We start from the raw sequence: 144,179 nt of genomic DNA, 5'->3' as shown, positions 1-144,179 counted from the left end.
TGTGTTAGTAGTATCGTAAACCTTCTATATGCTTAATTGTATGCTTGCATGAATGATGTGATTATGTAAATGTGAATAAATAAGCATGATGAAGCTATTGAATCCCAAATCTTGAAAAGAAACCCTAATCTACTTTGTTAATGATGATGCCTTGGTATAAAAGAAGGCTTGATGAATGAAAGTAGTGAGATTAGGGGATCGGGTGCCACGTTCCGGTACCAGGATAGTATATGAGGATCGGAGTGTCACGTTCCGACACCAGGATAGAATATGGATCGGGTGCCACGTTTCGGTACCAGGATAGTATATGGATCGGGTGTCACGTTCCGACACCAGGATAGTATATGGATCGGGTGCCACGTTCCGGTACCAGGATAGAATATGGATCGGGTGTCACGTTCCGACACCAGGATAGAATGAGGATCGGAGTGTCACGTTCCGACACCAGGATAGTATATTGAGGAGCGGAGTGTCACGTACCTACACGAGGGGAATAAAGATAAGGAATCTTGAAAGATGTTAATATATTGAATTTAATGAACCGAATCCCCAAATGAGTATGATGAGGAGGCGTGAGTCCTCATTAATGTGCTTGGTGTTGTAACCAAGGGTTATGGTAACTGTAAATGCTGCATGCTAAGGATATTAGTTGATTTTATGATATTGCTTAATATATACTGTTTTCTATTTTGAGTTGGCCGATGATACCTACTCAGTACCCGTGTTTTGTACTGACCCCTACTTTTATTGTTTTCTTCTTGTTTATTTGTGGGGTGCAGCAAACGTGTCGTCGTCTTCGACTCAACAGTAATTCAAGTCAGTCTTACTACATCGGAAATTCAGGGTGAGCTAATGCTTCTAGCTTGGACTGGATCTTCTTCTTCAAGTCTCGATGCCTTGAACTTCCGGCATGGACTAGCTTCTTATGTATTTTAGTTTCTTAGAATACTCTTAGTTTAGTGATTTGATTATAGATGTTCTTGTGATGATGACTTCCAGATTTTGGGGAATGATAAGTTTTGAGTTATAGAAGTTGACTATTGATTTTTATTAATGAGTTTAAGTCTTCCGCATTACTTTATGTTGATATTATATTGAAATGTTAAGGTTTAGATTGGTTGGTTCGCTCACATAGGAGGGTAAGTGTGGGTGTCAGTCGCAGCCCGAATTTGGGTCGTGACATTTTTTCAGGCATTGTAATATAGTAAATATCCTTAAATGCATACAACATATACACAATTTAGCCGTACATACATTTTTCATATACATTTCATACAAACTTATTGTAAATTCAAATTTATATCATTCATAATTCATACATTAATAATACATTAGTTGTCTTACCTCATCTTTCCAAGGTCTGCCCGGTTGACTCATTATGTGGAGAAAATCTTTTTCTGCAATTTTGACAACGCTAAAGTCCATTTGATGATGAAAGATATTTTTCACCTTTGTATATGTTGATTTCCTGTGAATATTGTAATAAATGTTGTATTGAATTTCATATTGTTAAAAAAATAAAATAATATGATTTATATATTCATACATGTCACGCCTTTTTGAAACGTCTTTCATAAGCATTTGTTGAACTGGTCAATCATATCAGCTGAAAGATCAAATCCATTGTGAGTTGCGAATGGATTTTTTATTGTGAAAAAAATTGAAACTTTTTTTGAACTGCTTTCAGCTTCCGACAGTCGAATATAAGGAGAAGATTCATATTTGTCGGGATTCTTTTGTCTTGTTTGCACATCTGGTGTTGTGGTAGCGTTTAAAATCGGATCAGTGCAATGATTTGTGTCATGATAAAATCAGGGTAATCATTCAAAATAGGTGATTTTGAAGTCGATGATCCATGTAAGTCGGCATTGAAAAATTCAGCAGTTGACTTTTGACCTTCATCTGAAAAAGAAAAAACTCGTTAGCTAAAAATAAATTTGTAAAAGAACATAAGTGTCATAAAATTGTATATAACATACCATGTGTTTGATATATGAACGTATTCACCCATTAAAATCGAAGGTTGTTCAGTTGAAAGTTTATCAGACTGTGCAACATTTGGAGTGACATAATCCTAAATTAAAAATCAGTTAAAAATGTAAAAACAAATTCTTTATTATAAAGCTAATATATGAATTCATACAATAATTATACAATTTTTATACATAAATTTATACACATTGATACATACCCGTTGTTGTGCATCCCAAGTTGGTTGACCTCTTGACGTTGTAATCTCTTCAGACTGTGCAACATTTGGAGTGACATCATCCTAAATTAAAAATCAGCTAAAACTTTAAAAACATTTTCTTTATTATAAAGCTAATATATGAATTCATACAATAATTATACAGTTTTCATACATAACTTTACACAGTTTGATACATACTCGTTGTTGTGCATCCGATGTTGGTTGACCTCTTGACAATCTAATCTCTTCGGACCGTGCAACATTTGAAGTGACATCACTCTAATTTATTTAAATAAAAAATAACTTAAAACTATAAAAATATTATATTTACTGTAAAAAATAATAGATTAATTCATAAAATAAGCACATTACAAACTTTATTACATACCCGTTGTTGACAATCTAATTTCTCCAATTATCAGCTTAGTCGAATTATCAACGTGATTCTTTATTTCAACAATGTGTTTGTCAACCTTTTATATGTATGAAGAATACAATATTAGCATAATAAAAATAAAACATACAATAATTATAGAATTAAATTAAAATGTGATTTTAACTAACATTAGCTTTGAGCTCTTTCAATTCCGCCTTAACTTGTTCATAACATTGTAGTAAGTTTGATATGTATAATTTAAAATCTTTGAAATATTTTTATCGTAAATTTTCATTTGTACCTCTGAAATTTCTGTTTTCAACTCAGCATATTTTCCTTCAACTTCAACTCCTTGTTTTACCGATGTTCCTTGCTCTTCAGAATCTTGTTGAGTGGGAGATTGATTTAAAATGGTCTCATCCATGACATTTAACTATTCTTCAGTAAAATCATATTTTTGAATTTATGCTATATAAAATATAAGTATCAGAACATGCAATCATTTATAATTAATTAAATGACATTCAATAAAAATTTACCTGATTGCCATGTGTTTTGAAAATCGTTTTCTTCAAATCATCAAAAAAAATAACGTCATTTGTTGTCTTCCAATTCAAGGTACACAGTGTGCGATTAAGCATGGATATCAATTGTGTCGTCAAATGGATGACAATACTCATAAAATCATACCTGCAATACTATATGGAACTGGCTAAACTTGAATGACAAAGAATTTCTTTTTGAATTTTTGACTGCACACTTTAAGTGTTAAATTAAAACACTCATTCGCCCATGAAAATGTGGCATACTCGACAGACTCTACTAAATCAAAATATAACTTGGGAATGGTTGTTTTTGAAGGGTCTGATGCAGTAAGGAATGACGAAATGAAGTACAGAATTCCGATTTTTAAACGGTCATCTTCTTCTCAAAAGTTTTTCTATTTAAACTTGTTGTAAAAATTTGACTTTGGGACTTTGTCCATTTCTCCAAAATTTTCTGCAATTAATCTATTTGGAACAGATGGATAAGAACAAAATCAGAAATTGAATCAGATTTTAGACTGGTTACAGTGACAAACTTTTTTAAGACAAAATGTAACTTTGTATCATTTACATTGCTAATGAACATGTCATCCCTGCCATTTTCAGATTCAAGAAGAAAAATATGGCGCAACAATTGAAATCGGATTTTTATGTTATGTAAATCATAAAATATCCAAATGGAGTTTCTTGTAAAAATTGCTGGAACTTATCTTGACCGAGGAAGGTCAAAAATCAGCGAACACATTCATGTTGATACATGAAGATAAATGTTTTTGAACCTTCTTCTCCTATAAAATTTGTAAAACTGAATTATTACATTTTATATACTATAAAACTATATATAAAAAATCATACAACTATATACTACAAATCATTTCATACATAAATCATACAAAAACTTTATAAAATATTTAGACAAAAAAATACAATATTAATGCCACAGTTTCATCCACAATGCATACAACTTTATATCACAATTTCATACACAATTCATACATATATAGGCTATAGCTCATACACAATTCATACAACTAAATGTCACAATTCAATTTCAAATTATACAACTATCTGTCACGACCCAAACCCACACTTCCCCTCCTATGTGAGCGAACCAACCAATCTAAACCTTAACATTTCAATGTAATAACAACAGAAAGTAATGCGGAAGACTTAAACTCATTAATAAAAACCAATTCAATAACTATCAATATTCAACATCTATTATTCCCCAAAATCTGGAAGTCATCATCACAAGAACATCTACTTTAAACTACTAATTCTAAGAAGCTAAAAATACATAAGAAGCTAGTCCATGCCGGAAGTTCAAGGCATCAAGACATGAAGGAGAAGATCCAGTCCAAGCTAGAAGCGTTAGCTCACCCTGAAGATCCGGTGTGACGAATACTGGCTTGAGTTACTGTTGAGTCGAAGATGACGGCACGTTTGCTGCACTCCACAAATAACAAGAAGAAAACAATAAAAGTAGGGGTCAGTACAAAACACGGGTACTGAGTAGATATCATCGGCCAACTCAAAATAGAAAACAGTATGTATTATGCAATATCATAAAATCAACTAATATCCTTAGCATGCAGCATTTACAGTTACCATAACCCTTGGTTACAACACCAAGCACATCAATGAGGACTCACACCTCCTCATCATACTCATTTGGGAATTTAGTTCATTAGATTGGATATATTACCATATTTCAAGATTCATTATCTTTATTTCCCCTCGTGTCGGTACGTGACACTCCGCTCCTCAATATACTATCCTGGTGTCGGAACGTGGCACTCCGATCCTCATTCTATCCTGGTACCGGAACGTGGCACCCGATCCATATTCTATCCTGGTGTCGGAACGTGACACCCGATCCATATTCTATCCTGGTGTCGGAACGTGACACTCCGATCCTCATTCTATCCTGGTACCGGAACGTGGCACCCGATCCATATTCTATCCTGGTGTCGGAACGTGACACTCCGATCCTCATTCTATCCTGGTACCGGAACGTGGCACCCGATCCATATTCTATCCTGGTACCGGAACGTGGCACCCGATCCATATTCTATCCTGGTGTCGGAACGTGACACCCGATCCATATTCTATCCTGGTGTCGGAACGTGACATCCGATCCATATTCTATCCTGGTACCGGAACGTGGCACCCGATCCCCTAATCTCACCACTTTCGTTCATCAAGCCTTCTTTTATACCAAGGCATCATCATTAACAAAGTAGATTAGGGTTTCTTTTCAAGATTTGGGATTCAATAGCTTCATCATGCTTATTTATTCACAATTACATAATCACATCATTCATGCAAGCATACAATTAAGCATATAGAAGGTTTACAATACTACCAACACATATCATTCGCTATTAAGAGTTTACTACGAATAGCATGAAATCCATAACCTACCTCCACCGAAGAATTGAAATCAAGCAAGTTAATCCTCAAAGCTTGGTGTTTTTCCTCTTCTTCTCGATCGTTTCTCTCTCTCCCTTCTTTTTCTTTCTATTTTCTTATTCAAACCCTCTTTCTTTTACCCTAATTAGTATATAATTAAGAATAAAAGATGGCAATAATACCCCACTAATTAACTTAGGGTTACCTCTTTTAACCCCCAAGAATTTGAGTTATTAATATAAACCCACGAAATCTATAATTAAGGAAAGAATAGTCCCAAAATGTCCCTTAAAACGTGTAAGGAAATCCGATTCTGCCTGGGATTTGCGCAACCTGTGACGGGCCGTCGTGCCTGGGACGGTCCGTCCTGCAGGTCGTCGCAAGGTTCAGAGACCCAATATTTCCACCAAGGGTCTGTGACGGTTCAAATCCTATTGGACGCAATTTATTTCCATATATATATTTTTTTTAGATTTCCGTCACACCTGTGACGGTCCGTCCTGCCATTCCGTCACAAAGTTCAGAGAGTCGATTTTCAGTACCCAATTTCAGATTTTCTAAGTGTTTTGAAACGAGACCCTGCGACGGTCCGTCGTGCCCATGACGTTCCGTCGTGGGGTCCGTCGCTTCTGCCAGTTTTTCCAGAATTGAAGTCTGTTGCTCAAAACGACTAAACGGGTCGTTACATTAGATACCAATTTACCCATCGTTCGTCCCCGAACGATCAAAGGAAGGAAAACAAGGGCGAAAAGGAGTACCTGAATCTGTAAACAGATGTGGGTATTTTTCTCGCATATCCGCCTCCTTCTCCCAAGTGGCTTCTTCAACCGGTCGATTCTTCCATTGCACCTTGATGGATGCAATCTCTCTTGACCTCAACTTGCGAACTTCTCTATCTAAAATAACAACAGGCTCCTCCTCATAAGACAAGTTCTCATCAAGCAAAACTGAATCCCAACGGATAATGTAGTTTCCATCCCCGTGGTATCTTTTCAACATAGACACATGGAATACCGGATGTACTCCGGACAGCCCTGGAGGCAAGGCTAACTCATAAGCCACCTCTCCTACTCGCTTTAGTACTTCAAAGGGACCAATGTACCTTGGACTTAGCTTACCCCTTTTTCCAAATCGCATCACCCCTTTCATTGGCGAAACTTTCAACAAGACTTGTTCACCTTCCATGAACTCTAAGTCTCTAACCTTTCGATCTGCGTATTCTTTTTGTCTACTTTGCGCCGCTAACAGCTTTTCTTGAATAGACTTCACTTTTTCCATCGAATCCCTCAAGAGATCAGTACCCCAAGGTCTAACCTCGAACGCATCAAACCAACCAATGGGAGACCTACATCTCCTCCCATATAATGCTTCAAATGGGGCCATATCAATGCTCGAGTGATAGCTATTATTGTATGAAAATTCCGCTAAGGGTAAGAAGCTATCCCAATGGCCACCAAATTCTATCACACACGCACAGAGCATATCCTCCAACACTTGAATCGTTCGCTCAGACTGACCATCGGTCTGGGGATGGAACGCAGTACTAAGGTCCAACCTAGTACCCAATTCAGCATGCAATGTCTTCCAAAACTTAGAAGTAAACTGCGTACCTCTATCTGATATGATGGATAGTGGAACCCCATGCAATCGCACCACTTCCGAGATGTAAAGTTTGGCTAACTTTTCGGCATTGTAAGTCACCTTGACCGGAATGAAATGAGCATATTTAGTTAACTTATCAACAATCACCCAAATGGAGTCATACTTACCCATTGTCTTCGGAAGACCAACCACAAAATCCATTGCAATTCTTTCCCACTTCCATTCCGGAATGGGCATTCTCGGAAGTGTTCCTCCGGGCCTTTGGTGTTCATACTTTACTTGTTGACAGTTTGGACATTTGGCAATAAAATCCACAATGTCGCGCTTCATTCTACTCCACCAAAAGTGTTGTTTTAGGTCACGATACATCTTGGTTGCACCCGGATGTATAGAATACCTTGAACTATGAGCTTCTGTCAGAATAGTGTTGATCAAATCATCAACACGGGGCACACATACCCTTCCGTTGATTCTCAAAACACCTTCCTCATCGATTTGTGCTTCCTTAGCCTCTCCTCGCAATACCTTATCTTGGATTCTTCTTAGTTTCTCATCATCAAACTGTTTTCCCTTAATTTTGTCAAGAAAAGAAGATCTTGACTCTACAGAAGCCAACAATCCTCCCTTCTCATTTACTTCTAATCTCATCAAGTCATTAGCTAGAGTCTGAACCTCTCTAGCCAAAGGGTGTCTAGAAGTTTGCAAGTGAGCTAGACTTCCCATGCTTCCCGCCTTTCTACTTAAAGCATCCGCTACAACATTCGCCTTCCCCGGATGATACAAAATGGTGATGTCGTAGTCCTTCAGTAGTTCCATCCATCTTCTCTGTCTCAAGTTCAAATCTTTCTGAGTAAAGACATACTGAAGGCTACGATGATCCGTGTAGACCTCACACTTAACCCCATATAAATAGTGTCTCCATTGCTTTAATGCAAACACTACCGCAGCCAATTCCAAATCATGGGTTGGATAGTTACGTTCATGCACTTTTAATTGCCTCGAAGCATAAGCAATCACACTCTTCTCTTGCATTAGTACTGCACCCAAACCCGAATAGGATGCATCACAATAAACAATGAAGTTCTTACCCTCTACTGGCAAGGTAAGGATAGGTGCGGTAGTCAACAAAGTTTTGAGCTTCTGAAAGCTTTCCTCACATTCGTCCGACCATACAAATGGAACATTCTACTTAGTCAAGTTCGTCAATTGGGAAGCAATAGAAGAGAATCCCTTGACGAATCGACGGTAGTAGCTAGCTAACCCAACAAAGCTCCTTATTTCTGACACATTAGTAGGTCTCACCCAATTCTTCACTGTCTCAATCTTAGAAGGATCCACCATCACTCCATCCTTAGAAACCACGTGCCCCAAGAAGGACACTGCATCTAGCCAAAACTCACACTTAGAGAACTTGGCATAAAGCTTTTTCTCCCTCAACATTTCCAATACCATTCTCAAATGCTCTTCATGTTCCTTCTTGCTCTTTGAGTATACTAGTATATCATCAATAAATACGATCACGAAGAGGTCCAAATATGGCTTAAAAATCCCGTTCATCAAGCTCATGAACGCAACAGGGGCATTCGTTAGACCAAAAGACATCACTACAAATTCGTAATGCCCATACCTCGTTCGAAAAGCAGTCTTTGGCACATCCGTTGCCCGTATTTTCAATTGATGATAACCGGATCTCAAGTCAATCTTAGAGAAGACACAAGCACCTTGTAACTGATTGAACAAGTCATCAATGCGGGGAAGAGGATACTTTTTCTTTATGGTTACCTTGTTTAGTTGTCTGTAGTCTATACACATTCGAAAACTCCCATCCTTCTTCTTTACAAACAAAACCGGAGCACCCCAAGGAGATGCACTTGGTCTAATAAAGCCTTTGTTCAATAACTCTTGAAGTTGTGCCTTTAACTCTCTTAACTCCGCGGGAGCCATTCTATAAGGGGGTATAGAAATGGGGCGTGTGCTCGGTTCGAGATCAATACAGAAGTCAATATCCCTATCCGGTGGCATACCAGGAAGATCTGCAGGGAACACATCCAGAAACTCACGAACTACTGAAACCGACTCAATCGAAGGTACTTGGGTAGTGTCATCCTTGAGATGTGCCAAGAAAGCTAAACACCCTTTACTAATCATTTTCTTAGCACGAAAAAAGGAGACGATGCGGACCGGATTGGAAGTGTAGTCACCTTCCCACACTAACGGGTCTGTCCCAGGCTTGGCTAACATCACTGTTTTAGCATTACAATCCAAGATTGCAAATTGCGGAGAAAGCCAAGTCATACCCAGAATCACATCAAAATCATCCATTTCTAAGATAACCAAATCTACATAAGTGTTGCTCCCCACAAAGTTTACCAAACAAGACCTATATACCTTTTCAACTACCACAGACTCACCCACCGGAGTAGAAACACGAATAGGCATATCAAGAAATTCACAATGTAAATTTAGACCATTAGCAAATGAGGAAGATACATAAGAAAACGTGGATCCAGGATCAAACAATACAGAAGCCATGCAATCACAAACCAGAAGATTACCTGTGATGACAGCATCAGATGCCTCCGCTTCAGACCGCCCAGAGAAAGCGTAACAATGAGCTCTATCGTTCATCTGTCCGTTGCCCCTACCATGTTGTGATGTAGTGGCTCCAGTTTGCCCATCACCTCGGCCTATTTGGTGACCACCATTTCCTCGACCACCACGTCCTCCAGAATAACGGCCTCTGCCATGACCACCTCTACCTCTAACATTTGGAGGTCTGTAACTCTATTTTGGACAATATCTCTTAATATGTCCAATCTCCCCACATCCATAGCACTCTCTGGGTTCATGCATAGGTCTCTCAGAGAAGTGTTGACCGGTCGGAGGTGGACCCCCAACTACAGTCTGTAGTGAAGACTGAATTGGTCGGACTGAGTAACTTCCCGAACCCTGTCCTCTAGTGTAAGCACCATTAAACTCACCTCCCTTTCGAAATCTCTTTGATGTCAATGTTGTGGTGAAGTCGTCTGGCTTCACTCCTTCCACTTCTATCACAAAGTCTACCACTTCTTGGAAGGATTTTGCCGTTGCCGCTATCTGTAAGGCCGAAATCCGCAATTCTGACCTCAACCCCTTCACAAACCGGCGAATCCGCTCTTGAGGACTTAAACAGAGTTGAGTGGCATATCTGGATAGTGCACGAAACTTAGCCTCATAAGCATTAACCGACATCCTACCTTGCTTTAGGCTCAAGAACTCATCCCTTTTCCTATCCCTCAAAGTCCGGGGGATATACTTCTCCATAAACAAACTAGAGAATGAGGCCCAAGTCATAGGTGGTGCCTCTATTGGTTGACACTCGATATGTGACCGCCACCACATTTTGGCGTTCCCTTGAAACTGATAAGTCACAAACTCCACACCAAACCTTTCTACTATACCCATTTTGTGTAGTAGCTCGTGACAGTCAACCAAAAAATCGTAAGCATCCTTAGATTCCTCACTCTTGAAGACTGGAGGTTTCAATTTCAAGAACTTACTGAAAAGTTCATGCTGATCATTTGTCATTATAGGCCCAGTAGTCAGACGTGGAAACGTGCCTATTTCCAATGGAACATCCATGCGGGGAGCCATAATAGTCGCATGTTGTACCTCCGGAGCCTGAGGTGCTGGTGCAGAAAACACTGGGGGTGTCTGGCCCTGATCAGATAACCCGCTAAGATAAGCCAGAACCTGATTGATCATCTATGGGGTAGGTTGGGGTGGCAATCCCTCATTCTGCACTTGTTCATTTTCCCCATCCTCCCCCTCTCTTATTACCTCCTCAGTCGGTGGAGGAGTCATTGCCCTAGTATCAGATGGGCTAGGTGCTCGTCCTCTTCCCCTAGAGGACGTCCTCCCACGACCTCTACCACGGCCCCTTGCCGTTGTTCTTCCTCGAGCCACAGCCCCAATGGCTGGCTCAGTTGTTTCTTGTCTGGCCGGTGTTGATGTTGGCGTAGTCGTTGCTCTAGTTCTAACCATCTGCGAAAGAGAGTGAAGATGGTCAGATACCAATTCGTATCGCCTAGATACCAATTGGACTCAAGTAGTAGCACGAAAGAAAGAATGAAAGAATGGAATTTTCCTAAAGTCTTATAGCCTCTCAAGGAAAAGTAAAGGCGTCCCCCTACCGTTCCTTAAGACCCTACTAGACCTGTTCTTGTGTGATGAGACCAACGAACCTAAGGCTCTGATACCAAGTTTGTCACGACCCAAACCGGGCCGCGACTGGCACCCACACTTCCCCTCCTATGTGAGCGAACCAACCAATCTAAACCTTAACATTTCAATGTAATAACAACAGAAAGTAATGCGGAAGACTTAAACTCATTAATAAATACCAATTCAATAACTATCAATATTCAACATCTATTATTCCCCAAAATCTGGAAGTCATCATCACAAGAACATCTACTTTAAACTACTAATTCTAAGAAACTAAAAATACATAAGAAGCTAGTCCATGCCGGAAGTTCAAGGCATCAAGACATGAAGGAGAAGATCCAGTCCAAGCTAGAAGCGTTAGCTCACCCTGAAGATCCGGTGTGACGAAGACTGGCTTGAGTTACTGTTGAGTCGAAGATGACGGCACGTTTGCTGCACTCCACAAATAACAAGAAGAAAACAATAAAAGTAGGGGTCAGTACAAAACACGGGTACTGAGTAGATATCATCGGCCAACTCAAAATAGAAAACAGTATGTATTATGCAATATCATAAAATCAACTAATATCCTTAGCATGCAGCATTTCCAGTTACCATAACCCTTGGTTACAACACCAAGCACATCAATGAGGACTCACACCTCCTCATCATACTCATTTGGGAATTTAGTTCATTAGATTGGATATATTAACATATTTCAAGATTCATTATCTTTATTTCCCCTCGTGTCGGTACGTGACACTCCGCTCCTCAATATACTATCCTGGTGTCGGAATGTGGCACTCCGATCCTCATTTTATCCTGGTACCGGAACGTGGCACCCGATCCATATTCTATCCTGGTGTCGGAACGTGACACCCGATCCATATTCTATCCTGGTGTCGGAACGTGACACTCCGATCCTCATTCTATCCTGGTACCGGAATGTGGCACCCAATCCATATTCTATCCTGGTGTCGGGACGTGACACTCCGATCCTCATTCTATCCTGGTACCGGAACGTGGCACCCGATCCATATTCTATCCTGGTGTCGGAACGTGACACCCGATCCATATTCTATCCTGGTGTCGGAACGTGACACCCGATTCATATTCTATCCTGGTACCGGAACGTGGCACCCGATCCCCTAATCTCACCACTTTCGTTCATCAAGCCTTCTTTTATACCAAGGCATCATCATTAACAAAGTAGATTAGGGTTTCTTTTCAAGATTTGGGATTCAATAGCTTCATCATGCTTATTTATTCACAATTACATAATCACATCATTCATGCAAGCATACAATTAAGCATATAGAAGGTTTACAATACTACCAACACATATCATTCGCTATTAAGAGTTTACTACGAATAGCATGAAATCCATAACCTACCTCCACCGAAGAATTGAAATCAAGCAAGTTAATCCTCAAAGCTTGGTGTTTTTCCTCTTCTTCTCGATCGTTTCTCTCTCTCCCTTCTTGTTCTTTCTATTTTCTTATTCAAACCCTCTTTCTTTTACCCTAATTAGTATATAATTAAGAATAAAAGATGGCAATAATACCCCACTAATTAACTTAGGGTTACCTCTTTTAACCCCCAAGAATTTGAGTTATTAATATAAACCCACGAAATCTATAATTAAGGAAAGAATAGTCCCAAAACGTCCCTTAAAACGTGTAAGGAAATCCGATTCTGCCTGGGATTTGCGCAACCTGTGACGGGCCGTCGTGCCTGCGACGGTCCGTCCTGCAGGTCGTCGCAAGGTTCAGAGACCCAATATTTCCACCAAGGGTCTGTGACGGTCCGTCACACCTGTGACGGTCCGTCCTGCCATTCCGTCACAAAGTTCAGAGAGTCGATTTTCAGTACCCAATTTCAGATTTTCTAAGTGTTTTGAAACGAGACCCTGCGACGGTCCGTCGTGGGGTCCGTCGCTTCTGCCAGTTTTTCCAGAATTGAAGTCTGTTGCTCAAAACGACTAAACGGGTCGTTACAAATTCATATACAATTCATACAATAATAAAATACATATTCTATTTTTAAAAAAAATCTGTGACTTTTTAAAAAATAAAATAATACTCAATTGATATATAAACCATACAAAATTCATGTATTACACTATTGACAAATAATATAAAAAAATAAAAACACTAAAACAACACTTTGTAAATTCAATTTTGAAATAAACTTTTTACTAACCTCATCAACTTTTTGTGTTTTATTTTTTTCTTGAATCTCTGCATCTTTTTTGAAAACTTCGTTGGTGAACGATCAATTTCAACGCCTTTTGATTGTTTTGATTTTGTCTTGTTTTACTACATCAACAAAGTCAAAATTGGATTATGACAATGTTACGATTTCTTTTCCTTGCCTCTTTCCTTTGCCTCTTTGATTTTTTCCCTTCGATTTCTGAGTTTGAGATTGTGACAATTTATACAACTATATGCCACAATTCACACACAATTCATATACAATTCATATAATAATAAAATACATATTCGATTTCAAAAAAAAAATCTATGACTTTTGAAAAAATAAAATAATACTCAATTGATATATAAATCATACAAAATTCATGTAGTACATTATTGACAAATAATATAAAAAAAATAAAAACACTAAAACAACACATTGTAAATTCAATTTTGAAAAAAACTTTTGACTAACCTTATGAACTTTTTTTATTTTTTTTTTCTTGAATCTCTGCATCCTTTTTTGAAGATTTCGTTGGTAAACGACTAATTTCAATGCCTTTTGATTTTTTTGATTTTGTATTTTTTACTACATCAACAAAGTCAGAATCGAATTTTGAAGATGTTACATTTTTTTTTCTTTCATCTTCTTGCCTCTTTGATTTTTCCCCCTTCAATTTCTGAGTTTGAGATTGTGACAATTTATACAACTATATGCCACAATTCATACACAATTCATATAATAATAAAATACATATTCAATTTTAAAAAAAAAACTGTGACTTTTGAAAAAATAAAATAATATTCAATTGATATATAAATCATACAAAATTCATGTAGTACATTATTGACAAATAATATAAAAAAAACAAAAAAAAATACTAAAACAACACATTGTAAATTCAATTTTGAAATAAACTTTTTGCTAACCTTATGAACTTTTTTTATTTTATTTTTTTCTTGAATCTCTGCATCTTTTTTTGAAGACTTCGTTGGTGAAAGGCTAATTTCAATGCCTTTTGATTTTTTTTGATTTTGTATTTTTTACTACATCAACAAAGTCATAATCGAATTCTGAAGATGTTACAGTTTTTTTTCTTTCCTCTTTTTGCCTCTTTCCTTTGCCTCTTTGATTTTCCCCCCTTCGATTTCTAAGTTTGAGATTGTGACAATATATTGAATGAAGGAGCATGAAAGTCGTCTTTCTCATCGATCAATCTTTTACTTTTCCTTGGATTTTCACTACCTTTCTTCGACATTGTCTATAAAATTAATGGGGAACGGATCTGAGATTTTAGTTTGTGTTTTAGGATGAACTGATATGAGAGATTTTGGGGAGGATGCCAATTTGAGAAAGATGACAAAGTGGCTGTATTTTTATTTTTTTTTGAATTGATGTTTCAGGCGCGATTTTTTGGGAAATATGAATGATTTTCACGCGTGGGGAGAGTGAGAGTGTATTGGGGGAAGATATTCACGCATGGGCAGAGGTTGAGTTTATTGAGGTTGATATGAGGTGGGTAGTTATTGATAACCATATAATATGATATTAATTAAAATTAAATCCCTAATTTTTAGATTTTGTTTTTTAAAAGGTAACTATATAATATGAAGTTTAATTAATATTTAATAAATAATAATTTATTATTTATATTAAAAACATTAAAAGATAATTGATTAATATTTAGTAATTTATTATTTATATTAAAAACTTTAAAAGGTAATTGATTAATCAGTAATAATTTAAAAGGTTTTGTTGATAAAAGGTAAGTGAATAAATAAAACTAATTATTCAAACACAATAATTATTAATTAAATAAAATAATTTTTTTATTAATATATTAGTTAATATGCTATAACTTGATAATAATATGTTATAAATATATATATTTTTTTAAATATATATTTTTAATTAATATATTATTAATTGATGTGCTATAAGATGATAATAATATGCTATAAGTAGTTTATTTTTAAAAAGTATGATTATAACTTAATATTTATCCTCTTAAATGTGTGTGGGGGGTTAATTTTTCAATTTTTAAAAGCCAAAAGAGGTCTACTTCAATACTGTTTATTAAAGTATTTAAATCATCATCATTAAAATAAATCACCAACTCTATTGTACTGTCTAAATTTTAACTCATATCTACGTAGAAAACAACAACAATCACGATATTAATTATAAAAAAATGTCATAATTTCATTATTCTTAAATTAAAAAATTTCCACTTGTTAGTATGAAGTTAAAAAATATTCAAATCTATTAAAAGTCATACATATTTACTTTTGATTCATTTTAGTTACAATTTTCTTTGTCATATATCGAATATTTTAATTAGATTTAGTACAAGTATAATATAATTTTTTTTGTTAGTATGAAGTTAAAAAATATTCAAATCTATCAAAAGTCATACATATTTACTTTTGACTCATTTTAGTTACAATTTTCTTCTTTATAAATCGAATATTTTAATTAGATTTAGTACAAGTATAATACAATTTTTTTAAAAGGTCAATGAATACAATTAAGTTTTATGTTAAAAAAAAATAAAGAAGGTACAATTTCGTTAAACGTAAATTAAAAAGTAAAAAATGAATTTTACATAAAAAAAAAGAAAGAAGAGAGAGTATATTATAAATACATGTGATTCGTGCAGCATAAATAAGATAACATTAAAAGTAAAAAGCCTTTTTTCTTAGAATAGATTCTATAGCTCCAATCGACCAAACAAAAAACTCTTACCAACCAAAAGTAAATACTGGAATACTTTTAATAGGGAAAAAGGAAATAATTATATTTCGAATTATTATAAATGGTATACAAATATGTTTTATTATATTTTGAGATATTGACATTTTTATCGTTCAAAAGTTAAAGCATATATGTACTTCAATTTAAAGAAAGACTAAATAGGGCACGTGACATAATTTTATTCATTGATCCTATATTAATAAATATCGGATCAATTGATAAGATTATGACACGTCTATGTACGTTAGTATAAAGGATATATATGATTCAGTTTTTGAATGGCAGGTCCTAGAGCCTCCAATGCTCCAAAAGTATAACGAAAGATATGTGTTTATTATTTACAATAGTTCAAAATATATTTTTGTCCTTTTTCCCTTTTTAATATTTATATGAACAAGATAATTTTATACTAATAATTAAAAAATATATTATTATCATAATTAAATGATAAAATGTGTATAATTCATTCATGCTTTCTTTTGCCAAAACAGGATATGTATCAATTGGTTGGATTTAAAGTTTATCGGTTTAATTTATTATTATGTATTGGTTTATGTATAGTTAAATTGTTATAGAAAATATCAGTTTAATATTTATCAATTCAGTTATCGGATCAAGTTAAGATTTGATAAGAATTATTATTGAGAAAAAAAATAGTTTAATGTAAGAAGATAAAATCAAATGAATTATGCACATGAGTTGATAAATATCAATACTTAATCCCACATTTACATATACATTTAATAATTAATAATTCATCGATTCAGATTATTAATTTCGATTCGATTTTGAGCAGGAAAAAAAGTGGGGATATGCTTAGTAGGTCCCATCTGTAGGCATTTGACTCTGTTTGTGACAGCCATAGCTAAGAGAATCAATTTATGCTTACCAGTAAGTATTTTTTTTATTATATATATGAAACTGGGATCAGCATCTTCTCTCTTTCCCTTCCCCACAGTTCCCAATAGTAAGAAAGAAGAACCATTAGCTGACCTTCAATCTGGTGAGTTTTCATTATTTCTATCCTAACACTTTGTCTCTATATGGTGTGTGTATCTCTGATGACTTCTTGCTGAAAAGTTTACAACTTTTAAACTGTTTTTTCCTTTTTGTCTTTGATGAGTTGACAATAGGATGTTTTATAGAAAAAGATTGAATCTTTGATGTGCAACCTGTATTGGGGTTTTCTCAGAAATGATTATTGATTTTGATGAGATTGAGATCTCCAAATTTTTAAAGAAAATTATTTTGTGGTTGAGTTTCTTTTGGGGTTGTTGGTGAAGGTGTGGATGGTCAAAAAAGACTCCCAAAATGAAATTTGGGTTTCTTTTCTTGATTTTTCTTCTGGGGATGGATTGACCTGCATAAAGGGAAAGGAAGATGAGGGGGTGGGGGCGTTGACCTAGAATTGAACCAAAGTTCCTTCCAATCTTTAAACCTGAAAATTACTGGAATTTAGGTTTTTCTAAGTAAAATTTATGTGGTGTGGCCTTTTGTGTTGCATATGTATCTCAAAAGCTATGTCTTCTTACTAAATAGTCTGATGCTTTTGTTTGTGGAAGTTTACTGTGGAGGCTCAGTAGCTGGATTACATGACAACTGAATTAGAAACTAAGATAATAAAGGAATAACTTTGAGTAGAAATATGTAATTATAGTGTCAACAATTTCTTGTTTGAAAGAATGATTTTGGTCGAACTGTACCATCCATTCTATCGCGTGGACTGTTTGTTTGCCTTGATGTAGTTATGCCGAACAGGTATGATGTGGTATAGGTAGTAGTACATATTGTTGAAAGATCTTATTGAAGGTAAAGTATCTACATGTACCCATATGCTACACTGTGTGTCATCACACCTGATGTATAGTATATATCGTATCATATCATATCATAAAAACTCATCTGTTGATGTTTGTTTCTTTTTTGATTCTTGTAAAGGTGTTGTCGAAAGTACAGTACTGATAATTTTTTTTTGTATAAGTATGATCAATTAATTCACATGTTAACTGAATGAATATTGTTTTCATGCTTGTTTCGTATGGACTCAATTGATTTTGGTTGAAGTGCTCTTATTTTTCTTTGTTTTACATCTTTTCTTTGTGTACTCTTGTTACCTCAGGAAGCAGATTCAGATATGGATCCTGACGACAGTCTAAGTGAAGATCCTTGGATAAAGTCTTCTTCGTCTGGCAACGAATTGCTGAAAATTATGCCCTCAGATAACCATTCATTTACCAATTTAAATCTGCATGCGCAGAAGTGGGAAGGTTCCTCTTATTTGGATCAACAAATCAGGATTGAGCAACAGTTTTCTGGATTTGCTAAACCAAAACACACATCTGAGATGGATCAACAGGGGAATCAGAGGAATGAAAATCATGACACGACCAGAATACATGACTGGGATCCAAGAGCTTTGCTGAACAACCTTTCGTTTCTCGAACAAAAGATTCATCAGCTCCAGGAGCTGGTGCATTTGATTGTTGGGCGGAGAGGTCAAGATGAGGTTCAGGGAAATGACCTTATAGTTCAGCAACAACAGTTAATCACAGCTGATCTTACTTCTATTATAGTCCAATTGATATCAACTGCAGGAAGTCTTCTTCCAACTATGAAGCACACTCTTTCCTCTGCGATTCCTGCTGCCAGCCAGCTTGGGCAGGTTGGTGGTGTCACAGTTCCTTCTACAGCAGGTACTAGTGCTGGTGGGCTAACATGTAATGATGGTGTTGCCAAGTTGGAAGATCAATCCAACCACATTGACCAGTTGAGAGATTGTGGGATTGAACACAATCATGCTGCCGATGAACATGAATTAAAAGATGAAGATGAAGCTGAGGAAGAAGAGAACCTTCCTCCCGGTTCCTATGAGATTCTACAGTTGGAAAAAGAGGAAATCCTTGCACCACACACTCACTTTTGCACAATTTGTGGCAAGGGATTTAAGAGGGATGCGAATTTGCGAATGCACATGAGAGGTCATGGAGATGAGTACAAGACTCCAGCAGCTCTTGCAAAGCCTCATAAAGAACCCAGTTCTGAGCCAACACTCATCAAAAGGTATTCCTGTCCGTATGTTGGATGCAAGCGCAATAAGGAGCATAAAAAGTTTCAACCTCTCAAAACCATCTTATGTGTGAAAAACCATTACAAGAGAACCCACTGTGAGAAAGCCTATACTTGTAGTAGATGTAACATTAAGAAATTTTCAGTAATTGCTGATCTTAAAACACATGAAAAGCATTGTGGAAAGGATAAGTGGCTTTGTTCCTGTGGAACAACATTTTCGAGGAAAGACAAGCTTTTTGGACACATTTCCCTTTTTCAAGGTCATACTCCTGCAGTTTCTCCGGATGAAACTAAAGGATCTGCTGGGACATCTGACCGGGGCCAAACCGGTGAAGTCACCATGAAAGCTCGACAAGAAAACTATAAGGTAAATGCTTCACATGGCAATGAGTTTCAAAATCCCGGGGTTGTAAAAGAGTGTCCATACAATCCAAGCAGTTATTTCTCACCTTTGAACTTCGATACTAGCAATCTTAATGGATTTCAAGAGTTCCCTCGACCACCATTTGACGAGTCAGATAGCTCATTCTCATTTCTGCTGTCTGGATCATGTGAATACCCTCCTCACAAGGCTGCAAAATTTATGAGTTCTAGTGAAATGGAATAACATCAACCAGTATTCGATTTGTCTTTGGTTCATTGTAGCTATCTATTCTATCATGCCATTATTTTTTTTTTCAGAATAACTGTCTTTTCCTTAAGTTATATAGTATAATAGTTGCTATGAGTTTGTCAATTGCAGCAAGTGACCAGGAAAATGCATCAACTGTCTCAAGCAGTTTTACAAAAACCTCATTCAACCTTTCCAAGAATCTCGATTAGATATAACATTCACTAAAAGATCCATCTATAGTAATCACTTGGCCAGTTACGATCCATCTGTGATGCATGTCGATGACAAGTTCAAACCAAAATTTTATATTGTTCCTAACACATGAAAAAAATAATCAAGCAATTTCATTGCAATAATGGTTCCAGAAGATTAGAATGCTGTCATTTGAGAACATGAAAGCCTCCACATGATTACTTTTTGTTGCACCCTTATCTCTTATAAGAGCCTTCTTGCCCTTGATTACAAAGCACCACAATCTAAAACTGTCAAAAGAAATTGAACATGATTGTTGCATTTGAAAAGAAAAGGTTGTACACAGCTATAATACCTAACTGATTCAACTGGCTGTACTGATGTGGCGCCTAAAATGAGAATTATGGAGCAATATGAGCTTCAACCCTTTTGCAGCTTCTCCTGACATTGATGGCTTCTTTGGAGGGCCGTGGTAATATGTTTCCTTAAGAACAAAGTCATCCTCACATGACCAAGTCCTTCCCCTGGGAGAGCTGTCCTTCCAAAGAAATCTCTCAGAGAATGGATTCACTAAGCTCTCGCGGAACTCTTCTGCTGTCTCACAGTTCAAACCCTGCAAGTGTAAATAAATGTTAGAATGAAAATTCACCATGTACAGCTTGGATGATGGATTTTTTATGGTCTTACTTCTGCCATGGCTTTGATTTTCATGGTAAGATCGTTGCTAAGAAGGACGAGTTGTCCGTTTCTGTTGGTTCTTTTGAAGAAGAGGGCATATTCAAGGATATGATCTTCTGCTGTGGGTGAGGCAAAATCCATTAGACCACTATGTGGAGAAAATTGATGTGAGCCAACAGGAAACATGCCATTCTCCTCACTGAACAAAGACAATGGAGCAGTAGCAGGAGGGGTTGGTGCCACTGCTCTTGTTTCCTCTGCACAACTCTGTACATGAATCCATGCCTTTGCATTTATCATGCAGTCTTCTATCCATTCTAATGCTGCAGATACCTCAGTTGTCCTTCTAAATAGACTAGCACGCCTCTTCATGCAATCCAATTCTCTTATGACTGTCAACAAGGATCAGAGAAAACAGGCATTCTATTTAACAAAAACAATTGGCACTTGGAAACGACAAAAATTTCAGGGTTAAGTTCATTACCAGTTCTAGGAATTATCATATAAGTTCGTCTCAGACCTTGCAGAAGCTGCAAACTTTTCCTTGATTCTTTATTCAGCAACGAACCAGTGTCTACTACAATGGTCCATCTCTTCTTTTCCATGACACTCTCATTCTGCAGATAAGCCGCAAATTAGAGCTCACTACATTTAAACCAGAGAGACAACTATAATACTAGTTTGTATACTTTGAGCAATGAAACTTTGGAAAAACACTATTATAGTTAATTTGTTGAACGACCAATTTCAAGAAGACTAATCCAAATCTATGACCTTTCAGAAGCATGCCTCTCTGTTTATGCTAAATTTGAAAAAAGAAGAAGTTTTCAGCATAAAGTTTTGACATTTAACTTACGAAGAAGGGGCATAGTTCCATAGTCTCTGGATGCTGGATTGGATAATCTCTCAACTTAATGTTCTCTTCTGGAGATATTGAGCTGGTCTTTACAGGGTAGTTCACAAGAAGTGACTGCAAAGGCACCCTATCCATTCTGTTCTTCACTGTGTTTACCTCCAATCTTGCTGGATATCTGGGGGCAAGGATTGTTGATTTCTGTTCTTCAAGAACTTTGTCATTCAGATTATCTTTCTCAGAGGAGAATGGAGTTCCATTTTGATGGAAAATAGGATCAACTACATTGTCTAGAGAAAATTTAAATGATTCTAGCTTTAGATTTTCCAACTTCCCTATTTTCTTCATTGATATCATCAAACGAGTATCAGGTGTCATATTCTCTTTATCTGGAGTGAAAATTTCTTCATCATTTTCATCCACATTTGGCTGTGTTGATTTAGTAGTTGATCCTAGCTTCTCCTTTTTGTGGGATACACAACCTGCTGCCTGATTGGACCTGGGCTCAACCACAAGTTTCAGAGATGAAGATTTAAACAGTTTTGGATGCTTAATTTGATGTTGGCTTCCAATCTTCTTCATTAACCTCAGACGACGAGTTTCTGGTGTCATATTCTCTTTGTCTGGGGTAAAAGTTTCTTCATCAGTCTCATCCATATTAGAAAGCACAGACTTTCTACCCGATCTATTTGTCATCTCAGAAAGACACGATTTCTTCATAGATCCAAGGAAGAGAGAACTGGGAGTATGGTTCTCTTTGTCAGGAGTAAAGACCTCTTCCTCTTTATCCTTGTTTCCACTAGCAAAAAGATCTTTAGAAACTGATATAGTTCCTTCTATTTCACGATTAATTGATTCAACTTCAGTTTCCATGTCAATATTTTCATTCATTGCTCTATCTTTACCAGTTTGAATCTGAACATTGGAGTGTTTTCCCCTTCTAGACCAAATACTTGAACATCTTTGCTGAGATCTTGGTGGGGTACCATCTGCATTTTCATTTGGGGACTGTCCTGGGACAAGAAGAGCTTCTGGTATGCTGTTTTCCTTGTCAGCTTGGTAAGCAGGCTGCCGCAAACTGATTTCACCTTCTTCATGGATATTCCCTGGTAGATTTTCGTTTGCGGCCACATTTTTATCAAGCATTGGAGGAGCTGGTGGAGTCAAACTTCTCAGACGCGGTAATGAACTCATACCAGAAAATGATGAGTCTAGACCTTGCACCATATCATAATCCTCTTTCTGAATTTGGTCATTCTGGAGAGAAAAGCCACTCTCATCCTAGAAGATCAATAAATGCATATAGCACGGCACAGGATAAAAGTTAGAGCAAACAACAAAAGAATAAGAAAATTGAGCTACTAAACCTTATTTAGTTCAGTATTAAGATACTGATTCAACTCACCTGATGTTGTTCCTCCTGTGTGCTTTCTTCTGGTTCAGATTCACAAAGAGTAGGTACAAAAGGATTCTCCAAATCATATGCATGGCTGATTGGAACCCAATGAAGCCTGTAAACCCTGCTGGAACCTCCAAGTTGCATCCTATCACCTTCTTTCAACTCCACCTTAACTCCTGATTCAAGTTTCTTACCAGAAATCCATGTCCCATGTACTGCAAAGAACAAGATACCGACAGAAAATGACCTTACTGATTAACCGAAAGAAGCAAGATATCAGAAAAAAGGAAACGAAAAACTATAAAGAAGAGATGATATGGCATTACAATCAGAAATCTTATCTTAATCGATTTGGGAAAATATGGTTGAAGCTTGAAAGATAATAGACATTATTGTATCATGAATAACAGCACCAACTAGAACATTATGAAACCAGTTGCACAAACAGGAAATTCACCCCAATAAGAATTCAAGAGTTCAGCAATCACAGAACTTCATCATCCCCTTAAACCTCATATGGATTCACAAAAGCTCAACCCCAAGGTGGTATGCACAGGCGGATATTCGTTCTGATATTTAGCAAGTTCAAGAACCATACAATGACTTCTACACATTGTACCAGCAACATTTAACACCTCAACAATTGACCATTAATTCTAGTTTAACAATGATAAAAATATATATTTCATCACAATTGATTAACAATTTCATTTTGAAATAAATTCCATCTGAACAAGGAGTCTGAAAATCACAATTCTGTAGTTTAAGATTCAAAAATGACAACTCCACATTGTTAACAATCAATCGCTCAAAGGAAAACTACAAAAGCCCTAAAAAAGTTCAAGAATTGGAAAGAAAAAAGCAACTCAAAGTAGCATCACAAATACAACAACAACAACAACATACCCTGTGAAATCCCACAAGTGGGGTTTAGGGACCTTACCACTACAAATCAAAAGATCAAAACTTTTTGATCCCCAAATCATCATCAAGAACCATATAGGATGATTCTTGAACATAATAAACAAAACCCCAAAAGCATTCCACCATAATCTATTCTGAAAAAAAAAGCAGGGCAGTGGGCAGAGTACCTGAAGAAAGATCAGTAACAGAGAGGGAGAGTGAGGACGGTTTAGAGTGGATACGGAGATGAAATCTACTGATACTTGGGTGTTCCAATGTAATGTTACAATCAGGGTGTCTACCAACCACCAAAATCTCTTCAATTTCTGATTCTTGATTTGAACAAGGTGGGGGGTTATCAAGCAAAAAGATGTTCTTGAGAATGGCCCCATTCTTTAACACTGTAAATACTGGAATCTTCTTATCTTCTTCAATGGATGAAATCTCCAGCTTGTCCTCCATGAATTCAAGAATGTGTGTGTCTGTGTGTGGGGAAATGAGAAGAGGGGTTTTTTGAAGAATGAAATCTTGAAAAAGGTGACCGTTAGTATAATTTGTGTGAAACGGATAATTATCTCATTAAATACCATTATTATTACAATTTATTTAAAAATAAGTATTTTATATATTGAAATTTGGAAAACACCCAAACCCTATTTTCACCATATTTTTCTTTTCCAAAACTTTTCATTTGCCTTTCTCCCCTGAAGCTCGTTTGGCCATTCTCTTGGTTTGACTCTCTCATTTTATACAAACACAAATGTACAAATTGTGTTTTTGTTTGTATAAAATGAGATAGAATTGTATATATAGATACAAATAGATATCTCTTCAACCTATATACTTATAATTATACCAGTAAAAGTTTTCCCCTACTCAATTAATTCTCTTTTGTCTTTCTCGCTTTATACAAACACAAATTATATAAAATACAATGTATAGTTTGTGTGTTTGTATAAAACGAGTGAGAATTGACACGCATATATAAATGTTTTAACTCGATTCAATTAAATACAAATTCAAATTGTTTATGCAGAGATATGCAAACACAATCATTGATATATACGCAGAGTAATTACATATATACAATATCTAACCGATATGTATATACAATCGCTGCAATCTTATACAAATGATATGTCTGTGAATAAGAGGCATGCGATTTAATACAAATCAGCTGCTCCATAGCAAAACTATAGCTATATTCAGCGCTAATATAATTTTTATGTTTGTTATTTCTAAAATTTGCTCTATGACATGCATTATGTAACTGTCTAGTTTGAGATATTACTCTGTTAAAAGAGATTTATTTAATCCTATGATTTCGATAAATTAGTCAAATTAGATAATTTTGCTATGTTTTAAAATTGAAGGAATAAGTCATATTTAGAAAAAAAAAAGTATATTCAAATTCTTTCGAATACGATTAAACATAATTTTAACTTTAAATCTAAATAAAGCGTCTACTAAAGTGCTGAAATTCATACTTCCGTTCCTTCAATCCAATTTATAATCTCCTGTTTTACCTCTAATTATAAATTAAACTTTACCATTTCATCTAAAAATATTTTAATTTCATATTTGTCATTGTCAAATAGGTTAAAAGTACTTTGAATATTCGGAGAGTTTTTTTTTAGTAAAATTTATGATTTAAATCTCCAAGTTAACTAAGAAAAAATCAAATAATATTTGGGAAAAAACTTGACAAATAGTGTTTGTTCATACACTTTATTATTATTTGGCAAATATCACAAATTCTTAAATACTAGTTTTTTTCCTAGTATTTGGGTCAAATCTCATTATTTGGGATCTTTTAAAAATTGAAAGTTTACCCCCAAACTTTTATCTTTTATAAAAACACCCTCTTTAGTTGTTGCTTACGTTATATTACAAAATTTTTTACATTAATTCCAAAAGTAGTAATGAGATATTCGGTGAATGTGAAATGATAATATGATTATTGATGAAAATGATGAATAATCGGCTCAAAATAACAAAGTCATGTGTTTTGTCTACTTCACGATGTATGAAATGATGCTTGTTGCACTCACTCAAAATTACCAAATTACTCTAGTATCATGGACACTATTTCTTATTGTTGTAACAAAGATTCAGACTTGTAAATACAAATTTGTGATTAATTTTGATATTTTTAAAATTTATGAATATAAATCATATTTTTCTAAAAAAGTGAAATATATTTCCCAAATATTATGGCCAAACATTTACCAGCCCTTGACATATGAACAAGAAAACCTGTCCTTAACGGGATGGTACTTACTTTCATACAGGTAATGGTAAAATTTCACCCAAATAATATTTGCCAAGAATATTTAAAAATCTATAACCAAACACTAACTAAGGGAGTTGATTTATAAAATACAAAGGAGTTCTCCAGAAATTTCATTGAAACAACCAAACGCAAAGTCAAACTAAGTCAATTGAACATAATATGTTGAGCTACCATAGGGTTGTGTATTTGTGGTGCGGAATCAGAAATTTTACAAAATAATATTTAAATTTTCTTTTCAATTATATCAAAAATGTATAAATTAAATATACGTTCATAATAATTAATTAATATTTAATATTTATAAATTATATAATTTTTCAGTAAAATATACATTGAATCACTCTTCGCTTAAGGTGACTCTATCACCATATATTTCATTGTTATATCGGCAAAAAAATGTTGGTAATATTCGTAGCTCCTGCCTAATTTAGTGTTTATGATTGACAATGTAAGTAAAAATGAAGGTTAAAATTCATGAAGAATGTTTAAGGATTGCACAAAACAATTTAGCAAATAATTACTATACTAAAAATTTTAAAATCAGACTCTGTAATATTAATAATTTTTTTTAATAAATAAATGTAACAATATAAAGTAGCAATGAAATTTTTCAGGTGAGATATGGAATCAAAGTTTAACTACTATTACCCCACTTGGAGATAAAACTTAATTAAATTAATGCCTACAAATCAAACAAAAAATTAGGAATAATTATAGAAGTTTTGTGGTGATTTTTATAATTGCCTGTTATTCTATTTTAATGATTCACTTCCTCTATTTCATTTTACTTAATTCATATTGATTTGATACACTTCTTTCAAAAATATTAATTAAAAATTGTTATAAATTCATTGAATGAGTGAATAGTCCATAAGGTTGGTACATGAACAACCATTCATATTCACTAGGTTACATGAACCTTTTTGGATAAGAATGTATCTATTTATTATGATACTTAATATGGTAACCTTTGGAGTGATTTCTCACTCTATAAATAGGGTTGTTCATTCACTATTGTAATATATACATATGAGACTTGAATACACTTGAATAAGAAGAAAATTTCCCTTCTTCTATCTATCTCTCTTGTCTTCTTCTCTTTCTTCTTATATTCTGAGCTTTCTTTATAACACGTTATCAGCACGAGTCTCTAGCCAATTGAGATTGAGTTTTAGTTTTACTTTAGCTCATATTTTGGTTGATCTCGTTATGAAGATCAAAGTATTGTATGCATAAAATCAGGTATGTATTTTCTAAAATATTTTATGATTTAGAATAAAATAGTGTTCAGTCACTAACAATTATCAGGAACCGAAGACATATACTACTATTGGTTGAATATGACATGCTATACAAAATTTCTTAAATAGAAAAAGGTGTAAGATTTTAATAGCATGAATTTGAATGTTATTTTGATTGTTTTGAAAGACTAAAAGGATGAGTCATGTTGTACTTCGATTTATTATACCGTTGGTTAAGGGTAAGACGATAGATTCAAGTTTCATCGCACCAAAAGGGTAAGATATCAGGTTAAAGTCCGGATGCATCATAATAAAAATATTTGGGGATAAGACGATAGATTCAAGTTCTATCGCACCAAAAGGGTAAGACATCAATTTGAGTTTTGATGCATCGTGATTGGGTTCAAGTCCCATAGAATTATGACGTAAAACACCTTATATGGATAAGACATTGAGTTTGAGTCAATGCACCATAATGATGATATAATGATGACTAGGCTTTGATGAAAAGTCTTGAAATTCGTTCTATTGAATTTGCTTCATTCCTTGAAAAGAATGTGGTAGCAACATGTAATAACTCTGAAATCCGCCTGTTAACTTGCTCCATTCAATCATACGAATGTGGTAGCAGTGAATGTTAGTCTGAAAGATGACAAATGATTAATGATATGAATAAGGGCGTGGAGGGACATAATTATAATAGTCATCATTGTGGTAATGATAAAAGGAAGAACACTATGAGTTCTTCAAATAGTCCTTCAAAATGTGAAGACAATTTTTATCAAAATGGTATGAAAGGTCATTAGACTTATGAATGTTGTCAACCCAATAATTTGACAAATTTATAAATCCTCTATCATGATACAAGATAAAGTGATGGTACACTTAATCTTTCAAAGTGATGTTGAGGTATGTCATGGAAATATGATGAATTTTAAAGCCATGACAATGTGCTTATAATGCAAATTTTATGAAATACATATAAATAATTAGTCCAATCCTTGAAGAGAATGTGACTTGTAATGAGTATCGTGAATGCTCGACCATTCTATAAGAGAATGGGTCCATATGTGATAAAATCATTATGGGTTGGATATATGTCACAACTCACCTCTATGGAAAGTTTGAGAAAAAATGATACATGTCACTTCTCATCTCTACGGGAGATTTGAGAGGAAATAAATTTTATTTGGCAGAAATGGCTAATTGTATTGTACGTTTTATACGTCACTATGGTATGAACTACCGAAAGGGCAAAAGAAAGAAATAGTTCTTGCCTATAAGGATTGTGGTCATTATTGTGTGGCAATACAAATTTGTCATTGGTTGTGTACCTATGGTACAACAAAAGTAAAGCAAGAAAGACGTCTTGCTCGTAATGATTTTGACCATGACAATAATAATATAATTTCCTCCTTGAAGGAGATGCTCAACATAGGGATGGTGTCATGCAATATGTAATAGTACATAAAATTAATTGCAAGCTCTAACGAGTTGTGCTATTATCAGAGGAATAATATTGGGGTTGTAGTAAGTCTCAAAAGAAACTTTTTAAGTTTCGGATGAATTGAAAATAAATATTGAGACTATAAATCACTACAACCGAAGAGGGTTATAAATGTTTATGTAAAAGATTACCCCACTTTTCCTCTTGTTTGTTCCATACAAACATGTACATGCTGATGAAATCACATGTAAAAGTAAATTATAAGTGTACTAAAATAAAGATCAGTTGGCATGACTGATTGACCATTCCGATTAAATGTGATGCAAACGTGATTGAGAATTCAGGTGACTTATATGATGAAGAAATAAAGATTCTTCAAGAATTCTCTTGTGTTGCTTTTTCTCTTGATAAAATGATCATTGTACCAGCTAAGATCGGGACTGTAATCCCCTAAAATTTTTGGAACATATAAAAGGGTGAATATGGGCCCGTTCACCTGTCATGTGGATCATTTGCAACTATATGATTAATGTATCTATGCGATGGTCACATGTATTCTGTTGTCAACTTACAAATTGGTTTTTGTAAGGTTGAAATAGTTCCAAATTATGAAATTATATTGATAATGCTGGTTGATTTAGCAGAAATTGTATGCCTCCAATTATAGCTAAATCATGGTTATGAGAACAAAACTCCCAGATAAGATTTGGTATGAGATAATTTTGTTTAACATGTAGCAACACATGTATGCATCAAACCAACAAGGCTTCCCCATTAAAATTGGTTCAGGGTCAGGAACCATATAATTTTCATCTAAAATGTTGAATGTGCGGTTATGATTTTAATTACTCCACCACGCACAGAGATGAACTTCCAAATAAGGGTGGAATGAATGCTAGATTTTCTAACATTAGGGGGAGAGATGATTGACAGCTGAAAATTATGTGTGAGGTTAATTATGAATTATCTAGATCCTCGTTAAAATAAATATGTGAACTTAAAGTTCAAGAGATAATTCAGTTGCATAATGTTGCAAATCAGTTGCCAGATGAATGCACTGACCCTATGATATAATTCAGCTGCAAATGCTCCAATGTGAAGTCCTTGAAGGACAGAGTCTATGATACGCCGGAAGCGTAATAGACCAATCGATTCCAAATATAAAATTCCTTGAAGAAGGAAGGAGCAAATGATCAATATGGTCATGATAATGAGGCAAGTGCTATAAAAGAGCACATTGACATAACAATTCATAAAATCTTGAAAAAGGTTCAGGTACCTGAAATAATGAAAAATGAAGAGATCTTGATAATTTATGTCTTGTTGGAATCGATATCAAATAACCGTCGACGGTATCTTTGATATGAGGTAGCGCTCAATGATATAAATTGTGATGAGGATCTTGAATTCAAATCTGTCATATAGTGTGAACAGATAAATGGTTGGCCAAGTAAAATGCAAAATTCAAGTATATTTTGTTTCACTTAAAAAAGTGACATTTTGGACCGGTAGTCCATAAATCAAGGTATAATGTCAGTGGGGTACAAATAAATTATTATGCGATAGTATAACTGTAAGATATCAAATACGATTTGTGCCTTGGGGCATAAAGGTTTATCGCAAAATCCTGACATTAGTGGAGATGTTTTCTCCTTTGGTGGATGAAATGAGGTTTGTTTTGATCTGGCAACATATGAAAACTTGAATGCATGTAAATGAATAATTTTAATGTCTAGCTAGACAATGAAGGTTATATGAAAATCCTTGAAACAATCGAGGTGTCTGAAGCATATAAGAGTTTGAAAGAAACTTTTCCAATAAAGCTTCAAGAATCCTTATATGGATTGAAATAGTCAAGGAAGAAAAAGGGTACAAAAGAATGACCCTAATTGTCCTTGTATTTTTATGAAAAGGTCTTGGTAAGACAAAATTTTGTCTTGGCCTACAGATTGTTAATTTGACAAATAATATATTTGTCTAACAGTGCACATACACTGAAAAATTTTGATGCAATTTTATGTGGATATATCGCATTCATTGAGTACCCCAATGATTATGAGATCAGTTGGCATAAATGATGATTCAGTTTGATCTCAAAAGAAGGATGAAGAGTTTCTTGGTGATGAAACTCTATCTTGGTGCAATCAGGGCACTAGTGCATCTTACTAACAATATTTGACCAGATATTTGTTTTGCAGTAAATTTACTGGCAAGATTCAATTTCTCCCCGATAAAAGGACATTGAAATGGTATTTAGCACATGATTGAATATCCTCGAAGGACCATAGTTATGGGTTTATTCTATCCCGAGGAATCCAAGACAAAATTGATTGGTTACGCAGATGCAGAATATTTATCTGATCCGCATAAAGATCTATCTCAAGAACGCTATGTGTTTGCATGTGGAGGCACAATAATATCCTGGCGATCAATGAAACAAATGTTGCTATGCAGAAATAAAAGTCCCCCATGAAGCAAGTCGAAAGTGCGTCTGGTTGAGATAAGTGACACACCATATTCAAGAAATGTGTGATTTTTCTTTGAAAAAGAATATACCAACCACAATGTACGAAGATTGGAGACATCATCACAAGAAATTAAGTGATGTTTTAATCAGGGGGAGTATAATACGCGTTGCACTCTTTTTCCCTTGACCGAGGTTTTTTCCCACTGGATTTTTCCTAGCAAGGTTTTTAATGAGGCAACAAATAGTGCGTATCAAAAGATATGTGTACTCTTTTTCCTTCACTAGAATTTTTTCCCACAGGGTTTTTCCTAGTAAGGTTTTAACGAGGCACATCATCTATGGACATCCAAGGGGGAGTGTTATAAATTCATTAAATGAGTGGATAGTCCATAAGGTTGGTACATGAACAACCATTCATATTCACTAGGTTACATGAACCTTTTTGGATAAGAATGTATCTATTTATTATGATACTTAATATGGTAACCTTTGGAGTGATTTCTCACTCTATAAATAGGGTTGTTCATTCACTATTGTAATATATACATATGAGACTTGAATACACTTGAATAAGAAGAAAATTTCCCTTCTTCTATCTATCTCTCTTGTCTTCTTCTCTTTCTTCTTATATTCTGAGCTTTCTTTATAACAAAAATATATTTTTTATTAAGTTAATTTTTAAAATGAAATTTGAAATTCTATATTTGATTAGTATTATTTTATAGTTAGATCGTACAAATAATAATATGATAAGACTTCCTTAATTTGTTAAACTAAATAAATAAAATAAAAAAATTATTTTCTTAATATAGAAATCAAATAAAGTTATTTATGTTTCTCAGCATTTTTGTCTTCTCTAAAGAGTTGTGCCTTGGTTGATTGGACCATTGACTCTTGCTCTAGAAAAGAGAATATGTTATAAATAAATACTATAATTATATTAAGCATGAAGAAAACTAAGTATAAGCCAAAAATTCCTATTGCTTTGTAATTTCAGCTTGCATTATTCACTTTCTTGGTTTCTACTATGTTATAATATAATATAATTTTTTAAACTAAGAATACGATGAAATTAATGAATTCTAATACCATATATACATTATATTATTTTTAATGAGTTAATTTGTCATCGTCACATTTTATTTCTTTTTTAAATTAAAAAAATCAAACTTGTTTTAATAGGAAATATTAGACTAGATGCTTTTGACCTAATTTTTTTCGTCATATCTTGAAATTCTGAAAATTTATGATATAATACTGAAAATTTTGATTTTGCAATTATAATTTGTATTTTTAATACGTTATTATAATATCGAACTAATTCGACAATAATTTATATTTAAGTTTGATTATAGTTTTAATGTTTCAAAAACATTAAAATTATATCTATTATCATCTCACATGTCCAAAAATACTAAAGGGTATAAAGCCAAATAAATAAGAGTAGGTGAAGGCCGTTTGTAATTAAATAATGATAAATCTTTGTTACTATAGTATAATTATTTCTTCCAAAAGATTCTCCATTTTCATGAGTTAGATTTCATTGACCAATATTATTCTTGAAATATATATATATATGACTCACCTATTTCTTGGACAAAAAACAAAAATTGACGGAAAAAATAACGTATTATGAATATTCTTCTCTCATAATTTTCCTCTATAATTAAGTTCTTTTTATGTATACTTCTTATGATATGTTGTTATCTCTTGGAATATTATACTTTTTTCCCCTTTGGTAATGGAGCCACTTTAAAAAAGAGATAGAGTACGTTCGGGAGATATTTTTCAATTTTTTCATGTTTAGTTGATTTATTTTTTTTCTTTCAAAAAATAAGGAAAATAACTATTTTTGAACTAGAGAAAACAAAAGGTTTCATAAGTGATATTTCAGTCCTTCGAGATGACTCAATAGGTTTGGAGGGTAGTTATCCACACGGATGATTCGGGATCGATTCCCCCTCAATGTCTTCTGAGTCAAGCATGTCATATAGGACTGATTGCTAGTGCAGTTTACATCCCTTATGTGGTTTACAAGCTATTACATAGTGAGGCGTTTATCCCGTGTGCATAAAGTGCTCACCCCGAAAGGCAAAGATTGTGGCAGAGGTGATAGTGATTGCGGCTTATCCTGTGATTTAAAAGAAACTAACACAGTGAGAGGTTTACCCTGTGTGCACAAGTGCTCATTCGAAGGGCAAAAGTTGTGGCAGAGGTGATAGAGGTTGCAACTTATCCTGAGATTCAAAAGAAAATTAAAAAAATAAGTGACATTCCACATTGAAGTGTTGTCATCTCACCCTCCAATACACCTCATCTTCAATTCTATCCTATATATAGTCCTATCGCGACCACCTTCTATAGTATTTGTCTAGGTTATACATAAATGTTTTTAGAATAATATCTTTTAGGCAAAAATATTCATTACCTCCCTGAACTTGAAACTTTTTATTCAGTGTACACCTAAACTTAATTTCGTTTTAATTACCCCCCTGAACTTGTTTATTCATCCAACACGCACACCTTTTCTGTCCACGTGGCGTAGAAACTGAAATCAAACTCTACAAGGTGCGTGAGAGAGCGATTTTTTGCCACATCATAAAGTTACTGTCATATTCGGGTTTACCCCCTAGACATAACCGGCGTCGTCGTCCTCTCATAGGACTAGAACTAGCCAATTAGTTTACATCATCACATTCATAAGTCAAATTTAGCGGAAAATTTAAAACTTTTCATTACATCTACTTGGAGGTTTACATAGACCTCGACATACACACAATATAGTGGTATTGAGTATACATAGACCCTTCGTATAGAAAGGTTACATAGCCTTCTACTTTTATTACACATACAAATATATATAAGATAGAAAGATAGTTTCAAAAATTATCTCATCTCATACCATCTAAATGATTATCACAATATGGGCATAGCCCTACATCAAATGTAAAGAAGCCACATATAGGCTTATACAAGTCGTACACAATGAAAGTGGAATGAACATAAAAGTCTTAGAAAACAAAGAAACTTCGTAGGCAAGATATTGACATCAACCTCGGAAAGTGAGGACCTACCCACTTGGATGATAGAGAATATCCAAGCCTTCTTTAAGTCATCCCGAATGAGCCTTCAACGACCGGAACCTAAAATGTTTGGAAAAAGGGAAGAAAATAGGGTTAGTACTCCACATGTACTAAGTATGAGACTATATGCACATATAATGTCAAAACATGCTAAAAGGGACATTTAGTCAAAACATGCCATTTTACCCTTTTAAAAGTTTAATGCAAAATCAAGCAAGTCATACCAATCTACGAAACATGCTTACTAACTCAAACAAGTAATATGTATCCCAACATACTTGGACCCATGATTTACTACAACCCTATCATCAAGGAATAACATCACAAGCATGACTAAGAGTTAACCATATCATAATAAGCAAGACAACTACTCATGAATCCTTATCAAATCAACAAGTGCAATGACCAAGTAAAGCCCCATAACCTTATTCAATCATTTAGACCCAACAAGAAATCATAACCAATGCCCAACTTCACATAACATAACTTAAGCATACTTTCCATCTTATTTTAACAACATAACCCAATACATACTCATAAATGAACTAATCAACATATAGTATCAACAATGTGCAAATTCATCATGTACATGTCATATATCATCATAACATAAACATATATAAGAAAATCTTCCTAAGACTCCCTTCAAGGCTAGCTAGCGCAATACTTAGGTAGAGCCTCATACCCCAACCTAGACTAAGCTAGACCCTTTAAGTTATTCTAGTTAGAGTTCAAGTCCTTTAATTATTTTAGCCTTTGGGAACATGTTTCCCTAACCGACATACACCACATGAGATAATGTGAAATTCGGTGTCATAAAACCCTACGCCGAAAGAAGTCGGACTACTTGCCAAGATAGTACCAAAACATGAAACATAGCAACTAGGTGGTCCACTAGCTAGTATTCCTATGGGGGTAACATAGTTCAAGAACTAGGAGATATAACTGGGACCCTCTTTATGCTTCATGAATTGTAGTCTCCAATATCAAGAGTACTTTAGTGCTCCTACCTTCCCGATGTGGAAAGGGATAATCCTCAATCTAGTTCACTAGGTGGTAAGCTAGAGTCCCTTTGTAAGCCTTTAATTATCAATCATAGCTTAGTTTAGGTCATAGGGTCTACCCCTTGTATAATCATCATCATCAATAGCTCAATAAGAATTGTATGAGTATAAGTCCTTTCATTAAAATTTACATAGGTGAGGTTAACACATTAGCATCTCATATCATAATAATGCACATTGATAGTCATCACCATCCTTATAACACATTCACCTTAATCAACTTCACAACATACTCAAGACATTTTAAATTCAACATCATACCATACTATTAATCCTAATACAAGGCTTACTCTAATATAACATCATGACTTAACTACAATTAATCACAATTGGAAGTAAAGCTAGGGATTCTAAGACTTACCAAGTCTTTTTCACAATTCATGACCAAGGTCTTACCATCAACCCTTAACTCAACCCAATTAGGGGAGTAACATGATCACAATATGATAACCATTAAGATAACAATACCAATTGCATCATTATAACACAATCCAACACTAGATCATAGCTTAAGACAATATAATTAGGTCAACTTCACAATATACTTCATAACCTAAATCACATCTCAAGAAATAGCATGATAGACCTATAATTCATCTTAATTTATTCATAATAACACCATAGGATAGTAGTCTAATCAATAACCAAGTCAATATAGATCAAGATCACAACCTAGGGTTGGGGATTGAGGATCATGTTCTTCAAATTAGACCAAACCATCAACAATTACCATAATAAATTTAAAAAAACATGTTAATCTATGTAATATAACCTAAAGAAATCATCAACAACTCAATTCATAACTTAAATTTTGTAATTGGATGAAACCCACATGAAAACTTAATTTTTGAAATCCATTTTGAAGGAACCCTTTGAGGAAAGAGTCTCAAAGGTGAATTAGACCCCATACCTTAACGTTTGATGAAGAATTGATGGTGAATTTGTCCCTTTCCAGCCCCCAAACCCTTCTCCTTGCTACTCTTCGATGGTGAGTTCAAGTAGAGAGAAAGAAGAGAGTTTGTGTTGAGAGTTGTAATTAGATTAATTGGGGTTGGAGCCTTTATATGGGAGTGAAGTTAGTAAATTAGTCTCCATTAATCCCTAACTAACCCCTAAATAACTTAATTAATTAATTGACTTAACATTAAAATCGTACAGCAACTCAAGACCCTCATAGACGGAACCCCGCCAACGGGCCGTTTGTGAGTCGACGAATTGCCTTCCTTCATCCTGCATTCCGTAGGTGAGTTCAGAGACTGTGTAGGCGAGTGAATTCCTCAATTTGTCTAAGTGTGGGGCGACGATGGCATCGACTCCCTATCGATCCACACACGGGCCGTCCCTTGTCCCGTCGATGCACACTGTCAGGCAGTGTTGCCTCAAACTGCAGGAGTCCTCCTCAAGGGCCCTTGGTTGGTCCTTGGGGAGTCGTACTCGGACGTTTTGAGCATGAAATAACTTAAACACCTATTATCTATCTTTCCACCAAATAGGCTAAGGCATGCTAATACCTCTTTGAACCAACTTCCAGACGTCATGGACGTTTTGGTTCTTAAACCTCCTAAATGACCTAAATTCATTAAGATGGACTTAAAAACAGTACCTATGTTAGGATCTACGACACGTCTTGGATTTTTGAAGGTGTTACAATTATAACGGTAATATACGTAAAAATATCTGTTTTTCTTTAATATTTGACTTATTTTAAGGATTTTTATCTCTCTATTCTCTAACTATTTATTCTTTTTTATCCCTTCTCCCTTTTCAAATTTCAGACTTTTCTCGGTTGTAGACACTATAGGGTATGTACTGTTACTCCTTTTTTGCTTTTTATTTGCCAAGTTCGTATTATGCAATTTTATTTTGTAACTTTGATTTTATAAAATGCAGTCCTCATTTCAAAATTCTTGTAAGTTTTTTTATTGGTATGATTTTGAATTTCCGACCAGGCGAATATTGTAATTTTGGGTTGATTGAAGAAAACCAACAAACAATAAGAACAGCTCAAGTGTGAATGGATATTGTAACTAATTTTCGGTATTAGTTTGACATGTAATGTGATATTGTTCTTTTATTTAGTGTGTCATTGAATTTTTTTTTTGTGAATGCAATTGTTATTAAGGCATGATCATTTGTTTCTAGGGTTCTCATTTTGTGGATTAGTTTGGTTTGGTATTCTAGTAATTTATGTTTTTGCTGACTAAAGATATATATATATATATATATATATATATATATATATGTCTTTGTATATATCTAATTGACTCCTTTTTCATCAAACTATAATTACATGTAATAGGTAATATTATAACACGAAATAATAACATGAAGGCAGCCTAACATAAAGGCATAACATAACTAGTGCTTTCTTGATCATAAAAAAGAAACATCATAGTGTTTCATTGTTTCAACCAACAACACAATAACTTAAGTTTACCAGCAAAACATAAAACAATCCCTTATTTAAGGTTGGTTGAACAACCACACAAGCACCAAAACACAAAACAGTAACTACTTTAAGTTTGGTTGAACAACCACACAAGCACCAAAACATAAAACACACTATTTCATGTTTGGTTGATTAACCACACAAACACCAAATAAAAACAGTCACTAACTTAAGTTTGGTTGTTATACCCACACAACCACACAATTAAGAAGTTTTCTTTGAGGGTGATTTTCCCTTAGCTTGTGCCCTGTTTGAATGTCAGCAACTTTTGATCTAGTTTGAATATGATGCATAACACTTTGGACTTGAAGTTTTCTTTGAGTCATGACATGTTTGCCTTTCCACTTCAGTCCCTTGGTAGGTTTAAAACCAATATCACCTGTCATATGTGCAAAACTCACCACACCAATATTAACCCTCCTACTTCTAGACAATCCTTGCTGCAATATCAAATACATAGTTAATTTTGGGACTCACATTTAGAAGGCAAGTATAATTTTGACAGTTTTATAAGACACTTACATTAATACACGTGTATCTAGTATCAGCAAAAAATACATCTTGTCCAATAACTTTTGTCCTCGTCTTGTAACCACTTCCTGCACTTCTTTGTACCTGTGTTGTTGTTGCTTGTATCAGTCCTACTGGTGCTTGCTCTTTCATAGTGGCCTCTACCCCTGTTTTTTCCAGTGGTGCACTAATATGAGTGGAAAAATAATACAATAAGAGATTAAATAAATAAGTAATCTAACATATTTATAAAAGTAAATAAATATGAATGTACCTCTTGAGTGGGTGTTGGTGTAGACTTAGGTTTAGGATTTGTTTGGACAAATTCTCTTGTTATGATTTGGTCCTTTGAAAATAGAACATGTCATTATTTGTCCCATTCTTGACAACTTTCCATCTTTTCTCACTTCACCAATTTCTCTTCTGCTGTTCTTTGGTGGCCTACCAGACATTTGTCTTGCCTCAGGTGGTTCAACCATTGGGTTTCTGATTTCAGGCCACATTTTCATGTTTGAGAATAGTTGAATGAAATGAGAATATGTCTTCATATATGTCTCTTTTCTATACCAGCTAGAGATTGCTTGTGATGCATTCATGTTCAAGTGTTTCATTGCTGCTATACTATGTGCACATGGGAAACCTTTTAATTCCCACAATCTGCAACTACATTTTTGGTGACCCAAGTTCACGATATTCTTGTATTCTCCTTCTAACACTTCAAATCCAACATCATTATTCCATTCAATGTTGTCCTGCATTGATCTTGTTACATTGGTATTGTATACCATCATTGCCATTAGAAATATTACATCTGTCCATGTTTCAAGAAATTCTCTTGAGTTACTCACCCTACTCATCACCTTAACTCTAATTTCTTCCAACATAGTTACAATGGTCTTGTTCCTAGGTCCCAAGATCAAAGAATTGAAACTCTTTACCATGTTGTTATCTATACTATCACACTTTGAAAATGTTTGAGAAAAGCTTTGCACCATGTCTCCTTGTTGTATTTGATAAAGGATTTAACAATACCTGTTCCCAGCTTGGATAGAGCATTTATATTGTACTTAAATTGTGCCTCAAATCTTGATCTAGCACAAGCCCAAAATTTCTTCCTTTTTTCTATGCCTATGAAGTTTTATGACCAATTTGCTAATATGTGTCTAGCATATTCTGTGCTCACATTATGGAAATAGTTCATCTACAACAACTATTAGTCCCTGTAGTTGCAAAGCAAAACAAGATAGTTAAATTTTGGTCAAATTAAATTGGCAATTAAATTAAACATAAACAAAAGAAAGATATTCAATTACCTTTTGAATATCATTAAGGATAGTGAGATGAGAACCATTTCCTAGATTAAGATAATCTTTCATAATGGTCATGAACCATTTCCATGTCAACTTGCTTTCAGTATCAATTACTGTCCATGTTATTGGATATATTTGGTTGTTTGCATCTTTAGCAACAGCTACCAAAAGTTGACTATTACAAATTCCCTTTAGAAAACACCCATCCAACCCTATACATCTTCTGCATCCTTGTTGGAAACCTTTTTTCATAGCATCAAAACAAATATAAAAAGAGTAAAACTGTTTCATCCCATTTAATGATTCTGAATCTTTAAGCTTCACAACGCAAGTGCTACCAAGATTTGTTTGGAGTAACATATCTTTGTAGTCTAGGATTCTGTTAAATTCTGCCACATGATCACCCATAATTTCCTTTAAAATAATTTTTCTTATTTTAAAACAAACTGCCTTGCCTACATGAACATTCAACTCTTTCCTCACCAATTCTTGTATCTCCCACCCTTTTTACTAGGTTGAGAAATAATCTTATCTTTCAGATACTTACTTAAGAACTTTGAATTATACAAAATATTATTGGTAGTCCTGGTACATTTGTGCCTTGGGTTGTATGTCTTGATAGTAAAATTCCCATTCCTCCCTTCCTTGCTTGCATACAACAGTCATGGACAACCACTTTTACACTTCACTCTCACTCTAGTACTCTCATTCACAGACTTGTCTAACTTAACTCCTTTTTTAATAGCATATTTTGTTACTGCCTCTCTAAATTGCTTTACACTTTCAAATACTAAACCACACTGCCATATTACAATATCACAAGAAGAATCATATACCACCCTATTACTGTTCTTTCTCCCACTTAAACTCCCTCATTCAAGTTCATCATCAGAAATATGTTCTTCTTTATCACTTTGAAAACTATCACAGTTAGATCTTTCATAGTATGGCTCATCATCTGTTAGCTTACCCTTGAATTTTTTTTCCCTTTTTCAATATCCTCATACCCTTCATCAAGTCTAACTTCACCTGAAAAACCTTTTGGTTTTTCCTTCTTTTTTCTCCACCTACTTTCTCTAAGCTTTCTCACATCTTCCTTAACAATTTTTAACTCCTCATGCATATCACTTCCATAGTCAATAGACTATCTATGTCTTCCTCTGCATTTTCTTGGGCACTTGACTCAACTTCTTTTTGAATAGAAGGTTCAATTTCTTATTAGACAGTTGGTTCAAATTCTTCTTCAGTAACAACCCAATCTATTAAAGAATAATCATCATCACTTTCTTATTCGGCTCTTGCAATCCCATCATTCTCAAAGTCTTTCAGTAGCTGGAAAGAAAGAAGAGGAACCTAACCCTGATTTGATTTTTTTGGCTGTGCAGTTAATGATTTCCCATGTGCATTAAAAGACTCAACCACTTGACTTAAAGATTGACTAATTTGACCTTCACTAGGACCCAAATCATCCATAATAGTGTCAACACATACATAAATATCAATTGTGTCCCCATCATGCATAAATAATGTCATGCTACAAATGTCCATGTCATTTTTCAATTCCACCAAATCACCCCCTAGAGATGGAGTTGCATATGTTTTTCCTAACTTACTAATCCCAAAAGACTTAGCATAATCTGCAAGTTCAGGAATTGATAAATGATCTTCATCCACATTCTCTACATATTCAGTTCTATCCCCCAACATATACTGGACCTACCTCACTCACCAAGATACCCCCAAATTTTAACCTTAAATTGAGGTACTTAGTAGTCATAGTGTCAACCTATAACCACAATAACAATCAGTATATTGTACAATACAAGCAACAAAACCAAAACATAGACAATAACACCAAAACATAAGCAACCATTGGTACTTAGTATAGTAGACGTATTACTCATCAGCATACAATAGGCAACCCACACAATATACATAAGGAAATTACAAAATACCCCACCATTTAACATTATCAGAAACACTAATACTTAGAACCTTATTTTACTAAAAAGCCTTAATTTTTAAACTAATTATCAGAAACCTTAATGCTCATGCATGAATAAGGTGAAAAACTTCATAATAATACCTTCATTAAGTGAAAATTCTAGTTGAAAACTATCAAACCCCTAATCGGAAATTCAATCGGGAACTATGGAGAAACCCTAGTCAAATCATGGCGAAACCTTAAACAAAAAATAAGGAAATATATGAATGAAGAATTAAAGTAAACAGACAATAATACATCAAGCCTTCACCAAATCGAGTGGCTAATCACCTACTCGGTAACAATTTCAGACAAGATCAAATGAAAATCGATCAATCGACATCAATCGACCAAACACTTCACGAAATCTAGCAAGCCTTTACTCCAGAATTGCAACTGACCCAAATCAACTCGTTACTCCGTCAATTACACTTGCTAAAATTTTGAAGTTCGTTTGAGATTACACTTCTTAGAATTGGTAAGAGGTTTTGAGCAAAGCGGAGAGGTTTAGAACAAGCTTCTTCGAGAAGTTTTAATCGATGTGAATTATGAAGGTTTGAAATTTGGTCCTGAAGTTTTAATTATCGAGGTGGAAAAATATTTATCTAGGTGAAAAAATATTTATCTAGGTGTCGTGTGCGTGTAGACACGGTTGTAGTGATCGGTCAAAAAAGGTATACGTGTTGGAGGAATAAACAAGTTTAGGGAGGTAATTAAAACAAAATAAAATTTAGGTGTACACTGAATAAAAAATTTCAACTTCAGTCTTCAGGGGGTTAATGAATACTTTTACCTATCTTTTATTGCACATAAGAAAATAAGTAAGAAATTAACCTACTTATTTTTCAGGAAAACATCTTCGATGATATCAAACACAGTTTTTTTTATAAAATAATTTTTAATTTTTACCATGTCTGATTGATCAAAATTTTTAGAATATATTTTCCGTACTTTGGAAATGACTTTCCTAATGGAATTAAGTAAGGTAAACAAGTTTCACAAGTAAAATCGCACATTACCTTTAATATATCCTCCCCCATCGAGAACACACCTCATCTTCATCCCGCTCATGTATATCCTCAATCCCCACCTCCTACGGTATTCATCTAAATTATATACCAATAAATTTAAATTATTAATTTAATGCTTTTGTATCAAATAGCTTTCAAAGATATTTTTTCCTTTCACATCAAATAGTTGGTGTTATGATTGATAGTTACTGTGAAATTGTTTCATATCAACTGATTTTGAACTATTGCTTTAATGTTGATAAATGTTGTCTTTAGCTACTAAATCACCTCTAACTATTTTTTTTTTAAAAAATTTCAGCTTAAGTTAAAATTAGAGACCAATAAAAGAATATTTATAGTATTAAGCACGACTCTAGTTTTAAAATGCTCATATTAATTATTACTAAAATTTACATTGAGTAATTGTTAAGTAATCTGCCATTTGTCAAATGCACAAATTAAAGAAGATAATGGACATGGTTTGCATAAATTAGGCAAGATAGCAATTGATAATATTTTTTTGAAAATAAATTAATAACACTACAAACAGACAAATGAAAATAAAAATAAATTAAAATACACCTAGGTATTAGTACATGTTGTCCATTAAAAAAAAATTGAAATTCAACTCCATGACAACAATACAGCTTCCATATTTTCTTGCAGATTTCAAGCACTTATTTAAATGCATGTAATGTACTAATTAAGAATAATATCATGTACTACTAACTAATTATTCCTTTAATTTCCTAGCTAAGCTATAACCTTTTTTTAAAATCATTATTATTCCGGCAAATGAATCATAACACTTCCAAAAAAGACATGACAAAAAATAATTGCGACAACAAACGTACAAGTCATATTTGTATGTTATAACTATAATTTTCATAATTTCACTTCATAACAAATTTTATGTTTGCTATGGAGCTTTTGGTCTGTATAATTCGCTAGGTACATCCAATTTATATACAAATTGCTCAGTTTTGTATAAATTCATTTATACAATTAGATAATTTGTATAGAAAACGTTTTTTGTAATTTGTATGTGTACGTGTTCTTTGTATAAGTGTATATATGAAATATATATGCAAATTTCTCTCTCGCTTTATACAACACAAGTTATACATTGTAATTTAAATAATTTGTGATTTTATATAAAGCCAGAAAGAGAGAAAAACAAAAGAAAACTAGGCAGGGAAAATCTGTATTTGCTTGTATATACACTTTTCTCTCGCTTTATACAAACTCAAACACATTTTATACATTTATATACCGAATGAGTTTTTATACCGAATGGGTAATTGTATATCGAGAATGACTAATTATATACCGAACCAGATTACAAATAAATGAGATATTTGCTGCGAATTAAATAAAATAAATTATAGCTATAACATTTAATTTGCATTAATAATTTATTAATTATTTTATATAATTTTCCTATTTTTATCCTTAAACCCTCGCGTAGAAATTCAATTATTGTACTATTTTCTGGTAAACAAATATTTATTTTTCTTCATAACCATTAAACACAATCCCCCAAAACCTCAACTAAACTTTTTAGTTAATTAAACAAAGAGGGGGACAAATAGAGGGAAAATACGACTGAATCGTATTTCAAGTGAAATCTTAATAGCTCAATTGATTTATTGTCTGAATTTTTCACTTGTTAACGCGAATTTGATTTCCACTTATTATCTTTTAAAAAAAAAATCGTACGTACATCAATAGTACTTGTGAGTATCGAAAAACTTAGTTTAAGTTCTTGATTAGTATTATCTACATAGATGTTTTCACCGGTAATGTGTGGAATAAACAAAACAATCTCATGATTGATATTTTCAAGATTTTATATGATTTTTCTTAAAAAGCAAAATTTGTCTAAGCTTTATAATTCACATGTGCCAATTTTACACCTATTTATATTGGGAGATTGGTTTTATTACTTATCACAAATATTATTTTCGTCATGCATATAACCTTTTACATGATGAAAACTTAATAAACACAAGATATTTTTATAGGGTGGTTTTCTTTTCTTTTATTTTTTTTTGATTTTTTATCTGATGTCAGGTATTTATATTGGAGTTCGATTAAATCTAAATTTGTGTTTGGAAATTTCACATTTGGAATAAAACTCTTCCTAATAAAAAGTGACTTCGTACGAACTGAAACTCAAAACCTCTAATTCAGAATGAAAAAGTATTTATCACTTCACCACGACGTTTTGTTAATCTTTTGTAATTCTATTTCAAAAAGTTACCAACTAATATAAGAAATAAAAATGATGTTATCTTTAGTGGCAGAGCCAAAAATTTCTTAAAGAGTGTCCAGAAATAGCAGCTTGTTATGCTAAGGATGTCCAAACTAGGTTATTTAATCATTTTATATATCATTTTACTTGTATTTATGCTAATTTCTTTCCGACGAAGGTTGTCTAAAACGCCACCGGTTATCTTATACATATTTAACTTTCTTATAATTAGTTAGGAACTTATTGAGCACGTAAATAAATAGAATATGCATGCATGTACGAAATTACGTGTAGAAGAACAAAAATAAACCACAAAAATCCATACACAAAACTTCAAATCATAAGTTCCAAACAACACCGAATGTGTATATGATTACTTCTTAGAAGAAGACAAGTTTTTTTCTTTGGAAAGGATTCATAATAATGGTCCATCTTATGCAAATATTTCTAACCTATAATCATACGCAAATTCAAAAATTATATATATATTTTTTATAATAATCTCAAATAAATCTATAATTATAATTGGTTTACAATTAAATATATAATTGATGAATTTTTATAAATAAAGTTATTGAATTCAGATGAACCACAATCTGTCGGTGGTATTCGGATCTAAAATTGTCTTTGCCTAGTGGTGGAGCAGAAATTTTAATGAGGGGGTTCAAAATCTGAGATGTAAACATACGAATTAGTGAGAGGGGGTTCAACATCTATTATACATACCTAAAAACTAACTTAAACCATATATAAATAGTAACATTTTTCCTCTGAGGGGGTTCAGATGACTGCCTCCGCCCATGTCCTTGCCTATGACCTATCAAAATAACTCTATAAAAATCTCTTTTACGCGTAAAAATAAAAATAAAACTAGTATAAAGGATATATATGCTCTAATTTTGAGAGGTAAACACATCAATGTCCCAAAAATATAACGGCGAGTATTTACATACCATTTACAACAATTCAGAGTATATATATATATCTTTTTTCCCAAAAATAAATGATAAAGGGCTACAAAACTAATAATCGTCTCATATACTCCAAATTCTATCATACCAAGACCGTAACTTCAAAAAGCTAGTATCCTAATGAAGACATCATGATTTTCAATCACTTTATTGACCATTAGACCACATCCTGACACTTTAACAAAAATGATCATTAGCAGCAATTAATTTTTAATTACGGCTAAATATATATTTTAGCGGGAATTGTCACTCTTTGTATATGTCCCTAAAGCCTTTAACGACATTGGTTCTAATAACACTTAACAAATACCGATAAAGATTTTAACACTCTTTATTAATATCAATATTTAATACCGCTAAAAGTTATTTTTGTTATAGTGTCAGTGCAGCTAGGATCCTATTTATGTCTAGTTTGAACCAAAAAACATTTTAAAAAAAATGATTGCTCAGATTAATAAATTAAATGACATTTTTGAAATTTATATCTCCAACACTATACCTAAATACGTGCGTACATCCTGTTATATATATTAAAAAAATGTTCCTAATATTTTAAACTAATGTAATTAAGTAGATATAATTGACATAATATCTGTGTTGTAGACATTAGATTAAGACTAGCTAGAATATTTGTTCAAAGAATCTACGTGTGGATTAGGACATATATATTATTACATTAAGCTAATTAATATATGATAATATATATACCTGCCTCATCAATACATCATTAACTCATCATAATTAGTTTAAAACTATCTTTATTTTAATTCTAAACGTATATGAATTTTTCATTTGACTTAAATTAAAGATACATAGATGTTTTCGTCGTTTTACGAAACATAGTCGTCCATCGCATTTCACAAGAAATCTAAAATAGGAAAAGTAGTTTGAATGAAAATGGAATCTATTTGAGGAATATATTTGAATAAAATTAATAGATAATGACAACTTTAAGGTGAATTGTGCAACTACTATCTTAGACTTAATTAATTATGATTAGATTAATATTAAAAAGAAATAGAATAATGTAGGCATTTGGTAGAAAATTAAAGCATCTAGAAAGGAGGGTCTCTTTTCTTCTTCTTCTTATTATACCAAAAACTTGTCCATATAAGGACGGTAGGTTAGATATATAGTTTTTTTAGGTTCTTTTTGTCTCTTTCATGTTTGGCATCTTTTTTTCTTTTACCTTTAATATAATATTAGCGTATCACAATAACATATTCAGCGTAATTTCATAAATTGAATATAAAAAAAAATTACTCCTATAAGATTGAAAATGATTTAAAAATATTTTTTTAATGAGTTACTCTTTTTTTTAAGAAAAAATTTCATTTTGATTGCACGTTTGGTGTCGGTTTAAATAATTAAATTAAATTTATTTGATTTTGATTTTAACTTATAGTTATTTCAATTCGTGAACAAATTAATAATTAACAATTAATTTCAAATTTCGATGATCAAAACAAACAACTAAACAATTTTTTCCTTAAAAAAATACATGTGGGAGCCATTTTATATACTTCAAAGAATAAATACTTATAGAAAAAAAAAAGTAATTATCTTGACATTGAACACTTATTTATTTTCCTTAACAAAAAGATACCCTTCAATCCTTTGTATTAATCAAACACTTTATACCTTCCCCCTTGTCCTACTAGGCTTGTCACAAAATGACAAGAAAATATTTAAATTCCCATCTCATATTTTCCCTTATATAAAGCTTGCCTAATAATTGTTCAATTCCTCCAAAGAAAAAAACCCTCTATACATTTTTCCTCAATTTATTATTTAATTTCTATTTACCAATATAACACAAATTAAAATGGGAGATATTGTAGATCATGAAGAAGAGTTGTTGAGTCTTAGACTTGCTATAGTCAATGATTCATCATGTTGTGATAATCATATCAATAAGAAGATCATCAAGAAGAGAAAAAGGAGGGAATTAATGATGAATTTCATCAATACTTGGGATTTAAATGAAAGTAATTGTGAAGGAAAAATATTAAGTCTTTTAGAGTTGAGAGAAATGATGTTAAAAAATGATGTAAAGAAAAAAGGTCATATTATTAATGATGGAAAAGGCCTACACCTAATCCATTCATTGCTTATTTCAGCCACATCTATTGATGAAAATAGCATGAATTTAGCTATTGAAAATCTACATGAATTGTACCAAAATGTTACCTTATTTGGTGATTCAATCCAAAGAATGGCTGCCTATTTTGCTGATGGATTAATAGCAAGACTATTAACGCGAAAATCGCCATTTTATGACATGATAATGAAGCCACCAACACAAGAAGAAGAGTTCTTGGCTTTCACTCAATTCTACAAGGTTTCTCCTTTTTATCAATTTGCTCATTTCACATCTAACCAAGCCATTCTTGAAGTCTTTGAGAAAGAATTAGAATATAACAATGGATTATTGCATGTTATAGACTTTTTTGACATATCTTATGGATTTCAATGGCCTTCTCTAATTCAATCTCTATCAGAAAACTCAACCACATTGAATAGAATTTCTCTCAAGATCACTGGATATGGAAGAACTATCGATGAATTGAGAGAAACTGAGACAAGACTTGTTAGTTTTGCAAAGGGTTTTCGAAATTTATCTTTTGAGTTTCAAGGGGTTTTAAGTGGATATAAACTGAGTAACCTAACAAAAAGGAAAAATGAAACATTAGCTATAAATTTGATCTTTCATTTGAACTCATTAAGTACTTATTCCAAGATTTCAAAGACATTGAAAGAAGTACATGATCTTTGTCCTTCTATAGTTACTATAGTGGAACAAGAAGGATGTAAAATCCCTAAAACAAATTTCATGCCAAGATTCATGGATTCATTGAATTATTTCGCGGCTATGTTTGATTCATTAGATGATTGTTTACCTATTGATAGTATTGAAAGATTGAGTATTGAAAAAAACCATCTTGGGAAAGAGATCAAGAATGTGTTGAATTATGATAATTCATCATCAAGATATAATGATGATAATGAACAAATGGAGACATGTAAAGGGAGAATGGAAAGTCATGGATTTATAGGAGTTCCATTGAGTTGTAAGAACATAATGCAAGCAAAGTTGCTTATGAAAATTAGAAGTTATTCTAATTCTACAATACAAATTGATGGAGGAATAAATGGAGGGTTTAGGGTTTTTGAAATTGAGGATCCAAGAGCTATTTCTCTAGCATGGCAAGATAGGTCTATTGTAACTGCATCTGCATGGCATTGTGTATTGTAAAATTACCTATTCTAATTAAGATATTCTTCAATTCTTTTGCAAGTTCAAAATATCTTTTTTATGACAAAGGAAAGTTCGTAACTGCTGCACTTCAGATGCATATCTCTATAAGAAAATTGTGAATTACGTGGAAATTTTCCTGAGAATTAGTATGAAAATTTGCAGGAAAATAAGTTTCCTGCGAATTTTCTAACTCATACTCAAAAAAATTACCATATAATTCACAGTTTTTTTAGTGTACCGAGTAAAAATACCAATAATTCACAATTCATTTCTCATTCATATTGTAATACTATAGAGTGAGAGACTCAATATTGGCCCTCCCCAACTTTGATTAATTTTGAGGTTCTTCAAATCAAATAATTGAAAATAATTATTTTGCAAAGATTAAAATATTTTGATAACAACTTTCAAGGCAATTTGACTAAATATATCTCTAAATCCCATAATAATATATAGATTGATATAATTTTTATTTACTTTGAATAAATATTTGAAAATTTGTGTGCCAAGAGGAGCTTTAGAAAATAGCAAAGACTTGAAACATAATGAGGCAAAAATAGCTAATATTTCTATAGTTTGAGTAGGTCGCGATTTGTATATCTGACGTGACTATTAAATATTTATACAAATAAGACTCTCAATTTAATAATAAATGTGATGATTTTTTTTTAAAAAAATACCACGAATCATGCATAATCTCACCAATCAAGGAAAAAATCCCACAAATCAAGTAATGAAGTTTGATTTATGCTCCTCGACCATTAGATCAATTGTTGTGATATACAAAGCATACACTTGAATTATAGTATTATAACTGAATTCTATACACTCATAATAAACTGAAGTTAGGGAGAAAATGAATCAATTATAGTATTACAATATAAACTCATACAATCAAATGAAATATAACATTACAATTGAATTCTATAAATTCACACAATCAAGTGAATTCAGGGAGAAAATGAATGAACATAATATTACCATTGAATTATATAAACTCATGCAATAAACTGAATCTAAAGAGAAGAATTGAATCATAGTATTCACACAAACTACTAATATAGTATTTCTAAAAGGAAAATTACGCGGTTAAGCAAATTTATACAATTTAATTACTCATCATAGTTATAGTTTGCTATAATTATCACGCAACTAACATTATACATTAATTACATGAGATGACTTCAAGTTTGTATAATTTGTCAAGTTTGTATATGTATAATTCGCAATATACAATTTTTCAACATATATACATATACGATTCACCTCCCTCCCACTTCTACCCTCTTTCGCTCGTCTCTCTTCTCCCTCTCCCAATCTTGCTCGTTTCTCTCCTCCCTCTCCCAGTCTCGCTTTAATATATACAACTGCATATGTATAATATACAATTATATACATATACAATTCACTTCTCTCCCCCACTCTCTGCTATCTCTCGCTCGCTCGCCTCTCTCCTCTCTCTTCCAGTCTCTCTCACATTTCTCCTCCCTCTCCCAATCTCTCTTGCAATATATACAAATACATATGTATAGTATGCAATTATCTAACCAATATACATATACATTTCACCTTTCTCCTACTTGTTTCCCCCTCTCACGCCTCTCTCCTCTCTCTCCTCTTTTTAACATGTAGCTACTGTTGACACCCAATTTTGGACCTCTACAATATATATTAATCATCGAGCTTCTTAAATTTCAAACGATTTGAAATAATTAGTTTTTATAAAGTTCAAAATAGTTTTCAAGTTATTTTTAATTAATTTACCGTTTATGTGTGTGTGTTTGTGTTTTATATAATTAGTATATTATGAACATTTCGAAAATCATCTCAAATTTTTTTATTATTAGTGATTACTTCGTTAAATTAGTTTTGTTTAAATTATGGCTATAATTTTGATTTTTTGATTTGATTATTTCATTTCGTTAAGATTAAGAAGTTTGTAAATTAATTAATATTAATTCGTCTTATTTAGAATTTAGTCGAATTTGTTAACTTAACTCATTTTTTGCTTAAACTCTAAACTCTAGCCTTACCTCACCTTAAACCCATCTAAGATTTAAATTTAGGCCACACCTGTCTAAGTCAGCATCCCACACCAAATTAATAGCCTTACCTCACCTTAAACCCATCTAATGATTGTAAGTTTTATTGATTTTTACGAAAAAATCAAGTGGCGACTCTGTTAATTTGGAAAGGCGATTTTTCTTAAATCATAAGATCAATTGATTTTCCGAAACTAAATCATTTTTCCTTTTACCATATATTTTTGTAAAACAAAAATGACAACTCTGGTGGAGATTAATTAAGTTCTAACCAAGAGGACTGAACTATTTTGATTAATTGTTACTATTAAATTGCTTATATGTGATTAAATTGCATAAATTATAAACTGGCGTTGCATATCATGACATATTTCTGATGTATGTATAATCTATTAAAGGATGGTTTGCGGAACCGCAGCCGAACTTTTTTATACTCGCCCTTTTTCAGAATTAACGGCAATTTATTGGTTCGTCATGCGTCCAATGGTTGTCGCGAGTTCCAGCCCAAATTGTCCATTAGGGTTTCTGATCTTTTCAAAAGCCACTCCTAGTAAACTAGCAAAGAGCTGAGCCAAATCCCGAATGTAGGAACATTTGAACTAAGATGACCCAACGCCCAAGGCGTGTTGGGCCCATTAGAAGCCCACCTTGTGTCTAATTGGCTCAAATTGCCAAAAAAATAGACAACCATGCTTACGTGTTGATTGAAGGATAAGTATGTGTATTTTAACAATTTATTGTCTGTGGGGGTGGGGGTTAATTAATCTTTGTCTACTACTTTTGTAGGATGGATTCGATATACGCCTTTGAAAACAAGAATGGTTATCTTCCCCGATCCCTTCCTCAAAGTATGGTGGAGATTCATTAATAATGATGACAAGATGATAATTTAAAAACACATAGGCTATCTTACATCGCTGCTAGAAATGAATGCTTGGCTCGGTTTAATCGAAATGATTATGAAATTCTGGGATAGTGAGAACATGGTCTCTCGGTTGGGGGGAGTGGAAATGACACCAACTATTGAAGAATTCCTTATCAACCTCGAAAGTGTCTCCATGTGAAACAAGAGAAAACGTCATCCAGATACAGATCTCCTAAATCCCACAATATGGGATTTCACCAAAATTAGAGAAAATTTGTCATTGGTTAAAACGGAGTGGATGGACAAGATCCATGTACCAAATATACCTTTCAGAAAACTATATTACCGGTTTGAACGTGCAAGGGCTTATGAGAAATATAAAAACAAGTTCATTTCAAAAGAAAAATGAAACGAGACTCGTCCCCTTGCCATTGCAATATGCTTACATGGAACGATGATTTTTCCTTAAGGGCCAAAATACACCATTCATCCTAGTGTGTTTATGGTCACTCATGCCATCTTCTACGGAGTGGACTACAAATCATCAACCAAGTACTACACCTTAGTGCCTATGAGTTTGGCCGACATCTAAAGGCTTTAGACAAATGTCAAAGCGGAGAACGCTTCTTCAAGGTGTAATCTGATACTGCAATGGTGGATGATGCGACATTTGATCAAGACTCCTAACCCGAAAGAACCAGATCCTCTAAAGCGGTCAGAAGAGCTAGATGGTCATGATTGATGGTTGTACCACAATCGTTGCAACATGATTGGAGAAAAAAGTTTTTGGTATCCGAGACTTCGAGGGTTGAGAGAGGAAGTCGTACAGTGGTTGATAGACAGTCTGGTGGTAACTAAATATATGGTGGTTCGAACAAAAAGGTTCCTTACTTTGTATTTGATGGGTTAAGAGGGACTAGACCATATGCTCCTGGTCGAGTCTAAGACAACTAGGAGGGAAACAAGAGTTGGCCCAGATTGCAAATTTGAGAAAATTTGCAACTGACCATGAGAATGGACGAGTTGCATTTGCTGAAGACATGCGTAGGATGTGGAAGTCTAGCAGAGTATTGGGTGAGCCTGTACCAAACATGTTTCATCCAGAATGTTCTTGAGAGACGAGAGTACAAAGAATGGTTGAAAAAGAGCCCCGCTGGAACTATTGAGCCTGGTCCAAACGTTCCTCACATTATTGCAGATGTTGGAGCCAAACATCAAGTCCGACTTCACCAACTTTAGGAGAATCTTGATACGAATGAATTAGAGCATCAGCATCATCATTCAGAAGACGCCAAAGTCATAACTCAATTGAAGCAAGAGCTACAAAGATCCAGACAGTACATGACAGAGTTAGATAATAATATGGAACAACAAATTCAGTCGATAGAGGGGTTCAGACATCAAGAAGGAGCTCGATTGGCGGAGATCATTAATGGGAGAAGAGATATTCTATGTGGGAAGAGGTAAACATCGCCAAAAAGAATCAGACTTGCCGAAGGATCAGAGGAGGTTTGAATTTTATTTACCATCCCCTGCGTGGGACTGACTTATTTGTACTTTGTTTTGTAATTTATTTTCAGAACTTATTTATGTTTATCAGACATATTGGATGTTATTAATGAAGTATTTTTGGGATAATGAGTTGGGTTAAAAAGTATATACATTCTTCAATTCGTTAGGCCTACCCTTGGCATAAAAGAGTCACAAGCATGTTTAAGATGCGATATATGTGTTTTAGCTATTTATGTGATATGTATCTTTGAATAAGGATATCGTTAACCAACTCCTTTCCACAAATTTCTAGAAAATATACACACAAGTCGCTATTACAAAATGTCCGACCAAAATTTTTTAAGTGTTAAGTTTCTCACTCAAAAGACAAATCTCATACCCTAAATCCTAAATTTGTACTCTATCATCTCAGGTAAGGAAGTATCACAGCTATAGAAAAGGGTAAGAGTATCAAGAGGGAATTTACTAAAGAAAAGTTAGAGAGAAAGATAGAATAAATCACGCAAGAAATTCAAGAAGTCAGAGAAGAAAGACTTAGGCAAGAAGCTGGCTATGCTTCTAATGAGGATTCAGGAAAGGGAAGCAAGAAAAGTAGAGATAGATTCAGAAACCACAAATATGCTAGACAGAAATGCGGAACTTGATGAGGAATTGATGGGGGCGATGGAGGAATTCGCTACCATAAGGGAAGATGAAATGAGGTAGAAGAACAAAGCTTTCCACCATGACATGATCGCCAAACTTCTATAAAAATAAACGTAAAATACTCTATTCGCTAGCAAGATGCTAGTAGTGGTCCAGATGACACTCATCCTGGAGTGATTGGCGAAGACATTGACGAGGAAATCATCTACAAGCCTCCATTTCTAGGTTATCTGAGAGGAGGAGACAGATGGATCACTCTTCCGACCTACGAGCCGACACATCGCGTAGGAGCAAAAGTTATGTCTTGCGCCATTTTGTACGAACATCTTGGGTGGAAGCCTCATGAGGGAGTGGCTTCAGTCTTTCGGAAAGAAAACTCTTCAAAAGTATGTGCCTTTCACCCGAACTAGCAAGGGCATACTATAGAATAATGCATGCAGCTTAAGGCGAGAATCTGCTGCCCAATCGACATTGGGAACATCCCGCACTTGTTGGCCTAGAATATTGTCCTCACCTATGATCAGTCAAAGCCTAGTGAATACACCCGATTCATTTGTCATTATTTCACGTTGTTCCAGAAGATGGTGCTAGAAGTCCACAGTGATCTGGTTTGGAATGAGGTATTATCCATTCTCCACGATGATAACAGAGGTCTCGATCCCCTTGGGTCCCATGCCTGCTGTGTACAAAATAATCGCTACTATAATGTTGCAGAGTGGATTCGAACCAAGGTTCAGATTGGGAAGGAATTCCCAAGGAATTATTGAGCCTATTCAAGTTCCCGTTAAAGGAGCAAGATATGGTTTTGGGTACATCCGCACAGATGATGATGTGAAGGTGAAGAAGAACAATGATAAAGAATTGGCTAAGGGAATCCCCCACATGTATTCCCAGTCTGGGAGTATGGCGAGCATGACGAACTTCGAGAAGGAATCTGTGGCCTTTTCGAAGAGATCAATGCTATTATTGAGGACGAGGTCGAGCTGACAAGAATCCGCGATGTTGAGCCTGGGGAGATGCTACAGAATTGGACCTCCACGCCCATCCTAATTTCCCAAACTCCTTGGTAGAAGGGCATGATTTATGCATATTTAAATTGGTGCTATTCCGGAAGAGGTCCGAGACCCATCATTTTACTTAATTGAACTTTTAAATTTTCTTATGATGTTTGAAAAGGCAATATGGCCCTTGCCATGGCCAAAGTTTGCGTTGTTCTTCCAATTTAATTGAAAGCCTCCTTTATTGAAAATTTGCTTAATTATTTATTTGCTATATTTTACTTTCTTAAATTTGTTTATTTGTAGTTTCAGTATTATAAGTTTTAAACCTGCCAATGCCATGTCATGTCACGAGCTGAACGAACAAAATGAGGAAGGTGATGACGAGGTTGATGAATACGAAGAGGAAAATGAGGCACCAAAATATGTTGCTAAAGAGTTTCTGTAGTTTGAAAATCAGCATAAGCCGAATTTAGAGGAAACTAAAACTGTAAATCTGGGAGACCAAAAGTGTGTCAAAGAGGCCAAAATCAGCGCTCACTTGAATGAAGCTCAAAGAAAAGGCCTTATTCATTTACTCATTGAATACATCGATGTGTTCGTCTGGGAAGTCAGCGACATGCTAGGGATGACTACCAATATGGTGTCTCACAAGTTGGCGATCAATCCAGGGTTTAGTCCAATGAAACAGAAGGCTCGGAAGTTCAAGCATGAGTTGAGTTTAAATATTAAAGAAGATATCACCTAGAAGATTGAGTCTCGATTGGTGGAAGTGACACAATACTCGACTTGGTTGGCCAATTTTATTCCGGTCGCCAAATAGACGGGAAAATCAGAATTTATATCGACTACAAGGTTCTTAACAAATCCAGCCCAAAGGATAATTTTCCGTTGACAAACATTCATATTCTGATTGATAACTATGCTAAGCATGAAATGCAGTCATTTGAGGATTATTACGCAGGTTATCATCATATTTTGATGGACCAGGAAGATATAGAAAAGACAACTTTTATTAAGCGTTGGGGTGTATATCATTATAGGTTGATGCCATGTGGACTCAAGAATGCTGGTGTTACCTATATAAGTGCTATGATGACTATATTTCATGATATGATTCATAAGGAGATCGAGTTGTATGTGGATGACGTCATCATCAAGTCTCACGAGAGTTTGGACCACTTAACGCATTTAAATAAGTTCTTTAATTGTCCGCGTTGGTATAATTTGAAGTTAAATCCCGCTAAATGTGCTTTTGGGGTGCCAGCCGACAAGTTGTTGGGATTTATAGTCAGCAGAAAAGGTATTGAGCTCGATCCTTCCAATATTAAGACAATTCAAGAGTTATCTCCTCCGAAGACCAAGAAAGAACTGATGAGTTTCTTAGGGAGGTTGAACTACATCAGTCGATTCATAGCTGAATCAAGTGTGGTGTGGGTGAGCTTATCGTCAAGCTGTTCAAGAAAGACGCTTTGACAAAGTGGACTGAAGAATGTCGGATTGCTTTTGATGCTATCAAGAACTATTTGTCCAACCCACCGATATTGGTTCCTCCGCGAGAAGGGAGCCCATTGTTGTTGTATTTGTCTGTCTCAGATAACACATTTGGATGCGTTCTTGGACAGCATGACGAAACAGGGAAGAAGGAGCGAGCCATTTATTATATAAGCAAGAAATTCACGCCATATGAGTCTCGTTATACTTTTTGAGAGAATATGTTATGCTTTGACTTGGATCACTCAAAAGTTTGAGGCATTATTTGTCTTCTTGTACCACATATCTTATCTCCAAAATGGATCCATTGAAGTATATTTTTTAGAAGGCGATGTCGACCGGAAAGTTGGCCAAATGAAAAATGTTGTTGAGTGAATTTGATATTGAGTATGTGACTTAGAAGGCGATAAAATCATAGGCCTTGGCTGATCATCTTGCAGAAAATCCCGTTGATGAAGAGTATGAATCGCTCAAGACTTATTTTCACGATGAAGAAGTATCGTTTGTAGGTGAAGATAATTCTGAAATATATTCTGGATGGAAATTATTCTTTGATGGAGAAGAAAATCACCAAGGAAAAGGTGTCGGAGTGGTTTTAGTGTCAGAATCAGGTCAACATTATCCTATGCCAGCTAAACTCCGATTTAATTGCACGAACATCATGGCTAAATATGAAGCTTGAATTCTCGGGTTGAAAATGGCCATCGACATGAATGTCCATGAGTTGTTGGTTATTGGAGATTCAGATCTGTTGATTCATCAGGTTCAAGGAGAGTGGGCCGTGAAGAATCCGAAGATTATACCTTACGTACAATATATACAAAAGTTGTGCAAAAGATTTCGTAAGATTGATTTCAGACATACTAGATTTCGTAAGATTGATTTCAGACATACTCCCAAAATACAAAATGAGTTGGCCGATGCTCTTGCCACCATATCTTCAATGATTAAACATCCAGATACTGATTATATAGATCTTCTGGATATAAAGTTGAAGGAACATCCAATCCATTGTTCACATGTTGAAGTAGAACAAGATGGTTTATTATGGTATTTCAATATCCTGAAGATTCTATATCCAATCAGAGGAAGTCGATACGTTAATGACTCTCAATTTCTTTCAAAATGGATAAATCCTTTATAGGAGGACTCCAGATTTGGGTCTTCTCAGATGTGTCGATGCTGCTGAAGTTGCGAAACTTATTGAACAAATACATGCTGGAGTTTGCGGCGCACATGTGAATGGACTCACTTTGGCAAGGAAGATCCTACGAGCCGGTTATTTTTGGATGATTATAGAGAATGATTGTTGCAAGTGCATGGTGATTTGATCCAAGTGCCACCTTATGAACTCAAAGCTATGAGTTCACCTTGGCCATTTGTATCATGAGGTATAGATGTCATCAGTCTGATAGAGCTAGCCTCTTCTAATGGACACAGATCTATTTTTGTTGTCATTGATTATTTAACCAAGTGGGTGGAAGCAGTTTCATACAAGTCGTGACCAAGAAAGTTGTAGCTGATTTTGTTTGCAACAATCTTATATGCAGGTTTGGAGTACCAGAGTCCGTCATTACTGACAATGGTGCGAATCTCAACAGCCATTTGATGAGAGATATTTGTGAGGAATTTAAGATCACTCACCAAAACTCAACCGCTTATCGTCCTCAAATGAATGGAGCTGTAGAGGCCACCAATAAGAACATCAAGAAGATCCTAAGGAAAATAATTGACAATCATCGATGTCGGCATGAGATGTTGACATATTCTTTATTGGGTTATCGAACGACTATCAGAACATCGACTGGAGCTACTCCATACTTGCTAGTATATGGAACGGAAGCGGTCATACCGGCTGAAGTTGAGATACCATCCTTGAGGATCATCCAAGAAGCAAAATTGAGTAATGTTGAATGGGTCAGCAAGCGGATTGATCAGTTGACCTTTATTGATGAGAAGAGAGTAGTTGTCGTTTGTCATGGTCAACTATATCAACAAAGAATGATTCACACTTTCCAGAAGAGAGTTAGAGCCAGAATTTTTGAAGTTGGTCAGTTAATACTTAAGCGCATGTTTCCTCACCAAGATGAGTACAAAGGAAAATTTGCACCGAATTATCAAGGACCTTACATGGTTCGCAAGGTACTATCTGAAGGTGCTTTGGTCCTGTCGGAGATGGATGGCACCGCATGGCCGAAACCGATCAACTCAGATGTTGTCAAGAGATATTACATGTGAAGTTTGAGTTTGTATTTTATTGTTATTTACTTGTAATCATTCTGTTTGCTTGTATTTGTTTTGTTTCAAATCTCCTCCCCTCTGTAATGAACTATGTCTGACATGAATTCTCAAGAATGAGATACGTAGGCAGCCTATGTCGGCCTCGGTTACCCCATCTATCCCTTAAATATTTTTTTGTATTTGAACTACGTTTGACCTGAATTCTCAATAATGAGATATGTAGGCGGCCTATGTCGGCCTCAGTCGGTTTCTTTGTAAATTTTTTATTGTCGTTAACCTTGAGAGGGAACTACGTTTGACCTGATTTCTACTTCAATGGGATACGTAGGCGCTACAAGGGTTCAGTCATATTTCCCGTAAGATTTCTATTCCTCTTTACAGTAGAAATTGGGACAGAATTTTTGGGAGGGACTCAAAAATTCTAAAGAAGAAGATTTTTCCTCAATAAGTCAAGACTGAAAATATTTCAAAATTTGCAATTGGACATAAATTTTTGAGAGGATCTCAAAAAATTCTGCGATTTGCTCAGCGACAGTTGAAAGATAAGCCAATACAGTTAACTGGGACAAAAATTCTGAGAATGGCCTCAAAATTTCGATATGGGTTTATCGACAATCTAGAGTGGCTTTGAATACTCCCCATCGAATAATTAGATATACCTTCAAGCATTAGGTCAAAGAAGTTCTCTAAGCCTGACGTGACATGACACTTGGCAATTACCTTTTTCAAAATACTACTCGAAAATTTATTTTTCTGTGGACGCATGTTTATAGCTTTGCCCTGAAATCAGCAAATTCATCGATGGATGAATATGAAGAATTCAAGGGAGGAGAAATCTCTCCCAAAATTAACGGTGTTCCTGTAAATGTAGGAATTATTTTATATTGCTTATGCCGGGAGCATTAGAATACGGATGGTTTATTTCATTCAATTTCCAAAAACATGAAGTCTAAAAAACGTCTAGCTAGTACAAAGATGAATCAAGTGAAAAATCTCAAGAAAGAGTTCACAGTTTTCGTAAAGGACGTCATCTGCATCACAATATCAGATATGGTATTACTACTACCCGGAGAGGTCATTTTATTTGTATTGTCAATTTAGATGATACACTACCTAAATGGTCATTTTACTGTATTGTCGGTCGAGATGATATCATTATCCAGAAGGCACCCACGAGATAACTATGTTGCTCGATTGAAGCATTATCTTCATTTGGTATCAAAGACGGCATCAAGAGTTAATATTCATGCATCGCGAGAAGATATTCATGCCTCGCAGAAAGTTATGCATCGCGGAAAGATATTCATGCACCGTAGAAAGTCAGGCATCGCGGAAGATCATGCATTGCGAGTCAATACTCATGCATCGCGAGTTACTATCCATGAATCGCGAGAATTTATTCATGCCTCGCAAAAATTTATGCATCACAAGAAGATATTCATGCCTCGCAAAAATTTATGCATCGGGGGAAGATATTCATGCCCCGTAGAAGATCATGCATCGCGAGTCAATATTCATGCATTGCGGAAGATCATGTATCGCGAGTTAATATTCATGCATCGCGAGTTAATACTCATGCATTATGGAAGATCATGCATCGCGAGTTAATATTCATGCATCGTGAGAAGATATTCATGCCTCGTAGAAAGTTATGCATCGCGAGAAGGTATTCATGCCTCGCAGAAATAACGCATCCCGTGAAGATATGCATGCTCCATAAGAAGTCATGCACTGCCCGAGAAGGAATCGTGCATCTCAAGAGAAATATTTACCCATCAGCATCAACTGCATTCTTTTATTTTAATAAAGGTAAACATCAAGAAGAGCATCGAAGACAATATCAAGAGAAATATCAGAACTGCATCAGTTTCTATTTAGTTCGACATCAAGTGAAGAGTATATTGAAGATTACATCACAAACAAAAGACATAAGCTTTAGTTGCTTTACGTCAAACCGATCGAGTTGACATCAAAGTCGAAGGAGAACAACTAAGTGTCAACATGGTAAAAGAAACTATCTCTCATTTGAATCTCATTTTTATGCTAATGATTTTTATCTCAGCCTTTGTTGAGAGCATTCAAAAGGGTGAATTCTCAAAAAAAAACCACAGGTGTGGACGACATCAAAAAATGATGCAGCACAACGTGAAACTTTTCCTTTAGCAGCGAACTGGGACATACTCCTAAGAGGAATGTCAAACTCTTAGGACTCGAGCAGAGGGACAACTTCCACCATAATCAAACCACACCCCTATCAGAAGGCATGTGGGTTTTTCTTTGAGTTTTGTCAGTTTCGGTCTCGCATTCGAAAATTTCAATCTACCAGAAGCAAATTTCAAATCTTAGTGACAATGCGCCAAGATCTTTGGAAATAATGTCAGTGTAAGTTCTTAATTATGGGTTTGAAGTGCGTCACATTCATGGCTAAGAGGTTACAAGACTACTTTTCATACTCGTTTAATTTGTCACTCTTCCAGAACCAAAGGTTATCTAGCATAACAGATTTTCTTTTCAATCGATTGAGTCGAACTATAAGCAGCCTGATTCCTAAGATTTAAGGATATGTAGGCGATCTCAATGTTGAAAACTCAGCTGTTTTCCAACATTCTCTTTTAAATCCTATTTGTAAGCATTTTGATCCCTTCTTAATTTGTCATCGAGATGGATTTTAACTCTTCATAATCGTGCGTTAAATCAAGCGTATTAAACTACAAGTGGCCTGAATTCTCATATAGCCTGAGATATGTAGGAAACTTATCTACGGGGTTCGTCCATAATGCTTAAAGTCCGTACCAAATTCCTTTCCTAAAGATGAATGTCTGGTCGGTAAAAATTGGATCAGTCAATTTCATTTTCCTCGCATTTCATGCATCAATCCAAGTAAAAAGACGGACAGTTGTTGACACCCAATTTTGACCCTCCCCTGATATGAATTAATCATTGAGCTTCTTAAAATCCCAAACTATTTGAAATGATTGACTTTATAAAATTAAAATTATTTTCAGGTTAGTTTTATGTAATTTTTGTCGCTTTTGGAAATTTTAAATTATATGTGTGTGTGTGTATATATAAATACACACATATATATAGTTAGCATTTTTATAAATATTTGAAAATCATCTCAAAAAAGATTTTTTTAAAATTAGTTAGTTATATAATGTTTTGCACATTTAGATTAATTATTTTTATCATTAATTTGATTATTTTATTTCGTTAAGATTTAAAAGATCATGAATTAATTTATATTAGTTCGATCTTATTTATATATTATAAAAATCCCCTAAACCCATTAAAGGACATAATATTGGGCCCTTGCTAATTCCCAATCTTTTCAGCCCATTATACCTTCAACAATGAAATTGACCCAATCCATGTATTTTCCTAAAATCCCAACCCATGTATATCCCTCCAGAAATTTCTTCAAATAGCCCCAACACCTTGACCCACCCCAATATACTAATTAAACTCAAATCAATTCTAGCCCATTCTTTAATTCGACCCGACCCCCTGTCCTTTCCCCCCTTCAACAAAAGAAATCCAGCAACACGTTCCCAAGGGCAGACGAAAAACTTCACGACGATCTCACGCCTTTTTCCCAATGGCACGTGTGAATGACACCCCTCGACTAGTACGCGCTCCCACTTTTGAATTTTTGACCAAAATGATCTATTTTAAAAATCAATTTACCTAATTAATACATTTTTTTTACAAAAATAGTATAAACGTACTTTATGGTAACGTTTTAGGCTTTATTTGATTTTTTAAAAAAATTAACGCCGTTAAATTAATAAACGTTACTGGCAGTAATGATTTTATACTAAATTAATAAAAGTTACTGGCAGTAACAATTTTATACTAAAACCTGAGCCCCACCCCTTTCACTGATTAACTTTCATTTATTACCTTTAATAATGTTATTTGGTACCCCTTCACCCCTTTCACCCCTTTCAAGTTTTCAACCCCTTTCACCCTAAAAAAAATGGCAGCCGCCTCATTTTAAACATCCAAAAGTTCCATTTTCGATCGGTTTGGACGAAGAGGAGGCGTTAAATAACAAAAACACAGGAAGATAATGAATGGATAAAAACCTCATTTCGTGGATAAACGGTAGCTGTAGTTTTTCCAAATCAATTTTGGGGATTTCTTGTTATATCGAGTTTCACGAAAAATTACGGCTATCAATCTTCTGGAAAGCTTGGAATCAAGTTAATTTCCTGTGTTAAAGCCTTGAGGTATGTTTTTTTCCCTTACAAACTAGTAGATGTAATGCTTGAATTTTAGAATTTCGATCTTCTCGTATTTATATCGTTTTGGTTATATAGAATAATCACTCAAGAAATTCCAATATGCATGTTCTGTTTTTATTTTGAATTTATGCATCTTGTTGATGAAAAGAGAAACAATGAAAAGAAAAACAAAGAAAAAAAATGTTCACATGAAAATGGAAGGGAAGACTATATTTGGTTGACCTGCATATGTGCTACTACTAAAATTGAGTTTATTTTTCAATATTTTAATAAAACATTTGGTGATAGTACATTACTTTGATTTGGTTGTTATATTTTGGACTAACAATTATAATTAATATACTTTCATATGGAATTTTCAGTTTAATAGATACATATATGACTGGTTATAGTGCATATCAATTGGATCCCGGTCCACTTGAACCATCGGTACTAACTCAACAACTTACCCATAGGTCACGGGATATATGGAATGGAAGTGTTAATATGATTTTAAATACGAGGAGGTGTGATGGAAAATTTTGGGACCTCGTAAAGAAATATCCTATTCATCCACGAATCTTAGAAATGATTGAATTATCAGGACTATATGGTGTTTATAGATCAAATCGACCTTCTATTGATCGTAGCTTGATCACTTCACTAGTAGAGAGATGGCGTCCCGAGACTCGTACATTTCACTTTAGAACGGGTGAGGCGACAATCACCTTGCAAGATGTAGAAGTGTTGTATGGATTACCTGTGAATGGTGATCCAGTACTTGGTGATGAGTCGATAAGGACCATAGGGGATTGGCAAAATATTTGTCAAAGATTGTTAGGTTTTATTCCACGTCATCAAGACTTCAACCATAGTAGCCTCAAGGTAACTGCACTTAATGCGCATATGCTCGAGCAACTACAGTTACCTGACTTGACAACACAAGAAATGATCGATCAAATGGCTAGATGTTACATGTTTTGGATGATTGTTGGTATGATGATGGCAGATACATCTGGCAACTATCTAAAGCTTATGTACCTTCCTATGCTCGAGGATCTCAATATAGTTAGCTCTTATATTTGGGGTAGTGCGACCTTAGCGTGCTTGTATCGCTTTCTCTGTAGGGCCTCATAGAGTAACCAAAATGAGATAGCTGGCTTTCTACCACTTCTTCAGGTATACTTAATAATTACATCAATTCTTTATAAATATTTCTTCTAGTTTATAATATCATAATTATATATTTATATATTATGTTTAGATTTGGGCATGGGAGAGAGTTATTGTCCTCAGACCTCAGGTAATAGCACAAAGAGACATCGAAAATAATTTTCTTGCTTGTTTACCTAGGGGTCCACGTGCTACTAGATGGTTTGCACATTTTAGTTGGACTGATACCACTAAGCATGTGTTGAAAATTTTTAGGGATGCACTTGATTCCGTGACAGAGGATCAGGTATGATGTTATACTGTTTTTCTTTAAAAAATTATGTATATATTGTAGTTGAAACTCATGTATTTTTCTTTATGTAGTTTATTTGGGAACCATATTCGGATGACTTAATTGAGAGTCTTCCTATATGGCGTGTAAGAGATCCAATTTTTTGTTGGGATATCGTTGAGGTTCACTTGCCTGATCGAGTTATGAGACAATTTGGATTAAACCAAACGATACCAACTCCATTTCTATTTGACGCCACACATTTTCACCATGATCGAAGGGGAAGACCAAATAAAAATTGGAAGTTGGAGCATGCACAATGGTTGCCTCTTTGGAACCAACGACTTCAATATGTTTGTGATGCTCCGGTCAATCGTGAACCACTTCGATATGACGACCCTTACCTTATTTAATTTAGACGTATTACTCGTCTTGTTATTGGTAATCCTACTCAGCGTCCTCAACAACAAGAAGGTTATGTGCCCAATTCAACGGCATATGAAACAATGGTATGTATTATATTTAGTGTGTTTGTGATTTATCTTTTGAGGATAATATTGCTTCTTCTCGAAAATTGTGACTTAGAAAATTGTTACCTATGTTTTTTCTTACAAAATATAAAATAAGTGCTTTATTGATCTTTGTTTGAGCATCTGTTAAAAAAAAGAATGGAAAATGTTTGTAAGAAAAAAATTTGATCTTTGTGTAGGTGCGTCATATTCATTCCACGATTGATAGAGCAAAAGCCCTTGGTGATCAGCCATCAATGGAGGATTTATACATCTTTCATCTAATGGTCCGAAATGAAGGAGAAAAGTGCTTGACATATGTCCACGAGGCTGCTAGGATTAATGTACAAGCCGATTATAGAAGAGATGAGGTATATGATGATCATTTACATCATCCGGTTCGTAGGCGAGGAAAAGGTGGTGTTGCCGGTAGGAGGGCTCGTGTTGTTGAGAAAGGACGAGCGCCTATTAAATGGATATATTAGTCTCCGAAGATGATCACACAACTTGTGATTTTGGTTCCATTTCAAGGGGCCAAACTCAAGAATTCACTCCTGGTGCATCAGGTATGACATATCAACCAACAAATACTGATATTGTTCCATACACGGCATCACAAATATTAAGGAATTCTAGTCTTTCATCACTTGAGAATGTATTTGGTGGTTCTCGACCTCAAGATTTTGAGAATGCCCCCAACTTTAATTCATCACCTGGGCTGCCAATGTCCATTGAGACCCCTGGTGTTGTTAATCATTTAGAGGACTCCAACGATGAAGTGGAGAATGCAAACGAATGTGGTGAACCATCAGTGAAGGAGAAGCGTAGGATTTTTCCTAAGCGTTGTGGGACTGGTACTATTAACATCTTTATTTTATTTTTTTTTTGACATAAATGCTCCTCTGTTTAGTCGAACAGCTGAAAATTATTCTTGTTTGTCAGGGAGTCACTATCTTTACCAGCATGGCAAAAAAAATAAGCAACGAGAAACAAAGAACTGTAATTGAGAGGTTTCAGGTATCCAAATTTGGTACTCCTTCTTCTTTGTCAGTCTTAGGTAAAATTGGGTATGATATTTTCTTAGTCGAAAATTGTATTGTGATGAAGAGTCTGTGTTGGGATTGCTTGAGATCTATTTCTTCTTTGATTTAGTACCTTAAAGTTGCTCTGCTGGATGGTTGCTCTGAAAACTCTTTTTTTTTTAAATTTTCCATGTTGCTCTGCTAGATGGTTGGACAAAAAAGGAGAACGAAAAAAAATATTGAAATCTGAATTAGAAAAACAGTTGAGTGAAAAAAATTTGCTCAAAAAGTTAGAATATTAGAAATGTTGATATTAAGATATAGAGTACTAAAAGTTATCAAATGGTTAAAAAAGGTGCAAAAATCACATGCGTAGAATGGTCTGGACATATCATATATAGACCTCCAAGTGCACCAATTTGTAGGTGCTGATATTATGGTGTTCGAAGACACTAAAAGGGACGAGGTGGATGTAAAATGTCATGGAGAGAAATTGACTTAGAAGACCTACAGCCTTTTGGAATCAGTCCTTTTTTAGTTTGGAAGGTAGCTTGTATAAAAACAAATGTTCACAGGTTTCCTAATCGAAAAAATGCCAAGAAATAGAATTTTTGATACTGGTACTAATAGTAATGGAAGTAAATGACCCATATAAGTGATACAAAATAGTCAGGAGGCTTAGTGTTGCTAATCTTATATTAAGTGAGTAGGAAAGAATGTGGGATTTAAAGGACCATCTCATGTTTGAGATTACAGTATGTTTGACTGATCGAATGATAACTACCTTTCATTTTGATAATGAACTTGTGAAAAACAGAGTTGTTCCAAAACTGAAATGCTTCAATGGTTTCTTCCATGTTTTGGTAAAATAGAGTTGTTCCGAATCTGAAATGCTTCAATTGTTCTGAGTTAATTTAATGTTTGTGTTGTTTCATCTCTCGATAGATATTGGAAAATTGATTTAAGTGAATTGTAGCCTTTTGGATATGGGAATTCAATATTTTTAGACATGGTTGTTATCTGCTAATTGCTTCGGATGTTCTTATCCTCTAGGATAGTTCTAGTACCTGCATTATAAATTCACTATTACTATATCCTCTAGGATAGTTATCAATTTGCAGTTTGCTCTTTGTTATCAAAACATTGCACAAATCTCTCATGTAGAACATCTGTAAATTCTGGAAATAGATAAAAATAATGAAACTCGACGTGCTAGCTTGTGCCACTGAGTTTGTGCTTTTAGTATAGATTGAGATTCTTGGTGAATGTAACTCATCAAAGTTTTCTTAATCATTTTTTCTTAGGTTGATGCAGCTTGTTGATATTCTGGATAACCCTTGGTGAATAGTAGAGATTTTTTGTGAAGAATGAAGCTACTAGTCATTATTTTGTAAAGCAACATGTTCTATGAATACATGAATGTTTATATTATTTTCTATTTAGTAGTAGAGATTTTTTGTGAAGAATGAAGCTACTAGTCATTATTTTGTAAAGCAACATGTTCTATGAATACATGAATGTTTATATTATTTTCTATTTAGTTTGTGTTTTTCAACTATTCCTTAATGTAACTTCAAGTTTGTGAAAAGTGATAGATAACTTTATGCACTAATAATTCCAATATGAAATATGAAATTTTGTTAATTCCTCTAAGATTTAAGCTTATGTAGTAGATAACTTTATGCACTAATAATTGAAAGGAAATTAATATAAATAGAAATTTGGAAATTAACATTAATAATTTTTCTTTATTAGCAATCTAGGAAATAACACATTACATTAGATAACATAAAGAAAATTAACACCATTAGACATTGACCCACAATTATTCACTTAAATTTAATTACGATTGGGACATTGACGCCTATCATGTCCTGTCTGCCTGCATAATCCACAAGCTAACTACGATCCATTTCATTATGTATTCTAGTTGTCCTTGGCCGATTAGGACGACAATAGAATTCATTACTTCTCATTGTAAAACTTGGAGATGGCCAATATGACTCATGACCAATTGGTGAGACTGACCCAGAATATGTTGCAACATAATTCTCTATTGTGAAATGCTCGCTAACAAAATTTCTAGCTAGCCCTCCCATTCTATTAGTTACCTTCATGACATGTGAACACGGGAAGTGCAGATTAACCCATTTTCCACAATCACATTTTATTTCATCAAGTGAAACACAATGAGGATTACCACCAGTACCATCAACTTGTATAGATCTAACCTCGTATACTCCTGTGGGTATATTCCAATCAAAAACAAAGTGCCTCTTTGAACTTTCATAATTCTTCTCCCACTTTATTTTGAACCTCCCGGTCCATAATTCATTTTGCTCTGCAAGTTGGTGTGCTATTTGAGACCTACGGGTATACCGTTCAATAGTTTGCTCCAATGAAAGTCTAATCATAGCAGTGACAGGCAAACCTCGTGCTTTTTTCAACACTCCATTGAATGACTCTGAAAGATTTGTTGTCAACACTCCCCATCTTTTTCCATCATCATGGCTAACAGTCCATTTATCCAAGGGAATTTCCATGAGGTATGCATGTGCTTCGATATTTTCTTCTTTAATTTGCCACATCATGGACTCAAACTTCCTTACTTGATGGGCTGAAGCAGCCCTCTACATCAATCTGCTGAGGTCCTTGTTTGGAAATTTAGATTAAAAGTTGCTCTTAAGATGTCTTATGCAAAATCGATGGAAGACTCGAGGCTCTTGAAATCGCCGCAACTCCTGCAAACTAGTCAAGATTCCTTTTGCCCTATTAGATATAACACATACATTTTGTCTACTTTTTATCAGATGTGCACTCAAATTTCTAAAAAATCATTTCCATGCCTCTTTTGATTCTTTGTCTACAATAGCAAACGCTAAAGGGAGAATGTTATCATTTCCATTAATTCCAACAGCAATTAATAATTTGATCTCATATTTTCCATAAATATGAGTTTCATCTACTGAAATAACTGGGCGACATGTTTGGAATCCATCAATGCATGGCTTGAAAGCCCAAAATACAAATTTAAAAGTTTTTACCTCCGATGAACTCATAGACTCTTCGTGTTTCCATTCCACAATTGTTCCATGATTAAAGTGTTGAAAAGCTGCAAAAAATTTAGGTAGTTCACTAAATGATTTCTTAAAGTCACCATACACCAATTCAAATACGCGTTGACGTCCAAGCCATGCTTTTTTATATGTCACTTGGTGACCAAATTTTTCATGAACCTTTGAAATGACATCTACCACCAAGAACTTAGGATTTTTTCTAATTTGATTTAGAAGTAGTGATGCAATCAAATTGGTATTTAGGTTGGCGTGACCGCTAGAAAGCCCCTCAGTCTCACATCTATGGTTTTCAACATATTTTCCGATCTTCCAAAATTTTTCTCCAACTTGTCATCCTCGAAGAAACCACATGCAACCCAATAAATTATAAAACTTACATCTCACAACCCATAGACTTTTGGTAGATGTTACCACCTTGAACTCCTTATTTTTGTGCAAACTCCAAATCGTTACAGCCATTTTCAACTTTTCTTTACTACTAAAAAGCATACCTTTTTTTAAATCTTTTTTTGCTTGCTCAGACCAAACTGAACAACATTCCATCTCAGATTCACATGTAGACATGAAAATGTCTTCCTCATTCTCTAATGTCCTGAAATAAGGTATGTCATGAGACACACCCTGATCATGATTATGAAGATTTACACCATTTTGAGAAAAATCTCTAATATCCTCGATATCTTCATCAGGTTCACTTTCATCACCATCTTTCGGAGGTTCATCTTCCTCCGAACTTTCATCACTAATTTCAGCATTTACATCATTATATAGATCAACGTTGATATCAATATCTCTGTAAAAAAATATTAGTCAAATTCTAGCAAAATTATAAATATACAAGCTTGTTTTAAAAGCGATAATAAATATTCTAAAATATTATTTCTTCTATTTATAAGAGATAATTTGTGTATACTGACAATAAAAATTATCTTATTAAATTGTTAGACTAAAATTTAATAAAATAAAGATTTGTTGTTTACCTAGCCTCATATTCCATGTGACTATTATCAATATGCATTTGACTACTTGAGCCTTCACTAAATGATCGATGATCATGCATCAACAATTGTTGAAATGGTGGTTGAACAATCGGTTCTACAACATAAGGTTGATTGATTGTGGTAAGGCCATAATTTTGAGCCAACAAATTCATGTGATAACCATAATGACCAGTAACTTGAAATGCAACATTTTGATCTGTCGATACAGTCTTTACATACATCTCCAAAACATTTATGTCAATCTTATCCGCAAATTTTTGAGGTATGAAAAGAAATTGTAACAAAGATTGGTCATTCTCAATTTTAAACTCAATGAACCTTGTATTGTTACCTTGAATTGAACATGGATATTTTCCAAAAATATCCATATGAATATTTTCACTATATGTTCCCATTTTCTCATGCAACAATCCAACCAATTCAACATAGGTAGTTGAAGTCGACATGCTAATAATCGTTCTAGCACATTCTGTATACCTAAATCCATTCATATCGGTAATTATTTCTCCACCCCAATACAAAGCAACCATCACATTATGTTCAAAGCTCGTCATCTTAATCCTACACATAAAGATAAAATATTTTTTAAAACAATATTATTAAATTATAAAGATAATTTTAAAATTATAATAAGAACATAACAAAGGATAAACTTCACTTATTTAATTCATACCTGATGAAATTTTGTGAATATTATTTTTAAAATGGACCACACAAGGAAAAATTAAGCTGAATTATATTTGAACATGCAAAATATTACAACAACATTTATTTATAGTCACTTTGGTCAGTTTGAAAAATGGAGGAATATAACTTTAATAGAGTGTTGTAATTGACAGCAACGTGTTTAAGGTAAAACGTGACTCTGAGTAACGTTTTATAGCTAAATATTCTAAATTTGCAGAAGTCGAAGGCCCGTGATTGGATTCTTAAGAAACGGGACTCAAAGTAACATTTTAAGTGTAAAACGTTACTCATAGTAACGTTTTACAGTTGAATGATTTGACTCCGCCTTTGCAGGATTGGAGTCAGTGGCCCGTGATTGGATTCTCCAAAAACGTACTCTTGAGTAACGTTTTACACCTAAAACGTTACTCATAGTTACGTTTATGAGTTTAACGTCGATAATCCGTTAACTTTTTTGTCCGTTGAATTTTTATAATGAAAATATCCTAAAACGTTACCATAAAGTACGTTTATACTAATTTTGTGAAAAAACTTAAAAACGTATTATTTTGGTGAATTGGTTTTAAAAATAGCTCATTTTGATCAAAACTTCCCCACTTTCCCATGCAGCACTAATGGCCGCAAACGATGGTACATGGCGTCAAAAGGATAGATAAAAAGCAAACGACTAGTACGTTGCATCCATTGTCTTCTTTCCCCGCATCCCTTTCATTGTCCAACTTTGGCAGAGCTCCAAGGACGCGTTTTTGTCCCTGGCAATACGAGATCGTGTCACGTCATTCACCCAGGAAGAATAGCCGATCTTAACCCTTCACCTCGCCTCAAATCGGTTCGAATCGCCTAGAATAGAAAGAATATTCAGTATTACATAAGGTTTGGTATTAGAATTCCAAATGGGCCAAAAGTTTATGGGATTACCTATTTTGCTTTTAGCTGACGTGAATCATATTGGTTAAGCAATTTCATCTTTTCCTTTGTACTGTGGTGGCCAAGTCTATTTCTATATGATGTACGCATTAGTTATATAAAGTTTTGAAAGTGTCGTTCGTAATAAGTGTTTGTTAGTTTTGTAGTCTCCCTTTTCCCTCATGTCGAGTCGCTTTTTCTTAAGCTCATCTTAGTTTAGTTTTTTTAAAAAAAAAAATAAAAAAAAATAAGCAGACAATTGTTGGAATGTCAACTTGTCAGTATACACCATGTTGAGTTTGAAACCTCTCAGTAAGGAGTTCAGATGCTGTTGTGTTCATTTGTTTATAAAATAGTCATGTCATTCGGCGGGAGGTCAGATGTATGTCTCCAACTTATCTCTTCATTTTTCAGCATGTTCCTATAGCTCGTTTAGTATAGCATGCTTCACTTCCGTTCGTTGTAATACTTTGTCATTAAACCAAGTTATATGAAATGATTTGAAATTCGTATTCATGGCCGTTGCAGCACCGTATTTGCGGATACAAGTTTGGTTGTCATGGTCTGCAATATCTCAAGCATATAGTTATCTTATTATGTGTCCCCATATTTCGAGCCCTACCCATCCAGTTGTTCCCTAATTATTTTACTTATTATATACTTAGAATTTAGGAAAGTGGGCCAAATGGGTCAAAACCCAAAAAACAAGTGGGTTCAAATACCGGTCCAGGCGGACTGAAACCGTATTCGGACTCAGCTCCCTCTCTCTCTCCGTTTTTTACTTACTGCTTGCATGTTTTGTTTTAATTTGTCGTTAGTCTTGAGGTTAAAAAACCGAGTCCCCTCCAAGACACCGTTTTGTTTTAATCAAAATCAGTCAAGTATAAATGGATTAAAAACAAATAAGATTTGAAAAATTAAATAGCTCACTTAGATGTGAATTAACTACTTTCTCAAAACAACTCTAAATAATTTTATCTCAAAATTTAAGTTATTCATTTTAGCCAAACAAAATTAGTTGTCGGATAGCTGCAGGTCAGTGAACGTCTTAGGTGCTTTCAAAACCTTCCTAAGACGTTAATAAGAATCCCCGAACCCTGTTAAAGTTTTCAATCGATTTTTTTGTTAAGTCTTTTGAAAACATAGTTTGCTTGATTTTTCTTCAAAAATTAAGTGGCGACTCTAAAAGTCGAAAACTTACAAATAATGTTTTTTCCGAATTTTTTTTTATAAAACAACTACGAATTTTAATTATCAAACTATAGCTATAAAGAGTAATTAGTCAGTTTTTATATTTGTTTAATTTCAGTAAGAAATCAGTGAATCAGGGTGAAGAAATTGTATCTTCATTGACATTAATTAAATTTTAGTTGAGTAAATGAGCATTTAAGATATTACTTTGATGTTTTTTTTTTTTGGGAAAACTACATAATGCATCAATATTATTCTTTAATTAATTATGTATCTAATCAATATTTAAGAATTTTTTATCATATATTGAGGAAGACACATAGATACATTAAAATAGGGAGAGATGAACGAGATAGTCATATATTCCAAATACATCTGAATCGCACAAGATGCACACTAGATATATCTTGTATCTGGGTTATCAGATACATAAGAAACTGACGAGCGAGATTGGTGAGAGGTAAGAAATGCTAGAGAGATTTGTTTATATATCTCATACACATGCGAATCTACTTGGATATAGTATATCGAGAAAAAAAATCTAATTTTGACCTCACGTATCCCGAGATACATGTATATGAACAAACTGAAATATGATAAGATTCGTAATATTTTAACTAGAGTAATTAGTTATATATGTGTTTTATGTATGTGTTTTATGTGAAGTAATACGATGGAGTCCTAGTGAAACACTGTGCAAGTACACTAGCACAAACATGATTTTTTTTTAAATTCTTGAAATTATGTTTAATTTTTAACGTGTCATTAGTTTTTATATATCATACAAGTGTATATCTTTATCTTTAATAAACTAAAAAAATAGGAAAAATTACTTTTCATTTTTTTTAATAAATAATTATTGATTTTAACGATATTTTTTATTTATTATTATTTGTAGCAATATATATTAATACTATGATAAATTTGTGATATGTATTAAAAGTAATAATGTGTGTATATATATAATTGTTTAAAAATATGTTATGCTGGTTTGGTAAGAAATTGACACATTATATTATAAGGGGTCATTTGATAGAGTATACTAGGAAAAATAATGCATGCATTAGGTTTGTATATTAATAATAACTTGTTTAATACACTTTTTTATGTCATGTATAACTAATGTTATATTGTGTTTTAGGTTGTGTATTACTAATATACCAAGAAACTCTAGGTATTAATTATACTAGGGGTGGGCATAAATACCAAAAAATCAGAAAACTAAAAAACCAAACCGAAAAATTTCGATTCTTTGGTGTCGGCTTTTTGTTCAGAAGCAAAGGTCCCGAAACTACGGTGCGCTGAAGAACCAAAATTTTATTTAATAAATTTAAAAATATTTAAATTACATTGCTTAATTAATAATACTTATACATTTTTAAATTTTGACTCAAAATATTTACATGACTCATTTAAATTTTCAATTTTAAATGACAATAATGAATGTAAACCCTAAATCATAAAGCCCCAAATTCTTAAGTCTAAACTAAACAAACGTTCAAAACTCAATTCAACTGAGAAGCGCAGACCGCTTCAGTCTTCAGCCTCTCGCCTTAGAGGCTCAAACCATCATCGTCCGCTGACATAAAAAAATAGTAGGTATTTCTCGAAACATCGTTATCGATTTTCTGTTGAATTTATGCAATTATTGTGAAAATCAAATTTTGTATGAAAGGGTAATTGAGTTTTGGAGAAAGTGCAGCAAGAAGCATTCACAACACTGACTGAATCTTTCTTTTGCTTACTACTTTAGTAGATGAAGAATGAATATACAGTTGTTGGTGGTGGTTCAAGTGATGACTTGCATAATAATAAAAATGATAGACGCACCTGGAAGTGACTGTGGCAGTGTTGGCACCCAACCTAAAAAGAAAAGAAAGAAATAGCACCAAGAACCAAGTTTGGAATCATTTTGATAAGATTGTTGAGAATGGTATGAATGGAGAAAGGTGTAGATATTGTCACCAAATTGATACTTATACTTACATTAATGGTACAACTGCATTGAACCAACACTTAGCAAGGTGCTCTATTTATAAGTCTACTGTTGAAACTACTTCTCAATCAAAGAAAAATTTTCTCGTCTACTGATGCACAAGCACCACTTTGAAAATTTGAACAAGAGTAGTTAGGAAGGCTTTAGTTGAAATGATAATTATGGATGAACTACCTTTTGATTTTGTAGAAAAAGAAGATTTTAAAAAGTTTATTGGTCAAGTTCAACCTCTTGATGCTTCAATATGTGTATTTTTTTATATTTCGTGATCAGCGACACTAACCTACAGTTTGAGTGTCTATAAATCGAAGTTAGTAAAGTAACTCAACCAAGGGTTAGGGTCGTGTCCCAAGGGAGTGATAGTGAAAGGTTTATTAACTTAGTATTTCGTTCTAAATAGTGATAGCTCAAGATATTTTCAAGTTAAACACAAATTAAATTAAATTTGTGACGCCAAAGTGTCAAATATCAAGAAAGGGGTTTTGTCACAAGTAGTAGAATTAGCAAAAACAAAGAAGAAAACAAGTATGTGAGAGAGTTCTTGGAGTGTGACCGCAATATATGTTAGCATAAACTAATGCGTACATGCTTTTGATAGGAAAACTCGCAAGACAATGGTGACTAGGCAATGTTTTAGGTGAAAGTAAGTTCCCTCTCGGGCAACTTACCCTATATCAAATGGGTTTCTCTCGGACACCACTCGATTAAACTAACCAACCTACGTTATATCCACACCCTGAACATTCAACAGAGGGTGCTTGGATATGGGACTAGGCTCATTCTTTCGAGTTGAACCTCATATCGACCCACTCCTTAGGACATCAGTATAGTGGTCTTGGTTTTGTGACCCCTCTCGGTCAAGACGAAAGGTGATTTTGTATTTGTAACTACAAACCCATTAAATTAGACCACAATCACTAGGTAAAATCACAATTAAAATGCAACTAATCTTATCGGCAAGCAAGACCCAACAATAATATCAATACATATTTGCTAAATCACACCCCATGAATGGGGTGTTTTTAGCCACACATCAAGCAATAATCAAATATACTTAAAATGATTAAAGAATCAAGTGGGTATAAGATATTAAACCTTAAAAGTAGCAAAGAAAGGTAAATGGAGAAGACCCACTTCCAAGATTGAAGGAAGAACTTCTTTCTTCAAGCTTCCTCAAAACCTTCTCCAAACTTGAGATAAAACATAAGAGCAAAGTTTCTATATTGTTTTGCTGTCTAAATTTCTATATCTAAATATAAAAGAGTGTATTTATAGACTTCAGATTTAGTGATGGTGTATCTATTCGGCGTCTATAGTCGTGAATCGCCAAGTAATTTGGTGACTCGCCCTTTTGTGCATTGCCTTAATGTCCATGGATGTTGTAATGTTAGGCGGAATAACTCTGCTTTGTGGAACTATTCAGCGAAGCGACAACTACTTCTTTTTGTCGCCTTTTATTCCACTTTCTTCAGTGCTCTGAAGGCGGAACTTTACCATACGGCGTATCACCAAGTGTGCTTGGCGATGCACACTTTGAATCTTCAGCTCTTTTCTTTCGTTTTGCGCCTAAGTTTCCATGCTCTTAACAAATCCCCAAATAACTAAAACTTAGAAGTTTTATCAGATATCAAGATAAAATATATAATCGAGGATAATATTTGCATTAAATTAATGTCCTATATGAGTCCAATTTGAGGACTCATCACTTGTCTTTAGAATTTTTTCTCGTAGGACAATAACAAGGGATTGTTATGCACTTTATAGTGAATTAAGATACAATTTGAAGTCTTTTAGAGAAATACAAACAAATATTTGTCTCATCACCACATGGACCTTGACGCAAAGAATAAATTACATGTGTTTGACTGTTTATTTCATTGATAGAAATTAACTGTTGCATAAGAGAATACTAAATTTTTGCCCCATCTCTAGTCATAAGGGTGAACACATGGCAGATGCTGTTGGTAATTCCTTGCTTGATTAGAACTTGGATAATGTGTTTTCTGTTACTGTTGACAATGTTTCTTCAAATAGTGTTATGATTACAAAATTATCTAAGCACTTAGATACGTGGGGACGAATATAATGGAGGACAAACATCTTTATGTGAGATGTATAGCTCACATATTTAACTTAATCGTGCAAAAAGGTTTGAAGGAAATTGATATTTCTGTCAAATGAGTTAGGCAAAATGGTGAGTTATGTTAGATCATCTCCGAGAAAAACAAGAAACTTTTTGAAATGTAGTGAAGTCTAAAAGATAGAATGTAGTAAAATGTTGTCGCTAGATGTGCCTACTAAGTGGAATTCTACCGACTTGATGTTGGAAGTGACACAAAACTTTAAAAAGACCTTCGATAGATTTTATCTTTTTGATAAATATTGTAAAACTTATCTATACTCATATTTGTGAGGATGAAGGTGTTATTGGATTACCTGCATGTGATGATTGGGCAAATGTAAAAAGTGTAGTAAAATTTCTTGAAAAGCTTTTGAGCTTAAAATAAAGATTTCAGGTTTACAGTATGTTACATCTAGTGTTCATTTTGAGGATATATGTGAGCTCTATGTATACTTGAAACAACGTCTTACAAGTGAAGATCTTAATTTGAGAAATATGGTTGATGGGATGATGATGAAGTTCAAGATATATTTGGGTACTCCTGATAAGATGAACTCAATGATTTATATTGCTTATATATTAGATCCTCGCAATAAATTTGTCTATGTTAGCTTTGGACTTGAAGAACTATTTGGGGAGGAAATTTGAAAGAAAGTAGATACACAAGTGAAGACTTATATAAAAACTTTGTTTGAAGATTATTTAAGAAAATATTCAAAATAATATCAACATTAATCATCTCCATCTAGATCAACTTTATCAGATTTATCTTATTCATCTAGCTCTTTTCGAGAACAAAAGCTTTGAGAACTAAGCTTCACATAAAGAAACAAAAGGAAAATAGTGAAAGTGGGGCTGCTAAGTCATAGTTGGAGAGATACCTTAAAGAAGATCAAGAGCCTGAACATGACGATTTTAATGTCTTAAGTTGGTGGAAAGTTAATGCTCCAAGATTTCCTATTCTTTTAGAGTTAGTTCGTGATGTATTGGTTATTCCAATTTCAAGTGTGAGCGGTGGGTGTATTTTTGATCGATTCAGAAGTTCTTTGACTCCTAAATGTGTGCAATCTCTTGTTTGTGCTCAAGATTGGCTTAGAAAAGAGCCTAATTCTATTTGTGTGGAAGAAATCTTGGAGAATCTTGAGAAACTTTAACTTGGTGAGTTTTCATATTACTTTTGTGGTGTAAAACTAATCTACTTATTTATGTTGCTTGACATTTGCTTAAATTATCTTTAGAAATGGCAAGGGATTCTTGCATGGTTGACGTATGATAACAATTTGCTCTTTTGCTATTAATGATGAGTTTCAATACTTTATTTATTTGATATAAGATATCTTTTTGTATCTTGAAATATTCTGACATCTAACTAATTTTCTGCCTTTTGGTTTAATATTTTTATTAGGTTCAAGTTCAACCATATCTCCTAAAGCTCATGATTTGATTTTGAAACATTGTGTGATCGTTTAAGACACCAAAGAAGGGCGTTGTGACTTGTGATTGTGTTTACTGTATTATGGTGTTTTAAGTTGTGACTTACGTTTTGTATTATTTTGTGGTGTTGCATTGATGTTATTTTGTTGGCTCGCCGCTGGAGCAGCTAGACATTGTTTTGTTGCATTGATGTTATTTTAATTTTTTTGGAACTTGAATGTCAGCTAAAGCCTAGATATGCTCAGCCTCAGGCTTTGAATGTGTTGAATTGTAAATCTGAAGAGATGGTGTCGTTTGATTTGATGATGTTGTATTTTTTTTTATAAAAATGTGTGGACACTGGACAAGTTTTCTGAGTAAAGGTAACTGAGCAGCCTTATGTTTTGAATGTTTGTTGACTGCATGAGTAAAGGAGAAATGGTAATTGTGTTTTCACTTGTCAGTTCAGTTTTTGGATATTTTTCAATAAAGTGTTTTTAATCATTGTTCATCTTAGCAGATGGTTGTTTGCTTGTTGTATATTTTACAGATGTAATGTCAATAAAATGTGAAACTATTGTTGTTTATGTACAATTGTACATTGTGAGTCCTTCTATTGTGGTCGTTTGAAAGTCTATCGAGGAATCGTGCTTACTAGGCTGCTTACTCTCTTCTTCATTCATTCAACGTTCAATTATGGGAGAAAGTCTTTACGCTTTAGCAACATGGCAGCATCTATGCTAATTAAGAAATAGAAACAAATCCTTAGGCATCTTTGCTAAAAAAATCATCTATCCGATCTTTATTTTTATTAAACACGTGATGAAATCTAAACACTTTATCATATTTCCTCTTTATTTTTGTTCACGCCGAAAGATTGATTTAAAAACACCAAAATAAATCGAATCGATATAGTTTGGTATAACTTATGATGCACACTTTTCTGAAATCGAATATTAAACAACCGAACCAAAATTTAATTAAATCAAACCGAATGCGCACCGCTAAATAATTTATAGCATTTTAACACTTGCACTAGATTATATAGTTACAAAATTACCCTCAAAGCCTTTTAAAAAAACACTTTTTATAGTACTTGTTTTAGAAACCTTTCATCTTCTTTGTACTTTTTCAATGGAAATTTAAGAGTAGGTTTCTTCTTCCTTTTGCTTAATCAAATATTATTTGCTCATCTTTACAAGGTTAGTACTTTTATCTTTCATTAAAATCTATATATTTTCAGCCTCTCTTTCACAATTTAAGTATAATTATTTCTCTATCAAAATCAACGATTTAGAGTTAGCCAACCATTTTGAAATGCAATCAAAGTGTTTTGTTAATTTTAATTTAGCAAATAGTTGTGAAAAAGGCAGTCGTCCAAAGCTAATAGATTTGATGAAACTTACTTTTTAATATATTTTGAGCTCATCTATTCCACTCGTTATATGGTCGAAAATTAAAAATTTATGCACATAGATACTTATTTAAAAGCTTTATATGCATTCATTCTTATTTTTATTGAAAGTAAAGGTGTTATTATGGATCTGCAACCATTATGAGGTATTGAATATATTGTTCTTGTGGAAATATTGTTTCAGCAAGTTCTTGTTCTCCTTATATGTCTTTTCATGACTAGTCATGATTATTTTCTAAGAAGATGTCGAAACAGACGTGAGGTTAGGTGTCGTATGAGTGTCAAAGTTTCGAAATCATTTCTCACTTACACTATTTTATAAATGATAATGGTAGTGTATGTATCGATAAGGTAAGAATGGATAAAGATGTCTTTCATACTTTAGTTCTCTAAACTAAGTATATTGGAGAAGTATGTCAAGCATCGAAAATTAGCAATGTTTTTATATAGCTTGGCTCATCCGAGAAACATAAGTCCATCAAGGTTGATTATATTAGCTCGGGATGGAGCGTAAGTCAAGATTTCAATGAATGCTTGAGTGTTGTTCTCAAACTAACTCCATTGCTACTTGTTAATCCTAAATCGATACTTGATGGAGGTAGAGCTTTATATATACAAATATCATCCTAGAAGTGGATTGAAAGGTGAACCTTACATCAAAAATAAAATGAGATATTTAAAAAGTTGTTATGAAAGTATAGCTTTGTTGAACACTCGGAGTGGTTTGAGATTTTAATATAGTGATGGAACTATAATAGTTGACGATCCAAAACATTGGATTGACTTTATAAAGGTGATTAATATACATTTTTATCATTTCATATGGTACTTTCCTTATTAGTCACTCTAATTATTCATAGTTGATGTGCCTTTAAACTAGTGATCAAGTAAATTGTTTTATTTTATTTTTTATTTTCTAGATTGATCCACAAGCCAAGAAAATGAATACTAAGAAATGGACACTGTCTGAGGATTGGGAAGAAATCTTTGGTAAGAATAGAGCACTAGAAGAGTTCGGTGAAAGGCCGCAAGATGCTACTGAAGAAATTCAAAAGAGTCAAGCTCCATAACTTCTAATGATATGAGTTTGGGATTTCTTATTGATATGGATCATTATGACAATGATGATGAAAAAGAAGAAAATTTTTACCATAGCTCTAAAATTGGTACTGAAGAAGATGAAAGTGTCACTAGACAAGATGAATTTACTACAGTTGAAGATTTCACCGAACTAGTTCATATATTGAAGCTGAAAATGTCACTGAACCTAGCGCAGTTAATGACGGAAAAAATATTGTTAGTTCTGAAAATGAACATGCTGAATTTTGAAAGAGTCATAAACAAGGTGAGTATTCTAAAAGATCATCTTCTAGTGTTAACGAGAAAGAGAAAAGCAAGAAAAGGAAAAAAATAATATAGGATGATAGTCAGGGCCAGCAACTGGCGCTTATGCTGGCGTAAGATAGACCATTAGCCATACGATTTGGCTTTCAGTTTTTTCTAGTGCTCGGTAGAAGCCCTTGCTAGAGATGCTTTATAAGGATTGGAAAACTTACAGTTGGTATATATGGATGATCTAAAACATATGAAGAATTTTAACCCCATTGATGAAATTCATTTTGGGAATCTACTTATAATGGACTTGGAAAATTCCAATTTGAGTAGTCCTCGTACTTTTGATTATTCGGAAAAAATTCTAAGAACACGTTAATTTGAGCATATGGAGTATTGCTTATGTTTCTGGTAGACTTTAGTTTGGGAAATATGGTGACAAAAATGTCAACAAGTTAGCCATCTTTTTTTTTAAAAAAAAAATCTTATTTCAATATAGTAACAACTATTTAATTTAAATTTGAAAAAAAAAAGAAGAAGAAGAATAGGAGTAAATAATATTTCAGCAAAAACATCTTTTTTGATGTTTTAGCAAAAAAAATTGTTGCCAAGGAAGTGTACAAAGAAATAAAGCATGAAGGGTATTTTTGTAAACATTATATTTTTTAATAGAAGTTGTGCAAGATTTGTTATTTCTAATACATCAAATCAAATAGAGTATAAGAAATAATGTATACATAACTAATGCATGCACTACTAATGCAACCTATTTTGCATGTTCTTATATTAAAAAGTGCGATGAATGTATTGTTTATTAATAAAACTTGTATTATATATGGTTTATAATTTGTTTTATATAATATGTATTTAAATTGTATTAAAAGCGATATAGTGAAAAAAATGTTATTGCTATAAATAGTAAATATTTTTTAAATATAATATATGAAAAATTACGCGGTTAAACAAACTTTTATTACTTAATTATTCATATAGTTATAGTTTGTTATAATTACCACTCGCGACTAACATTATGCATTAATTATGTGGATTGGCTTCGAGTTTGTATAATTATCCACGTTTGTATATGTATAATTCGACAGAATATTCAAATATATATGCATAATATACAATTATCTAACCGATATAGATATACAATTCATCTTTCTCCCACTCTCTGCCCTCTCTTGCTCGCCTCTTTCCTCTCTCTCCTAATCCCACTTGCCATATATACAAATGCATATATATATATAATACACAATTACCTAACCGCTGCATATATATAATATACAATTATCTTACTAATATACATATATAATTTACCTCTCCCTCACTCTTGCCCTCTCTCGCTTGCTCCTCTCCTCCCTCTCCCAATCTTGCTTGCCTCTCTCCTTTCTTTCTCAATCTCGCTTGCCATATATACAAATACATATTTTTTATATACAATTATTTAATCGATATACATATATAATTCACCTCTCTCTACTATTTGCCTCCTTTCTCTCCTCTTTTCCAATCTCGCTTGCCTCTCTCCTCCCTATAACATATAGTTATAAATTGTAATTATCAAACTATAACTATGAAAAATAATTAAACTATTGAATGGCTATACTTGGAAGTTCTTTAATTTAGGTAAGTTTCACAAAAAATTATTTAGGCTCAATTGATAGTATTGGGTCGTGGCCCAAGTGTAAATAGGTCGGCAACAACAGAAACTTACGCAGCAAATAAAAACCCTGCAACCGTCTTCGTCTCTCTCCATCTTTCCTCAGCGGCGAACTTACTCCGGCGACGAACAACAATCTCACTGAGAGAATCACTCCGGCGACCGACTACAAACAACGATGAGGCCAATATTGATGAAGGGCCATGAAAGGCCGTTAACTTTTCTAAAGTACAACAGAGATGGAGATCTGCTCTTCTCTTGCGCTAAGGACCATACCCCTACCGTTTGGTTTGCCGATAACGGCGAGCGCCTCGGCACTTACCGTGGCCATAACGGTGCCGTTTGGTGCTGTGACGTTTCTCGTAACTACTTCTTCTTCTCTCATACTATTGATATACTGAACTGAGCTGATATTTGTTATTAACACGATGAATGCTTGCCGTTTTTGTTTGTTTATTAGCCTACAGTGAAGCTTTGCTTACTTAAATAAGCTAATTTTCGGATAATTAATCTTCGTCTCTAGGGCTTTTGGTGTAGTAATAGTAATAAGTGTAATGGTGCGGATTTGGTGCACTTTCCGAACGAAATTCGAAGAATTTGAATCGATTAATTGCCTAGTCTATGGCTAAAGTTTGAGGCTACAAGTAACATCTCAAGATTTTATTTCAGTTACTGCTGTTTGCACCTGGATAAAAGTATCTAATCAAATTTGTAGACAATTGTTGATTAAAATCCCCAACACAACATACCTATTATAGTCCAACAAGTTGATTATCTAGTTATTTAACCATGATTTTGTTCATGATCAGTAAGTTCTTTTTAAATCAGGTGAAATAAACGAAGAGCATTAACGGCTATTCTGATTTGATGGTTGACCTGCTTGTAAAAGAAACTGATATGGTTGCAGTTTTGCTATCACATGTTTAATTTACCTCTAGCTAATATTGTTTGTCATACTGATTTGCTATAAAACAAATCACTGATTTTTCAGATGAACTTGGTTGTTTTGATGGGTTAAATTTGTGAAGGATGATTTTTCATCCTCTATCTTGTACTTATTTCGTTACCCAAATAGTCTTTTGCTTAAAAATTGTAAAACTTTCATTCACAATCTTCTTACTACTCCCCTTTCTTTCTCTTCATATTTCATCAATCTATGTTATTGGAATTTCTGTTGTTCTCTTTATGTATTATGTCCACTTTGGCTAGTGAAAATTGGATGTAGTAAAGTAGTTATATCTCATTGGTCTTGTTTTTACCTTACAAGGGCTTTGAGGTCCAATACTTGCTGGCATGTTTCTTTTTTCTAAATAAAAGGTTAATGAAAACTGGTAGTCACAGTACGAGAGACCAAGTGCTTTTTTTTTTTGTTCGTATCATGTATGGTAAAGTGTATAATACTATTGAGAAATGGACTGTCTGTGGTTGTTGACTTGTTGATTGTTTGTTAAAGGGGATTCGTCCAGGCTAATAACTGGAAGTGCGGATCAGACTGCAATGTTGTGGGATGTCCAAACTGGTGCCCAGCTGCACACGTTCACCTTTGACTCCCCTGCTAGGTCTGTTGATTTTTCAGTTGGCGATAAACTCGCAGTGATCACCACTGATCCTTTTATGGGACTGACATCTGCTATCCATATCAAAAATATCAGCAAAGATCCCAGTGAACGTAAGTTTCTGGAACTCTAAGGTTGATCTTCTGTTGTGTTGTCTTGTTTAATTGTTGTTTTTTAACAATTAATTGTTGGGTTGTATTTCTGTTTGTGAAGTAAATATTGCCTTTGTGTACTCTTTCCTTTTAAATTGCGAACAATGAATTGGATTATTGTGGAAGCATCAAATAAGTTCCTTTTATGAGCTTTCAAGTATCTTGTGACAAGCTTCATGTCTCCAGTGTAGCTATTCTTAAGCCCACTGTGTTTCCTTTTCAGAGATGTGAATATTGGACTCTTTATGACCTCAAGTCAGAGCTATACAGATGCATTTTATTTGATTATGATCATATTAGCACATAGTTGGTTTTTAAATGACTTGGATATATCGTGAATTAATTTCTCAAGCTACCAATAAAGTAGCTATGATGGTTTTGCTGTATTCTTAATTAGTTATATTATGATTTGCTATGATTGACAATTTGACATCATTTATCAGATGTTTGTCTGTTCTGTCTTTGTGCTGATATTTTAGTTGTTGAGGCCGTTCCTGGTATGTCTGTGGTGGTTAGCATCATTGAAGAAACCTGTCATTTAAATATCAGCATATGAATAATTGTCTAAATATGTGGAGTGAAGGGACTGTTTCTTTGCATTCCGACTTACCAACTCAGGCCACCCAATTGTATATATGTCTGCACTGGCCCATGTTTTCAAACTGATCAGAATGGATCCCTCCTGGTACTGATCCTCCATCGGTAATAACAATACCCAACTTCCATGCTGGCACCTATGCTATCCACCAACACTTGCCAAAACCAACATTCATGCAGAAACCCAACATATAATTTACTCTCTATGATAAGTACTACAACCAGAATAGTGGAGCAAAACCATGTCCTGTCACTAGGAGTGTTCATGTTTATCAAGTTCGGAACTCCTCTATCACCGGCCACTTAGCATGATGCACTTGGGTATGTAAAGTGAATTTGTTTATGCATGTTGTAAGTTAACAGGCGACAGCTTACTCCCTAACTTCACCACAAAGGAGCTTAAAGGAACCAGTCCTGTTACAATCACATGTCCTTTAACTATAGAGTTACTAGTGCTACTTCTGAGTTAATTGATAATTCACTTTGATATGGAGCTTGGTTATGGGGTCTGGCGGCGAAGCAGATGATTTCTATCCCCCCCCCCCCCACTCTTTTTAAGTTCAGTTACCAAAGAAAAAATTGTTGTAGTCATATTATACTTCCCCTTTTGTTTCCTTTAAAGTCACATATCGTTAATAATTATCTTATTACTTTATCCATTATCCTTAATTCTATGTAAACCAGAACTTGAGTATTGGAAAAAAATGTACTGTAGACTATATCAAAAAGCAAAGATGACCACCATTAAAAACATGTAGGATTTATGTGCAGAAAATGGAAGGGTCTTGCTTTCTGTTCAATTATACAAGATTGGTAAAGGTATATAGCTTTAGGGAATATTTGTTGTCAAGAGTTAAGCCTAATATGTTTCCAGAGTTGTCACATCTAACACATTGAATATGCTTTGGAATTTGAGACGAAGGTATATGCCTTGTATAGTTTGTTATTGCTTCTCTGGTGGTTGCTGTCTTATACTAATTTCAAACGAGCCTATCTTCCATTATTTTGGGCACTTTCTGACTCTCATCTCATGATCTTGACATTCACTGTATCTAATAATAATCTTCTTATTTTAGAAATGAGTGAGTCGGTGCTCGTCTTAAAGGGTCCCCAGGGAAGAATCAACAGAGCTGTGTGGGGACCCCTGAATAAAACAATTATAAGTGCTGGTGAAGATGCTGTAATACGTATCTGGGATGCTGAGGTACGTTAGTGTGTTTCAGCTTCATGGAAAATGTGCTGTCAATATGTCAAAGTTCGATAATATTTTGGGTTATTACTCTAGATACTTTATTTTATTATTATGAACAGTTTGGTGATTTATCAGGTCGCTTAGTTTTTGCATTATTTCACATCGCAGTATCTGCTTTGTTGTTTGCTTTGTCTTCCTTTCTTAAATATTAATTAGTTTTAAGATAGTTTTCCCTGTTCTTCGAAGCTAGTGTAATGTATTGACGGTCTTCCGAATTTGTAGACTGGAAAGGTACTGAAGGAGTCTGACAAAGAAATCGGTCATAAAAAGGGTATTACATCGCTACAAAAATCAGTGGATGGTTCGCACTTCATTACTGGTTCTCTTGATAAATCTGCAAAGGTAGCTCCTCATAGCCCTTGGAAATATGGCCATTGTTTCTTTATAAGTTCTTGCAACTACCTAGCAATATTTCATTTTGGATTTTCAGCTGCATATGTCCATATCCACTTTGTTTTTTTTTTTCTTTTTAGAGTTCCTCTTTATTTCTAATCTCTGTCGATTTTCCAGCTCTGGGACATCAGAAGTTTGACACTTATCAAGAACTATACGACCGAACGACCCGTGAATGCTGTCACAATGTCGCCGCTTCTTAATCATGTATGTATTGACACTCATTAACTGATACATTGAATGGTTCTGATAGATAGCTTTTTAATCTGTTATCTTCTCCTATGTATTTTTCTTTTTTATTTTTGGTGGGGGTGGGGGGTGGTTGAAACAAGTTAAAATTTTTGAAATGTTCACGAAGCTACCTCCTTGAAGATAATAATGTCTTCGACTTGCAGCTCTTTTATGTTAATTATCAGTGTCCTGAATAAGATCTTTTAATCTCAAAAAGATATTTTAATGGGGAGTTACAAGTCCACTGTTACAAGAAATTGATTAAACCGTTGTACTGTGGTAGATCTTTAATCATTCGCAAGATAAGGGAACTTAATGCTCACTGTAACCAACATTGCTCATTACTGTTCAACATTTGATAAGGACACTTGAACTTAAATATCTTATGAAACAAAAGAGATGTTCTTCAAGAGTGTCTCATTACTGATTAAGAAAATAACTAAAAAGGACCGGATATGTGTTACTTTGAATCGGTTTGATGTTGTTAGTCTAAAGATTTGTTCTTCTGCAAGCAAAGTTTCTCCGAAGGATTCTGTAATGTTTCTTGATGTATCTCTCTAATCTAATGCTGCTCTTGGTCAATAGGTGGTTCTGGGAGGTGGTCAAGACGCTTCAGCTGTCACCACTACTGACCATCGTGCTGGAAAGTTTGAGGCCAAGTTCTATGACAAGGTAAGTGGATATATTTTGGTGTTAGGAATAATCTTCCCCCATCCTGAAAAAGAGAAAAAATGGATCTGATTTGGTTTCATTACATTTCGGAGTGTGTAATTTGTATCTGGATATGCATCAGATTCTTACTGAAGAAATAGGAGGTGTCAAAGGGCATTTTGGACCAATAAATGCTTTGGCTTTCAATCCTGATGGGAAAAGGTAATCATTCCACATTCCTGCCATCTCATATGCGGATGTCATGTACTTGTGCCATTATTGAAACTTGACTTTGTTTTCGTGTGGGCTCACGAGTTTTAGATTTTAATCCAATAATTTATTCTAAAAATTGTGTTCCTTTTCTTTATAGGTTCTAAGAAAACTCAACTTTTCTTGTTTTCTCATCTCGTTTTTGTAGTAGTACTACTTCCTCCGTGTGACAAAGATGAAGACACTCTTTATTAACAATTACATTTTATAAGAATGATAGTGAATCCTAATCCGTTTTTAGTCACACAAGTATAGTACTACTACTACTACCTCCATATGACAAAGATGAAGCTGTTCTTTATGAACAATTAAGTTTATAAGAATCATAGTGGTTCCTAATCAGTTTTTTTAGTCACATTGTTATTAACAATCGATGATAAAAGGTTCCTGCTTAAGAAAATGGTGGACTTATTTTAGGACAACTCAGATAGAAAATTAAGGCAACTGTTTTTGGATGGGTAGAGTGAAATTAGTTTGTTGGAATTTTTTGAACATGCAATTTTGTGCTAGTGTTGTATGCCCTTGATGGTTCTCTTTACTTCCTCTCCAAGTTTGTAGTAAGTTTTGGATCCTTCCAACTTAAAGGTGAAAACAGGAAAAGAAACATCATCTTTGAGTTATTTGAAGTTTTACATATTTAGTGTGTACTTGAGCAAAGGGAGAGTTTTTCGATCACAATGAATAACAAATTTCAGTAATGCTGATCATTTTCCAATTTGGACATGTTTAAAAAGCTGATTTGTTGGCGAAGTTAATTGGTTATTCCATCTCGAGTGTTGTGTGAATGTTTGATTTTTGCAGTTTTGCAAGTGGTGGTGAAGATGGATATGTGAGATTGCATCATTTTGACCAGGATTACTTCAACATCAGGATTTAGATTTTGATAGGATCAGGTTTTGCAAGTTTTGTTACTTTTCGGTGTTCAGTAGAAAAGGAGGATAATTATGTCTTTCCTGTTATCTCCATTGAATTTTTTGTATGCTTTTATTGTTGCAACCTATGTTCATCGCACGAGAGGAACTAACATTTTATTTCTGGACAAGTTGAGCAAAACATATTTACTGGATATTTTTAGGTGCAATTTTTTTCAAGCGTTTACTCTAGCATGATCAATTTATTCAAAAAGCAAAGTATATATCTTACCTTTTGATTGATCCTCTGCTCCTTGAAGCTTGACCATTGTTTCATAGCGCATTAAGTAAATGGTTTATCGGCAAATTTATTAGTAACTAAAACTCTTTTCTTTATATTATCACAATGGGGAAAACAAAATTAAATATTAGGTAACATATAAAGTAGAAATCGGACCTTGGTATCTTAACCTCAACACATAGCATTTGCATGTAATGTAACCGTATGTAGAAACTGGAGAGGAAGAACGATGATATATAATTCTTAGCATTTAGCAGAAAACATGTTTCCATATAAACTGATACTACCAATAAAATGATATTTAGAAAGTTCAAAAGCGGAAATCATATGTGAATAATACACTTGCAAAACGAAGATCAAAAGCTGAAATTCATCTTGACGTGTGAGTCTTTCGATATTAAAAAGAGAAGAGGGTATTTACACCACATGATCAAAGTCAAACGAGCCCGATTAGGCATATCTTTCTCTATTTAGCAGATTTTCGTGTGCTTTAGTTTACCATCTTTTTTTGTGTCCAGATTACGATGTCCAAAATGCTGAAAACTTAGCTATGGAATCGATCGGCCCTGACGGCCAAACATGCCCATTTTCGAGGTCAAACAAGCCCTGAAGCAGGCATACCCCCTGTTTTAAAATGTCAATATTTTTTCTAGTGGTATGTTAATACCTTAGCCGTGGAGCCGGTTGACCCTAACGGCCAAAACAGCCCATTTTTGAGGTCAATTAAACACACAATAAATAGATGAGATGGAAGAAAGAAGGGATTTAATCAACTATATTATGTGATTGATCAAACATTGGATAGATTACCAATCAACAATCAACATTTGAAGAAATACACATTATCCCAGAGAGGTTCTAAGAGCATCCACTACACTAACCTAATCTCCATAATCCCTTTAACTTGGAAATGTTTATGGGGTTAATCTTTCAAAGTTAGCTAGGTTGTTCTTGAGTTGTATCTAGAAAATCAAGACATGAACTTAGGGTGATAGTTCTTACAAGTGTATCTCATAACACAAATTGAATTACTGACATTGATACAGTGCAAATTTCAAGGAACTGTATAACTAATACAATACAGATTTCAGTTGCTACTTCATCAATTTTAATATCAAGTACCCCAAGCTCTTGCTATAGTAGCACTTCATTTCATTAATTTTTCCCTTATGATCAATCAAATGTGGTCAGACAGTACAATTTTTCGACAAAGGACTAGTGATCTTCTCCGATTAAAAGGAAAAGACTGATCCTGTTCCAACTAAATATTTTTGCAACTCGCCAAGAATGCTTGATAAGACACCCACATAGGTCATCAGATCTACAAACGCTGCGTCACACTACTTCTAAATGCTACTTCCTCATCATCCAACGGTGTAGGCGGCCTCCTTTTCTGCTTCTGAGCCAGAACCATTACCAATGAGCAACAAGCTTTTACAGGCAAGGTTCACATTTCCATGCATATCATATGGGTTCTCCTGACCGGAGGTAACAGGACCAGTACCACTGTTATCACGAGTCTCAATCGAGGATTGTGCCAAAGTCATGTCCAGCAGCTCGCCAGGAGTGGCATGTCCATCAACCAAACAGTCAATACTCGACTTTGGCTGATCAATTTTCTCATCTGTACTCATATTTTGATCTACTTTGCACACTTCTGCAACCTCAGCTTCTAATTGTTTCTGTGTCACGGACTGAAGTAGTTGGTGATGAGTCCAATTCCTCGTCCACATCTTGGACAACTGACACATCTGGGATCCAGGAAGTTGCCGCAGCAAGAGATCCAGATGAATATGAAAAGGCACAAGAAGGTCTGCTGTGTACGCAAGATGATCTCCAGCTTCCATCTCTTCCTGTTTAAGATCATCAACAACTCAGTGACTTCTAGCAGAGTTTTAAACACAAGAAAACCTATTCACTTTACGGCAAATAAATGCATATAAACGGAATCAGAACCCTTGGCAAAGTGAACTGGTACAACCAAATTCAGTTGATTCGAGATCCAACTAAGACGACTGGCTAATATCCATGCATGATTAAGAGTTTAAACAAGCAGGAGAGGTGAACAAGAAGTAACGTAGATCACACCCTCCAAAAGTGGAATTAGTTACAGCATCATAAATCTGATTCTCTCTGACTAATATCTTTGCAAAAATTCTAAACACTTGCTCCAAATATATATCTCACCCAGTACTTGTTCAAAACCACCACCCCTTCCCTCTCTTACCTAGAAAGCATTTTTACAAAATATTAGTACATAATAAGTGTCAAATCTTCCCAATTGGCCAAAAGGAAATTAAGTCTAAATGGAGTGTCCAGCAAACTTTATGTTATTACATTAATTTTCAATATACTGCTGCTAGAAGACAGTGAAATTAGTTTGTTGAAATTTATCTTATCTTCATGTTTGTGTCTCTACCAATTTGCGAACTATTGAACCTAGTTGGCGATATATACAACATACCTTTATTTATTGAGAATAAATAACGACATACCTGTATTGGCGGTAATGAACTCCTGAATTCGTTAAAAGATGCTGTGTGACCAAAACCCATGTCAAGCAAAGGTTCTTCATCAGATTCAGACTAAAAGGATCATTTAAACCAAAGCCTGAATGATTAGCACAAACACCCCTCAGAGAGGAAGTAGGAAATGGGTTTATCTCAATCGCTTGAGAACGCGGTAAATTCTCCGAACTCTTTGATGAACCAAGTAGATCAGACACTAATTCCAAAGCATTTTCATCATCATTGCTTGTCTTGAGACCACCTTCAGGATAGCAACTATTACTCACACGAGGGAGAGTTTTCAAGAGAGATTCTTGAGGAGATAACTTATCAGTCTTTGAATGGCACTTCGCTTTATAGAAGAGTCAGATGGTTGAAACCAGTTTATGCTGGGCTGGATTCAAAATAAAGTAGAGAAACTTTAAGGTATAAACTCATCAACTACCTAAAGTTTTCTCAAGAAATAAGAGTGTTTTATCCGGAATTCGGAAAATATTTATTTTTTCAAAGAGTTTTGACTTTTTAGAGAGTCACCACTTAATTTTAAAGGAAAATTAAGAAAACTATTGTTTTCAAATAACTGAACAGAAAAATTTGTTTGAAAACAATTAAAGAGGTTCGGGGATTCCTATTAATGTCTTAGGTGCTATTGAACCTTTTTAAGACATTAATAGGAATCCCCGAACCTCTTTAATTGTTTTCAAACAATTTTTTTTTTAATAAGTAAAAAAACTCATACCAAGGCCTAAATAACTTTTAACAGATGCGAGTCATGATCATTACAAAACCAAAGTAAGACATTTGAAAATGAATTTTCCGTGAAAGTTCCGTTGAAGCCAACCATGGATAGACATGCGAATAGTATGTAAACAGGGATGAACGGATACAAGTTAAATTTGCATCAAGAAAACACTTTAAGCACACATTCTAGGCAACAACTTACTGTTAACAGCTAGAAGCGAGGGACATTTTTACTATCTTAAAAAAAAAAACTTGAGCAAAACGAGGAATAGAATACTTATTATTATAGAGACTTAAGTTAAATCAGAAAATATGACTCGAACGTGAACTAAGAAACAAATTAACCAATTTGACAGATATGGCAGTAAGCAATAGTACATTGCACGCATGCATTTATGAAAACTCATACCCAGGAAATCTAATGATAAATGATAATAACCCCAAGTCGTATAATCAAGACTAAGTAATAACAAACCCAAATCATATAAGGAAACAAATTACACACTTATTCAAGAAACAGAGTTCTTCCTGCTAACATTACACAGTAACAGAGAAATCACACAATTTCATCTCACAGAAAATCACAGAGATCCTAAATAGCAAGGAGGACGAATTCATTTGTCATGAAGGAATAACTACGCGAGATGAATGAACGAACACGGATGATGTATTTTATACAGCTTGTGACCGAGAAGGGAGTGGCAGAAATTTATTCTAAGACACGTCGAACAATCACAACCAACGTCATGTGTCATTCAGGACCATATAGCAACAACAATACCCATTATTTAAAAGAAAACGACGTTAAACTCGACTTAGGACACTCTTTAACAACTAGAGATAAAATCAAGTAAACCAAGAGTTGACTATACTGTAAGACGACCGAAATGAAATTAACCTACGCTAGTTCGAGGAATTCCTAAAACAAGTAATAGAATGCAGGGACCATCAAGAAAGAAAACACAGACAGACATATAGGTTTCGTCAGGCATTAAATGATTTTGAAAGGCGAAGAACAAGCAACAACGAAAGGTTATCGAACAAACCAAGTTTATCGCTGCTGCACAGCCAACCCAATAGTCAAACCCATCTCAAATATTAACGCATCGGCAGCCAAGGATTGAGCAGTCAGGCAAGCAACTCATTAGGAACAAAATGGGCTCGAAAGGGAATGAGCATTACCTCTTAGAGTGCAGCGAAATGGGACAGTAGCAAGCTTGAGACGACTTCCGACAGCTCCAAAAGATTTTCGCAAGCAGAGGGACTAAGTGAAGGCTCTGAACCAAAGCTTCGACTCCCCACTAATTTCTCTAAGATCTTTCGATTTCTTTTCGCTATATATCTAGTTATAATTCCTTTCAGAAATTTCTTTTTTTTTTTATGTAATTTTCTCTGTTTTCCCTGAAAATCTTTAAGAAACCCCACCCTTTTTTCTTCCCCTCTCCTTCTCTCTTTCACAATGAAAGAAATCTCCGCTTAAATAGCTGGAAATTAGGGTTTGGAAAGGAGGAGAAAAGGGTAGAACTGAGAATTTCCATCACCATTCAAAAATTCTTCCCTCTTCTGGATAAGATCCTTTTCCTGAAAAATCTGGACTTAATCGGAAAAAGATGAACACTCAAGATCGATGCCCATGTCCTTGCTAGCGACGTGGTTCGATCTCACCACTGCAAGGACAAAACGCATACCACTGCAAGGGGACTTAATCAATTGGAAATTTTGAAAAGAAAAAGAAAAGGATTGGGCCCATGGGAAATTGCTGGCAGTTGAAATTTGGGCCGCAAAATTGGCCCTAGTTGAGAAAAAGGCCACATTTAATTTCCCAAACGGATTAAATAATCGGTAACTAGATGAAATTAATTAACATAAACTTCTTAAATTTTAACGAAATAAAGTAATCGACGTAATTATAAAATAAAAAATTCAACACATGTAAACTGATTTAGTAAAGTATTAAACCCAAAGTAAGATCTTTTTGAAACGATTTTATATATATGATTGCGTAAAACATATACCATCTATAAATTACAAAACGCGACGAAACTAAAAAAAACTTGCGAAATTATATGTATACATTTGAAATTTTATAAGACTAACTATTTTGAAACGTTTGAAAGTTAGGAAGCTCGATAATTAATTACTGTCCAGGAGGGTCAAAATTTGGGTGTCAACAACGAGCCATAAATCACAAGCAAGAATCTGAAAAAGAGGAAAAATAAAGAATGCAAGAAAAAAAACACAAATATCATAGGAAATATTAATCGAAGAGAACTGAGAAGAGGGAAGAAAGGACAGCAAGACAAATTTCATGAGGATTTGAAGTAGAATTTTGCAGATCGTCCCAACATGCAGACTCAACGGTCATTGAAGCATCAAATGTCGTTTTTCTTCTCTTTACGTTTGTCATATAGTATACCAATCTGAGATCTTAGGATATGGACTTTCATAACCAGGAAGAATTCTAGACTAAACAAGGTAACTCCTATTCTATGTCAGCTATGTAGAAGTAGCAGAGTGCTCTGTTTAGACAAGACCAAGTTCCTCAATTTGGAAAAGATAAATTTTTCTTCATTTTTACAGCAGGGAGATGAACTCTATTCTTTTTTCCCCTTTCTTACTTTGAAAGTAGTTCAATCTCCATTTTGAAGTATTTGTGTTGTGGCAGTTGAACTACTTTCAAATTTTTAAAGCCATTTATACTAACCATTTATTTTCTAAATGTAAAAGCCAAATGTATATCAGTAATGACCTGCATATTGAGGAGGACAAGAAAAAAGATTCAAAATTGTAACCATGAAATACTGGTCATACCTTGTCAATCTCACTGAGTCTCAAACATCCATGCTGCCTTTCATCAAGTCTCAGTTAAAGATATATTTTTCCCTGCTTAACATCAATTCAGAAAATGTGTGCTCCCACAGTGGATACTGGACATATCGAACAAAAGTTGAGGGAGAAAAGAATAAGTTGCTAACCGCAAAAAAAAAAAAAGCCTCCTTAATGACATGGACAAAGATTTGGATGTATGCAAAGGGTAGTACCGAAAAGTAAAGAACCAACAAGAAGATGTGCAAAAAGGCCACCCAATCTTCTACACAACAAGGAACTACATGGGTGCACCAAAAGCAGATGAGGAATAGAGAATACTGCTCAACTGAGTAAACTCATGTCTACCCCTTCAAAGATCTCCTATTTCTTCCTCTCCAAACAACTCACATTAACGTGAATGAAGCAACATCCATACCCTGCATTTTCTCCTCCATTTTGGCATCTTCCAGTTGTCCATCAAATCTCACCCATAACATGGCATCCTCCGAAGCTTAAAGAAGACACTTCTTCGTACAAGGTTTAAAGTTCCGTAACGTCGAACATCCACTCCTCCCCCCACAGTTAACACTGTCCAGATAGAAACACAAGAAACCATAACTGCGAAGGACCATTTGATCCATGTCTTCTCTGACTGAATAAAGCATTATATACTAGAGAAAGATAAGAAATAAGATGGTTTCAGTCATCTGCAAGATCAATTCTTTCACCCAATTCTTATAATTTGCATCAAAATGGAATCAAGGAGATGATGTGTTATGTTAAAACATCTCAACACATAACTCCAGGAAAAGAAGAAAACACAGCATAAATCGAATTGCATGCAATTTCACTAGTAAAGTTCTAATAAAGACTTGAGCATTTTAAGATACTATAAAACTTTCCAACCTTGTAGAAGCTTTCTATCCTTATTCAGGAATACAGGGCCTACAAAGTCAATAACGAAAGAACAACTAAACAGTACTTCCTCCTTTCAATTCACATGCCTAAACAAAAGTAAACTAGAGGACAAACGAGCTGCAAATTAGGACAGCAGAAATAGCTAATCATCAGAGGGTGAGAGCTATCAGGATGAGTTCACATTGATGTATCATAGGCTTCTCACATCAGCTTCATAAATCTTAACAGAAGGGTTCACAGGGATCTAATCCCCACCCGTCCCAAACCATGATGATTGCTAATTGTCAATGTACAATTTTTTGATCTGAGATTTGTTAAATGACTTATTTTGAGAAGGTAAATCAATTGTATAGATGAACTAGCACCAAGGGTGTGGTTTAAGCCTATAATACCTGCAATACTTTCATGAGCAAGAAGTGGTAACTGATTCTTTCTTTAAATAATCAGCTAATTAAATTCTTTACATGAGAATGTATCTTGATAAACGAAAGAATATATCATATTAATCATTAAACATGAGATATTTGATTTTCCTTCGACTTAAATATTGCTTCTGAAGCTATATGATTCTGCAATATCAGGAATGATCATAGCGGGAGGATAAGCAAATAGCAAGAAACTATTGTTTTGCAATGACTTTAAACCTGAAACAAATCCCATGGAAAGAAATAAGGTCAAGATTATGCAAATGACATCTGAGACAATTCCTTCGATGGACGCAACTTCAGTAGGAGTAAAGCCTGGATATTAAGGTACACCAATACAAAAGGTAGAAGTTAAGACAAGGAAGATCTTCATTTCAATACATTGGACTGTTATAAATGTTGTCAAACTACAAAAAACACGTTGATCGTAATGGAAGAAAAAGGCAGAAAGCAGCAAAATAATTCAGCTAATATTGAAAGATATTACCATTTATACCCAATTCACAAATGTTACAAAGTACACTACAAAGAGACAGTGCGTCTATATAGTGTTTCATCTTCACTTTCATCTTCCTCTTCTGATACAATCTCATTGCCTGGCAGCTCTAACTTCCCACCCATACAAAATGACGGACCAGAACTTTCAGGCTCTATATAATCACCATACAATCTCTCTTCAAATCTTTGGTCACTACAATTGAGAAACCAACCCAAAGAACATCTCATTCCCTTGTTCTGCAACCTCTGGTACCTGGGTTTGATTCTTGATTCCAAGCTATAGGTGAAGTAGTCTGGAAAGTCCAAAAGCTCTTCCATTGGTCGACCCATATCGCTCTTGAAAAAGTAATAACTATTTTTCATGAGGCCAACTTGCAAAGCAACTAACTGAGGACATTTTACAATCATCTTTGCCACATCAGCCGTTGAAAATCCCCGTCCAACAAGGAACTCAACTGGTTTCATTATCACATGTTGGTGTAGACTGACAATTTGTGGCATCTTCTCAATGACTCGAGCAAAACCATCAGGATCAATCTTAAGCTTTAAGTTAAAGAAATATTGTTGCGACGACAACTTAGCTTTCAAAGGTAAACCAAGAATTTGTGGAAATTGCGCAATAACAGAAGGCAAAGTGTCCTTCTTAAGTCCAAAACTGAGTAAGCAATTTACATTTGGTTTCACCGTCTCTTCAAGATCATAACCAAGTAAATATGCTCGCTTCTCCAACATTCTCGCCAATATTTTCTTCGGCACACCCAATGAAACCAAATAATCCACAAGTGGTTTAATAGTCGTCCCAACTCTCATCCCAAGAAAATATGGATATTGTGTTACCATCGGCCCTACATCCCTGGGATTAACCCCTATACTAACCAAGTAAGCAACTGAAGTACTCATTGTTCCCTCAAGTTTAAACCCTAACAACTCAGGATATTTCATCAAAACATACCCGATATCTTGTTTCTCAACATCAAGACCTCGTAAAAACTTAATAACCGGAACAAGCTCCACGACGACACTAGTATGTAAACATTGGGGATAAATCTTAATAAACTCACCAAGCTTAGACCTTTGAAGCCCAATTTTCTCCAAGTAAGTTAAAACGGGTATTATGTTTTTCCTCACACTACAACCAAGCATTAAGGGATATTCATTCATATCATCAACTGTCAGACCAATTTTCTGCAAAAACTCGACACGTTCACGCATAACTTCAACAGTGGAGGGTAATTCCAACTCCTCTAATTCATCAGGGATTACTCCTATACTTTTCAAATAATCAGATATTATTACACGTGACACCAACTTCTCTTTGCGCCCTTGGACTACACCCCATGTTACTGTTGGCATTTCATATTCTGGGAACTTAGAAGAATGGGTTGAAAAGGGTTTCTGGTTCAATACCCTATATGGGGCTTGAGGGGTTCTGTAGGGTTTAAGGGTTGAGTTAAAAAATGAATCTTTGGGGTTTCTGAAGATGGTTTTTAAGGATTGATTTCTTCTTATTATTGAGGTCATTTCAGTGAACAAACAAAGAGCATTCAAGAATTAATTCACTTACAAGAAAAATAAAACAGCTTTAACGCCTTACCTTTGCTCAAGCAGAACGAATCTGCTGTCCATTTCCTTCCTTGAGAAAAAAAAAATTAGGGCTTTTGAGTGTGGAAGATTGAGGAGGAAGAAGAGTTCCGAACCGACTCATGCGCTGGGCTGGGCTGGATTCGCTTTTGTCTATTGGGAAAAAAATTAGACGGTTAAATAAATTTATACTATTTAGTTACTCATTATAACTATAGTTTGTTATAATTATCATTTCACGATTAATATTATACGTTAATTATATGGACTGATTTCGAATTTGTATAATTAGTCAAACTTGTATACATATAATTCGTCAGAATATACAATTACATATGTATAATATACGTTTTTTTTAATCAATATACATAAACGATTCACCTCTCTCTCTCTGCCCTCTCTCGCTCGCCTCTGTCCTCCCTCTCCCAATCTCGCTCGCCTCTCTCCTACGTCTCCCAATCTCGCTTGTTTTTTATACAAATGCATATGTATGATATACAATTATATAACCATATACATATACAATTCACTCGTTCCCCTCTCTCCTCCCTCTCCCATTATCGCGCGTCTCTCTCCTCTCTCTCCCAATATACCTTGCCATATATACAAATACATATGTATAATATACAACTATCTAACCAATATACATATACAATTCACATTTCTCCCACTTTTTTTTCTCTCTCGCCTCTCTCCTCTCTCTCCCAGTCTCGTTCGCCTCTCTCCTCCCTATAACCTGTAGCTACGAATTGTAATTATAAAACTATAGTTACAAAAAGTAATTAAGCAATTTTTTAGTGATTATGAGCCTGTTTGGCTCAGCTTAAAAGCTGGTCAAACTGACTTAAAAGCTGGTTTTTGACTTATTTAATTGTTTGGCAATACTCAAAATAGCTTATTTTAAGTTAAAAAAAAACTTATTTTAAGCCAAAAGTTAAAAGCTGGGTAGGGGTGCTTTTTTTTTTAGCTTATAAGCTGTTTTAAGTTGACCATATTTTTATGTTTTTTCCCTTAATATTTTTATACAATCTCCAAATTACCCATATAACCCTAACATCTCTTTCTTCTATTTTTCCCTTTTCACGTTTGGCATAACAACTTCAGCACTTTTATCCAAACGCATAACTGCTTATTTTAAAAATAAGTTTCAGCACTTTCAAATGTACTTTTTTAAAGCTGCTTTTATTAAGCCCATCCAAACGGGCCCTATATGTGAAAGTTCACCCAAAAAAATTGCGATTTTTGTTTTATTTTCTTATGTTGAAACTTGATACATAATTAAAACTTGTAATATTTGAATTTGAAAATTAAGTGTATTCTCTCCATAAGTTATTTAGGTCGAGAATTTTATTTTTTGATGACAACTATAACCATTTGAAATTACTAAAATCATAAATGTTTTATGAAAATATAGAACCTTCTTGGATGAATTTTAATCACTAATTCCGTCTACTTTTAATTGTCATATTCCGCTTTTCAAAAGTTAATTTGATTGATTTTAAAAGTTAAATTAGATTACATTAATTGTTTAAATAAAAAAAATTAGATATTCAAAAACTATACGAAAAGTACTATAAATTGCAATTTTTTGCATATCAATATGATTTAAAAGATGAGCAACTTTCACATATAGCAAACATAAAATTCATATTTGTATGTTATAGCAAAGTTTGCATAATTGCGCTCCATAGCAAACACATATACGTATAATTCGCTATACATATACAATTTAAGCGAATTGTATAAAATGAGGAAGAGAAAGAGACTTGGGTAGAAAATTGTATAAAACGAAGTATATAAAATGAATTGTATAATTATAAGTGTGTAGGACGATTATATACAATTTGAATTTGTATAAATGAGAAAGAGAGAAAGACAAAAGAGACTTGGGCAGGGAATACACAATTGAATCGAATTGCATAAAACGAGAAAGAGGGAAATTACATACAATTTGAATTTGTATAAAACGAAAAAGAGAGAAAGACAAAAGAGACTTGGGCACGAGTGTACCTTTATTGTGTAATTATAAGTGTATAGGACAAAAACATATGTATTTGCATGTGTATACACAATTTTCTCTTACTTTATACAATTAGAAACACAATTTATACAATTCTATTGTATTAAGCCACAGAGGCGGGCGACAGGAAGCAAGCGAGAATATGAGGAAGAGAGGGACTGACAAACAGTTTGATATGGAACACATATAAATCAAATGGTAGCTATTATATTTATTTTGTATTATTAGTTTGTCATTCTATACAATTATCCCTAAAATAAAATATATCATAAAATGTTAGTGAAATTCTTATAACTTGATTCTAAAAAAGAAAATCAATGACAATTAAAAGTGAACGAAAAGAGTAACCGTCAATTATGAGGTTTCGTAAATGATTATTATGGGTTATCAAAATAAGGTTATTCACTATTTGTTTGTGTATGGATTTTGATTAAAAAATCATGAATACTTTACATATCTCATTTAATTTTTTTTTACTTATTTCAAATAATAATAATAATTATTGTTTTTCATAAATGACATTGTGTTTGTATTGATGTTAAATAGGAGCGAGCATAATACTTTATTAAAAACTTTTTTGTAATATCTATTATAATGTTAATTTACAACTCATGTCTAGCAAATAGTTAATTTTTTAATTTGACGAGTTCTGAAAAGGTTTTATCGAACCAATTTACCAATACTTGATTTCTTCTATTAAGATTAGTTTAAAATCTTAAACTCTTGTTGAGTATTATCAAATCTTTTGGATTAAAGATCAGATAATACTCAACATGGTTAATAGGATTTCGAGAGACTCTAAACAAACCAGTTGATATAAGTATGAGACTATGATAAACGTCAAAACAATATGAAATGAATTATAAAGCTAAAAGATTATAGTGAAACCTTCCCTCTTTATTTTAAAAAAAAAAAACTCCAAGTGTAGCATAACAGAGAAAGGGGCATCAAATATTTCTCATTGTGACCTGAAATTTGTTATTCGTTCAAGGGTTGATTAATTTTCAAAAATAATTCTAGGTCTCGCATCAAAAATGTGATCAGACAGTATAATTTTTCGATAAAGGAGGTTCACTACGGGTCTCCCCCTCTAGTGATCTTCTCTGATTAGAAGGAAAACACTGATCCTGTTCCAACTAACTTTCGAAATTTTAGGACTCCGCCTACCATAGAACCCTTGCAAATAAAGCAAAATCTATAATGAACATCTCTACATTGGCAACTGATTATACGTTAGGCAACACAGAGATGAGAAACTTAAACAAGATCTCAATCATGATTAGTCCAAGGAATCCCTAAATGGATGCAACTAAAACCCCGATTAAGAGCATTTACAAAAATTCAGATGTTGGGTGTACAGACAACCCACTAAAAATCTATTCACATGATGGGGTATGCAGCTAACAAATGATACTCTTGTATTCCTAGTACCATAAGAGCATTGGTAAGACTCCCATAAGTCATCAAATCTACAAATGCAGATCATGCGTCACACTACTTCTAAATGCTACTTCCTCATCGTCCAAGGTTGTCAGCCGCCTCCTTTTCACATTGTGTTCAGCATCGGCTTCTGAGCCAGAACCATTACCAATGAGCAACAAGCTTTTACAGGCAAGGTTCACATTTCCATGCATATCATATGGGTTCTCCTGACCGGAGGTAACAGGACCAGTACCACTGTTATCATGAGTCTCAATCGAGGATTGTGCCAAAGTAATGTCCAGCAGCTCGCCAGGAGTGGCATGTCCATCAACCAAACAGTCAATACTCGACTTTGGCTGATCTATTTTTTCATCTGTACTCATATTTTGATCTACTTTGCGCAGTTCTGCAACCTCAACTTCTAATTGTTTCTCTGTGTCACGGACTGAAGTAGTTGGCGATGAGTCAAATTGCTCGTCCACATCTTGGACAACTGACACATCTGGGATCCAGGAAGTTCCCGCAACAAGAGACCCAGATGAATATGAAAAGGCACAGGGTTCAGATCCATTCCCACCCAGATGCAGAAGGTCTCTGTCTGTTGCTGTGTACGCAAGATGATCTCCAGCTTCCATCTCTTCCTGTTTAAGGTCATTAAAACTCAGTGACTTCTAGCAGAGTTTAGCACAAGAAAATCTATTCAATTTACAGCAAATAAATGCATATAAACAGAATCAAAACCCTTGGCAAAGTGAACTGGCACAACCAAAATCAGTTGCTTCAAGATTCAACTAATACAACTGGCTAACATCCATGCATGATTAAGAGTTTAAAACAAGCAGGAGAGGTCAACAAGAAGTGTAGATTACACCCTCCAAAAGTGGAATTAGTTACAGCATCATAAATCCGATTCTCTCTGACTAATATCTTTGCAAAAATTCTACACTTGCTTCAAACATAAATCTCACTCACCACTCCTTCCTCTCTTACGCCATATCTTTTAATTAAAAATAAAATAAATTATTCCTAAACTACATTATTATTCTTCCTACTATGACACATAAGAAAAGCAGCCAGGTTGGACTGTTTAACAAATGATCTGTTGTTTTCTCCCTCACCCTCCCCTCCCTGAGTACACAAATACGCAATGAATGGATAGAAGAGCCTCTAGAAAGCATTTGCACAAAACATTAGTACATAGTAAGTGTCAAACTTCCCAATTGCCCAAAAGGAAACTAAGTCTAAATGGAGTGTCCAGCAAATTTTATGTTATTACATTAATTTTCAATATACTGCTCCTAGAAGGCAGCACCCTTTTCTCCTTTGGAACCAAAAGGAAAGGGAAAAGTAAATGGAAATAGGATGATGATGATCTTCTTGATCTGAACTATATTACCATAAGTTCTTATCTTCATGTTTATCTCTACCAATTTGAACCTAGTTGCAGATACATACAATATACCTGTATTTCTTGAGAATAAATAACAACCATACCTGTATTGGCGGTAATGAACTCCTGAATTCGTTAAAAGATGCTGCATGACCAAAACCCATGTCAAGTAAAGGTTCTTCATCAGATTCAGACTCAAAAGAATCATTTAAACAAAAGCCTGAATCATTAGCACAAACACCCCTGAGAGAGGAAGTAGGAAATGGGTTTATCTCAATAGCTTGAGAACGCGGTAAATTGTCTGAACTCTTTGATGAACCAAGTTGATCAGACACTAATTCTAAAGCATTTTCATCGTCATTGCTTGTCTTGAGACCACGTTCAGGATAGCAACTATTACTCACACGAGAGGGAGATTTTTCAAGAGACAGATTCTGGAGGAGGTTACTGATCAGTCTTTGAATTGCACTTCGCTTTATAGAAGGCTCATATGGTTGAAACCAGTTTATGCTGAGCTGGATTCAAAATAAAGTAGAGAAACTTTTAGGTATAAAACTCATCAACTACCTGACTCAAAGAAATAAGATCCATAAATCACAAGCAAGAATCTGAAAAAGAGGAAATAAAGAAAGCAAGAAAAAAAACACAAACATCATAGGGAAATTTTAATCAAAGAGAACTGAGAAGAATGATGTCAGCAGAAGGGAAGAAAGGAAAACATACAGCAGCAAGACAAATTTCACGAGGATTTGAAGTAGAATTTTGCAGATCGTCCCAACATGTAGACCCAAAGGTCATTGAAGCATCAAATGCCGTTTTTCTTCTCTTTACGTTTGTCATATAGTATACCAATCTGAGATCTTAGGATATGGACTTTCATAACCAGGAAGAATTCTAGACTAAACAAGGTAACTCCTACTCTATGTCAGCTATGTGGAAGTAGCAGAGAGCGCTGTTTAGACAAGACCAAATTCCTCAATTTGGAAAAGATAAGTTTTTCTTCATTTTCACAGCAGGGAGATGAACTCTATTCTTTATTCCCCTTTCTTACTCTGAAAGTAGTTCAATTGCCATGACAAAAATACTTGAAATGGCTGAAAATAATAATAACAAATATTATGTATATATATATATATTGTCCATAATCCTTCCCTAAAAGTTGCCTCATTTATCTCTTTTCTTTAGCTCTTCCTATTCTATATCCTGGGAGAACGTGTGGTCATGGAAGGTGAAACCAATAGAACACTTAAGTCCAGTAAATATTTTTAACACTCAGCTGACTAACAAAAATTGTATATTCTGGTTACGGAAGAAACTAAGAACTGCACCGGGTAACTGATTTTCCAGGAAAAAAATCAACTAAAAAGCCAAGGTACTTCATAAGAATGTACAATCTCTTCTCAGAATCAATTGCTCGTGAAAGGAAAAGGAGGAAGAAACAATCTGAAGTAGCAGCATGCTTGATGCAACATCGCTCTAATTAAACTTTTCTTTCTTTTTTATCAAGTGAATCACCCCATCTTGAGAATGAAATTTGGAGGGGAGTTAATTTCCTTGGGGTTTTTGATAAATCGGTATATCCTGTTAGAAAATGAAATTGGAGGGGAGTTGCTCTCCTTGGGTTTTTTGATAAAATAGGTATCATGTCCTTCTAAACCACTAGGAGACAGGGCTCATTGAATTTCTGAGCGTGTTTTGTCACAGGAATCAGAAAAGGGGTAAATGGCTATTCAAAATCATAGGGTGATAATGCACCTATTGCCTGAAAAAAGGTAATGAGCAGACTCCCAACAAGCCGTAGGAGGGAATAGTACATTATTTATTTGTTAACGCAGGTAAGCCAAGTTTCCGGTCACTAGAAAATGAATATTAATTGCATGAACAGGTTACTGGTTAATGCCAATTGTTCATCAAAAAGTTGGCAAAACACCTGTGAACATGTATTGAATACCAATAAGGTAACGGAGATGTAAAACCAGCTCAATATTTTCTTCTGGCTATACTGCAGATCAGACATAAAATTGTTCCGAGTAAAATTATGCAAGGTTTCTATTTCTGACTCCACATCTATGAAACTGATTAATGGATTCTTAATTGATGGGCTTCAAATCAGAATAGAGGAGATAAAAAAATAATGCTGCTTCCATCCATTCATATACAAAGTGATTCAAAATCATAAAAGGCAGCACAAGTTGAGAACTTCAAAGACATAACACTGAAGTGCAAATCAAGTACTGCACTTACAAATTCGTTGTGGTAGTTCTTTATGCTGTATGGGTTGATGCCAGCAGGATCTTCCTCCAAAAAACTCTCCACATAGTGTAGTAAAAAAAGGCCACAGTCCGACAGATTTTGCTGTTGCGGTAGCTACCATGGATGAAGGGAAAATGTAAGTACTTATACTCACTCAAACATATGCAAACTAAGAAAGCTAACCATCAAAAATCAAACAATCTCTTAATGAAGAAAAATTAGAAAATCTTAACTTTCATCAGTTAATTGGCAGATGAACAAGTAACTGGGGTTCCAAGAACCCCTGCCATCACCATTAGATTTCTCTTCACAGTTCACACTGAACATGCCCAAATACAGGTAGCATGACTCACGTCCTATGCAAAGGAGCAAATATTGCTCATGTCTCTAAGAGTTGTATGCAATCCAAATATATTGCTTGGCACAGGTTCTGTAAACTGGAACCCTATGTCCCAAATTATACAAGACTTGACTAATGAATAATAGAAACCAAGAGGTCACAGTACCCAAATTGAAGTATGTCCAAATTGAGTCAAATTTGTAATGATTTATCTTTGGTCCGAAGAAGTCTAGTATCTATCCATTCGCAGAAAGCATTGAGTGAGGAAATATTTCCAATTTAAGGAGCCTGTCACATTAGGTGCATTCAACAAAGCTAGGGAAGTCATCACATTGGGTTCTATCTGATGAGGAAGATAGTGATTTTTTATAATTTGGAAAAGGGAGTGTAGATTATTTTCTTAACAAATTCTACATGTTATTTTTGCTCTATCGTATTATCCATTAAAACAGTTAATCTAAACGCAATTAGGTCGAAGAATGGGGACAAAATCAAGTTCTCAAAAAGCCACCTCTGACCCCATCACCCCAAGGAGATAAATCCCTCCACTAACACAAACTCAGCTTTCTTCATTTCCAGACTCTCCATCTTCCTTTCGTCACAAAGAAACATGATTTCCCCGTGCTGGTATATAGTTACACACCCCCCTCCCTTCCTCCCTCATCCCTACCCTCTTAACTTCCAACTAATGACCTTACTATCAAGCAGCAGCTACTTTACCTTTCACCCCCTTATTCCCCGTGCTGGTGTATAGTTATAACCCCCCCCCCCCAAATCCCTACCCTCTTACATTCCAACTATGACCTTACTATCAAGCAGCAGCTACTTTTACCTTTCACCCCCTTACTCCCTCCCCTTTCCTGTCTTTTTATTTCTCTACTCATACACCACTGTTTTGTCTCCCCTTTTGAGTCATCGTCAGTAGCCCCTACCCTAACCATCATATTACTAGAAGATCCATCAGTAACACCTCCTTGATCCTAGCTCAATGTGAAGTAAAGAGGTCAAAGACTTTGACCTCCATCCTAAAAATCCCAGGGACTGAATAACACTGTCCTCATTGCAACCATCAATCCAGCAGCTTCAGAAACTAAGGGATCGTCCATACCCACACCACTAGGGGCCTTACCTGTTCCCTCCCCATTGTATTTAGAGCTGCCTGAAACAAAACTGCATGCCCAAAAGGAAGATGACCTTCATCACTAGCATTCATTGGAGAACCGACCAAGCATGTACTCGAACTGACCCTTGTTCACGAGCATTGCATGGTTCTGACCCTTACACATGCCATTCCGACCACCACCTACCCCACGATTAAGTCATTCTCTCCATTGAATTTTTAAAAGTAACACTATTATTCCAAGTTATGTTAAAGATCATAGATACACAAATGAAAAAGATTGGATCCTATGTAACTATGGAACAAATTCTTTCAACCTACAGCCATTAACATGTTTGGATAGTGAACACCATTGTAATGATTTTACCGACAACAGAACTATGTATAAAAATTCAACTTCACGGTGACTCTTTTCCAATAAACTATCATACATCCCATACACTTACCTTAATACCATTCTCCCTCAGTGAAATTTATCCTTTCTACCTAGTTTGTCTTTCATAACCTTCACCTTAAAGAGACTAGAGACATTACCAGCTATATATCAAAATATTCATATAAAGGAATCCTGAGGGTGATGACAACCTCAAGTTTAACAGCCCACAAGCATCACAATCAACTAGAGACCACGACTCCAGCACAGACAGGTAATGTCAAGGTAAAGAGTAAAATATCATCTCATAAACTTGAAATCTATTCATACTGAACATTCAAATTCCTCATAAGAGACAGCTTTTTGTATAACAGTTGGAATAGACGATGAAACTTCAGGTTGTACCTCAAGACTGAGAAATCTCAAATTTCGAAAATTCGAAGAGACAACATCAGGCGTTTCCTTTGTCCTCTCTCTCCACTCCTCGCAAAGGTAGCTGTTAGGAAAAGATGAAAATAAAAAAGTGAAATTCAATCAATTTGATGCCACAGAAAGGAAAGCAACTGCAAAGTAAGATGGAAATGACAAAACTCATAAAACTCTGCAACATAGAAAATTGAAGCCGTGCAATACAACCCTCTATTAGCTCTCTGTCAGCTAAAGGCTCATGAACTTCTAACACTCGGTCTCTAAGGAAGTAAACCCGCCAATACTCCTTTTCAATAGAAACAATGGATTGTTTACATAAAATATCTTACGCACATTTTTTTAACATTAAGTGCACCTTCCCCCAACTCATTTTTGGTTCAGGGTGGACGACATGGAGTCTGAAGTGAGATTTCCATTCTGAAAGGTTTGTAAAATGTTCATATTGTTAGATGAAAAAAGAATTTACGTCACATTTAATGAGTAGACTTCAGGTGGAGCACAGGATGTATGGAGGTCGAATACAACACCGGGCAGGTAGAGAATTCCAACCTGCTTGGGTAATGAGAGGACTAACATGGTATAAAGCCAAGCACATCACTATTCTTGATTTATTCAATGTTGTGGCCCCGTGTTATGTTGTTCACATTAAAAATGTTCAGCGTGATGCGAAGTGATGCGAAATATCACACATTGGTTTAGGGACTGAACTGGGTGTAATACTGGACAATCCTGACCTACTGAGCTAGTTTAGCAATTGACTCAGATCCAAAGTCTATTTTCAGAATAAAAGTGATTGACATGTATACAAAGGTGATACGAAATATTAATCTATGAAAAATTATTTGTATTTTGGGTAATGCTGATTGATACCTTTGGAGATTTCATTACTAAGAACCTTCATTAAAATTTGCTTCTATTTTATTTTATGGAAAAGCATTTTATAGCAAGGACTCAACAATCAAACAGCAAAGGTTAAGAGAATGAGGAAAAGGAGACACCTGACTAATGTACCCTATTGTCCATGCCACTTTCAAAGAAACAAAAGAAAAGGATTACATAAATACACAACTATTTTAGTATAACCCAACTGTCTGCGTTTGAACAATCTCAACCCCACATCCACTTACTGCTTCTTTAAAGAAGAGACATAAAATTTGCATCATCTATTGTCTGGGAAGACATGTTTCATTAAGAAAAACATGCATACAGCTTGGTAATGATATGACCAGTGACAATTCAAGCATCACTGCCTTTTGACCCCTCTTGTTAGATAATTATTCTTGCATGTTACGCATGAAAATAGTACTATAATGAACTCCCCTGAATATTAGTATCTGGTTAATGGAAAAACTGCTACCTTTGAAGAAGATTTTTGAGACCCACATGACTTCCCCTAAAAGAGTCCATGTGTAATATACATGGTACTCTGACTGAGCTCGATGCAGTATCATCATCTGAAAAACACGAAACAATTTCTCAGAGAAAACAGTGAGACAAATGCAGAAGAAGTCAAGTGATATATGATGAACTTGCCTGTAAAGTTAGCCACTTCACCAGGATGGCATATGACGATCAGACTCCAATGATAACTGTCATTAAAGAAAATAAGTTACTTGTGACTAATGAAAAAGATTACCTCTACAGAGAACAGAAGATCAAGTGTCTTACTTGTAATTCACCGGAATGAATATAAAGTCCTTATCAAATAAGTTCACTTTCCTTGTCCACTTACGAACACGCAAAAAAGCAGCATGGCCATCAAATGCACTGTTTGGATCTTTATCCATATCAGCCAACTTTCGAAAGAAGAAACAGTTAAAGAAATGGTATCGTTGCCTCTTTTCTGGTGGAATTTTGTTCTTTAAATACCTGTCAGTATTTGAGTTCCAATTCATACTAAATGAGAATGGTAGCACATAAGGCAAACCCAAAAAAAATTAGGAGTCGAGAGACAATATAGAAATCAACAGTCCTCATATATTATCCACAAAAAAGTTCCAATTGTGAGGCAAAGATAAGCCATATATATGTCTGCAATTTCACCATGCATATCATTATAAGGATTAATAAAAGAACATGATGGAGAGTGAAATAGCAGTAAATACTCCTCCATTCTTAATTTGAGGCTACAAAAGAAAAGGCATGAAACATGCATATGTTTCTCTATTTTGGGCCACAGAATATACGATGTTGTGATAATAAGTAATAGCAACGAAGAACTTACATTATGTAGAAATCAATAATTGTATCATTGACAAATGTATCTGGTGCCAGAAGATCAAAGTCCCTCTTACTAATGCAAATAGCATCAGGATCCCCTTTAGGATAAATAACTTCTTCAAGCGGCTCAGTGTAACTGCAAATTTTAAATTTCTTCAGCATCAGAAACTCGAAAAGAAATCTTTGTTTTATATAACTAGTTATCCCTAACAGTTAAAAACAGAGAGACCAAATTGTACAACCAAAAAGTCCATTCTTTTTGCACCAAGAAGTCATTCAAATTGTACAAGCCAAAAAGTCCCTTTTTTTTTCATCAAGAATCATTTGTTCTCAATCTACTTCCCTAGTGAGGCAGCTAGAAATTACACTGAGAAGGATTCAAAAGGGCATGGCATCCTGAATCTTACCACAGACAACAACCACAACTTAAAAATTGCTAAGCTTGCAAACTGGAAGAACAGTCGAGGAGCAGAGCTAAAAATTCTATTCCTTAATCCTTACAAATAAATGCAGTTGGCATAGGTTTCAATATTCTATAATTATGCAAATTTAACTTAAATAAATATCATATATATCAATTAGTGACATTTATTACTATCATCGAGTATTATTTCCTAATTTAGAGCATCTGCATACACTATTAAAAACCCCAACAGATTGAGAAAATGTGGCATTCCAAAATCTTCTCCTCTCTCCACATCTCTATTTTTGTCAACATGGTATCAGAGCCTTTTATATCCCTTCTCTATAGCCTTTATTACAAAAAGTCCCTCTTTATCATTTTCTTCTATTCACCAAAAATAAAAAAAGAATCCAACTCTGATGATCATACTAGAACCAAATCTTCAATTCATCTTTAGTCAAAGATTTTTGAACCACACTACCCATATAAAGACATAATCCACCCCCACCAACCCCGTCAGCAGTACCAACATGTGTGAAAAAATATGCCTTTTTGTTAGACTGAGAAATGCTAAGGGAAAACTAACACAAGGTTCAAACCTCGGTGGATAATTGGCCCACCGCTCTACGTTTCTTCATTAAATACCAAGCCTTTGTCTACAGTAGAGTCCAAACTCATGACATGCGCCTAACTCACATGTCATGTGATGTCTCACCACAGAATTAAGACCTTGGATGATGTCCACATGCCTCTAACATATCTGAACCATGTACCAGCTTGTATCATCTTCACCAATGACCTACTCTTGACAATGATACAACTCTATTGAGGTAGAACTCAGTCCAGTATCACCATCTTTATATGAACCCAAAAAAGTTTCCAATGAAAGAATGGTTTTAAGGTTCAAAACTCTCTTCTTCACTAAATTCTGGTCAAATCCAGCTCAGAACGGTTCAAAATTTTGTTCTCTCTCTTCCTTTTGACCCTTTGAAGTCTAGATATGTTCCTATCTCTCTTGCAAATCCTCCCTTGTGTCGGTATGTCTATCTTGGCTTTTGTTAAGTTCTAATTTCACGATTGTTATCTTACTTGTAGAAACCGGCAATATAGACAATTATTATCTTACGTCTAAAAGGTCGGTATAATTTTTTTAAGAAGGTCAGACTAGAAGAGGAAAGAAAAAGAAAAGGCAAGACTAGAAAAGGAAGAAAAACTAAGAGCAGGGAAACAAAGTGGAAAGGGCGGTAGACCAGCCTCATCAGTTATCTCTTTCGGAGAGGAGTCAGGCAAAACTCATCCCACTACAGTCATAAGTGCAGTGAATCTGAGCCTTGAACCTCGGGCCATGTTTACGATGAAGTTTGGAATTATTAAAGAGATGTAGGCATCATTAATTCAAAATCTTTTAATAACTCAATCTTACATTTAAATGATAAAAATATAATTACTGTATTCATATTCTTGTTACAATTAGCAAGTTGTATTTTCATATATTTTGAATTTTATACGCCAACTATATTCATTTCCTGTCCAAAAAAAGAATGACAATATTGTTTTATTAAATCAACATTTTTGTTGACGTACAAGTTTTTTGAGGACTTTTTGATACTTTAAGCAAATAGAATATTTGATTTCTGATACATTTTACATGATTTATAAATGTATAATTTAAAAGGTTTGAAATTCATGCTTAAACGCATGTTGTAAGATGCGATCAAACCTCTTAATATAGTCTCTTGGGACTTATGGAGGCATTTATTAGATATCTCATACAACAACATACCCATACCCAGTGTAATCACACTAAGTGGGATCTGACGAGGGTAGAGTGTAGCAGGGCTTCCCACTACCTCACGAAGGTAGAGAGGTTGTTTTCGAAAAACCCTTAGCTCAAGTGCGTCAAACCCAAGCAATAGAAGAAGAAAACAATGAAGAATTCATAGCAGTTAAATAAGAAAAGCAGTGTAAAGACAGCAAAAGTAGCAATAACAACAATAAAATACTATGGTAATTGAAACACAATACACAACAAATGGAGATAGACACCAAAAGCAAGAACTACAAGTGTACAACTAGTACTACAACATGTACAAACAAGTCAAATGTCACGGACTCAAAGTATTTGCTAAAGCTTCATGCGGCACTTGACAACTTACTCATGAATCTTTCACAATTTTGTAAGCCTTCAAAATTAAGATCGCTAAGAGAATGCTTGGAAAAGACTTAGAAGGAACAAGAAAGAGAGCTTTGAAGAAGGCTTGTATATTGCTTTACAACTTGAGTGGTGTCTTTGCAAATGAGGGGCACCTCTATTTATACTATACTACTTTCTAGGGACTAAAGTGCAATTAATATTTACTTTCCAAGTCCCTAAGATATTTACACTTTGGTCCCCTTTTCTAGAGAATTCTACATACTCTACGATAAAGACATTCTTGATTTGTCTAGGAGTTCTAGAATTCTCCGCAATCCTCTCCATAATTCTGGAGTATTCTACGCCTCTCCAGATGCAAAATATTACTAGTCTGGTGGCGGACATGGTTAGGTGGGGGAGTGTAATGTCCCGCCACCAGACCAGTAATATTTTGCATCTGGAGAGGCGTAGAATACTCCAGAACTATGGAGAGGCTTGTGGAGAATTCTAGAACTCCCTAGAGAAATCAAGAATGTCTTAGAATATCCTAAAGTATGTAGAATTCTCTAGAAAAGGGGACCAAAGTGTAAATATCTTAGGGACTTGGAAAGTAAATATTAATTGTACCTTAGTCCTTAGAAAGTAGTATAGTATAAATAGAGGTGTCCCTCATTTGCAAAGGCACCACTCTAGTGTTAAAGCATTCTCCAAAGCAATATACAAGCCTTCTTCAAAGCTCTCTTTCTTGTTCCTTCTAAGTCTTTTCCAAGCATTCTCTTAGCGATCTTAGTTTTAAAGGCTTACTTGAGCTTACGAGATCGTGAAAGATCCGTGAATAAATTGCCAAGTGCCGCATGGAGCTTTAGCAAATACTCTAAGTCCATGACACTAAACCCTCACAGGTAAGACAAGAGTCTACCCCTACATTTTTCTACCCTAATAAAAACATTGGATAAAAAGACACCTATTAACACACAAAAAAAAAGAGAGACCCTTGCAGTAGCAGAATCTAAATCTCCACCTGCAGAGAGTCTAAGAAACAGCTTCACTAACCTTGGAAAATATTTCTTAGGTAGCTGATTTGATGTTTCCCCTTGTGAATTCTCTCTCCATTCTTCATTCTCACTGCTACAAGACCAGGTGATCAAAGATAAGAGGAGAAAACACAACTACAACATAATGTATAAAAGAAGAGCTTAAGTACAAGGTCGACATAGGAAAAAGAACAGAAAAGGAGTGTCACTGAATAAATCAAGTTTAGATTAGGTCAGAGACAGCCTATGTTTTTGGCCACTAATTGCAAACAGTGGCTTGATGAAACTTAAAGCAATGTTACTGTCCATGCATGTGGAAGGCACACTGTCATCATGTCTGATAATAAGCAATTGTGAGAGTTTCTGGGACTCTTTAAAATATCAAAATATTACTTCAATAAAATTAGAAGGTAGACACCAGCCTGCTGAGAAATTGCTTAAAATGGTATAGGAAACCAGGCATTTCAGTCTAGAAGAAACTCTAGACCATTGTAAGCAGCCATGTTTTGGAGCCTACTCATACATCTTTAGCAGTTGAAAAAAAAATATCAGGTATATCTCTAGCAGTAATTTTCCCTCTAACTATAAAAGAATGAGAAAATATTACTCCAAGGAAAATTAGCCCCACTTGTTAGAACAGATAACAATTCAAAATCTGTTTAACAGAAAAATACCACCCTTCATTCAACAAAAACTTCCAAAAACAAAGAGAAGATAAATATCCACATGAATTCTACAACCAAAAGCAATTGTACAAGTGAGAAATGGTGATTGAAAGCACTCACTGGTAGTTCCATACTGCCTTGTAGACATCCAAAGATTGAATTGCTTCACACTTCTCAGACAAGTCAAAATCATTAACAGCAAACTCCACCTCCTCAATACCTATGACATTAAGAACTTCAGCATTCATTAACAGTAGCAAGACATCTTTATCAGAGGGGAGAGCAACATATTGATTTCAAGGAAACAAGCAGTAAATGAGGTCAAGATATACTCAAAAAGCGACACCAGAAATTTTGAAACAAATAATGGTCTAACAAGAATTCACTTTGGATGTCATTTTGATGCTATCATTTTTTTTTGAAACTGGTAATGTGTCAGTTGACGGTATCTTTCTGCCTTGCACTATTTCAATGCCAAGAAAATTGTTCTGCCAAGACCAATACTGGACTAGTTTTAACTTCAAATACTCTCGTAATTCACTCCATCCAAATTCACCTCAGAACTACAAATTTAGCATACTCCAACCAAATTTTACCTTCGGCACTAACCACAAACTCACAAAATTCATCAAAAGGAACATATGGTTCTCCCATAATTGCAAGTTATGTTTGGACTTCCTCTGCAAAAGAACAGTCTAGTGTGTATTACACTCATTGCTATGTCTAGTAGTTTAAACATTACACACTAGTTAGGAGAAATAACATTTATTTCTCCGAACTCGAAGCAAATCACAAGTGTTTAGTCTGTCATTCTCTATAGACTGTTAATTCCGGAAGGAAGCTTCACTTTTAAAATGGAAGAATAATGCATGCCAATACGGTTCTAAAATTGTCAAGAGGGTCTAGAAAGGACAAGAAGATATTTCCTCTCTGTGAAGAGGGTCTAGAAACGACTGAGTTGTATAATGTCGTTTTCAAGACGGTGTAGATGCCCAAAACATGGAGATGAAGTACGATTATGCCATTGTACAAGAACAAGGATGGCATTCAAAATTGCAACTGGTGCGGATGAGGGAGGATCATGGCTATTTTTGTGAACCATTTCGGATATATGTCGTGGCGCTAGACTGCAAAAGCCATTCATCTAGTAAAGAAACAGGTGACGCAGTATAGGTAGAGGAAGTAAGACGTACATATGGTATTGCATCAATCTAGAAAAGCCTTATGACACAGTCCTCAAGGAGGTTCTATGGAGGTGTCTAGAGGCTAAAGGTGTACTTGTGGCGTACACTAGGTCGACTACGGACATGTACTATGGAACCAAGACCTGAATAAGGACAATGGAAGGAGACTCACGACACATTCCGGTGTTAATAGGGCTGCACCATGGATAAACCCTTAGCCATTTTTTATTTGTGTTGGTGATGGATATATTTTCTTTTTTGAAACTAGTAAATGTGTATTCCTCAGCATTAAGGACATGTCGGACACCATAAAAAATTGTTAGATAAAATAAACAAAAAAAAAAACTAGAAAAGAAGATAGATACTTACAGAGACCTTAATAAATCTACAAACTGATCTTAATAAATGTGTCTTGGTGATGGATATATTGACACGACAAATTCAAGATGAGGTGTCATGTTGTATGTTATTTGCCGATGACACAGTTTTGATTGATGAGACTCGCAACGGAGTTAACGTTGAGCTAGAGGTTAGGAGATAGACCCTGAAATCTTAAGAGTTCAGGTTGAGCAGGACAAATACTAAAAATGTGGAATGCAACTCCAGTGATATGACACATGAAGCTAATGTGAAAGTGAGGTTTGATACACAAGCTATCCAAAAGAGGGGTAGTTTCAAGTATCTTGGATCTATTATCCAAGAAAATAGGAAGATTGACGAGAATGTCACTCAATATAATGGTGCAGGGTGGATGGAATGGAGGCTCGCATTCACAGTCTTGTATAATACAAAGGTGTCACCGAAACTTAAAAGGCAAGTTTTAGAGTGGTGGTTAGACCAACTATATTATAGAGCAGAATGTTGGCTAGCCAAGAACTCTCACATTCAAAATATGAATGTGGTGTGGGTTTACTAGATGAGATGGGGTTAAAAATGAGGATATCTGAGACAAGGTGGGAGTGACTTCGATGGAAGACAAGAATCGAGAAACGAGGTTGAGATTGTTCAACATTGTGATGAGAAGATGCATGAATGCCCCAGTGCAAAGATGTGAGAGGTTGGCTATGGATGGATTTAGAAGAGGCAGAGGTAGACCGAAAAAGTATTGGGGAGATGTGATTAGATAAAACATAAAGTAGTTGCAATTTAACGAGGACATGACCTTAGAAAAGAAAGTGTGAAGAAGATGAATTAGAATAGAAGGCCAGTAGGTTGGATGGCATCTATGCTTGTAAGTAGGAGTGTATTGTCATGTTGCCCAAACTAACAGACGTAGTACTACTCTTGTAGTTTCTTGTTCTTCGATTTATGTTACCATCTATTGTTTTGTGTAGTTCGATTACAGGATATTGTTGTAGTACTATTCCGCTACAATAGGTTGTTTATTTTTTTAATAAATTGTTTTTGACTTGAGCAGAGGTCTACCGAAAACCACCTCCCTACCTACCTTTGAGGTAGGGGTAAGGTCTAAATACACTCTACTCTCCCCAAATCCCACTCTAAGGGACTATACTGGATATGTTGTTGTATCACAAAGAATGCAGAAAAGGTGCAAGATCAAGGAACCATACCACTTTATAAGAAACAATATGGCAAGACTGAAGCATTGCATACATAAAATGGTAAATTAAAGCAACCAAATCACTTTCTAAGAAACAAAATGACGAGTACATAAACAAGGAAGGTAACATACATGTGTATATACAACAGAGAGAGGGAAGTCCCTATCCACAGATCCTCCCCAAGATAAGGACATGTATCATCAAAAGGAAGGAAAGAATAGTAAATTTGTCTAAAAACATAGCACGATAAAGTATACAGTATTAGAAAGCAAAAGGAAACTTGGTTCCATCACAGTCTGTAGTCAATAATTTGTATGGTTTGGTATTTTGCTTTAAAAATGTCATTTAATTGCATTTTAGAATTTTGATAATAATCCTCCATCCTCCATCTGTTATTTTATATGGTTGCATTTGATTGAGCAAGGAGTTTAAGGGAGAATGTCGGGTCTAAAACATGCTGTGATATGTTTATGTCTATTAAAGAACAAATTTAAGGGTACAATATGAAAGTTAAAAGTTCCTAAATATAAAACGTGCGAAGTGTTGGGTTTGGATAGACTACAAAGGACAGGAATCATGATTTACAAAGTAGCTACTCCATAATGTGTGTACTCACATCGATAATTGAAACCTACATCAAAAGACAGAAGAACAAAAACATGAAGAGAAAACAACTTGTCAAAATGTTAATTCCTTAGTATTCCAAGACATAAGAGTTTCTACAAACAGTGAAACATCATTTAAATTCCTTAATAGTTTGCATAGCTTTGTTCTTATTCTCTTTTCCTTTAAGAAAGAGCTTAATTAAAAAACTTCTGCATGTTCAACAAGAGTGCTCCCTCTCATAGCATGTTATTGGTTATCATGCTATCAACTGAAAAAAATCGAATGGTCCCTCGGAGGATGGATAACATTTTAGCAAGAAAAGTAGAATCAGGCAAGCAACAAAGAGTCAAACCTTGACCAATGAAAAGCTACAGTAAGTCAAAGTCTTAGATCTTAAGACAGTTCACTAAGACAAAAGGTTAGATGGGTCCTTTATTATTTAGAAAAATGTTTTTGCAGGTTATAAGAGGTTCACATACAAGAAACTCTAAACAAGATACAATTTTCCAATTCATTTTAAAGTTTACTCGTTTCTTAGGGTCACTTTCATTACTAAAAGAAATATGGTGAGGGGGTGAAGATTCAAAAATCATAACACCCCATTACTGAATCCCACTTGAGCATAATAATAAAAAAACTTCAAAATAAGAAGAGCATAAAATTACAGATATAACTGGAGCTCAACTGAAAAATGAATACAACCAGAGAAGAGCATGAACAGCAGAACAGCGTACCAGAAGTCTCTTGAGCATTTTCACCTTGTGCTGTTGGTCTTTTATTAACATGGATCATAAACACAGCTACGTCAAACTAAAAACAAAACAGATACTTATCAGCCCCACGACATCTGCAAGCATCACACACCACTTGCTCGAAAATGTGTAATGATAAAACTCACCCTTCCTGACAAACGTGCTTGAATTTGGAATATGTCTTCAACTTCAAAGCGAACGTAAAAAGCTCCCGAATCCTCGTTCATTGTTGAGCCTTTGACCTCCACACAATTACTGGAAAAGGTTACTGTAGTATCTGTCACTACGTAGGATGTTCCTTGATAATAGAGATAATCGGGACAGAAAACAATCGAGCTGTTTTCAAACTGCAAAACAGAAAAAATATTGGTAAATAAATGGAAGATACCAAACTGCACAAGTCAAATAATTTTAATTCCCAATGAGTTCCACTATCATTGGCCATCAATTAATTTAAATTCCAGATGAGTTCCACTGCCATTGGCCATCAATTAATTTTAATTCCAGATGAGTTCCACTGCCATTGGAAAATAAATAATTTAAAGAGAATTCAGGCCAAAGAATAGCAGAAATCCTTGAATGTAGAAGCCTACAATCTAAATTTTTCATAGATATATACCCAGCCTGCAGCCAAAACATTCCACTAGGACAGATTCAACAGAAAAGCTTTTCAACTGCAGTGTAACTAGCTTATAATATTCATGTTTTACTTCTTCATGTAGTGCTATTGCTCATAAGGGTATCATTTTTCTTTTTCAAAGTTAAAATGAAAAAAGAGATAACATAGCACAATAGATGTTGTGGAAAATATAGCATGGGACATGAAGTGTATGCGATAACATAGGACAATAACTGTTGTGGGAAGTATAGCATGGGACTTGAAGTGTATGGGAATGGCGTTCTTAATATCGTTATTACTAATGTCAGCATTAGCATTACTGTCTATTCAACATTATTCTTGTACATGATACCAAACGACCCCTAATTGAGCAGGATTAGTGAGTGTTCAACAACGACGACATGCCCGGTGTAGTGTTACAAAAGTAAAAAGAGCAAAAAAATCTCTAAGGTCTATTGGAAATTAAGTACAAAGGCACAAATGAAGTGTGGGCTATAATGAAAAAAGGCACAAAGAGAGCAAAAGATACAAATATATAAGTTCAGCCTAAAACTAACAATTATTATAAGCATAAATGACAAATATATGAAGAAAAGAGATTTTAAAAAATTACAATAAAGCAGTTTCAAAAAAAATTACGATAAAGTACAATATCAATTGTTTAGTGTTGCCTTTTAGAAGAGGCTCATTGGCAAGGAAAAGTATGTTTTAGAACCTTGATAACAAGACTTAAGCAAGCACACATTAAGCGAGGAGAAGTGCTCAACATGCTTTGAGTCTCACTTCAAGGCTTAAGCACACCTTTGACAACATTGACCCAATGTAATCCCATAGGTGGGGTTTGAGGAGGGTACCGTGTACACAACCTTATACTACCTCCATACCTCGTCGAGGTAAAAGAGTTGTTACCTCAAAAGATCCTCAGCCAAATAATGCATATCAAAGCGTTATGAAAAGGAGCAAACATAAGTAAAGAAAACATAGCAAATAATAGAGAAAACATCACATAGCCTACAAAATGGAAACATCAATGGATTAGACTTTAGAGAGTATTCAATGCTATAAATTATTTACACAATATGAAGAAAGGTTTCATAAATTGAGTTAGTGAGTATTCAATGCTACAAATTATTTACACATAATATGAAGAAGGCTTTCATAAATTGAGTAGCTACCATTACCATTCCCCAGTGGTCAAAGTGGTGATTTGATAATGGTCCATCTAAGATGTCTGAAATAAATACAACAAGCTAAGTAAGGAGACCATACAATATTGAGTTGTTGTGATATTGGAGTAAAAGAATGATGCAGGCAATAAGAACAGACCATGATTTTCTGGAGTAGCAGATGAGTAGGATGCCGATTCCTCACTTGGGCTTTCATCAGAAACTGCACCTACTGATTCATCCTGCACATATTCCACCATTGAACCGGTAGGCTTAACAAAGTCTCTCAAAATCAAAAAGGTAGAAAGAAAAACATGGATTGTAAATATACATTGGAATGAGGTCCAGAGAAAATCTCTTGACAATCTGTCCCTCTATATGAACTGCCTTCCAAGAAACTTCCACCTACGTGATTGTTAGGTTCTCTATCAGGAAATCGTCTTTTGTTTGTTGAAGTAATATTTGGCGTGCTGCCCAACCTCAGCATTCTCTCATCACCACAACCTTCTGCATCCAGACTTGAGAGAGCATGGTTACCATTAAAATCACTGTCAGCTGCTTCAATATCTTCAGATGGTTCATCACCAGTCCCCTTCGAGTTCATATTTGTTCCTAGCGCACCTTAAATGAAAATTGACAAACAAAATTCATATAAAAATGTCAACCCAAAATTAATCCATAATTACAATGGACTGATCTACTTTTTCTTTTTGTTAGGCAGAACCAACCAGTGAATCAGCAAAAAATCACTTATTTGATGCACCAGGGAACCTGCTTAATTTATCACAAATTAGGTATGTAAACCAACAGAACCTCAAGTTTTCCACAATGGGACGTGCTATTTAGGCTACAGACGATCAGGTTTAACAGAATAATCTAACTAACAATTAATTGCCTGATGACCAATAACCCATAAACAATTAGAGGTGGCACTAACGGGTAAATGGATAGCAAATGCGACGAATATGTCGAAAATACTACCAAATACACCCATCAATTCGTTTGACCAAATTACCAATGAAGGCTAGTGAGTAACAAACCCCTGGAACAACTACATAAAATACAAACATCATCCTAACATATTTTGTAATTCACTTCTCACACAGAGGAAAAACATATTTTCCACTACCTTGTCAGTTTGGGTAAGAGAAACACACCAGTCAGTCCTTAAAACAACCGACTTTAGTCATCAATCTAATTCTCTCAAATTTGATAAAATGGCATGCAGTTAATACTAATTAGACTTACATCTACACGTACGAGTAAATGAGAAGTGTGCAATAACACCAAAAGCATAAACAAGCTCAACTTAGAATACAGGTTATATCTACTCCATTTTTGGAAAAAGTAATACATTTCAACAGTAACACTTTGTTTGGACGGTTGTTACCCGTTGTATTGTTAGTTTAAATATAACGATTGTTTTTATTGTTAGTTAAATTTCATTGTATCCTATCATTTAAATCCATTGTTAGGTATCAACAAAAAGACCCATTTTGTGTAATGACCAATTTGGTGTGATCGCGTCGTTACCTTAATATTTTCTTCTCATTTTATCTTTGCTTATTATTTAATAATTTTATTTTATCATTTACCCTACCTTTTCATATTAGCTCTACCTTGTGCCCTACATTTATGGTGGTAGGTTTATCACTCAAATTAAATAATAGATGTTTGACATTATGTAACAACGAAGAATGACACAATCTATCCAAACATTGTTTTATTAATACATTACGAAACAATACGTAATAACCATCCAAACTAAGTGTAAAAGAAGGGAAACAACACAGCCATATACAAGAAGTATATCAAATGCAAATTACCTTACAAAAATATATGGTTTTTTATAAATAAATCCAATATTCTATACATATATAAAAGACCTTGTGAGCGCACCAAAAAAAGAAAGAAGGGATGAGCAACTCTTTTTCAAGTGTGCAAAATCCTTCTCTACTTCATCCATATAAGTGTTTAAGGGCAACATCTCATGTTCTGCATATTTTCCCCATCTTCTAAAAGTCCAGCTAAACATTGTTTCTTTCACACTACTTGGCATCACCAACTGAAGTCCAAACTGCGTCAATATTTTCCATCACAAACAAGATGTTGTCCATCCATGCAAAAGAAGATGAAACACAGTTCTATTGTGTTTTTACACATGAAACACCAACTGACACAAGCAGTCTTCCTCTTCTCAAAATTATCCACTAAAGATGTTCACTATTTAGTTTGATTAATTTTTAAAAATAAAATAAAACCAAACCTAATTAGTCGGTTCTCAACTATTCAAACCGTATCAAAAACAAACATAATATGAATTAAATAATTTAGCTTTTGTATTTTTTGTTGATTTTCAATTTTGTTCAGTTTAAATTACTGACTTAAAAATCTAACCAGCATTATAGGCAGTTAATTTTAAGTGAATAATTATTGGGAAAGGATTGGTTGTTATCTTTTAAAGAAAACAAATGTTTAGCTAAAAAAAAAGGAGTTGTACGAAACACTCTGTCCAAGCTAGGCCAAAACCCCATTTCTTTAATTGAAAAAAAACTATGGCGTCTGAGCCAAATAGCGCGCACCTCGACTGATTCCATGTGATATCTACTATATCCACCAACACATGTACCGGGTAATATGTTTTTGCCTCTACTTGAATTTGAACATGAAACCTCAACCGCTTCATTGATCACTAGGTCACATCCTTGGATGTTTCGATCTCTATATTTCTACATGCTATGGCTAAAGTAGAACGGTTGCTTTCTTTAGAGGAATGGAGTGAATGGACTAGGTTTGGACTGAAGAGCTAAAGGCCAGTACTCTATAAGGAGTGAAACTAAAATGAAAAAATAAAATTACAATGGAAGTATTTAAAATTATTTATAAAAACGAATACTTCCTATGTTCCAAGATAAGTGGTGTTCACACCCCTTAAGAAAACTAGTCACCCCAAGAAAATATGAATTGTTTTACTATCTCACCCTTAATTAAATGTCGCAAGATTGAAGTGGTTCTTAAATGGTGGAAACTCAATGTATAAAAAATATGGGTAATTTTGGAAGACAAAATAATAATACATTTTTATCATTAAAAACACCACTTATCTGAAACAAAAGTAAAAGGTAAAAACGCTACTTATTTAGGAACGGGAGATTTGGTGTATATAACTTATTGGTTTGGTCGTTTTATTTATAATAAAATAAGACACTACCAATTTTTTAAATTTAAATAAATCAAAAAAAAATCAATTTATTTAATAAATTTGGTTTGAGTTTCACTTTGGATCTATTTTGCAATTAACTATGAAGACCCCTATTCTCCTCCGTCAAGATCCCCCCAACACACCTTTCTTGGACCCTGAGTATCCACATCAAAAGACACAGAAAAGTTGACTCCTCCCTAATCAAATTCTATAAGAAAATATAAAGAAGAGGAAGTTCCAACTTTGCTCAAGATGCTATTTGTGTGGGGAACAGGCAGAGACAGTCAACCATCTCTTTTTGCATTGCAAATGGACATATCAATTATGTAGAACATTCAGCAGCCTTAGGAAGATCAATTGGGTGAAACCAAGAAACATAGCACAACTCCTAAATTGTTGGATCAATATAGGCAATACTACAATTAAGGAGGAGAGATGGAGGATTTTCCCAGCTTGAATATGGTGGACAGTGTGGAAACAAAGGAATCAAAGATGTTTCGAGGGCAAGGAGAACAATTTGCAGAATTTCAAGATGATCGTATAGCTCTTTATTATTTTTGGTGTAAACAGAAAGTTTTAGTACAGGCAGAAGAACTCTTTGATGTTATAGATATTTGTGACAAAAAGCACAAATGGAATCAGTCTAGTTTGTAATACTTTTGGAAGGGGGGCAACTTTGATGTAGTATACCTGTGGTAAATAGGAAAGAAGTTATCATTCTCAAAGAAAAAAAAATTGTAAGAGGTCTTAAAAGAAAAGGCATCAGTATCCCCCAACCCAATCTCCCTATGTCATGGCTATCATGTATAGTTCTTGTTTGTTTATCAATTGAACGAACTTTAAAATTCTAAAACCTTCCAATGTTACAAGTCACTACTAAACCTAAAATACCAATGCATCCGCCCTCCCCCCTTTAGACTCCATAAATGTCAAAACTGGCATCTCTACGTGAACCCACACATATTTAGAAATTTTATTCTCACACTGCCTATATGTCCATAGACATACCATACTCGCATCATCCACCCTAAATGGTCTGTTCAAGTTAAACACTTCTCACCCCTTCAAGATATTCCTCCATAAACACACCCATAGGAAACTGAAACATTCTTTGGAGTTCTATCCCCCTTCAAAGACCCCATAATTGTTTTCAATCACCCCATTCAAAATGCATTCTCCTCTACCTCAAACCTCCATAATCACTTCCCCACTAGTGCCTAGTAAAAAATTCCTTATGACGTTGAACCCTAAGTCCACCCCAATACTTCGGTGTGGTAATGGTCTCCTAATTTACCAAGTGGAACTTCCTCTCCCCGCCTGAATAATCCAATAGAAAATCCCTTTGAAATTCAAAAAAGAAGTTGAAAAACTCTAAAAGTTGTTAAAAAAGTTCATGGTTAAAATCTTCTCGAAAAATGTGTTGTCACTTGTCACGGCGATAAACAGCTAAGAACATATGCTGCAAAAATGGTCACCAAGGAAAAGATGCAAAGAAACCAAAAGAATCAGAAAATAAAGTGCAATGACGTTGGAGCAATCACTAGAAAAGGCATGGTACCAACAACATGTCACCAGGGAGATACGGATGTCACCATTACGGTCACGGAAAATTGGTACATGCCACCAGAAGGGGCACCATAAAAAGAGATGGCCGCCGCCAAAATGGTCACAGTGGGAAGCAAGAATTGCTACACATTCATGAGAAAGAAGTTACTTTTTCATACACCGCACAGAAGAGAACCTATGGAACAATGAGAAGAAGAAGAAGAAAACATTGGGTGCATAGCAGATTAGGGTTGTCCGCTGCTAAGTGTAAACTACTTGTGTATCTAGCAAGAGTGTAGAGTGTAAAGGCTTTAAATCCTCTTGAGAAAAATAAATAAGGAATAGAGTTAATAGATAACTTAATAATACTAAATACATGTGTAAATTTGACCAATCAGGGGTTGATTTCACTCCAATGCTTAACACAACCTCTAACATTCTATCAAGCCAGCTCCTGATCTATGAAAAATATACTAGTGTCTCCTACGTTCCAGAGATCATGAGTTTAAATTACACTCAAAACATAAACTGAACCCAACTCAGCTCAGGCACTAACTAACAGAATCCTTTTAACATTTCACATATAGGAAATTCAAAGAACCTCTAGTTTTAGGAGAACCCAAACTGTTGAGTACTGGAACGCAATTATTGATCAATGGAGTAAAATAGACCTAAATGAAGGGAAATGAACATTGAAAATTCATAACACATAACCCCAACTTGTGATTGAGGTAGTTGTTCTTAAACACCAGAATTTCAACTCAAAATAAAACATGAACTTCGAGAACTACAATTACAAACACATGCATTTAACTACAGTCTATAAGATTTAGACGAGAATTTCAACCCTAACCAAAAAAAAAATAAAGATAAAACATTCCAACAAAATGCTGTAGCACAACGCAAAACGCGAAATTATATTTGAGAATTAGAAAAAAAAAATACCATTTTCAGTGATTGTATAGTTGTTGCAAAACCTATTCGCCTCGTTTTCCGAAGGCTGCTCGTCCTCTGGTTTGAACTCAAAAACATCCATAGCTGCTTCTGTGAAGCTGTTGATTACAAAAAGGATGAAAATTGAGGAGGATGAAAAGCTAGGGTTTTGAGAATGATGAGTCCATAAGGGTTACCAAAATCAAAGAGAAATAGAATTGGGGATTTGACAGAGTAAGGGCTTTTATTGATCCGAGCTGAACAGCTCCGTTTATAAAGTAAACGGTGTTTTGACCCTTTTGTTTACAAAAAGAAGAGAAATTAGTCTATGATAATTATTTGTGTATTCATTTGGACACATTTTTTTTTGGGGGTAATAATATATATTAAATCGTAGTTATTATATTATAAATATTAGTGTTCTAAACTTAATTAGGTTAAGAACGGTTGTTTAGTAAGTGTACTTTTTTATCTTTGTTAGATAGGCAGAACAAAAGGTTACGTAGTTATTATTAATTTTTGCTTCATTAGCTAAAATGTGTGTCACTTTGTTGCTTTTTTGAAAGTTATGTCAAATAATTAAGTTTCTCGATTTCTTTAGTTAATGCCTTAAATTACTATTTTACTTTTTTATGTAATATTTTTTCGTGAATGTTATTGAATTAAAAAACAAACGTAACCACTTAATTATGATGTTTATGAATATTATAAAATATATTTATATTTTTTATCAAAAAAATAATAATTTTTTTTCAAATCTAATTCAAGAATTAACAACATTCAACTCAAAGAAATTACCTATCAATTCAAGTTTATTTTTTCTCCAAAATCTCCTAAATATTATCATAAAATTGTTATATATTTATTGGCTCGTTATTCTTATTCTTGAATTTGTTTTTATTGTTATTTTTTTTATAATAGATTGATCTTGAAAAATAACTCATATATGTATCAATACCTAATTATTCAAATTTAACATATGAAAATGAAAATTATAAGTCATATACCCAAATAAGTATAAGTATATATACAAAAAGAACATATTATTACTTGTGGAACTAAATTCTCGGGACGATTTAGTGTTATTAGCTTATGCAAAGTTTTCAAACTTCACCCTACCTTTTTTCTTTAAATTTATGTACTTGAGAAATAATATTATCCTAAATTGATCGTTTGTCTATATTAAAGGTATGAAAGCGAATAAAATGTTTGGAATCAAGAGGATTGTTATATCAGAAAAATTGAATTCACACTTTACAATTAGCGGGAAAAATTAAACGTGCACTATTACATCAAATCCAAGGAGTTAGTCTAATGGGATGTTTGGATTGCCTTTAAAATCTAGTCAAATCTATTTTTCGATCAACTTTTTATTTTTGAAAAATGTTTGAAATATAAAAATAACTTAAAACAAATTAAATATAACTTTAAAAAGTTAGGAAGTGTTTGACACGATCAAAAATGATTTAAAATAAGTTTAGAACGACTTAAAATAAGTCAAAAATCAAAAGTAGATATCCCCTATTTTTTATTGTTTTACTTATAAATAACAGCAATTTGATTGTTTTATTTTTGACTTAAATGCGTACTTTATAAGTCAATCCAACTAGACTCTAACTCTAATGAGTGCATAAGTTGCTTTTTACTATTATTAACGAAATCTATAAAATATCAATATTGTCATTAAATTTAAAAATGTATCTAGTAGTAAGGTTTACTTTACGACATCACTAAACAAACATGAACAACTAACACTAATCCTTATACAGAAGTGAGTATCTCGTTCCTTTTTAGGTTAAGCAATAATAGATTGAATCAACTTCTTGGGATGAATTTATTTTTCTTCTATTTATTTTCGATCATATTTTCACATTCATTTCAACCAAATGTTATAGTCTTTCAATAGTAATAGACATAAATAAAAAATAACGTTTTCATCAGAAATTATTGTTTTGTCGTAAATATAAATTATAGCTAAAGTGGCTTCGAAGAGTAATGATATGTTCAATAGCTAAAAGTGGCTTGAAAGTATTTAAAATGAACAAAACCTACTTAAAATGTCTAAGTAAAAATTGATGCCAATTTTAAAGGGCTATCGATAAATTCAATCTAAATTTTAATATTTATTTTCATCATTGAAATGCACAAGTTTGCATGATCAATTATTTTAAAGGGCTACCAATAGATTCAACCTAAATTTTAATATTTATTTTCATCATTGAAATGCACAAGTTTGCATGATCAATTTTTACCATAAGAGAATAAAATATGTATTTAAACACACATCTATCAAGGTAACATTCAGAACAGATATTATTGAATGAGTGAAAATTGAGTAATCGTGAAATATTTAAACACATACTTATTAAGATAAAATTAATATATGATTGGCTTTACGGTATAAAAAAATTTGAGATATAAAATTTATTTACTCATCAATCATGAAAATAAAAAAAATATTTATTTTTACTAAAATACTTTAATGACTTCGATAGTACAGTATTTGCACAAAATGCAATATAAACACACATCACCAGAAATAAATTTTCCCGCAACACTAAAAGCAAGAATATGAATATTTTGGATTGGAGAAACAAAAAGACACAACATCATCTGCTTTGGAAGAACACGTGTGCAAAAATAAAAAGTATACTCACTAATATTCAAATAGCACGAATTACAAAAACATGCATGAAAAAAAATAATTTTAAAATAGAAATATCACATAAAAGGAAAAAAAGATATGAAAGAAGACTACGTGTATATATATAATATATAATTTAATCAATCAAAGCTTCACTAACAAATTTCATATTATTTAATACAACGAAGAATATTTTTATTATAAATCAATTTTCTTCTCTATTAGAAATGATATGAACTATCGAAACTCAAAAGAAAGATATATCAATTTTATTAAAATTTGAACTTAATAGGACCAAAATAAAAAACAAAGGAATGCATCAAATTAAGCTAATGTAGCATAAGCTATGTAGCTTTAATCAATCTTATAATAGTGTAATTTTGTTTTACTATAAATTATTATCGTAAACAATTAGGTTATAAGAATTATTTTCACGTTGTGTAGGTATCTACAACCTGTGAACTAGTAGTATTTATTCTTATTGTTTTAATTAGGTAGAAGTGACAAATAATATATATTAGGTTAAAAGATGTTTTTATAATAGTTTCAAACTTTTGATTTTTACACTTTAATCCAATATATGTTGTAGTTGTTGGGACAACTTCTTTGATCGTCCGATAATTGTTTTAGTTGTCAGGACAATTTCTTTAGTCGTTCGACAACTTCAGTAGTTGTCCAAACAACTTTAAAAGTTATCCAAACAACATCAGTGATTGTCCAGATAATTACGAAAAATGTTACATAATTTAGTCCTTTTATTAAACTTAAAAAGAAAAAAATAAAGAAAAATAACAAGAAGGTGCTGTAGTTCATTTGTATTTATTTGCAAAGTTTATTTAACATTTTATTTATATGTCATGATTTGTAGTTTTTTACCATGCTACTGTGATACATTGGTAGTTCAAGTTTTTAACCTTGATTTTTTAATATTTCTAAAGCGGCCTTAAAATGATTATGAACTACTTTTCTCCATTCATTTTTATTTGTCATGTTATATTTTTTGATAGTTCATTTATTTAATTTTTAAAGTTAAATTAAATTATATTAATTTGATATTTTTTTTAAAAAAATAGATATGTAAAAACTATACAAAAAATATTATAAATTGCAACTTATTACATATAAATATGATGAAAAATACATCATAAAATGTTAATAAAAATTCTTATAATTTTAACTCTAAAAATAGAAACTATGACAATTAAAAATGGATGAAAGAAAATATTTACATGGAGTCATAAATGTGGAAACATTTAATTAAGTGAAGAGAAAGGAGGAAAATAAAGCCTTATACAGAGTAGTAACCAACTTTCACCAATAATTTGATATTCAGATGAAACTTTGTAATATTTAAAACCAAATCAACACTAACAAATTTAATTGAAACTTTTTAACACGACACATACATGATGGAAGTTCTTTAAAATTAAAATCTTAAGTTTTGTGAAATAATAAAATTACTTCCAGATCAATATAAAGTAAGGAAGAATTTTTTTGTCTTTTTTTCAAGGTTAAGGCTACCAGAAACATTTTTACTTGGTAGTTTTAAGGATTTTAACGTTACTTAATATAAGAACATATAATCAAAGGTGTTAAATTAAATAGATTAAAAATGTGGACTCATATTAGCAAACTTTTATAAATTAGAGATGTCTCAATTGAAATACTCTGAAAGTTAATTGTAATATTCACACACGCGTATATTTTGAGATATCATTTAATCAAAATGATCGTACGTTATATAATCAAACTAAAAAAAGATGTACTTTTGTATTTTCATTAACTTAATTTTTTTTATTCAACTACATAACAAATAAAAAATTCGGTAAGATATAACCTAATTGGGGTACGTAATTCACCACTGCGTAAAACGCGAACAATTTTCCTTCTTCTTTAATATAATATTTCCATATTCAACAAGTTATCTCTTTAATAAGAATGTGTTTTGCTAGGGATCAAGCAGATAGAAGCTAGAACTATAGTTGAAGTCATAATGACGAGTTTTCTTTATATCAAAAAATTAAAAGTTTAATGTAACTTTTAAGATTTTAAAAGAATCCAAGAATCACTTTTTCTAGCTATTTGGACTCTTGATTTTTTTGGCCAATATTTTTAAAAAAATTCAAAGCTACTTAAAAATCTATGATTAAATAGGCCATTAAACATATACGAATTGTCAAAGATTGAGAGTATATTAATGATAATACAATTGGAGAAGTTTACTATACTAACTTCTCCACAAGATATAATTTGTCAAAAAATTGATATCAACTTAATGAAATCGATACCATAACAACTGTATATAGTACTAGGTAGAGGTGGTCCGTGACATTGAAAGAATTTTGTTAGTTAGATATATATATATATATATATATATATATATATATGAAATATGGTTGGCAGTTGTTTTGTTCGTTGTCATGGCTGTGTTATTTAGGTTGGATATCTACAATATTTACATAATGATATATTTTGACTATTAATCAGCGTCATTCAGAAAGCACCTGTGAAATAAGATGGAAAATGAATTTAGTATATAGTTATGGAGAGGAGTTAATGTTGAGTATAGTACTGGTTTGTTTAAGAATTTATCATTGATTGCAAGATTTAACTACCTGTCAATTTCTTATAACTATGCAACAAAGTTCATGCTATCAGCACCAAAAGTGTACGCCATCAAGACAAAATGGTGTTGCCAACCATATTGCAAAAAAGTATTACACTATAACAAAAGGAGAGTATCAAATCTTATCCAGAAAATCAGAATCAAACACCTTGATATTAGAACCCAATTTCAAAATATTTCAAAACTCCCCATCAATTCGCATTTCTATCTCTAACTCAACGTCTGAAATTTGACTCCATGTTCTAATCTACCAAACTATCAGCAATCAACAATCAAACTGAAACACATTTCCTAATGCAACACACATCCTCTTTCTACAAATAATCTATCAAATGTAACAGATTTGATAATTCCCTTCACCAATAAATAGGGATACAAGTTGTAACCACATTTGTTATATTTCCAGAAGAACAAAATTTAATCATAGCATATTATCAAAAACATATTTTCCTATATAGATCTAACCCAGAATTTACATATAACATCATAAACAAATCCAAAAACAAATGCAAGCATTAGTTTTAAAATTAATAGGACAAACAAAATTTATTGTTGCATAGCAATTGAGAGTCGTGTAGAGAGAATACCTTTTAGTCTTCTTTTATCATGATTTGCTTCAGCTTGCTTTTACTGCTTTCTGGAGTTGTTGGTGCGTTGATGGGCAGACAACTTCTTTATTTGGACGGTGAATGTCTTGCCTAGCAGTTTGTGTTGCACGGAAAGAGTGACAACAGTTGTTTCTGAAAGATGGAACAACTCATGTTAAGATTAGATTTTTAAGGAATAAACAAGAGGTTGTAGAGTGTTTTACCTTGATGCAATGTATGTCATGAATTTCTGCTACAGTTAGAGACAATAGTTCTTCTCCAATTTTATCTGAAATCATGGCTGTTGTTGAACCAGTATCATCCTTGATGGTTACTTCAAACTGACATCTGAGCAAAAGTCAATATGTTTATGTTCAATAATAATTTTTTAAATTGAAAATTGTTATTTAGTTTACTAATCGTTCATATGCTCATATGTTATGCAATCAAATTATTCTACCAAACAAACGTGGTATTTATATAACTTTACAAGAAATCAAGGATGTTAGCCGGCTAGGAGATGTCTTATTCTTGGTAGTATGCTCTTTGACTACTTGGATGAACATCAGAATTAAAATAAAATGTAAAAGCAACCAACTCAACACGTATCCAAAGTATCTTTCCACTACATCACAATTTATCAAAGTCAATTCTTTTGGCCTATCAAACCATAATTAAATAAGATATAAATAATCTATAACCTGTAACAATATTTTACATCAATAACATGTTAGCAGTTGCAAAACAAATGAAGTAGCTCAAGCCTTAAGAAAACTAAACTATGATACGTAAGGTTGCAGCACCTGAATATTTTATCATATTGGTTACTCAAAAAATGGAAAAAGAAAACTTCGACATCAGTTTAGGTGTGTGTAGTGTTTGAAGTGAGACACTAAAACAGAATGAGACACTTGCTAAAAGTATGTATTAAATTGTGATAATACTATCATTACTTGATTTGCGGAATTCCTGCCAATCAAAAAATCAAGAAATGTCTAATCCACATTGCAAAAGTAAGCAATTTATTGGAAAAATATATTGAACTTCCCATGTAGACAGGAACATACTCCTGGTCACAAATTTCAATTCATTTAACTTCAGATATAACTATGAGAGGTATATTTACAAAAGAGTATAAGATCCTAATTTCACTTATACCGAACCAAAGACATGTTATCTTATTATTTGGCTTCAAAACATAAGAGTAAAGATGGGTTCTTATTAATCTAATGATGAGTTGGATTTTTTGAGTAGATGTACTGTTTTGAGAAAATGAAAACAACTTTTCATCCATCTTCCAACCAAAGGTAAAAAGGGTTGTCGAATTTTCTTGTTGTTATTTGATATTTTATCTATTTGTTATTTATTGTGCATGGCTTGAACTTGTTTTATATATTTTTCTTCTTCTGTTACTAAGACAATTGTACACCAGAGGAAATCATCCAAGAGTAAAATAACGCTCACTTATCCAATCCATCTAAGTTTGAACAGACTAATTAATGCATGCATTTTACTTATCAAAATCATATAAGTAGTAGTAAAAACACTTTATTTGTGGAAAAGTTATCTTGTGATTCTATGATCTGCAACCAAACACGAGATAAACTCATCCTAAAATTAATCAAAGTCTCACATGGGATAAACTCATCTTTAGATATTTACATATGTGAAAACTATGAAAGTTTAGCAATTGATATGAGGAATATAGATTTTGAATTCATGACTTCCAAAATATAGCTAAATCAGTGCTAAAAATTTTAAAAACTTAACGTACCAAATTTAATTCAAGGACGTTATGGTTATGCAGTTATTGATCTTACTGATATGATTTTCGTACCTTGGTGTGAGTTGTGTTGGTCGACGGCAAGTTGTACAATAGAATGTTCTCTGTGTCCAAATCCTTGGAAATACTTGCTTGTAGTCAAAGCGTACTAAGACACAGAATTTTTGAGTTTCATTGGATATTAACAATTGAGCTTGCACGTGGAATACTTGCCCCTGTGCATACAGATGAAATGGTAAATTAGATTAACATTTCATTTCATAAAGAGATTTAAGATGTAGATGATGCATATACCAAAGATTGTTGCTGGATGTTGACAATAGGCACTATGTGTTCTTCAAATGGCACAAACAAAAGAGAGCCTGTAGCTGTGGTGCTTTTTGTTGTGTATGTGTTGAGAACCGGTTTTATTTCATCAGACCTGTATGTAAAAAATGTTAAAGATGTGAAAACATTTATTTATTTATGGAGAGGTGTATTTTAAATACCATGTCTTTAATGCGATAGCTTGTGGGTATAGAGGATCAATCTGGATTGTTGTACCAAATCTATTTGAAAGGCCTGCATATTGTTTAATAGTTGGTGTTAATTCGATTAATATGTGTTATAAGAGATATTGATAATATGTTTGATTTTACCTGAAGATGATTTTGATTTGGCCACTTTTCTGGCAATTATTACTGGAAATTCTTGAAGTTCTTTCAGGTGTTTGAGAAGTTTATTTCCATATAGGTCGATGAATTCTTCCCAGAGAGTGAGTTTTGTTTGTTTCCTCCTATTTTCATTAAAAAAAGAAGAATATAAACAGTGTTATAATACATCATAACTTACACAAATACAAGCAAATTTGGGAAAAAGTTCACGAAAGAAAGTAAAGAAAAATGTGTTACAATTGTTGTATATACACAAATAGAATGAATATCATCAAAGTAGGATGCAACATAACTTTAGAGGATGAATTTTTGCCTGCAATTAGAATTACTCAACAGCTTTAATAATTATTTATATTCTTTTTTATTCTGGTCCGTAATTATCATGGCTCAAAAGCAACATCTTTCTGATAAACATTACATAAAAGCTAGGCTTACAAATGGGATAGTATTAATAGTGGTAATCAAGTAACATCTAAAATACCAAATATGTAAAGGAGATGGTAAGCGGGGTGGATGGTGGAACTGGTGGTGTTTGCGAACGGTGAAAATGGAGGGGAGACAAATAGCTAGTATATTGAATTCATATTAGATAAAAATGTTTTTAAGTAATTCATTCATCTCAAGTGATATTTACATACAGAAACTGCTAGATATTGGCACATGTTAGCAACAATTCTTTTTTACCTGAAGTTGATGATCCCTTCTCTTATCGAAGGGTATTCCATTTGGTCATAAGAAGAAGAGGAATTCTGGCTAAACAAAGACGGAGTAAGCATACTTAGATTGTTCAAATAGCTAGGTGTTTCCTTTTTTTTTTAGAGAGCAACCTGTAGAATTGGCTAATTCTTCCATTAAAGTGGCTGGTTAGTGTTGTTTATGGGTCTTAGCATATTATATTTTTCACTCTTGAATACCAACAATGTGCATGACATTCCTTATAAGAATGAGCTTACAAGTTAACCATTACTATGTCGCTATAATCAGATTTGATAATATTGACAAACCTAGATCAAGTTTAATCAGTTAATCAAAAGGATAAGCAAACATTAATAACAATAGATGTGCTGCATGTTTAAGTACACCACAATTAGATAATCTGATATTTCAAACTATTCAATAAAATCAAAATTAGAAGATCAACCCCATCCCCCACTCCCAATTCCATAGCATCCAGTTACTGATTTGCAAAGGAAATTAGTACAATCCATGCGATAATTGGAAACTTTTTATCAAAATGTGGTAACCAATTTATCTTTTTCTCCTTATTTATTTTTTTATTTTCGCTTTTGGGAAACGTTAAGAATGAAGAAGTAGATGGCGCAGAAAACTTTGTGAAATTGAGTGAAATTTTAGATCCTTAGGTCAAGCTATATACCATGGTAAGGTTACATTCAAATAGAATTGACTAATACTTCCATTAAAGTGGTTGGTTAGTGTTGTCTATGGGTCTTGACATATTATATTTGTCACTCTTGATCAGGTTTAATCAGTCAATGAAAAGGATAATCAAACATTAAAAACAATAGATGTGCTGCAAGTTTAAGTACACCACAATAAGATAAATCTGATATTTTAAGATATACAATAAAATCAAAATCAGATGATCAACCACATCCTCCACTCCCAATTCATAGCATCCAGTTAGTGATGTGCAAAGGAAATTAGAACAATTTATGCGATAATTGGAAACTTTTTATCAATATGTGGTAACCAACTTATCTTTTTCTCCTTATTTATTTTTTTCTTTTCGCTTTTGGGCAACATTACGAATGAAGAAGTAGTTGCAGCAGAAAACTTTGCGAAATTGAGTGAAATTTTAGATCCTTATATCAAGCTATATACCATGGTAAGGTAACATTCAAATATGAGATGCTTGCAATCACAGAGAAGGGAATTTTTTTAAAAAAAATTTACTTTCCAAGAAAGAGGGTCAATCAGACACCTAGATCAAATTTGGACCTTCAACTTTGACGAAAACGAAGATGACATCACTATTTATTAATAAATCCAGTTATTTGACACAAGCACATAGAAAACAGAACGATATAAGATGAAAAGTAACATTGTACTTACTCATAGTCGATGATGATAAATTCTTGAATTTTGTTCCAGTTTGAGGGATATGATGGAGGACTACCATTTATCACGAGGGCAAGAATGTCTTGCAAGAATTAAAGAGTTATTAGTAAGTGGTAATAGTTATGAAAAATGAGTTATATGTCTAGTAAGTATACTGTAAATATATTTTGAGAAGTACCGAATTCAAAGCCTATAGCTTGATAATCGAAACTGTCAAACGATGTAGTTTTTAGCAGCGTTGGTGGCAGCAATGGTGGTTCAGGGGGCATGACTTTATCTATTGGTTCAACAATTGTGCCCTTATCAATTGTCCAGCTAAATTGATGAAGAGGAATTCCATACGCCTTGATCGACTCGGAGACAAAAGCCCCCGATAGCAAATATGTTTGGAAAGGAACAAACTCATTTGCATAATGTGCGACATCTGTACCGTGCATGATAACTTGTATTTGAGTTTCCTATGAGAAATTTAATGAAATTAGAATAATATTAGGTAAGTGAAATAACATATAGTTGGTATAAAAATTCAAAAGTGGTTTGAATTGTTGGGAAAAGTTACTTTTATGGGGAATATAAAATTTAAAGGATATGAGTATGAGGGGAGCTTTTGCCATGGACATGATGGTTTAATCAACAGAATGAAGGCTACAGTTAAATATGTAAGTACTGAGTTTGTAGATAATTATTTAAGGAACATGACAGCAACAACATTAAGCAACACTTTTAGCGGAAAAGTTAATTCTCAAATATCAGTTTACATATTTATCAGGTTTTTCTGTGCGTTTACAAAATCAGTTGAGGAAGACATTCTATATCAAAGTCTCCGGAAGCAGTTGAGGAAGACATTCTTTATCCTTCTTCATTATCTGTATAATAATATTTCATTTATTCTATAATCTTCACACTGTCGTTCCTAAAAATTTGTATGTGATTTCGCTTAAAAAAACAATTCGATATGTTAAATGCAGCGGTATCCGCTGAGGTTTCTATTCAATTTTTTTCTATATTTTGCAAAGAAAATCAATAGCATCGAACCTAAACAACAACGAACTTCTCTATAACACAAATTATGTCTACAAAAAAAAGAGAATTAAAATGTGGGTTTAGAGTGATAAGAAGTGCTTCATATGAAAACTGACAAGCAGTAGAACAGAACTTCAACGTAAAATCAAATCAATCAATAGCCATTTTTATTTGAAAAGGAACTTTAGAATTCAAGTTTACCTAAGTTCTACAAACAAAACCAATTATATTTAACCCAATCTGTAACTTTTCTACAACAAAAGAAACGTAAAATGTAGATTTACAGTGACAACAAGTGCTTGACAACAAAACTCACAAGGAACAATATTTCAACTAAGTAGAAGAGCATTGACTTGGCGATTAATCAGTGAAGACAGATTACAACCATTAAAAAGCAAAGTAAAAATGGTATGCAGTATATTTATTTTGCTACAAACTAATTTATGAAAGTAGATGAGTATTTATTAGTTTAGTGACAAATACCTTTTCATCCTGTAATATCATCAATTGATATTTCTTGTTTCCCTCCCTGGTGGTTCGGGGATGACCTTTATCTACCACTTGAACTTTACAAATCCATTCTTCTGTGTTCTCGTCGATTTCGTTGATATTCAATCTTTCTGTCATGGCTGGTAATTGGGATTAAATATGCAAGACAACATCATCTTTAATAGAAGAATAATAGTATGAAATAGAAAAATATATGAGATCTAATAATAGAATATAATAGGTTGTTTACCATCAAAAGTGTAAGGTAGTTTGACGAAAAAGCCTTTTCTATAATTTCGTCATAGATAATGTTATATATAGATGTGTCATCGTTGTTATCAGCTATTGGTGGCCTTATCAATATCTTAACACAATTAGAACTCTTGGGTCTTGATAAAGCAACATACAATTGACCATGAGAAAAGACAGGTTCACATAAATAAATGCCAACAAAATCTAAAGTTTGGCCTTGTGCTTTATTAATTGTCATTGCAAAACACAGTCGTAGTCGAAATTGTATCCTTTTAAATGGTAGAGGTAACTTTTCATCTTCTGATGTTAGTAGTGGTATTCTAGGAATGAATACATGTGTATTTTTAAAATCACCATTAGATATTGTGGCGTTGATAACGTGTGATCTGAAATCATTACATATTAAGTGTGTACCATTGCATAAACCTTCACAGGGATTTAGATTTCTTAGTAACATAATTGGACAATTTTTTTTAACGTTTTAATTTGTAAGGAGGTAAACCAACGGGATTCAAAGTATGTAATAAGTCTTCGTATTCACTTTGATCCTTTGGATCTATGGTCTCATCTGTAGCTAGATATGTTTTTTCAGTAGTTGAGAATTGAGTGATTAACATATCATTTATTTCGTCAACAAAATCATTTTTTGTTGTTAGAATAGCACGAGAAGTGATGAAAGAAAGATTTGAGTAAGAGGTGTGCAAATTCGGATAAGTAACTTTAAATAAAAGATTCAACGAATCTTTTTCATTCTCGAATGGTACGATTAAAGAATGAGGAATTTGAATTTTGCCTTTATCAATTTTTTTTTCGATTCCATTACCAATTCTCATTAAGTATTCACAAAAGGCTCGATCTGTTTTTGCACGCATGTTTTCTAGCAATTGTAATTTTTTAAGTTGATTCCAAATTTGAGAGCATAACAGACTTTGATTAATGAAGTCTTCTCTTTTTTTCACTACGAACAACAGGAAGAGTTTGCCTGAAATCCCCACTAAAAATAATAACTTTTCCGCCAAACAATATTCTTGTTTCCATTAAATCTTTCAAAAGTAAGTCAAGAGCTTCAACTACTTCTTTTTTTGCCACTGAAATCTCATCCCATACTATAAGTTTTGCATCACGAATTAAAGATGCCAGAGAACTTTGTTTACTGATGTTACAACTGAAGTTTCCTTCGATATTTATTGGAATTTTAAAATGGGAATGAGCAGTTCGACCACCTGGAAGCAGCGAAGCTGCAACACCTGAACTTGCAGTTGCCAAAGCTATAAATCCTCTATATCTAACCGTTGCTAATAAAGCACGATATAAAAAGCTTTTACCAGTTCCTCCAGGGCCATCTATAAAGAATGCACCTGATTTATTTGAAAATATTCTTTCTAAGATTATATTGTAAGCTTTTTTTTGTGCAGTGTTCAATTTATTTTGTAGAAGCAGATCATCTTCACTCACAGTAAGATTTCTTTCATAGTAAACATCTGTAGCTTCTTTTGATAGTGCAGATGTTTTGATTAATTCAGGAATTAATTTAAATTCATTAATATCACGACCAACTGAATGAAGAATATCATTAATATGCGTTAACACCCTATAACAAATTTCCGTTGTATTAATGTTTGGAATTCTCATAAAATCCTCTGATAAGGATATTTCAAATTTTTCCCATAATTCTTTTGGATTACTTGGGCTACAATATATTAGTAACATAGCAAACAAATGTCTAAGACTTGCTGGCATTTGATAATCTACAGCCTCAGACATACATTCTATTAAATTATTATCTGAAAGCAATAATCCTCTTTTTTGAGCTGCTTCTCTAAATGTTGTACATAATTTTCCATTAACCATTAGCAAGTCTTGATATGATTTTGGTCCTCTTATGTTCATTAAAAGTAATCTAAGGTTGTATCTTTCTCCTTCAATAGGATGACAAGTGACAACACGTCTAATAGCATTTTCACGCTTACGAATTGTCCACATTTTATCTGTTTTTGACCAGATAAAATATTCAGGAAATTCTTGATATAATAAGTTTAAATTTTTAGCTGTATCATTCACTGTGTTCATTACATAAAATTCAGTTAACATTGTTTTTGGAATCATTGGATTATTAATAATTTTACTAATATTATCAATACTTTTGAACGAAACAAGTTGTTGTCCATCAAGATGTAGTTGAAGATGGTATACATTAGGAGACATTTCATTGATATTAAAGGCAAATATACGCCACGCTGCTTTAGGCGCGGAAACCCATCTAGCTGATTGATATTCTTTTATCTCATCAATTTCTATATTTGTATCATTAGTATGAATCTGGAATGCGATTTTATCATGTCCTTTGCATATGTACTTATAAATGTAATTAACTACTTTGATATCTTAACAAATCTCAACGTTTATATGACAATTATATTTGGATAATAAAAAGGAATTATAAGGGACAACCCATGAATTATTAAGAAGATGTTTTCTAATCTCCACATAGTTTCCTGTATTGCGTCTTCTATAAATAGGATATGAACTTTTTCCTTTTGTCGTTTCATGAGCAAGCTCTTTTGGATACTTAAACTTACAATATCCTTTTTTCATACAAGGACTTGTTGGATTTAGTTCATCCCAAGGTCCATGAATCATGTGTTGTGTAACGAGTGAATATAGGTGAGGATTTACAGTAGGATTTGGTAGTTCTGTAGAAACAAATCGATCATAGGCTTCAGGTGTAAGTATTTAGAATCTTTCATCAAGTATAATTAGAAAATGAGCATGAGGAAGTCCTCGTTTCTGAAATTCTACTGTGTACATATATGCCAAGACTTTACCGAATATGTGTTTCTTTAACAAATCCTTTTTTAGTTCCTCTAATTTTGCACGAAATACTCGACAAATTTAAATTGGGTCTATTTTGTGCTTCATCACTTGCTAGTAGATTTTCTTTGATCTCTGTCCAAGAGGGGTTACATGTAATGGTTAAAAATATATCAGGTCTTACAAAACGCTGAACCAATGCATTTGCATCCATGTATCATCTACGCATATCTCTTGGCCCTCCTGTAAAGCTAAGTGGGAGAAATTTGTGTTTACCTACTTGTGAAGCATCTCTTTCACCTCGTCGTAGAACATCGAGCAATCCTCCTAATACATCTGTTCTATATAAATCCGGATTGAAAGAAGCAAAATCTAATCGTTGAGTTTCAATTTTTATCCATTGGTCAACAGTGTATTGTTGAAACAATCTTCCTGAATGTAGAATTATATTTTCATCATCTCACATTTGAAGTTGATAACAATAATATTCACGACAGGAGACACTATTTCTTTTACGCTTTCCTTTTTGCATAACTTCAGCTTCTATATTAATAAATCCATCAATTGTAGTCATATTTGTTATGCTTGGTAATTGTTCATTTTCACAATATTTTTGTCTAGAAGAAAAAGCACCTAAAGGTTCAACTTTGTGAATACCACAATGTCATCCATTTTGACCATATGGAAATAACAGTGGATATTACAATGGATCATAACAACCGTAATAATAATTTACCAATTGACTCCTATTGCTATTTGTATATACACGAATATGAGGGGTGAGTGTATAGTTTTGAGTATCTTGCTCTACCCATATTCCAGCAACTTCTGATGCAGTTGGTAATTTGTACACTCTTTGATCTAAACCAGCATCGGATTTTAGAGCAATGTAGAAGTTAGATAATTGTGGAATATTTATTAGTGACTTTAGAAATATGGAGTATGGATTAGCATTTAATATTTCCATTAGTTTTTGTACAGTACCTTCATTCAGTTTGCTTGAACATTCTAATCAATTCCTCAATTCATTTTCACTATCAAAGAAATATAATTATAAATTTCTTCCTTTCTCAGTAGCTGGTACTAAGTCCTCTATAAAGTGATACATTTTTCCTTGAACTCGAAATGTGGATATACCTTTATATTTTTTTGCTAGTTCTTTGTCATAATTAACTCCTAGAGATGTGAATGCAAAAATGTTATTGTAAGTTTTTATATAAGTTCGAAACTGTTCAGATTCATTCGTATTTCCTAAATATAAATTTCTTAAAGTTGTCGGTATTTGATGCGAAATAAGCCGCACAATACCATTGCCACAACAAAATGCGGGCGGCTCATACTCAAATCTTTTTGCAGTGCAGAATTTACACCGGGGAACATCTTTTAGGGTAGCATAATTTGTTATCGGGTGGATGATTTCCATGTAATTAACTTCTGTCGAACTACATCCTGCATAATGTAGTTAATTCTTAAAACTAATTTTAGTAGATAAAGATTATTTAGTTATAGCCTATCCAGCTATTTTACCTCTATTAAGAGTTTGCTCATGTGTAGACAATGTGGTCGTGCTGGAGCTAGCACCGATGGAGGCATTATTGTCGATGGCTGAGTTTGCCCGCCTGCCAGCTAGATAGGCATCTTTCTTATTGGATTGTGCCAGTTTATATAATTCACGCCGTCTAGCTTTTTTATCAGCATGAGCTTTTTCAGAATTCAGATGATTTCAATTACTTTTGTCTGACATTTGTAGAACTATTATCTATCCTGAATATGAGATATAAATTATATGTTTACTTTCGTTTTCTTACTCATGCACAAAACAGTTCAAAATAATTATAACAAATCAAATTACATGCATAAAACAATTCAAAATAATTATAACAAACCAAATTATTCTTTGCAGAATTTAGTAAAAATGCAAAAAATTAATACAGAAAGCAAAAGAAAAACCGTAACAACGGGTGGAAAAGAACATACATGTAGCGCTGAGACTGCAGTAGTAGTAATTGCAAATTCCTATCTTCACACTGCACGCAAAAACTAATTGTAAAAGGAATTTAATATTTTCAACAAGTTGTATCTATCAAATATCATCTCTAATAGTTCGTCTTTAACGTATGATATTAGTGTAGCCATATGAATATATGAAAGCTTAGACAAACAAAACAACAGACTTAGTAACCTTAAATACTCGAATGAAAATATTAGTATCAATTGGTAAGTCATAATGGCATTGTTAGCATATTGTAGTTTGTATGAGCTCATAATCAGTATAGTTGCTTTTCGTAGAGTTGGTAGAATTTCTCTGATGAGGATGCTAAAGCTCTTTTAAAAGTAGAGAGAAACTGAAAACTGATAAGAAAACTTTCGTATGATTTATTTCTTTAAAAAGTAGGAGGTTTAGCTGTTGTTACACTTAGAAAAGGTAAATCGAATTCAATTATGACATCTATTACGAGCAGTTATAAAAGGTAAACTAACTCCATTTAGAAAATGTATTCATGTTTTCCAGCAAAAATACATTGGCAAACTTTTAAGTCCTAAACACAATGGCCATACTGCCTATAATATTAATACCTAAATTTTTGTGTATTTGTATTGCTCTTAAATAATCAATAAAATTCAAATCGTATATAATGATCTTAAATAATTGAAATACGTGTAAAGCTAACCGACAAATGGCAATTTTTTTATAAACGAAATGAAAAGTAGGAACAGGTGTGGTGGATGATGTGTGTGTACACACTAATTAACCCCAATCAAGGTTGGAAGAGTGGGTCGTAGCCATGGCCATGGGAAATTCCTACTTATTGTCTCTCTTTTGGTGGGTAACTATTGAGTAAGTTTTATCTGATATGAAAGTACTGCTAACATGCAGAGTTCCTCAAAAGACTTTTTTCTGCTGCTAAAATCCATCATGTTACTGTCAGTCATTCCATTTATATGCACTGATGATACTTCTCCAGAAATATTATTTAATGCAATTCTATCTCCAATATTACATACTATTTACTATAC

General features: G+C 33.9%; 12 protein-coding genes and 2 long non-coding RNA genes across 23 annotated transcripts; 7 read left to right on the top strand and 7 right to left on the bottom strand.

Moving 5' to 3' along the window:
* Positions 1-17,084: 17,084 nt before the first annotated feature.
* Positions 17,085-20,066, top strand: LOC101263267 (protein SENSITIVE TO PROTON RHIZOTOXICITY 1). Its single transcript, XM_004250324.5, has 2 exons — positions 17,085-17,264; positions 18,381-20,066. Exon 2 carries the CDS (start codon positions 18,396-18,398, stop codon positions 19,935-19,937), a length of 1,542 nt encoding a protein of 513 aa, XP_004250372.2. The 5' UTR covers positions 17,085-17,264; positions 18,381-18,395; the 3' UTR covers positions 19,938-20,066.
* Positions 20,067-20,265: 199 nt separating this feature from the next.
* On the bottom strand, positions 20,266-24,673 carry LOC101262585 (uncharacterized). Its single transcript, XM_010314521.3, has 6 exons — positions 24,157-24,673; positions 23,072-23,280; positions 21,670-22,947; positions 21,298-21,430; positions 20,823-21,205; positions 20,266-20,748 (listed from the first exon to the last, which is right to left on the bottom strand). The coding sequence occupies exons 1-6, from the start codon at positions 24,428-24,430 to the stop codon at positions 20,500-20,502; spliced, it is 2,526 nt and encodes an 841-aa protein (XP_010312823.2). The 5' UTR covers positions 24,431-24,673; the 3' UTR covers positions 20,266-20,499.
* A 22,562-nt stretch (positions 24,674-47,235) lies between these two features.
* Positions 47,236-49,349, top strand: LOC101262278 (GRAS family protein RAM1-like). The gene has a single exon (XM_004250538.5). The coding sequence runs from the start codon at positions 47,877-47,879 to the stop codon at positions 49,305-49,307; it is 1,431 nt and encodes a 476-aa protein (XP_004250586.2). The 5' UTR covers positions 47,236-47,876; the 3' UTR covers positions 49,308-49,349.
* An 8,214-nt stretch (positions 49,350-57,563) lies between these two features.
* LOC138339689 (uncharacterized) lies at positions 57,564-59,104 on the top strand. Its single transcript, XM_069291589.1, has 3 exons — positions 57,564-57,916; positions 58,011-58,181; positions 58,417-59,104. Exons 1-3 carry the CDS (start codon positions 57,564-57,566, stop codon positions 59,102-59,104), a joined length of 1,212 nt encoding a protein of 403 aa, XP_069147690.1.
* A 4,817-nt stretch (positions 59,105-63,921) lies between these two features.
* Positions 63,922-65,190, top strand: LOC101261985 (serine/threonine-protein phosphatase 7 long form homolog). The gene is made up of 3 exons (XM_069291588.1): positions 63,922-64,401; positions 64,598-64,792; positions 64,870-65,190. Exons 1-3 carry the CDS (start codon positions 63,922-63,924, stop codon positions 65,188-65,190), a joined length of 996 nt encoding a protein of 331 aa, XP_069147689.1.
* Positions 65,191-65,491: 301 nt separating this feature from the next.
* Positions 65,492-67,746, top strand: LOC138339537 (uncharacterized). The gene is made up of 3 exons (XM_069291321.1): positions 65,492-66,140; positions 66,229-66,303; positions 67,613-67,746. Exons 1-2 carry the CDS (start codon positions 65,759-65,761, stop codon positions 66,291-66,293), a joined length of 447 nt encoding a protein of 148 aa, XP_069147422.1. The 5' UTR covers positions 65,492-65,758; the 3' UTR covers positions 66,294-66,303; positions 67,613-67,746.
* A 1,396-nt stretch (positions 67,747-69,142) lies between these two features.
* LOC138339688 (uncharacterized) lies at positions 69,143-70,940 on the bottom strand. Its single transcript, XM_069291587.1, has 3 exons — positions 70,366-70,940; positions 69,877-70,178; positions 69,143-69,420 (listed from the first exon to the last, which is right to left on the bottom strand). The coding sequence occupies exons 1-3, from the start codon at positions 70,938-70,940 to the stop codon at positions 69,143-69,145; spliced, it is 1,155 nt and encodes a 384-aa protein (XP_069147688.1).
* A 3,690-nt stretch (positions 70,941-74,630) lies between these two features.
* LOC104644503 (uncharacterized) lies at positions 74,631-79,110 on the top strand. The gene is made up of 2 exons (XR_738392.4): positions 74,631-74,769; positions 78,694-79,110. It is a non-coding gene; the product is annotated as an uncharacterized lncRNA (long non-coding RNA).
* Positions 79,111-83,096: 3,986 nt separating this feature from the next.
* Positions 83,097-89,293, top strand: LOC101262979 (eukaryotic translation initiation factor 3 subunit I). Its single transcript, XM_004250323.4, has 8 exons — positions 83,097-83,472; positions 84,564-84,779; positions 86,492-86,619; positions 86,890-87,009; positions 87,178-87,267; positions 87,877-87,963; positions 88,085-88,164; positions 89,014-89,293. The coding sequence occupies exons 1-8, from the start codon at positions 83,289-83,291 to the stop codon at positions 89,087-89,089; spliced, it is 981 nt and encodes a 326-aa protein (XP_004250371.1). The 5' UTR covers positions 83,097-83,288; the 3' UTR covers positions 89,090-89,293.
* Positions 89,294-90,375: 1,082 nt separating this feature from the next.
* LOC138339508 (uncharacterized) lies at positions 90,376-98,990 on the bottom strand. Of its 3 annotated transcripts, XM_069291150.1 has the most exons (6): positions 98,856-98,990; positions 96,983-97,078; positions 95,654-96,008; positions 93,795-95,539; positions 91,860-92,265; positions 90,376-91,217 (listed from the first exon to the last, which is right to left on the bottom strand). In XM_069291150.1, exons 5-6 carry the CDS (start codon positions 91,917-91,919, stop codon positions 90,729-90,731), a joined length of 549 nt encoding a protein of 182 aa, XP_069147251.1. In that variant the 5' UTR covers positions 91,920-92,265; positions 93,795-95,539; positions 95,654-96,008; positions 96,983-97,078; positions 98,856-98,990; the 3' UTR covers positions 90,376-90,728. The 3 variants fall into 3 exon arrangements, with proteins under 3 accessions (XP_069147251.1, XP_069147252.1, XP_069147250.1); XM_069291151.1 differs by lacking the exons at positions 96,983-97,078; positions 98,856-98,990 and having other exon boundaries at positions 95,424-95,539; XM_069291149.1 differs by lacking the exons at positions 96,983-97,078; positions 98,856-98,990 and having other exon boundaries at positions 93,795-96,008.
* Positions 97,115-98,858, bottom strand: LOC104644274 (transcription termination factor MTERF4, chloroplastic). Its single transcript, XM_010314518.4, has one exon. It carries the CDS (start codon positions 98,780-98,782, stop codon positions 97,286-97,288), a length of 1,497 nt encoding a protein of 498 aa, XP_010312820.2. The 5' UTR covers positions 98,783-98,858; the 3' UTR covers positions 97,115-97,285.
* Positions 98,991-102,058: 3,068 nt separating the features above from the next.
* LOC101262374 (probable ubiquitin-like-specific protease 2B) lies at positions 102,059-126,571 on the bottom strand. Of its 8 annotated transcripts, none has more exons than XM_004250321.5 (16): positions 126,227-126,571; positions 120,866-121,155; positions 120,695-120,776; positions 120,550-120,599; positions 118,896-119,096; positions 118,732-118,807; positions 114,766-114,865; positions 114,000-114,074; positions 110,414-110,545; positions 109,858-110,058; positions 109,723-109,778; positions 109,547-109,643; positions 108,166-108,256; positions 105,919-106,041; positions 103,779-104,189; positions 102,059-102,925 (listed from the first exon to the last, which is right to left on the bottom strand). In XM_004250321.5, exons 1-16 carry the CDS (start codon positions 126,315-126,317, stop codon positions 102,332-102,334), a joined length of 2,670 nt encoding a protein of 889 aa, XP_004250369.1. In that variant the 5' UTR covers positions 126,318-126,571; the 3' UTR covers positions 102,059-102,331. The 8 variants fall into 8 exon arrangements, with proteins under 8 accessions (XP_004250369.1, XP_010312817.1, XP_010312818.1 ...); XM_010314515.4 differs by having other exon boundaries at positions 120,544-120,599; positions 126,227-126,526; XM_010314516.4 differs by having other exon boundaries at positions 114,000-114,071; positions 120,544-120,599; positions 126,227-126,526.
* A 7,343-nt stretch (positions 126,572-133,914) lies between these two features.
* LOC104648742 (uncharacterized) lies at positions 133,915-137,149 on the bottom strand. The gene is made up of 3 exons (XR_011212436.1): positions 134,493-137,149; positions 134,343-134,415; positions 133,915-134,275 (listed from the first exon to the last, which is right to left on the bottom strand). It is a non-coding gene; the product is annotated as an uncharacterized lncRNA (long non-coding RNA).
* Positions 137,150-139,283: 2,134 nt separating this feature from the next.
* Positions 139,284-140,333, bottom strand: LOC138339687 (uncharacterized). The gene has a single exon (XM_069291586.1). The coding sequence runs from the start codon at positions 140,331-140,333 to the stop codon at positions 139,284-139,286; it is 1,050 nt and encodes a 349-aa protein (XP_069147687.1).
* Positions 140,334-144,179: the final 3,846 nt, after the last annotated feature.

This window comes from Solanum lycopersicum, chromosome 11 (assembly GCF_036512215.1).
Source record: "Solanum lycopersicum chromosome 11, SLM_r2.1".
NCBI classification, from domain to species: domain Eukaryota; kingdom Viridiplantae; phylum Streptophyta; class Magnoliopsida; order Solanales; family Solanaceae; genus Solanum; species Solanum lycopersicum.
The sequence above is the reverse complement of the archived record's forward strand: the minus strand, read 5'-3'. Positions and strand labels throughout refer to the sequence as shown.

What these genes read in the sequence shown, in the direction of transcription:
- LOC101263267 (XM_004250324.5), top strand. Translation starts at nt 18,396, where the DNA reads ATGGATCCTGACGACAGTCTAAGTGAAGATCCTTGGATAAAGTCTTCT.
- LOC101262585 (XM_010314521.3), bottom strand. Translation starts at nt 24,430, where the DNA reads ATGGAGGACAAGCTGGAGATTTCATCCATTGAAGAAGATAAGAAGATT. An exon ending in TGTTACTGATCTTTCTTCAG is followed by an intron (nt 23,281 to 24,156) that starts GTACTCTGCCCA and finishes TGTTCTTTGCAG; the next exon opens with TACATGGGACATGGATTTCT. An exon ending in TATGATAATTCCTAGAACTG is followed by an intron (nt 21,206 to 21,297) that starts GTAATGAACTTA and finishes CCTTGTTGACAG; the next exon opens with TCATAAGAGAATTGGATTGC.
- LOC101262278 (XM_004250538.5), top strand. Translation starts at nt 47,877, where the DNA reads ATGGGAGATATTGTAGATCATGAAGAAGAGTTGTTGAGTCTTAGACTT.
- LOC138339689 (XM_069291589.1), top strand. Translation starts at nt 57,564, where the DNA reads ATGGCCATCGACATGAATGTCCATGAGTTGTTGGTTATTGGAGATTCA. An exon ending in GAACAAGATGGTTTATTATG is followed by an intron (nt 57,917 to 58,010) that starts GTATTTCAATAT and finishes AATCCTTTATAG; the next exon opens with GAGGACTCCAGATTTGGGTC. An exon ending in ATAGAGAATGATTGTTGCAA is followed by an intron (nt 58,182 to 58,416) that starts GTGCATGGTGAT and finishes TCTTATATGCAG; the next exon opens with GTTTGGAGTACCAGAGTCCG.
- LOC101261985 (XM_069291588.1), top strand. Translation starts at nt 63,922, where the DNA reads ATGATTGAATTATCAGGACTATATGGTGTTTATAGATCAAATCGACCT. An exon ending in TGCTCGAGGATCTCAATATA is followed by an intron (nt 64,402 to 64,597) that starts GTTAGCTCTTAT and finishes TATTATGTTTAG; the next exon opens with ATTTGGGCATGGGAGAGAGT. An exon ending in ATTCCGTGACAGAGGATCAG is followed by an intron (nt 64,793 to 64,869) that starts GTATGATGTTAT and finishes TTCTTTATGTAG; the next exon opens with TTTATTTGGGAACCATATTC.
- LOC138339537 (XM_069291321.1), top strand. Translation starts at nt 65,759, where the DNA reads ATGGATATATTAGTCTCCGAAGATGATCACACAACTTGTGATTTTGGT. An exon ending in TCCTAAGCGTTGTGGGACTG is followed by an intron (nt 66,141 to 66,228) that starts GTACTATTAACA and finishes CTTGTTTGTCAG; the next exon opens with GGAGTCACTATCTTTACCAG.
- LOC138339688 (XM_069291587.1), bottom strand. Translation starts at nt 70,940, where the DNA reads ATGACGAGCTTTGAACATAATGTGATGGTTGCTTTGTATTGGGGTGGA. An exon ending in CACATGGAATATGAGGCTAG is followed by an intron (nt 70,179 to 70,365) that starts GTAAACAACAAA and finishes ATTTTTTTACAG; the next exon opens with AGATATTGATATCAACGTTG. An exon ending in AAAAAAAGATTTAAAAAAAG is followed by an intron (nt 69,421 to 69,876) that starts GTATGCTTTTTA and finishes AATTTTTTGCAG; the next exon opens with CTTTTCAACACTTTAATCAT.
- LOC101262979 (XM_004250323.4), top strand. Translation starts at nt 83,289, where the DNA reads ATGAGGCCAATATTGATGAAGGGCCATGAAAGGCCGTTAACTTTTCTA. An exon ending in TACGTATCTGGGATGCTGAG is followed by an intron (nt 86,620 to 86,889) that starts GTACGTTAGTGT and finishes CCGAATTTGTAG; the next exon opens with ACTGGAAAGGTACTGAAGGA. An exon ending in CTCTTGATAAATCTGCAAAG is followed by an intron (nt 87,010 to 87,177) that starts GTAGCTCCTCAT and finishes TCGATTTTCCAG; the next exon opens with CTCTGGGACATCAGAAGTTT.
- LOC138339508 (XM_069291150.1), bottom strand. Translation starts at nt 91,919, where the DNA reads ATGGGTTTTGGTCACACAGCATCTTTTAACGAATTCAGGAGTTCATTA. An exon ending in GTTCATTACCGCCAATACAG is followed by an intron (nt 91,218 to 91,859) that starts GTATGTCGTTAT and finishes GATCTTAAACAG; the next exon opens with GAAGAGATGGAAGCTGGAGA.
- LOC104644274 (XM_010314518.4), bottom strand. Translation starts at nt 98,782, where the DNA reads ATGACCTCAATAATAAGAAGAAATCAATCCTTAAAAACCATCTTCAGA.
- LOC101262374 (XM_010314515.4), bottom strand. Translation starts at nt 126,317, where the DNA reads ATGGATGTTTTTGAGTTCAAACCAGAGGACGAGCAGCCTTCGGAAAAC. An exon ending in CTATACAATCACTGAAAATG is followed by an intron (nt 121,156 to 126,226) that starts GTATTTTTTTTT and finishes TTTTCATTTAAG; the next exon opens with GTGCGCTAGGAACAAATATG. An exon ending in ATTATTGATTTCTACATAAT is followed by an intron (nt 110,059 to 110,413) that starts GTAAGTTCTTCG and finishes AAATACTGACAG; the next exon opens with GTATTTAAAGAACAAAATTC.
- LOC138339687 (XM_069291586.1), bottom strand. Translation starts at nt 140,333, where the DNA reads ATGTGGACAATTCGTAAGCGTGAAAATGCTATTAGACGTGTTGTCACT.